Here is a 144,179-nt window from a genome sequence, read left to right as displayed (position 1 = left end):
TCCTATATAACAGCACTATAAATGTCCTTCCACTTCAGGAGTTACAGCAGTTCAAAAACCTGGCTCACCATAGCCTTCTCAATGGCAATTAGTGATGTGTAATAAATGCTGGCTTAGCCAGCCACAATCAATAAAGAATAAAAAAAAGTCGAGCACTGAAAAGCAGGGACAGCTTTCTTTACCATCAACAGTTAAACATTAAAATAAACAGCATCACTATTACCAACTTATTTTCTCTGGGGGGATTGCTCAAGTTTAATAATAATCGGAAATGTCAGCCCATATTATGCATCACTGTCTTCATAAGCATCTGTCATTCTCTCTGCACCTGAGGTATTGTATCCTACAGTAAGCTTTTCACACAAGAATGACAGAGGATCCTCTCTTGATTTGAATGAAATGATGGCCAATATGTTCAAAATGAACATCCAATGCCTGAAGAGACCCCACAAGGACCTGTCTCTTCAGATAGTAGTTCACACTTCAACTCTGACTGACAGAAGATTCACAAGGAGCAGCTTTCGAAATTCATTGAGCATTATTGCTCACCCATTTATTGTGGACTTCTTCCCTAAATTCCCTCACATTTTTATGGTTCCAATCCACGATGAATGGTTTTTGTGGGAGTTTATTAGCAAGAGTAAAAGTCTGCTTTCTACTTTTTTGTTATAATAAGCAAATTCAAAAGGCTTTGTTATTGGAGTCAAGAGATAAAGCCTACAAAACTATAGCCTAAATTCTCTGACTTGTGGTCCCATACAGCAAGATTCTCTTCCACTGGTTCTGAGCTCATCAAATTGTGGTGACTTGAACTGTAATATGAGGCTATTAATTTACATAAATAAGATAGTAATGTTGAAAAGTAAGTGTCAAACTCAGTCAATGATCTTAATTTATCCAATCCCTGCTATCTTTATCAACTTTTCACTTTGCTAGAGCTCCTCAGACTGCACCTTCCAAACCTACGACCAGTTCCATCTAGAAGGACAACGGGGGCAGATCCATAGAGGCCGCACACCCTGCAAGTTTACCTCCAAGCCACTCGCCATCCTAATTTGGAAATATATTGCCATCCCTTCGGTGTTGTCGAGTGAATATCCTGGACTTTCCTCCCTAACAGCAATATGGGTCTACCTACAGCAGATGAACTACAGCTGTTCAAGGCAGCAGCTCACCAGCATAAGTAGGGAAGGCAATGAGCTGCTGACCCAGCCAATGACACCCACTTCCCACCAGTGACCAAAAGAAATAAAATATCTGAACATCTCCTGCACTCCCTCTGAGACAAGTATGACATTCTACTGGTTTAAAGCTATTTCTGGATTTGGTTTTGTTTCCTCTATCATGAAGACACAAGGAAAATGTTTGTTCATCTTATCCTGAAGAGTTATAAAGTCATAGAGATGTACAGCACAGAAACAGACTCTTTGGTCCAAGTCATCCATGCCAACCAGGTATCCTAAATTAATCTAGTTCCATTTGCCAGCACTTGGGTCATATCCCTCTAAACCCTCTCTATCCATACACCTATTCAGACGACTTTCAAATGTTGTAATTGTACCAGTCTTTACCATTTCCTCTGGCAGCTCATTCCATATGTGCACCACCTTCTGCATGAAAAGATTGCCCCAAAGGTCCCTTTTAATTTTTTCTCCCTCTCACCCTAAACTATGGCCTCTAGTTCTGGACTCCCCCCATACCAGGGAAAAAACCTTGTGTATTTGCCCTATCTGTGCCCCACACGATTTTATAACCTCTACAAGGTCACCCTTCAGCCTCCAACATTCCAGGGAAAACAGCCCCAGCCTATTCAGCCTCTCCCTATAGCTCAAACCCTCCAACTCTGGTGACATTTTTGCAAATCTTTACTGAACCCTTTCAGGTTTTACAACATCCTTTCGATAGGAGGGAGACCAGAATTGCACATAATATTCTAAAAGTGTCCGAACCAATTTTCTGTACAGTTGCAACATGACTTCCCAACTCCTATACTTAATGCTCTGACTAATAAAGGTAAGCATATCAAACGCATCCTTCACTATCCTACCTACCTGGGAGTCCATTTACAAGGAACTATGAACCTGCACTCCAAGGTCCCTTTGTTCAGCAGCACTCCCCAGGACCTTCCCATTAAGTGTATAAGGGCTGCCCTTTACAAAATGTAGCACCTTGCATTTATCTCAATTAACCTCCATCTGCCCATTGGCCCATTTGATCAAGATTCCTTTGTACTCTGAGGTAACCTTCTTCACTGTTCACTACACCTCCAATTTTGCTGTCATCTGCAAACTTACTAACGATGCCTCCTCTGTTCACATCTAAATCATTTATATAAATGACAAAAAACAGTGGACCCAGCACCAATCCCTGTGACACACCACTGGTCACAGGCCTCCAGTCTGAAAGGCAACCCTCCACCATCACCCGCTGTGTTCTACCTTCCAGCCAGTTCTGTATCCAAATAGTTTTCTCTGTGCTCCATGTGATCTGACCTTGCTAACCAGTGTACCATGAGGAACCTTGTTGAATGCCTTACTGAAGTTCATATAGATCATGCCCACCACTCTGCCCTCATTAGTTGATCACATTGCTGTGGGGTTGAAGTTACATCTAGGCCAGACAAGGTGAGGACGTCAAATTTCCCTTCTTAACGGGCATGAATGAACGTGTTCATTTGTTATGCTTCTCAATGATCATGTCATAGTCTCCATTACTGGGACTAGCTTTTTCCCTTCATGGCATTGACAAAATTATATTGACCCAGATTCAACCATCTGCTCCAGAGAATTGAGCTGGCTCCTTTAGAATTCTAGACCAGTCTGTCCACAGGTGCTGTCAGACCAGCTTGGTTTCACCAACACTTTGTTTTTAATTCAGATCTCCATCATCGCTAGGATTTTGTTTATCTTTAACTTTATTTATGCTGGTATGTTTAAATTCCTTATTCTCACAGGACCCTTTGTTCCCTATCATTCTTCTATTTTCCACCATGAAAGGAGAGAAAGTATGTCTGAGTGGGTTTCATCCGGGTGCTCTGGTTTCCTCCCGCAAACGAAAGATGTGCAGGTTAGGTGAATTGGCCAAGCTAAATTACCCATTGTGTTCAGGGGTGTGTAGGTTAGGTGCATTAGTTAGGGGTAAATGTAGAGTAATAGGGTAGGAGAATGGGTCTGGGTAGGTTACTCTTCAAAGGTTTGGTGTGGACGTGTTGGGTCAAAAGGCCTATTCCTACACCATAGGGATTCTATGATTCTATGATCATGTCTTGGTCTTACCATCAATAATATCCAGAGGACCCTTACTCTGCATCCAGTGCTAGTTCTATCCTATAATTTGCTCCCACCGATCAACTTCCCTGCCTTTGTAATATCTGGGTCTTTATTGGCATTTATACATCAGAATGGTCTGTGCTTACAAGAAATTGTATTGAAGGAAGAACAAAATACTGTGGGTGCTGCCAGCCCTGCTGAGAAACTATTATATCAACCCCAAATCCATTTCACAAAGCTCTTCTACACTCTGCCTTCTGTTTGAAGTTGGACTAAGAGATGCCTGTATCACCTTTCCCAAAATGGCACCTTGATTCCATTAAAGTTTTTAAGTTCTCTTTTGTCTTATTCAATTAGTTTGTTGAATAGTTTCCATAGCTAATCTTCTTTATAATTAAGGTTTTTTACAATCTATTCTTACTTTGTCTGAGTCTTCAGAAACAAAAATGAGTTCCTACCAGGAATAAAAATTATTGAAATGTATCCAAATGTATAAAGACACACTCACACATTCAAAAGTTTCAAATCGTTGAAATATAAATGATTCTCCATAACAAATAATGTAATCCCAAAACGTAAAAAAACACAGGCAATCAATACAATATGCAAGCCATTCATGCACAAAAATACTACCATTTCTTACATACCAATCACAGAAGGAAATGAAGCTTCATTGATAAGAAACTCCAAAGTCTCAATTAACCAATTGGTTGAATTCATTTGATGTCAATGAGAAATTGTCAATATTAAAACAACACTGCATGCCACTAAATTTCATGAGACCATGAGACTCTAAGACATAGGAGCAGAAGTTAGGCCATTCAGCCCATCGTGTCTGCTCGACCATTCAATCATGGCTGATAAGTTTCTCAACCCCATTCTCCTGCTTTCTCCCTTGATCTCCTTTACAATCATGAACCTCTCTATCTCTATCTTAAATATACTCAATAACCTGGCCTCCAAAGCCTTCTATGGCAATGAATTCCAAAGATTCACCACTCTCTGGCTGAAGACGTTTCTCCTTATCTCCATTCTAAAAAAGTCTTCCCATTATTCTAAGACTGTGCTCTCGGGTCTTAGTCCCACCTACCAATGGCAACATCTTCCCAACATCCAATCTGTCCAAGCCATTCAGTATTATGTAAGTTTCTTTCTAAACTCCATCAAGAATAAACCCAGAGTCCTCAAATGTTCCTTTTCAGTATTGTGACCATTCTTGTGAACCTCCTCTGAACACGCTCCAGGGCCAGTACATCCTTTCTGAGATATGGAGTCTAAAATTGCAGAGAATACTCTAAATGTGGTCTGACCAGAACCTTAAAGACCCTCAGAAGTACACCCCTGCTTTTATATTCAAATCCTCTCAAAATAAATGACATAATTGCATTTGCCTTCCTAACTACTGACTCAACTTGCAAGTTTACCTTGAGAGAATCCTGGACAAGAACTTCCAAGTCTCTTTGCACTTCAGACTTCTAAAGTATCTTCTCATTTAGAAAATAGTCCATGCCTGTATTCTTTCTACCAAGGTGCATGACCTCACACTTTCTCACAGTGTACTCCATCTATCACTTTGTCCACTCTCCTAACCTGTCCAAATCCTTCTGCAGCCTCCCCGCCTCCTCAATGCTACCTGTCCCGCTACCTATCTTTGTATCATCTGCAAACTTAGCCATAATGCCCTAAGTTCCTTCATCTAGATCGTTAATATAGAAAGTGAAAAGTTGTGATCCTAATCTGAGCCTTGAGGAACACCACTTGTCACCGGTTGCCACCCTGAGAAGGACCCTTTTATCCTCAGTCTCTGCTTTCTGCCAGACAGCCAAGGTTCTGTCCATGATAGCAACTTGCCTCTGACACTATGGGCCCTTACCTTACTCAGGAGCTTCCTGTGTGGCACCTTGTCAAAGGCCTTCTTGAAGTCCAGGTAGATAACATCCATTGGTTCTCCTAATCTGTTCATTACTTCCTCAAAGAATTCTAACAGATTTATTAGGCAATTCATAATAATTGAAAACTTAGTTCGTTGTCTGCATTCACCTTTCCCTTCTGATATTTTCTGGTCTGCTCTTTGATCCTATTCCCAAAATTCCATATTAACAAGGCAATAACAGCATGTGGAGATAATGAAGAAAGTGCAGGTGAGCCCATTATCAGATCAGCCATGATCTTCTGAGAACGGGATCAATGGGACGAATGGCCCACTTCTGCTCTTATTTTTTATATTCCTATATCCCAGCTGGCATGATTTAATTAACTTTTGCTGACTGTCTTCCAAAGTTGCTTCCCAACTTCCAACTCATTCACCATGGTAGTGAAATTCCATCCTCAGGATGGAATTTGTAAGTTCTGCATGGGTTTCCTTCAGGTGCTCTGATTTCCTCCCACAATCCAAAGATGTGTAGATTAGGTGGATTGACCATGCTAAATTGCCCATAGTGTCCAGGCATGTGCTGGTTAGCCATGGGAAATGCAGGGTTACAAGGATAGGGTAGGGGGCTGGGTCTGGGTGGGTTGCTCTTCGGAGGGTTGGTGTGGATTCGATGGGCCAAATTGCCCTCTTCCACACTGTAAGGAACATATGATTCTATGATGTGTAGGAGTCATGGGTTCTCAAAAGTGTTCTGCATATGTGTTACTATTTACATTATTGTTTCTGCTCTTCTGGAATTCTAGATGTAGTCAGTTTGTGCCAATAGGTTCCAGGAGTTAAAAACTAGCTCCTGTTTCAACATCATCTGCCAGCTTCTGTATGTTGGTATTTATAGTTACTGTTGCCAGTTTGTCTTATTGCTCCTCCAATCACAATAGTTGAGAGGAGGCTTGGTCTCCCAACATCAGCCAGACACTTGTTCTTTTTATCATTTATTTGCTTATAGTATTTGGGACCAGCATTAATTGCCAACCCCAATTGCCCTGAGAAGGTGATGGTAAGTTGCCTTGTTGAACTGCTGCAGTCATACGGTATAAATACACATGAGGTGCTGTTAGGAAGGGAGTTACACAGTTTTTCCATCTGGCAGTATCCATCTAACTATTGCCCTGTCAGGGTGTACATCTGGGAGGCTGAGCACATGCTCTGTGAAGCTCAGTCATCTCTGTCTCACAATATCCAGTAGATGCCTCTGATTAGTGCTAAGTTGCACATCTTAGTTGGTGATGTTGTGTCTTCACTTTATGCTCAGAATCTTATGTTGACAACACTGGTGGAAGTGGTCCAACTTATCTGACACCTTTACTATTCTCTTCCATGTCACACTGGCATAGAGTGCAACTGGTATTATAATGGATTTGTAAAGTTGCAGTTTTTTTGCCCAGACCATGTGGAGTTTACTGGAGGTTCAATTCTGCTTTGCAGATTGTTGTATGAAGTTGATCCCTACATCACCCTCCTCAAAGTAATTGCGAAGTTCACTAACATCTCCACGGCAGTTAGAGATGGCCAATAATGATGCTGACATCCCTTGAATGAATTTAACAATGATCACAACCCATTTCAAATGCAATCTATTGCAGATTTAATGGAGGCTTGTTTGGAGGCTGGGCTAATAACAACCTTTTTGCTGAACTCAGAGTTTTACATATTAAAGCTGGATGGGATGGTTACTGAAGCAGTTAAAAGACCTGTGAGGCATTAATGATGTTTGTAAATAGGATTATTAAGTTTAAATGTAACTTCTCCCACATGGGTTTCTCACGGCTCAAGTAAACAAAGAAAAATAAAGAAGCAGTAGAGGGTCAGAAACACCCATCGCCAGGCCAGCAATAACATTCCTGCCAGGGATGCTTCAATAACGCAAAGAGAAAACCACCAGAAATTGTATGTTTTTGTTTCATTCTTTCACAGGATGAATGTCTCATGGGCTACGCCAGCATTTATTGCTGCATGGACCAGTTAAGAAGCAACCACATTGCTGCGGGTCTGGAATCACATGTAAGCCATACAAGATAAGGCTAGTTTCTATTGACTGCCAACGGTGGTTACATGGTCACCATTAGGTAAACTTCTTATGCAAGACTTTTAGAATTTAATAAAGCAGAGCAGTAGCCTGGGGTCTGGATTACTATCCCAATGATATTACCACTATACCATTTCTCTGAACTAGTGTCTGTTCCTCCCACCATCACCAATCCCTTGAATTAAACTGTTCTTTAACCATTCAAGTGACTCAGGAAATTAGTTGCACAGTTGTCAACTGTTATAAAAACAAAAAGTTCTGTAGAGTTATATTTAATTTGAAACATTATCTCTGCCTCACTCTCCACAGATGTGGCCTGACTGGCTGAGTATTTGCAGCACTTTCTGTTGTTATGTCAACGGTCGCACTGAACTAGATAAGGGCAGTTGCTCTAAAGGCTAAAATTGTAGCCCAGGAGTCAAAAGGAAAAAGACATTAAGATAGAGTTGTATATGATACTAGGTATCAGAAAATGTTAAAATTCTATAATAAAGGATGTGATATATAGATATGTTGATGATAATGACCTGATTGGGCTTGGATTTGTGAGTGGGAAATTATGTTTGAACTTGTTGGAGCTTTTTTGAAGATTACTGCAGAATTAATCAAAGCACATGGGATAGAGGGTAATTTATTGGCATGAATAAATGATGAGGTATCAGACAGAGTGGATAAAATGGGTCATCCTCATGTTAGCAGACTGTGATTAGTGGGGTACTACATTGGTCAGGAGTTGGGCCCCCAATTGTTCATAATATATATCAATGATTTAGAGGCGAGGACTAAATGTAACATTCCAAATATGCAGATACTACAAAGCTAAGAGGGAATGCGTGTTATCAGAATGATATAGAGGGGCTTCAGGAGGATATAGCCAGGCTTAGTGAATGGGCAAGGACATGGCAGATAAAGTGTATGGGAGGTTATCCACTTTAGTAGGAGGAACAGATTGCAGAACATTTCTTAAATGGGAATGCTACAAGATTGGAAACTGTAGATATATAACAATCACTGAAGGCCAACATATAGGTGCAGCAAACTATTCAGGAGGCTGATGGAATGTTAGTCTTTATTGCAAGAGGATTTGAGCGCAGGAGTAATGAAGCATTGCTTTAATTATACAGGAGCTTAGTTAGACTGCACCTGGGAGTATTGTGTGTAGTTTTGGTCTCCTTATATCTCAGGAAAGACATTGTTGCCAGTGAGGGAGAACAGAGAAAGGTCACCAACCTTGATCCTGGAATAGCAGGACTGTCCGAACTCAGCAGGTCCTGCACAAACTGTAGAGAAAAAAATAGCGTTAACGTTTTGAGTCCAGTGACCGTTTGTCAGAGTGGCTGAATTTTAAATGATGCCAGACCAGCACTTTCTGTTTTTGTTTCAGATCTCTAGAACCTGCAATTCTTTGTTGCATTGTAGTACATTGAAATAGTCAAATATGGCAAATAAGACAAAACTGAACTAAGTGCATACTGGTAGGAACACAGAATACACTCTCATAGCTTTTGTTTTTGTTGAGGTGAAGGTTGGCTTGCTCCGTTAGCTGAATTGCTAGTTTGCAATCACAGAGTAACGCTGACAATATGGGTTCAGTTCCTACATAGGTTGGGATCACCAGGAAGGCCCTACCTTCTTAACGGCGCCTAAGGTGCAACCCTCAGGTTCAACTCACCATCAGTTGGCTCTCTCTAATGGGCGAGTGTACTATGGTAATCATCACTTAAATAGTACCGAGAATCCATGCATTTTGAAGCATATGTTTACATAACCTGCAACTTTTACCAATCATGCAGCACTTTTAAAATTGTACAATCCTAATTTTGATTCTTTCTCCTCATTGTGTCCCCGTCAAGCTCCTGTCATCCACCTCACATGGTCAGACAGAACACATCTCATGAGTATCTCCTAACCAGAGTACGTTTGCAATATGTAAATGGTTTATTACCAGCTACAAAACCACAGAGGGAATATCTTCTATTGTTTGGTCAGGTGCTTAAAAGGTGCATGTGTGGGGATGGGGTTACTGGGACGGTCTATTTTAAATTATGGATGAAATGGGAAAGGCCTACCTAAAGGTGACCAGTCAAAGCTGGAGAAAGAATATTCAATACATGTGGTACCATGAGGATCAGCATTAATCTATAATAAAGGTAAAAATGCTGAATAAAGAATGGATACCATATTTGATGTTGTGTCCACAGATAAAAAATGGCCACAGCGGAGATGACATAAGAAAGGAGAAATGAGAAACAGATTTAGAGATAACAGAGGCGGAATAAACAATGCAATGTTTCTTGCAAAAACATTATTGAAACAAAAGAACAATACAACAGAATTTGAAAAAATAAACCCACCTGTTCAACTAAACTAACTAATCCCTGTCCCAATGGACTGAATGTAATAGAATCAGGAAATGTATGCTATAATAACATGGACTGGTTATGATTAAATATATGTTAGATTAGATTAGATTCAGGCCCTTCAGCCCAACAACTCCACACCGACCCTCCGAAGAGCAACCCACCCATTCCCCTACATTTACCCATGACTAATTCACCTAATGCTACGGGCAATTTAGCATGACCAATTCACCTGGCCTGCAAGAGGAAAACAGAGCACCTGGAGGAAACCCACACAGACATGGGGAGAACGTACAAACTCCACAGAGGCAGTTGCCTGAGCTGGCAATCGAACACAGGTCCCTGGTGCAGTGAGGCAGTGCTAACCACTGTGCCGCCCCTGATTCTTTTACATTCAGTCCATTGGCATAGGGATTAGTTAGTTTAGTTGAAAAGGTGGGTTAATTTTTTTTTCAAATTCTGTTGTATTGTTCTTTTGTTTCAATAATGTCAACAGAATGATATCAGTGGAGTCATTCATATTAATAGACAAAATGATAGGAGCATTGGTAAAAGGATTACCAGTGATAGATCAGAAATAGGAGATGTGGGAAATAAGAAGATTAGAATGAGGAGGATGAATTGCAAAAGAAATGAAATTTGACAGAATGGTTAGGAATAGGAGCTACAAAAGGCTTGGCCAGAGCCAAGAAGGATATAGAAAACATGGGAGGATGATGAGGTAATGAATTGTCAAAAGTAAACCAACAAGAGGGAAACAACCTGAGGGAGAATTAGGACATGCTATTGTTCATTGAGGGAGGAAGAAAAATTGAAAGATTCAAGAAATGACAAAAGAAATAATGTAGATGAACAACAAGGTCAACCAGAAACAAAATCTTATAAGAGACATCATGTGCAATGTGCATACTATTTGTGACAAGTAGAACCCAAAAATGACCAGATGATATGGAAAATAACCATATCCCATTCTTTATGTATGAATACAGTTAAAGAAGACATTGGATGGAATGGGATGGGAACACAAGTTACAATACAACATGTCAAATGGGAATATCCTTTCTTGGTCCCACAGAATGAGGACAAACACAGGACCATCTTTCTGGTTGCACTGACATTACTCTCTCTAACTGAGAATTGAATTCAACCTTGAAAAGCATACTAGGAAGAACTTATTAGAGTTCTGAAAGACTTGACATTAGAGTCTGAAACTCAAACAACGTGATGAACGACAATGCCATTTGAGAAGTACAATGGAATGTGAACAACGTTTGGGTCTGGAAGGTGCTGTGGTACAGAAACAAATAGCCCCAAGCCTGCAGCAACCCCATTTATTTCTGAGCTACCAGCTAATGATGAGAGAAATCTCAGATTCTAGGAGAATAAACCAACGCATAGAAGTTACAATTGGAAGGGAAGTTATTATGCGACCACCAGAGGTGCCTTTCTGCTTGTTGGATTGATGCCCCATTTCAAAACATTCACTCTATGTTTCTGCAACTGAACAAAAATAAGAGATACAACTTATTGGTATCAGTCCACCATTATAATGCAACTCACCCCAAGTCAAACTGTTCTTGGAGAATGAAGTGATCCAAATAATCCCACAGGATGGCACAGTGGTTAGCACTGCTGCCTTACAGCACCAGAGACCGGGGTTCAATTCCCACCTCAGGCAACTGTCTGTGTGGAGTTTGCACATTCTCCCAGTGTCTGTGTGGGTTTGCTCTGGTTTCCTCCCACAGTCCAAAAATGTGCAGGTTAGGTGAATTGGCCATGCTAAATTGCCCATATTGTTAGGTGTAGGGGAATGGGTCTGGGTGGGTTGCTCTTCAGAGGGTTGGTGTGGACTTGTTGGGCTGAAGGGCCTGTTTCCACACTAAGTAATCTGTTAGAGATTTTCTAATAATCTAGCAGAAATGTCAAGACACGTTTCTGGAGCACCTAGGTCAAAGGTATGGAAAGTACCTTAGTGCCACAAAAGCTTTATTAACCAAACATTATAAGCATACTCCAGCCCTCTGTCTGAAATCTATAATCCACAAATTAGACATACATATCTGGTGATTATATCCCTAGGCTTGAAATGGATGAGCAGACATACCCCATAAAGGCAGAGCAGTCAGTAAGATGCATCACCTTACATTGAGACTTGGATAAGTGACAAAACTGGACAGAAAATTGATGAAGAATTGCACAGCAAGTAAAGGCTCAGTGGGCTCTTATGGCACAATGGTCATGATTTGACCCCTGGACAAGTCCCCCGGCCCCAGGGATCAATCTTATCACGTCTGAAGACTTTCATTTAACAGATGTAGAAAGTGAAGGGTTGCCAGAAATTGAGTCAGTGTGACATGATGCAGATTGCTTGGGAAAGATAGAATGAAAGGAGGCAACACTTAAACCACGGGATTAATTAAACAAACATTTCCTGACTTGGTTAGGTTATTAAACAGGTTCCTATACCGCATCCGGGAAGTGGGACCAATGCTTCTGCCTCAGCTACCTCAAACCATACTTTCTAAACAGAAACCTGTAAGATACTTCTTCACACTGCTGAGTGAAATGTGTCCTCCTCCTCCTGAATGCACCCAGCAGTAATTCCAGTGATATGTTATGGTTTTCTCCCTTGATTTATGTGTGTCTCCATCATGAACACTTCTAATTTCCATTTATATGTTGTCCCTTTAAATATAACTAAGATTGCTGCACAGTTTTGAAATGCAAAGTCTGGGGGTCAAAGTTAACTGATTTGATTTGGTTTCAATATCAGGTTCTGACCCACACTGGACTTCCAAAGTTGACCCATGAAATTCAGCCACCTTCAGGTAAATATCAAAAACATCTTATTTCCAGAACTTTTTGTTTACTATTTTGTCTCATTTGCAATATTTCTTCAATTTTGTAACTTTGAGGTATGTGTCACATCAGGTAGAAATCTAGCTCCATCCACATTCATTTCAATATCATTTTTTTAAATAATATATTTTTATTAAGAAAAAATAGATTTTTAAATATTACACCACTACAAAACAATGCAATTCAAAACAGTGCATAAATAGTACAAAACTAAACCCAAATAATAAAAAAAATTCCCCACCCTCCTATACGAATGTATAAACATATATAGAAAAGTATAATTTTTTTTTTAAAACTGGTTATTTAACTAAATAAATAAATACCGAACAACAAACAAATAAATAGTAATAACTCAGCCCAGCCAAATAAAACACTCATACATTCACAGTTCCTCCTCCCTGGATATTGGACTCATAAAACACAATTGTTACGGCTATATAAAAGCCCTTGTTAGTGTGGCAGATAAATCTGTGTCCAGGTATTTCAAAAAGGGTTGCCATGTCTTGTAAAAATTCTCAGTTTTGTGGTGTACCATATTTGTGAGAAAATCCAGGGAATATGCTCCATGACACTCTTCCGCCAACCCGACAGGCCTGGGGGATTTTCTGATATCCAACCTCGCAAGATATTCTTCCTTACACAGAACGTAAGAATATTGAAAAGTTTTTCCTTATGCGAGTCTGCAGGAAATACAATGGGTAGGCCCAAAAGGAGCAAAATAGGGTCCTTCTCCACCCCTACACCTAAAATTCTCTCAATTGCACCCACCACAGCGCTCCAATATGTTTGAAGCCTGTCACAAGACCAAAGACAATCGGTAAGAGTACCTGTACAGACCTTGCACTTGGGACATGCTGAAGATACCCCTGGTCTAAATTTTGACAAACGGTCTGAGGCCAAGTGGACCCTGTGGACAATATTCAACTGTAAAGCATGGGTCCTATTGCAAATTGATATCTTCCTTGCATTCTCCCAAATATCCTCCCATGCCTCTGAAGAAACTTCAACACCCAGCTCTCTTTCCCACATCTTGCAGAGTCGATCAGACTGAGGTGGCACTCCCCCAATTGGTGATATAGAGTACTGACAGAGAGTGTACTCTTAGCCCTTAGTACCCCTCTTTCTATGTCAGATTTGGAGGGATCAGTCAAAAGTGTGGTCTTTTTTTGAATAAAATCCCTAACTTGAAAAAAACAAAAGAGGTCTCTATTAGGTAACTCGTACTTCCGTACTAACTGATCGAAGGACATCATTACATCTCCCTCAAATAAATCACCCATGCAAAATATACCCCTAGCTCCCCACAATCTGTGAGGCAACTGCAGTTTGGCTAATTTAAAGAGGGGCCATTTACAGTGCCAGATAAAGGAGCTGAACCAACCATTCAGTCTCCTGAGTGTTTGTTTATTGAAAATCAGGGGGAGCATCCGTATAGGGTATAGCAAATGAGGGAGAATATTCATCAATAAGCGCTCAATAAGCGACCCAACCATGAGGCTGGAAGTGCCTCCCATCTTTGGAGATATTGTTTAATTTTTTCAAATAATTGAGTAAAATTGGCTTTGAACAGCCAATCCAGAACTGGAGTAATGAATATGCCCAAATACACAAAACCCCCCCTGTGACCACCTAAATGGGAATCTATAGTCACTCGCAAGAGCCAACTCTTTTGTTAGACCACCCATAGGCATAGCCTCTGATTTAACAAAATTAATCTTATACCCTGAAAAAGCGCCAAACGCGTGAATGCATTGTATCAGGCAAGGCACTGAGACTGCTGGATTTGTCAAGAAAATTAGAACATCGTCTGCATACAGCGAGATCTTATGTAATTTTGACCTCTCTTCTGGAGCTGATATATTGAGATCCCCGCGAATGGCCTCTGCCAATGGTTCAATCACCAACGTAAAAAGTAATGGTGAAAGGGGACAGCCCTGCCGGCTGCCCCTAGAAATATTAAAATTGCTTGATCGTACCCCGTTGGTAATGACCGCAGCGAGAGGTACACTGTAGAGAACCTTTACCCATCTTATGAAAACTTCACCCAGACCAAACTGGTCTAGAGTATAGAAAAGGTACGGCCACTCAACTCGGTCAAATGCCTTCTCTGCATCTAAAGAAATCACCAATCCCTGTACTGACTGCTGTTGGCATGCTTGATTTACGTTAAGCAGCCCCCCAACGTTATTGGAGGATCTGCGACCCATTATGAAGCCCATCTGATCCTCTTTAATAATAGAGGGTAACACAGTCTCCAGTCTTAACGCAAGGGCCTTAGAGAGGATCTTAAAGTCCACATTTAAGAGTGAGGTGGGCCTGTATGAAGCACAGTCTTCTGGATCCTTCCCTTATTTAAGGATAAGTGAAATATTGGCCTCTCTCAGAGATGGTGGGAGACAATCATGACTGTGTGAATCATTAAACATATTCAGCATCGGGCCTGACAGTATACTTATAAATTCCTTATAGAATTCACTGGGAAGTCCATCAGTACTGGGTGCCTTTCCACTCTGAAACTGCCTCACAGCTTCCTGCACTTCTTGCTCTGATAATGGGGCATTGAGAAAGGACTGTTGTTCGGGAGTCACACCCAGGAGCTTCAAATCTCTAAAAAAGGATTCCATTTTGGTCTGCCCCTCCTCACAATTCTCAGACTGATATAACTTAGAGTAGAATCTCTGGAACGCCGCATTAATCTTTTTAGAATCACATGTTAGGTTTCCAGACCCTTCCCTCATTGCTGTAATGGTTTGTGGGGCACTTCTCTTTCTGGTAAGGTATGCTAAGTATTTGCCTGGCTTGTCACCATGTTCGTATAACCTTTGCTTTGCAAAAGCCAGCTCCTTCTTTGCCGTCTGCATGAGCACGGAATTTAGTGTAGACCACAGTGCCGTAATCCTCTGTAGTTTGACCAACGAGGGTCTGTCAAAATAGGCCTTCTCGGCTGTCTTCAACTGTACTTCAAGGAGACATTGCTGCTCACCCTTCTGCCACTTCCTACTGGTGGAATATGAAATAACTAACCCCCTGGCATAAGCTTTGGCAGTTTTCCAGAGAATAGATGAGCCTATGTTGATGTTTAGGAATGCCCAAAATTCCCGAGAGAAATACTCCACAAACTTGCTGTCCATGAGAATAAAGGGGTCCATTCGCCACTGTAACATCCTTAATCTTAACCATGAGGTACACTGGAGCATGATCAGAGATGGCAATATTACCAATCGTACAGGATGCCACCAGATCCAGGGTTACCACAGGGGTCAGAAAAAAATCAATTCTCATGTGACATCTGTGCGGATTGGAGAAAAATGTGAAATCCCTACCTGTAGGGTGGAGACACCTCCAGACATACACCAACCCTAATTCCCCACACAAACCCAATAAATGTTTAGTTTGTGCAGAGGGTATCGAAGGACCTATAGGCAACCTGTGGGGTCCATCAGGCAGTTAAAATCTCCCCCTATAATGATGTGCCGAGACTTGAGAATTATCAGTTAAGAAAAGCATCTACCAAGAATTTAAAAGGATGAGCTGGTGGACAATAAACATTAAAATGCCATATTCTTCCCCATTTATCAAGGCTTTAAGAATTACAAACGTCCCGTATGTGTCTTTAACACATTCCAACAATTTAAATGAGAGATGTTTCCTAACCAATATAGCCACTCCCCCACTTCTGGTATTAAATGATAAAAAATAAACTCGGTCAAAGCCATTCTGCTGTAATTTCAGATGCTCCTTGTCATCCAAATGTGTCTCCTGTAACAAAGCAATATCCACCTTCTCCTTTCTAAGACTCAAGAGTACCTTCTTCCTCTTAATTGGTGAGTGACTTCCCTTGATATTCCAGGTACACAATTTAATCAAATCATTAGCCATAATCTTCTGCAATTACATTTAAATTCCAGAGAGGAGGAACCCGAACCACAACTTGCTGAGCCTTAGTGCCGCATGGTCCACCACGTATAAAAACTACTTAAACTAAAACCACTACATTTAACAAACATAGAAAATTATTTTAAAAACCCAACAAAAACCAGAAAACAAACTAACATATAAAGCGCCAATAGCGCTGAGTAGGGGTACTCACCCCTTGCCCGGAGGGGCCAACTACCCGTCCCGAACTGCCCATAAATAGGCATCTAACCATCTCAACCACCTTCACTTCTCTCAGCTAGAGCCGCATCGCAAGCACAAGCTAAAAAGAATAAACACCCCATAGAATATCAATATGAATAAAAAAACATTCTTTTATTAAAAAAAAGGTAACATTTGGTATGTCCTAACTTAGAAATTTAAAATGTACATCTTAACCACCGCCAGACATAGTTTGAACCAAATTATTATTAATGGGGGAAAAAAGGGGGAAAAACAAAGCTCCAACTGGATTTCCTCCATTTCTTTTACAGAATGACAAACGCATACCCAAGCAACAATATTTATACATACTACAATTGTTTAAATTAGGTTAGTTTGTCCACAAAGTCTCTTGCCTTCTCCGACGTGTCAAAGAGATGCATGGATCCATCTAAGGTGATCCGAAGCACTGCCGGATATCTCGGAGTACTGAATCCCAAGCTCCTTCAATCTTCTCTTGACACCATCATACGATTTTCGTTTCTGGATCACCGCCACTGAAAAGTCCTGAAAAAGCATGATCTTAGACCCCTCGTAAATTAGGGCCTTTGGATCCTTCCCCTGGAGTCTGGAAGCCTCCATGACTCTCTCCTTATCCCGGTAATGATGGAACCGCACCAGGAAATGACGAGGGCGTTGACCCAGACCCGATCTCCGTGCTACGACCCGGTGAGCCCTCTCTATCTTCAATCCTCTCATGCCAGTCTCCAATTCAAGGAATTTCGGAAGCCAATCTTCAACAAATTCCACAGGCCGCTCACCTTCCTTACCCTCAGGCAGACCAATGATCCGAATGTTTATTCTCCTGCCCCTGTTTTCAAGATCATCCACTTGGTCACGCAAATTACGAACCTGCGTCTTCAGGGCTTGGATCTCTTCCTTGAATGAACTGGCATCAGCTTCCACCACTGTGACCCTGTGCTCCACCTCATCCATCCTCTTCTCCAGGTCTCCCAGCTGCTGCTCATGCTTCTGCAGCATGAGAGAGATTGGAGCCAGCTTCTCTTCAATCTGTTTCCCCAACATCTCGCGAGATTTCGAGAGCTGGTTTACCAGGTCCTGGAGAGTAATCGGCTCTGAGGTTGCTGCAGGCTGAGCTGCAGGCCCAGCCTCAGATGCTCCTCCTCCCTTTTTAGGCATTTCTGGACAGCTGAAAATACAGGTAAGTCAATTTTTAAATGTTTCTTGGGTCTCCACAATCTTTCCAACGCCCCAAGAAATCCTGATGACCTGGGTTGGGTGGGTTAAAGGACCGTCCTGCCCCTGCTGTGATGCGAAGCTCTGCAGTGTGATCTTCTCAGATCGCCGCCATCCTAGATCCCCCATTTCAATATCATTTTAATCTTCCATGATCTGTTTAATCTAAGATCAATAGAGGAATATCCTTTTACATATCACTTATGATTTTGGAAATGTAATTATTCCAGAACTATGCTCATCACCATTTCACCATATTGACCTTAAGATTTTATCCTTGCTTTACTGCTTTTTTTCTGAAGAGTTGCAAAAATCCATTGACCGAACTGAATTGATCTGGTTTTGTGACTGAGGGGTGTTCAAAATAATTGACTACATGAAATATACGAGATAGGAAAATTCCTGAAAGAATATAAATCTTGTTAGCTCAACTGAACCCTGGGCAATTCAACTCCACAGGATGAAGATAATGCCTTTCTAAGTCAATGTAGTTATCCAAAGCAAACACAGCATAACTCTGCATATCTCAGTTTAAAACTTCCTCTATACAATGTGTGGAATGCAATGTAACTGACTATACCATCAATATGAACAGCCTAAGAGAGTAAACTAAATTTAGGAAAGCCATTTACTTGGAATCTTATCTACCTTTTGACTCCAGAAATCTGGCTTTTTTTCTATTATTTGAGGCACACAATGACTGTTTCCTGGAGAGAACCTGGATATTTCTTTATCTTTGCAGGCTATTGACCAAGTTTTGCATAAGCAGCTGTAAGGTTGGGCCATTTCAAATGATGCTCGGCTTTAATTGAAGTCATGGAAAATATGAGATGTTTAATTAAAGATGAATTGATAGACTGGCTCTTTTATGATGCAGATAAACAAGGTGGATGCTGAAAGATTAATGAAATGGAAAGCTCAGTGGACGATAAACAATTTCAACAACTGGGCCTGGATTGTTACTGAAGTACGTGAGGAGGCAGGAGGAAGAGACCCATCATTCCAAACTGACAGCAGCTAAATATTAGAAGACGGAATTCTAAACTAGAATGGCTAATACTGAGCAGAGGCCATTGTGGATCGGGAGAGGCTGAAAGTGAGGGGAGGAAGCATTTTGAATAAATACTAGCTGATAGAGACAGCTCTTATAACTTAAAGGGTCTGACAATAAAAAGATGGGGTTCTCTGAATTAAGGCAAGATAATGTGGCATAGGTCAGGACCTGGTGGTGTTGCACAGCTTGAGATGTGAACTTTCGAACTTTGAAATTATTATTGTCAACTAATTGAAAATATCTCAGGTTGTGAGAATACTTTTAGCAGTACTACTGACATCCTTGTCTCTCACTATGGTTTAGTGGGCGGCACGGTGGCACAGTGGTTAGCACTGCTGCCTCGCAGCGCCAGAGACCCGGGTTCAATTCCCGTCTCAGGCGACTGACTGTGTGGAGTTTGCACGTTCTCCCCGTGTCTGCGTGGGTTTCCTCCGGGTGCTCCGGTTTCCTCCCACAGTCCAAAGATGTGCAGGTCAGGTGAATTGGCCATGCTAAATTGCCCGTAGTGTTAGGTAAGGGGTAAATGTAGGGGTATGGGTGGGTTACGCTTCGGCGGGTCGGTGTGGACTTGTTGGGCCGAAGGGCCTGTTTCCACACTGTAAAGTAATCTAATCTAATCTAAAAAAAAAAATCTAATCTAACAAACAATGAATGCTTTCTGCACGTTATATGATGTACTCAGTTATGATAACTGGACTTTGGCTACAGTTAGTCTGGAAATTACGAGTTTAAATTTGTTGTCAAAATTTGTTGCTTATTCCTACTTGCCCTAGAGAAAGCTCAGGATGAGCAAGTATTTTGAACTGCTGCAATCCTTTTGGTGTAGTTGTATTGACTGTGGTGTTTGAAAAGGAGTTCCAGATTTTAATCCAGCAACAGTGCTGTTAGAGTTCAAAAATCAGGATAGTATGCAGCTTAAGGGGAACTTGCAGATAATAATGATCCTCAGCCTCTTCTCCCCTTCTTCCTATGTCTCTGTTGCCCTTTTCCTTTAAAATAATAGAGGTTTGGAAGATGCAGCCAAAGCAGCCTTGATTTGCTCTGGTGCATCAAGGCACACACTGTGGTAGGAAATCAATTTGAGCAACTTGATAGAAGTATACAGCTTTGGCATGTCATGGGGTCGCAAACAGCAATGAGATTATGGCCGGTTCATTTAATTTTGCCATGTTCCCGCTATTCTTCAAATTGTGCAATAGAATCTTTAATATCCATTTGTTGGAAATCTGTTGGAAACTGTTCTTTGTAAGTTGACATGCTTTGCAAGGGAATGTTGGAAATTGTTATTTACAAGCTCACCTGTTTTGCAAAACATGGCTGCAAGCAGAAGTGGCTTTTGACCAAAATATCAGATCTTTAGCATAAAGCAGAAGTAGCTACTGTCCAAAATCTGGAGGACTCAGTAGAAGACAAAGAAAACAGAAGTAGTGCTTAACTACGACCCAGAAAGCAGAAAATAAGCACAATTTACTAGGAACTATTGAGAAACCATTGCTTCAGCTGCAGTTAACTGTAAATTACTGAGAAATGTTGTTCTGAGTAAAATGTAAAGTCATGTAGACTGTGTCAGGTGACTATCTTGTTGCTGTAACTCTGTACTGCTTTGGAAAAAGAACTGTCTGTTCTTGAGGAGTGGAGTGGTCTTTTCCCCATGATTCCATGTCAATAAACTATGTCAATACTCAAGGTCTGAATTTGGAGAATTTCTTCAGCAAGTTGCCTCAAATAGCAACAAAATTATGGCCAATTCATTTAATTTTGGCATGTTCCTGTTCTTCTTCAAATTGTGCAATAGAATCTTTAATATCTACGTGAACCATGAAAACAGGCAGAGCAGTATTTCCAAACTGCATGAAAAGCATTGCACCCTTAGTGGTGCAGCATTCCTTCCATACTGCATTGGAATATTAACTTAAATGTTGAATACGGGGATAAAATTTACGATCTTCCAACTTAGGTGAGATGCTACAATGAGATAAACTGCAATGTGCTGGGGGGTAACTAGTGATTTAATGTTGGATTGAGTTGTACTGTGCCGCGGTATGTGGCGAAGTGCTAACTTTAGTTGGGTTTGCTATCCTCTGGGATACTATGTCACAGTGTTTTGGATCAGTTAACCTCAAGACACTGAATTGGGTTGCGTAATGTATCATAATTTTGGATTGGATTGAATTGGTTGGACAAGCTAGGCTCGTTTCCACTGGAGATTAGAAGAGTGAGGGATGACTTGATTGAAGTAGGTAAGATCCTGACAATGTGGATTTGGAAAGGATGTCCCTTATTGTTGCTGAGTCCAGGACAATTTTAAAATTAGAGGTCCCTCTTTTAGCACAAAGCTGGGGAGAATTTTTTTCTCTCTCTAAGAGAACTTTAGATCTCTCTGCCTCAGAAGGCAGGGGAAGTGGAGTCTTTGAATATTTTAAGAGAAAGGTTGATAAATTCCTGTTAGGCAAGAGAATCAAAGGTCATCAGGAATAGATGGGAATATAGAATTCAAAACACAATGGATTAGCCATGACCTTAATGCATGATGGAGCAAGCCTAAGCAGCCAAATAGCCTAACTTTCCTATTTTGCAGATTCATATAATTGGAATTTTTTTCAGTTTGCACCATTGGAATTTTTACTGATGATATTACTCATTAATAGCCCTGTGTATCTCATGCACAGCCAATGGAGAATTGCAGATTGAGAACACTGTCAGCAAGAACAGGACTTATATGAATTTCATTCCAGGGTCTCTTTCAGTGCCCCTATACATTTACTGGGTAAAAGCAATTGCATCGATTTCATGTACTATTGTCTTTAAGGCACCATCTTTGATGTAAGAAACTGTAATAATAGCAATGCAACAGTTGTATTGTTGAATTAAATATCCAGGTGTTTCCGACTATTCGGAAGGTAAGGGAGGTGGTGTAGCTCTGATATTCAAGGATGGCATCAGGGTGGTGCTGAGAGATGATATGGATTCTATGGAGAATAAGGTTGAATCCATTTGGATGGAAATTAGAAATTCTAAGAAGAAAAAAAATCACTTTAGGCTCAGTCTATCAGCCACCAAATAATAACATCACATTGGGGCAGACAATAAACAAAAAGAAGACTAACTCCTGTAAAAATGGTATGGCAATTATCATGGGGGATTTTAATCATGTCGTTTGGTTGAACCATCTCGGTCAGGGTAGCCTTGAGAAGGAGTTCGTTGAGTGTATCCGCGATAGTTTTCTTGAACAGTATGAAAAGGGTCTAACAATAGAGTGAGCTATCCTAAATCTGGTCCTATCCAATGAGACAGGAATAATTAATGACCTCATAGTCAGGGATCTTCTTGGAAGAAGCAATCATAGTATGGTTGAATTTAGAATACAGATGGAGAGTGTGAAGATAATATCCAATACCAGTGTCCTGTGCTTAAACAAGGGAGACTACAATAGGATGAGGGAAGACTGGCTAAAGTAGACTGGAAACAAAGGTTTAATGGTGGGACAGTTGAGGAGTGTGGAGGACTTTCAAAGCAATTTTTCAAAGTGCTCAGCAAAAGTATATTCCAGTGAAAAGGAAGGACTGTAAGAAAAGAGATAATCTGCCATGGGTGTTTAAGGAGGCTATCAAATTGAAAGAGAACGCATACAAAGTGGTCAAGATCAGCGGGAAATGAGAAGATTGAGAAAGCTTTAAAGGTCAACAGAAATCCACAAGAAGAGGTATAACAAAAAGTGCGATAGAACATGAGAAAAAACTGGCACAGAATATAAAGACAGATCGCAAAAGATAAAATGAAAAAGAGTGACTAAAGTAAACATTGGTCCTTTAGAGGATGAGAAAGGGGCATTTAGTAATGGGATATGATGAAATGGCCGAGGCATTGAACAGGTGTTTTGTGTTGGTCTTCACAGTGGAGGACACTAATAACATGCCAGCAATTGACAAAGAGACGAAGGTAGGTGAGGACCTGGAAACAATCATTATTGCAGAAGAGGTAGTGTTGGGCAAGCTAATGGAGTTAAGGATAAACAAGTCTCCTGGCCTTGATGAAATGCATCCCAGGGTACTAAAAGAGGTGGTGGGAGAAATAGCAAGTGCACTTGTGGTAATTTTCCAAAATTCATTGGACTCTGGGGCAGTTCAAGCAGATTGGAAAACAACAAATGTGACGCCACTGTTTAAAAAGGAAGGTAGACAAAATATGGGGAATTATAGACCAGTTAGCTTAACTTTTGTAATGGAGAAAATGCTTGAGTTTATTATCAACGAAGAAATAGCGAGGCATCTAGATAAAACTTGTCTCATTGGGCAGACGCAGCATGGGTTCATGAAGGGCAGGTGATGCTTAACAAATCTTTTGAAATTCTATGAAGACATTACGAGCACAATGAACAATGGGGACCCAGTAGATGTAGTGTACCTAGATTTCCAAAAGGCTTTTGACAAGGTGCTGCACAGAGACTGCTGCATAAGATAAAGATGCATTGCATTAGGGATTATGTTTTAGCATGGATAGAGGACTATTGACTAACAGGAAGCAAAGAGTGGGGATAAATATGTGCTATTTTGGTTGGCATCAGTAACTAGTGGTGTGCCTCAGGGATCAGTGTTGGGACCGCAATTATTTCCAATTTATATAGATGATTTGGAGTTGGGGACCATGTGTAGTGTGTCAAGATTTGCAGATGATACTAAGATGAGTGGGAGAGCAAAGTGTGCAAAGGACTGTGAAATTTTGCAGAGGAACATAGATACTTTAAGTGAGTGGGCAAAGGTCTGGCAGATGGAATATAATAAATGTGAATAAATTGTGAATAAAATGTTAATAAATGTGAAGTCATCCATTTTGGTAGGAGTAACAGTAAAAGGGATTGTTCCTTAAATGGTAAAAAGTTGCAGCATGCTGCTATGTAGAGGGACCTGGGTGACCTAGTGCATGAATCACAGAAGGTTGGTCTGCAGGTGCAACAGGTAATTAGGAAGGCAAATGGAATTTTGTCCTTCATTGCTAAAGGGATTGAGTTTAAAAGCAGGGAGGTTATAAGACCATAAGACCATAAGACATAGGAGCGGAAGTAAGGCCATTAAGCCCATCGAGTCCACTCCGCCATTCAATCATGGCTGATGGGCATTTCAACTCCACTTACCCGCATTCTCCCCGTAGCCCTTAATTATGTTGCAGTACAGGGTGCTGGTGAGGTTACACCTGGAGTACTGCATGCAGTTTTGGTCTCCTTACTTGAGAAAGGATGTACTGGCACTAGAGGGGGTGCAGAGGAGGTTCACTAGGTTGATTCGAGAGTTGAGGGGGTTGGCTTATGAGGAGAGACTGAGTAGACTCGGATTATATTCATTGGAATTTAGAAAATTGAGGGGGGATCTTATAGAAACATATACAATTATGAAGGGAATAGATAAGATAGAAATCAAGAGGATGTTTCCACTGGCAGGTGAAGCTGGGACAAGAAGACATTGCCTCAAAATTATGGGAAGCAGATTTAGGACTGAATTGAGAAGGAGCTTCTTCACTCAGAATGTTGTGAATCTAGTTGATGCAACTTGAGTAAATGTTTTTAAAATTTAGACAGGTAATTTTTTGAACAGTAAAAGAATTAAGGGTTATGGTGTGAGGGCGAGTAAGTATAGCTGAGGTCATGAAAAGATCAGCCATGATCTTATTGAATGGTGGAGCAGGCTCGAAGGGCCAGATGGCCTATTCCTGCTCCTAGTCTTTATATTTTGTTGTGTTAAATTTTAACTTTAATACATCATTATCTGCATGCATTCAGCTTGTTCTTTTTACATTGCGTCAGGCTGGGAGCAAAGAATACTCCATATGTAATAAGTTGGCAAACTGACTGTGTATATTATTTCATAATATGTATAGCATTTTTAGTCCAAGTTTTTTGGAATTTTTTGCTAATATTTCTAATAATTATATTTATTTAATATATAATTTTCTCCTCAAAAAGTGAGGCTTCCTTTTAAGCACTGGTTTGAGGTTAAGTTGATCTTCAAATTGCATTTCAGATTTGACATTAAAAAAATTAAAGGAAGTAGGCCAAGAGAGATCAGCAGGCTTTACAGCACAACTTGGCACAATGACCTACTAATGGCTGGAGATATCTACTTCAGTTTGCTCTAGAGGCTAAAAGACTGCAGATGTCGGAATCCAGAGTAGACAGGCAGGAGGCTGGAAGAACCCAGCAAGCCAGGCAGCATCAGGAGGTGCAGAAGTCAACACTCCAGGTGTAACCCTTTTCCAGGAATGGGGTGGGTATGGGGGAAGCTGCAGATAAAGAGGGAGGCAGGGGCAGGGTGGTGAAGTGGGGATAGGTGAAAATAGGTAGAGGGTACAATCTGGTTGGTCAACAGGAGGAATGAATCTGTTTGGTGGCAGGGAGGGGTCAGAAATGTTTTTGGCACCTGTAGCAAGGGCACTTGCAGCTTACATGCATTACTGATATTGTAAAGTCTGAGGTTGGAAACTCTCCATTGTCATGAACTCTTATGACTCGTTTCTTGCTAATATCAACAAATGTGTTGTCCAAACAGCAGGCAAGTAGGTGGTTAAGTTATCAGTTAGAACTTTGTTTTCCTTTTCTACTGATTAATATAATACAGCTGCTCCATTCCACTATATTGGTCCATTTTCAAATTTATAGGAGGACACTGATAACTGCTAAATACGCATAATATATCTATAGTGTCACTAAATCTACATTTGTGTAAAATTTGTTTAAGGTTAGATTAGATTATATTCCCTACAGTGGAAACAGGCCCTGTTCTGCCCAACCTGTCCACACTGACTTTCCAAAGAGTAACCCACCCAGACCCACTTCCCTCTGACTAATGCACCTAACATTATGGGCAATTTAGCATGGCCAATTCACCTGTAGCAAGATTTTCAATTACAACTACTTTTTCAGCTCAGTCAACATTATTTTCATTACCAATGACACAATAGCTTTGGGTTAAATTCTCTTAAACGTACATCAGCATATGGCAAATGATAGGATGCAATGAAAAATCTGTAAGATGACATGAAAGCTTTGCATAGTTGGTGGGTGCTCAATAAATTTGCAACAAGCTGGCAGGCAATACTGGATTGAATGGAACATTGGACCGTCTTTCAGGTACGTGGTATTGTTAGTTACCCTCACCTGGTCAGACTTCTCAAAACATCATTTTCTGCAGGTTTTTCCTCCAACCTCTGCAGTCAGTACTGAGTGCAAACTCTAGTTCTAGTTGGGTGGCATAATAGTTCAGTGGTTGGCACTGTTGCCTCACAGTGTCGAGAACCCGGGTTTGATTCCAGCCTTAGATTTGCATGTTTGCATGTTGTCTCCATATCCGTGTGGGTTTCCACCAGATGATCCGGTCTCCTCCCCCAGTCTAAAGATGTATAGGATAGGTGGATTGGCCATGCTACATTGTCTGTCATGTCCAGATTAGTTGGATTAGCTATGGTAAAAAGACAGGGTTACAGGGATAGGGTAGGAGACTGGGTCTGGGTGGGATGGTCTTCGGTGAGTTGGTGCAGACTTGATGGGCTGAATGGTCTTTTTCCACACTGATTTTACAATTCAATGATTTGGGAATATCGAACAAAGCAATTTTTCTTACACCCACATCATGTGGTAGCACAACCACTTGACCTTCCATCAAGTTACAAGATGAGATAATTATTCGTTGCCATTTGTATATGTTCTACATTTATTTTTGCTTTTACATTGGATTCTTCATCCTTTCAGTCTCATGGGTCATTCGTTTTCTCCTTACAGCATTTGCAATGGCTGGAAACTTTATACAATAGCTTTTCATTCAGAATACATGGTCACACCCTCAATTTTGAGCAGGACACTTTAAAAAAGTGCATCTAGCTAACATTTTGCACAGCCCATCTCTATTTTGTATTTTTTGTATCATAACTTTCTCTAGTGGACCTCAGTTCCCATTCAAATCAGCTCATCAATCTGCTGTTACTAAATTTGGACATGAGGGCAGATCAAAGTCATTATTTACATTTTTGTTCTCTGTACATGACTGGTATATTTGTGCTTTCAGTGGCTTCTTTATGTGACTGGCAGTACCAATTATTTAAATCTATTTTTATCTCTATTTTACGCACCACCTGGGTAGGAGAGTTGACCTATTCGTACAACAACTACAGCTCTCAGTTAGAAGGCATAAGATTACATCTTTAGCCCATAGGGAGGAACCATCTCTTGCTGAGCAGCTCAAACTGCCAGCACAAACTTATGACATATTCCATTAGCACACCAAGGCATTTCCACTTATAGCTAAGCTTCTTCTCTGCATCAGTATAACAGGTTTTGAGGAGCTGCAGCATGGCGTGTGAATCATCAGTATTTGCTGAAGTGTTTGTCAATCCTGCTTTTGTTTCAGCTTCATGGGTGCTTTGTCTGGGTGCTCAAGGTAACAAAGCAACAGGTCTGACTGTACTGTACAAATTAAAGAAAAAGATCCACATATTATTACCGGACCATCCTGTTACAGGCATGGTCCAGTAGGACAAAATGGTTTATTAAGGCAGGCCAACAGCTTAGCCAGCAATATAGCAGCTCCAATCTATTTAAAGTGATAGTGAAAAATTGTATTGAATTTGTGCGATCGTGTTCAGACAATGACCGAAATCAGTGAGTGACGAAAATAGCCTCTTTATTCAGCATTCACAGAGGGAATCCTGAGGGACAGGATGTACATGTATTTGGAAAGGCAAGAACTGATGAGGGATAGTCAACATGGCTTTGTGCATGGGAAATCATGTCTCACAAACTTGATTGAGTTCTTTGAAGAAGTAACAAAGAGGGCAGAACAATAGATGTGATCTATATGTACTTCAATAAGGCATTCGACAAGGTTCCCCATGGGAGACTGATTAGCAAGGTTAGATCTCATGGAATACTGAGAGAACTGGCTCAAAAGTAGAAGACAGAGAGTAGTGGTGGAGGATTGTTTTTCAGACTGGAGGCCTGTGACCAGTGGTGTGCCACAAGGTACAAGCGTGTTGGGTCCTCTACTTTTTGTCATTTACATAAGTGATTTGGATGTCAGCATAAGAGGTCCAGTTAGTAAGTTTGCAGATGACACCAAAATTGGAGGTGTAGTGGACAGCGAAGAGGGTTACCTCATATTACAACAGGATCTGGGCCAGATGGGCCAATGGGCTAAGAAGTGGCAGATGGAGTTTAATTCAGATAAATGCGAGGTGCTGGATTTTGGAAAGCAAATCTTAGCAGGACTTATACACTTAATGGTAAGGTCCTAGGGAGTGCTGCTGAACAAAGAGACCTTGGAGTGCAGGTTCACTGCTCCTTGAAAGTGGGGTCGCAGATAGATAGGATAGGGAAGAAGGCGTTTGATATGCTTTCCTTTATTGGTCAGAGTATTGAGTACAGGAGTTGGGAGGTCATGTTGTGGCTGTACAGGACATTGGTTAGGCCACTGTTGGAATATTGCGTGCAATTCTGGTCTCCTTCCTAACAGAAAGATGTTGTGAAACTTGAAAGGGTTCAGAAAAGATTTACAAGGATGTTGCCAGGGTTGGAGGATCTGAGCTACAGGGAGAGGCTGAACAGGCTGGGGCTGTGTTCCCTGCAACGTGGGAGGCTGAGGGGTGACCTCATAGAGGTTTACAAAATTATGAGGGGCATGGATAGGGTAAATAGACAATGTTTTTCCCTGGGGTCGGGGAGTCCAGAACTAGAGGGCATAGGTTTATGGTGAGAGGGGAAAGATATAAAAGAGACCTAAGGGGCAACATTTTCACACAGAGGGTGGAATGAGCTGCCAGAGGATGTGGTGGAGGCTGGTACAATTGCAACATTTAAGAGGCATTTGGATGGGTATATGAATAGGAAGGGTTTGGAGGGATATGGGCCGGGTGCTGGCAGGTGGGACTAGATTGTGTTGGGATATCTGGTCAGCATGGACGGGTTGGACCGAAGGGTCTGTCTCCATGCTGTACATCTCTATGACTCTAAGCACAGTTCGAGGCGGTGATGGAATCCCAAAGTACAGTTCTTACAGTAGCTTCTTTCTACACATTCTTCCATACATTAAAATTCTATCATTATGGTGTTGCATTGTTTCATCTATAGTCCTCAAAAATGACATGTGTTCTGGAGAAGCGGGAGATTGTTTAAACCCTTGCTAAGTACTGACAGCTACTCGGATTAGAGGATCTGTCCAGTCTGCTTGCATTATTCAGAGGTATTCATCCCTTTTTTCTTTTAAGTTAGTAAATGTTAGTAAAAATACTATACCTATATGACCTAAATAAATTAGAAATTATATATATTCTTAATAAAAGAATTGTGAATATTAAACTGATTACTGCAGCTGGGTCGTGAGATTTTGCTTACTATTTGCCTGTGTGAGTTTCATTCATTCATGCAGTTTCATGAAAGCGCTATTTTGATAGTTTTAGGGGTCAGCGATCGTATTTAATGTATTTAACAAGTACATGCTAGTTGGAGAACTTGTTTAATGTTCTGAAATCTGTTCAGGTCCTGAGAGACGGTTGGCAAGGGCTGATTAATATTATAATGTTTCCAAAGTTTCGGCTGAGCCGTGGTGTCGCGATGTCAGGTGGGTATTGTGTCTGAATAGGTTATGATATTGGCATTTATTCAGAGATAGCTTTTGATGTAGAAATAGGCCTAAACGCTGCTTGCAGCATGGAGCTGACAAGGATTGAAGGTGTGAAGAAGCAGTAATACTTTGGAAGGAATGTTTTAATTTAGTCTTGTAATAGTAAAATGTACTACAAAAACGTGGTTTTATGAATTAATGAAGGAAAATGCATTGTAGTAAACAGTGAGTTATTAAAAGGGTATGAAGGAATGAATGGGAATGCCGTATTATACGGCGAGCTGGTGAATGAGTGAGTAAAGAGATCTATAAAACAATATTTCACAATTGCCCATATTACAGAGGAGGAAGTGCTGGATGTATTGAAACGCATAAAAGTAGATAAATCCTCAGGACCTAATCAAGTGTACCCTAGAACTCCGTGGGAAGCTAAGGAGGTGATGGCTGGGTCCCTTGCAGAGATATTTGTATCATTGAGGTGCGGGAAGACTGGAGGTTGGCTAATGTGTTGCCACTATTTTTAAAAAGTGGTAAGGACAAGCTAGGGCACTATAGACCAGTGGCCCTGATGTCAGTGGTGGGCAAGTTGATGAAGGGAACCCTGAGAGACAGGATGTACAAGTATTTGGAAAGGCAAGGACTGACTAGAGATAGTCAACATAGCTTTGTGCGTGGGAAATCATGTCCCACAAACTTGATTGAGTTTTTTGAAGAAGTAACAAAGAGGATTGATGAGGGCAGAGCAGTGGACGTGATCTATATGGACTTCAGTAAGGTGTTCGATAAGGTTCTCCATGAGAGACTGATTAGCAAGGTTAGATCTCATGGAATACAGGGAGAACTAGCCATTTGGATACAGAACTGGCTTGAAGGTAGAAGACAGAGGGTGGTGGTGGAGGGTTGTTTTTTTCAGACTGGAGAACTGTGACCAGTGGAGTGCCACAAGGATCGGTGCTGGGTCCATTACTTTTCATCATTTATATAAATGATTTGGATGTGACAATAAGAGGTATAGTTAGTAAGTTTGCAGATAACACTAAAATGGGAGGTGTAGTGGACAGTGAAGAAGGTTATCTCAGATTACAACAGGATCTTGATCAGATGGGCCAATGGTCTGAGAAGTGGCAGATGGAGTTTAATTCAGATAAATGTGAGGTGCTGCATTTTGGGAAAACAAATCTTAGCAGGACTTATTCACTTAATGGTAAGGTCCTGGGGAGTATTGCTGAACAAAGACACCTTGGAGTGTAGGTTCATAGCTCCTTGAAAGTAGAGTAGCAGGTAGATAGGATAGTGAAGAAGGCATTTAGTATGCTTTCATTTATTGATCAGAGTATTGAGTATAGGAGTTGGGAGGTCATGTTGTGGCTGTACAGAACATTGGTTAGGCCACTGTTGGAATATTGCGTGCAATTCTGGTCTCCTTCCTATTGGAAGGATGTTGTGAACCTTGAGAGGGTTCAGAAAAGATTTACAAGGATGTTGCCAGGGTTGGAGGATCTGAGCTATAGGGAGAGGCTGAACAGGCTGGGGCTGTTTTCCCTGGAGCTTTGGAGGCTGAGGGGTGACCTTATAGAGGTTGATAAAATCATGAGGGGCATGGATAGGATAAATAGACAAAGCCTTTTCTATGTGGTGGGGGAGTCCAGAATTAGAGGGCAAAGGTTTAGGTTGAGAGGGCAAAGACATAAAAGAGACCTAAGGGGCAACTTTCACGGGTATGGAATGAGCTGCCAGAGGAAGTGGTGGAGGCTAGTACAATTGCGATATTTAAAAGGAATCTAGATGGGTATATGAATAGGAAGGGTTTGGACGGATATGGGCCGCGTGCTGGTAAGTGGGACTAGATTGGGTTGGCATATCCGGTTGGCTGGACAAGTTGGACTGAAGAGTCTGATTCCATGCTGTACATCATTATGACTCTAAATTAAAAACTGGAATTGGAGATACTAATACTTGTAGTTGCTGAAATTTTTTAAATTAGATTGCTTACAGTGTGGAAACAGGCCCTTCGGCCCAACAAGTCCACACCGACCCGCTGCAGCGCAACCCACCCAGACCCATTCCCCTACATTTACCCCTTCACCTAACACTACGGGCAATTTAGCATGGCCAATTCACCTAACCTGCACATTTTTGGACTGTGGGAGGAAACTGGAGCACCCGGAGGAAGCCCACGCAGACAACGGGGAGAATGTGCAAACACCACACAGTCAGTCACCTGAGGCGAGAATTGAACCCAGATCTCTGGCGCTGTGAGGCAGCAGTACAAACCACTGTGCCACCGTGCCACCCATAAAACCTATTCTGAGTTACTTGTTCAGTCCAGTCATCATTTTTTACAGCATGAAGGATGCAACAGCATCAGATTAATTTCTCTCAAACACACATCAGCATCTTGGCATAATGTTCTCTCATTTACACCATTATCTTCTCTAATGGGAGCAGCTTTCATTGTTTAAGCCAATTTCCCTAACACTGCAGAAGCCCGGGGAATTAATTTCAGTTGTTAATTACGTAACAGTTGTTGAGGACTGTGTCATTTAACCAAACCTGGCTAACCTTTTACAAAGTGTTCTGGAGACAGGAATTAGAAGCAAGATTTTAACCAAGTATTCCATGGTGGTAAAACAAAGCTTTGTCACTCAACATCCACTTTTTAGCAAGAGCTTATTGCAACAAGGAGCATCAACGCCCAACTGATTTCTTTCTTTCTAGTGCAGAATGAATTATCCAGTCAAGGCAGTTTGAGGCAAATTACTGCCAAACTGCCTGAGATCAGTTAACTCGTGAGACTGGGATTACCCTTGGAAACCTCCTGCCTGTGTGGTTCAGTATTATAACAAGCTATGTGTTAAACCAATGAACCCATCAGAGAAAGTGGATTTCTGGCCTCTGAGAGTAAACATACACCAGTTTAACTCTATCATTCTTGCTTTACATGGTAATGGTAGAGCCAGGCAGAGCTTTCCAAAGGCAGGAGGAGACAAACCAGGCAGCACTGTTTTTTGTAATTGTTTACATAGCTTAATCAACAACACTGGTTTATGCACAGCAATGGCCCTGGCAAGTATTATGGAAGAACTAACGTAGAGTGCAATAAATTTCATATTAAACATTGTCACAGAATGTTTTATCTACGCAGTGTGTAAAATACACATAAATACAATCATAATAGACGAAATTGGAATAAGCTATCATTTGGGATTTTACAAATATTTTAGCAACAGCTCATTCCATTTGACAATCACTTTAAAGCTGTCCACAAGGAAACTATGTAAATTCCCACCAAGCTGCTAACAACATTGAATTGTGGACTTTTATTTAGTCAATGTTTTGCTGGGGATTCAATAACTCCCACATCTTACTAAAGAACCATCTTACTAAAGAAATGACAAATCTCTTTAGTAGTCAGTGCTATTGAGATCCTGCTGGTATGCTGTACACCACGAGGATAGTGCCTCCATTGTCTGCATTTCTAGATACACATTCCACTAATTACTTTCACAAATAGCATTGCAACATCCACAACCATTGTATCTTCTATTAACTGCAAGCAAAATTACCAATTTCTAAGTTGAACTGATGGGCAGATGACTGTTGGAGGGATAAATGTAATTATTTGGAAAGGAATTAGTTAAGTTTTGAAAAAGGAAGGACAGAAAGAGATAAAAATAAAAAGAGTCGATATCAGAATAGATTGAGAGATGGTTCAATGGAGGAGCTCAAAATTATGAGTCATAGAGATGTACAGCACGGAAACAAATCCTTCGGTCCAACTCGTCCATACCAACCAGATATCCCAACCCAATCCAGTCCCACCTGCTAGCACCTGGCCCATATCCCTCCAAACCCTTCCTGTTCATGATTTGGAAATGCCGATGTTGGACTGGGGTGTACAAAGTTTAATAAATCTCACAACATCAGGTTATAGTCCAACAGGTTTAATTGGAAGCACTAGCTTTCAGAGCACTGCTCCTTCATCAGGTGATTGTCCTGATGAAGGCAATCACCTGATGAAGGAGCGGCACTCTGAAAGCTAATGCTTCCAATTAAACCTGTTGGACTATAACCTGGCGTTGTGTGATTTTTAACTTCCTGTTCATATTCCCGTCCTGATGCCTTTTAAATGTTGCAATTGTGCCAGCCTCCACCACTTCCTTTGGCAGCTCATTCCATACACATACCACCCTCTGCGTGAAAATGTTGCTCCTTAGGTCTCTTTTACATTTTTCCCCTCTCACCCTAAACCTATGCCCTCTAGTTCTGAACACCCACACCCTAGGGAAAAGACTTTGTCTATTTATCCTATCCATGCCCCTCATGATTCTATAAACCTCTATAAAGTCACCCCTCAGCCTCTGATGCTCCAGCGAAAACAACCCTAGCCTATTCAACCTCTTCCTATAGCTCAAATCTTCCAACCCTGGCAACATCCTTGTAAATCTTTTCTAAACCCTTTCAAGTTTCTCAACATCTTATCGATAGGAAGGAGACCAGAATTGCACGCAATATTCCAACAGTGGCCTAACCAATGTCCTGTACAGCCACAACATGACCTCCCAACTCCTGTACTCAATACTCTGACCAATAAAGGAAAGCATATCAAACGCCTTCTTCCCTATCCTATCTACCTGCGACCCCACTTTCAAGGAGCAATGAACCTGCACTCCAAGATCTCTTTGTTCAGCAGCACTCCCTAGGACCTTACATTAAGTGTATAAGTCCTGCTAAGATTTGCTTTCCAAAATCCAGCACCTCGCATTTATCTGAATTAAACTCCACCTGCCACTTCTTAGCCCATTGGCCCATCTGGCCCAGATCCTGTTGTAAGATGAGGTAACCCTCTTCGCTGTCCACTACACCTCCAATTTTGGCATCATTTGCAAACTTACTAACTGCACCTCTTATGCTCGCATCCAAATCATTTATATACGTGGTGAAAAGTAGTGGACCCAGCACCAATCCTTGTGGCACTCCACTGGTCACAGGCCTCCAGTCTGAAAAACAACCCTCCACCACCACCCTCTGTCTTCTACCTTTTGAGCCAGTTCTGTATCCAAATGGCTAGTTCTCCCTGTATTCCATCAGATCTAACCTTGCTAATCAGTCTCCCATGGGGAACCTTGTTGAATGCCTTATTGAAGTACATATAGATCACATCTACCACTCTGCTGTCATCAATCCTCTTTGTTACTTCTTCAAAAAACTCAATCAAGTTTGTGGGACATGATTTCCCACACACAAAGCCATGTTGACTATCTCTAATCAGTCCTTGCCTTTGCAAAAACATGTATATCCTGTCCCTCAGGATTCCCTCTAACAACTTGCCCACCACTGACGTCAGGCTCACTGGTGTATAGTTCCCTGGCATGTCCTTACCACCTTTCTTAAACAGTGGCACCACGTTAGTCAACTTCCAGTCTTCTGGCATCTCACCTGTGACTATCGATGATACAAATATCTCAGTAAGACGCCCAGCAATTACTTCGCTAGCTTCCCACAGAGTTCTAGGGTACACCTGATCAGGGCCTGGGGATTTATCCACTTTTTATGCGTTTCAAGACATCCTGCACTTCCTCCTCTGTAATATGGACATTTTTCAAGATATCACCATCTATTTCCTTACATTCGATATCTTTCATGTTCTTTTCCACAGTAAATACTGATGCAAAATACTCGTTTAGTATCTCCCCCATCTCCTGCGGCTCCACATGAAGGCCTCCTTACTGATCTTCGAGAGGCCCTATTCTTTCCCTAGTTACCTTTTGGTCCTTAATGTATTTGTAAAAACCCTTTGGATTCTCCTTAACTATATTTGCCAAAGCTATCTCATATCCTCTTTTTTTTTATCCTCTTGATTTCCCTCTTAAATATACTCCTACTGCCTTTATACTCTTCTAAGGATTCTCTCGATCTATCCTGTCTATATGCTTCCTTCTTTTTCTTAACCAAATCCTCAATTTCTTTAGTCATTCAGCATTCCCTATATCTACCAGCCTTTCCTTTCACCTTGACAGGAATATACTTTCCCTGTACTCTTGTTATCTCGTTTCTGAAGGCTTCCCATTTTCCAGCCGTCCCTTTACCTGCGAACATCTGCCCCCAATCAGCTTTTAAAAGTTCTTGCCTAATACCGTCAAAATTGGCCTTTCTCCAATTTAGAACTTCAACTTTTAGATCTGGTCTATCCTTTTCCATCATTATTTTAAAACTAGTAGAATTATGGTCGCTGACCCCAAAGTGCTCCCCCACTGACTCCTCAGTCACCTCCCCTGCCTTATTTCCCAAGAGTAGGTCAAGGTTTGCACCTTCTCTAGTAGGTACATCCACATACTGAATCAGAAAATTGTCTTGTACAGACTTAACAAGTTCCTCTCCATCTAAACCCTTAATACTATGGCAGTCCCAGTCTATGTTTGGCAAGTTAAAATCCCTTACAATAACCACCCTACTATTCTTACAGATAACTGAGATCTCCTTACAAATGTGTTTCTCAATTTCTCTCTGACTATTGGGGAGTTTATAATACAATCCCAATAAGGTGATCATCCCTTTCTTATTTCTCAGTTCCACCCAAGTAACTTCCCTGAATGTATTTCCAGGAATATCTTCCCTCAGTACAGCTGTAATTCTATCCCTTATCAAAAATGCCACTTCCCCTCCTCTCTTGTCTCCCTTTCTGTCCTTGCTGCAGCATTTGTATCCTGGAACATTAAGCTGCCTGTCCTGTCCATTCCTGAGCTTTCTGTAATTCCTATGATATCCCAGTCCCATGTTTCTAACCATGCCCTGAATTCATCTGCCTTCCCTGTTAGGCCTCTTGCAGTGAAATAAATGCAGTTAAATTTTTCAGTCCTACCTTGTTATCTGGTTTGTCCCTGCCTGCCCTGTTTGACTCGCCTTTGTTCTCAACTGTACCAGTCTCAGATTGATCTCTTTCCTCACTATCTCCCTGGGTCCCACCCCCACCTTACTGGTTTAAATCCTTCTGAGCAGCTCTAGCAAATCTCCCTGCCTGTATATTAATCCCCTTCCAATTTAGGTGCAATGCGTCCTTCTTGTACAAGTCACTTCTACCCCAAAACCTCTTCCAATGATCCAAAAATGTGAATCCTTCTCCCATACACCAGCTCCTCAGCCATACATTCATCTGTCCTATCCTCCTACTCCTGCCCTCATTAGCTTGTATCACCAGGAGTAATCCAGACATTACTACTCTCGAGGACCTCCTTTTTAAATTCCTGTCTAACTCTCTAATCTCCCTTCAGAATCTCAACCTTTTCCTTTCCTATGTCATTGGTTCCAATGTATACAATGACCTCCTGCTGGCCCCTCTCCCCCTTGAGAACATTTTGCACCCTCTCTGAGACATCTTTGATCCTGGCACCAGGGAAGCAACACAACATTCTTATTTTTCAATGCTGGCCACAGAAATGTCTGTCTGTACCTCGGACTAGAGAGTCCCCTAACACAATTGATCTCTTGGAACCCGACGTACCCCTCATCGCAATAGAGCAGAAACTTGGCTGTTTGTGATACGTTCCCCTGAGAATCCATCACCCCTTACATTTTTCAAAGCAGCATACTTGTTTGAAATGGGAATAGCCACAGAAGACTCCTGCACTAACTACCCACCTCTCTTACCTTTCCTGGAGTTGACCCATCAATGCTACTGTGACATTTCCCCCTTCCTATAACTGCCATCTATCACATCCCCTTGTTCTTGTAAATTCCTCATTGCCTCTAACTGTCTCCCCAACCGATCCATTCAATCTGATAGGATTCGCAACCAATGGCATTTATTGCAGAATTAATCCTCAGTAACCCGTAAACTCTCCCTAAACTCCCACATCCAACAAGAAGAGCATATCACTCTACTCATGGCCATTTTTGCTTCTTTCAATTCCCAGATCCAGAAAATAGCACTGTCTTATTCCTCTACAAAACACTGCTCCAGGTTAAATTAATACTTCTGGCTTATATTTTAAGTTTAAGAGACATACCTCAATAAAATATATAATCAAGAAAGAACCCACTCTATTCACTACTGCATGTAAGGACATGCTTAAAATATCCACTTATCTGTGACTGTGTTGTGACCTCACCCTAGCAGGTTCTTCCAAGATTAGTTTTGAATTTCACTTTTTGTTAATTTTCCCAGACACACTCCAATGTCCAGCCATACATGAATTCAAACAGCAAAGGCAGTAACCGTGCAGGTTCAGTTCGCAATGTGGGTCTCTCTCTCTCTCTCTCTCTTTCCTGCACTGACCTCACCATGTGCTTCTTTTGTCTGTTCTTCTCCCTTTTAAAAGTGCTGTTGTTTTGACTTTTTTTCTCCAAAGTTCCAAAACAATGAAACAGCATATAAAACAGTAATTGCTGCTCCTGGAATTCAAGGAAATTGCCTCCAACACCTAAAATACTCAAAAAAAGGAGCATCTGTTCCAGCCAGAAATTTTTCCCATCCTCCATCTTGGATTACCCACAACGGACAGAGTAGATAGAAATCGTTCCAATTAGCAGAAGGGTTGAGAAACAAAGGATGCAAATTTACAGTGATTGGCAAAACTCACTGGCATGAGGAAAAAGCATTTTTATGCAGCGAATTGTTGTGAATCTGGAATGCACTGTTTGATAAGGTGCTGGAGGCCTTATCAGGTGCTGGAGGCCTTTCAAAAGGTGATCAGACAGGTCCTTGAAGAGAAGAAATATGCGGAACTAAAAGGAAAGGGCTGGGAAGTGGGATCAGCTATATTGCTCTTTCAGAGAAGCAGTTCTGAACTGCTTTTCCAGTATTGCACATTACGGGCAGAAATCTCCCCTCTCTTGTATGGCATGAGTAGTGTTGGGAAAACAGTCAGAATGAAATATTTTCCCAACTTTCCCATTGAGGCTTAAATCCAACTTCAAAATCTTGTCATTGAGCATTAACTACCGTATTCCCATGTATTTTTTGGGGGGCCCAATTTACCTTTTTTTTTAAGCCACTTCGAAATCTCTTTTGCTTCCCCAAGAAACTAGGTGGTGCAAATTCCTGACATATCAGTCAGAGTTGGTAAGTGGCAGCTGCAGCTCAATGAAGCCATGTCCTGGCCATTATGCAACTGCTTCTTTAGTACAATGACCCCATATGCTTCATGGCCACATCCTTCTCGACCCTCCAACCACGTAATGCAGCATTGACAACCGCTAACCTCACCGTGTCACGGACAACTCAGACACCACCTCAGCCCTTTAACACTTTGAGTGGGATCTTCCACACCCCTGAACACTTGGGTAACCAGCTGGAAAAACATGATGAGGTTGGAAAAATTAGATTCTTGACATTGAGAGAAGAAAGGTCTGATTCTGCAACCGGGTTTTGAATAATGAGACAAGACACTCTGAGTGGTGAAAGGCTAATTTGTTTTAGTTTGCATGTGTCAGTCAGCATGCTATTGGTATCTCATCTCACTCACCGATATTCAGTTTCCTATTCTCCCAAGCTCTGTAGAAAAACTAGACAGCAACAATCCCCAACATGAAAGTCAGAGAAGCTATCTGGCAACTCCAGCTTCCCATTTATCCCTAGGATCAATCTTGGACAGTGATCCCCAACATCTCAGGGCATGCTCTGTCCACAGTCACTGTCCATGGAAGTAAGCATCAGACATTTTACTAGTCCCTCTGTACCCTTATCATACAGCTCCCACCCATTTACAACACAGTTCTACATTTCGATGCTGCGCTTTGGAGCACACTGTAACTTTCAATGTAATGCAGCTGCCAGGGCACTTTGCACACAGGGACAGGCACCCACCTCCTGGATTCAACCAGGAAGCATCTCAGGGCTCCTCACTTCCTCTCCTAGTACTCACATTCTTTGCCTCCACTTGATGCTTTGCTTTGCATTGCCTTTTTGTTCTTTGGCCCCTCAGAGCTTTAAGTGCCACAGTACTTCTGTCTTGCACTGTCTTTCAGCTCACATACAAAGGTTTATCATAGCTGTCATGGTTTTCAGCACTGATCAGTCAAAGGGTGGGCACTGTGCTATGTCAATGTGGCACCTGCACCATGTACAGAAAACTTTGCTTTAACTGTCACCTTGAATGAACAGGCTCGCTCGATAAACTGGCAAAAGTTATGTACTTCAAATATCAGAAGTTACATTGTTATTTAAATGATTTATGCTGTAAATAAAGTATAACAGTGATGAGTATATGCTCTGCATTACTTAGTTTGTGTTTTTACATTGATTATGTGGACTTCTTGATCAACCAACACACTCCTGCTCCCATCGGTGCCAACAGTACTTGTGGTAAAAATACTATATGTAATCCAAACAAATGGCCAGGTCTCAAAGACTAAGGAGAACAGTCTTCAGTCAGGCCAAAGGAGTCAGCCTTCTTCCACCATGCGATCTGGTACAGTAACAATGGTAGGGGGTCTCTTTATTATCAGGCTGAGCCTGTGACTCACTGTGCCATGCACAACTTGCCTTGTCTTCAATACTCATGCAAATCATTCATGTACAATGGAAATGGAAAACAGTTGTGACCATACCCAGAACGGACAAAGTAAGTTTTGCATGATCGTGCAGGCTACACTTTTCTAAATAATTAAGAGGCGAAAAGAGGAGAGGAAGTAAATGCAATAACTATTACTAAAGAAAAAGTGGCATGGCAACTATTTGGGATAAAGAACAACAAGTCCCCTGAAGCTTTTGGGATGCACTCTAGGATATTAAACAAAGTAGTTGCAGAGATAATGGATACACTGGTGGTAAGCTTCCATGAAACCCTTAGATTCTGGGAAAAGTCCCAGAGGATTGGAAAATTGCCAGTGTAATACTTCTATTTAAAAGGAGAATGAGACAAAAGAAAACCAACTATAGGCCAGTTAGCTTAACATGAAATTGCAAAAATGTTAGAGGCTATTATAAAGAATGCAATAGTAGCGCATTTAGAAATACAGAACACAATTAAGCAGGGTCAGCATGGCTTCATGAAGGGAAAACCATGCCTGACAAATGTATTAGAATGTTTTGAGGAGATAACAAGCAAGATAGATAAAGGAGAAGCAGTAGATGTAGTATATGTGTAGTTCTGATATAATGCACATTTCTGTAGCATGATTTGGCTATAATGTCGCTGGAGAATTAGGGAACAGTATTTTGGAGAATGCTTACCTTGGTTGGCAAAACCACGATTCCAGTTGAGATTGATTTGCGCTGATGTGCACACTGAAATCTCTGCGCCATTCTGGGCATGCGCTGGTGTCCGCACATGTGCACTGTCAATGATGGTCTCCATGCTGCTCTGCACATGCACTGAAGTCTATGTGTCATTGCATGCATGGGCGATGTGAGCTCCGGTCTTGGTGACATTGCGACAGAGCAGCTTTCTGTAAGAGGTACTGTACAGAGAACAGCTTTCTTACATTTTTTTAAATGTACTATGTTAAATTTACTTTTGGTTTTGTTAATAAATATGATTTCAACCTTCATTCAGGCTGTGCTATACTTTGCATTAGATTTTTGGGTGATTTTTGAGCGATTGTGAATTTTTTTTTGCCTGCCCTTATCCCACTTTTCCCATAGGCCCCATTATTTCTATTAAGCTATTCTCTATTTAGTGAGGTTTTGCTGGAGCGCAACTATGGCATTATAGGAGAACTACCTGTATTTGGATTTTCAGAAGGCATTTGATGAAGTATCACACATTAATATACTTAATACTTTAAGACAACATTACATTGGAGGCATGGATGGGGAATTGGTTAACAGAAAACAGAGAGTTGGGATAAGGGAACATTTTCAGGATGACAACATGTAACAAGTGGAGTGCCACAGGGATCAGTTCTGAGGCCATAGTTATTTACCAAATATATTAATGACTTGGATGAGGAAAGTGGATGCACACAGCAAAGTTTGTGGGTGACACAAAAATTGGTGGGAAGGCAAATGGTGAGTTTGACACATGGAATCTACAGAGAGATATTGACAGGTGTAAAAACTTTGTAGATAGAATATAATTTGGGAAAATGTAATGTTATGCATTGTGACAAGAATAGTATTATTACCGAATATTATTTAAATGGAGAAAGACTGCAGAAAGCTACAGCACAAAGGTATTTGAGATATATCTCAAAATGTTAGCATACAAGTTCGGTAGGAAATAGGGAAGGCAAATTGAATGTGGCCGTTATTTGAAAGGGAGTAGAGTATAAAAAATAAGGATGTCTTAAGACACTTGTCAGATCACAGCTGCAATACTCTGAATAATTTTGTGCCCCTTATCTAAGCAAAGACATATTTGCATTGGATGCAGTCCAAAGAGGGATCACTGGGCTGATCCTAGTTATAAAGGGACTGCCAAATAAGGAGGTTGAGTAAGCTGAGCCTATACTTATTGGAGCTTATAAGAAAGAGAGGCCTGTAGACTGAATCATTAAGTATATTCAAGGCTGAGATAGACATTTTTAATCAGTAAGGGAGTCAATGGGATTATGGGGAAAAGGCAGGAAAGTAAAAATTGAGGAATATCAGATCAGACATAATCTCAGTGAATGCTGGAGCAGACCTGATGACCTACTTCTGCTCCTATATCTTAGGATCTTATGTCAGTGATGTGAGGCCCTTCAAGAAGCAATTGCATTAATGAAACATTTTCACGGTACAGGCTGAAGTCATGTACAATCATAGCACCCTGCACGTCAATGGCATGTAGCGTACAACTGTCCAAATCTTGGTCACAACCAATCTTGAACCATGTCATTGGTCACTGCAAATTGAAGATAGTCATTTCTGTGAAACAGAAGTAATCACAAATTCCCTCATAAGTGGCACCTGCTGGTCACAATTCACAGATTAACTAAACTCTCATAGGCTGCACAATGGACACGGAGCTGTCTTTGTCTCACCTTGAACTATATGCATACATCACCATGCTCTTGTATACAATGTTGCCTTTCTTTGGTGATATAGGGAGTAGGGGTAGTGTTGAGGACCAAGGAATCGGTATTCAAACAGTACTTCCAATCTCCTGCTCTACTGGCATAACACGGATTGCGCTGCATACATCAAAATAAAGTCCCTATATCACAGAACAATCCAGAGGCATTTGATGGCCCTCCATGTTGGGAGTTCTTCATTTCCCACTCTATGGAGGAGTAAGTTAAATATTTTGTATGAGATGCAAATGTTGATTGCTCACATTACTAAAGATCTGTTTTGTTTCTTAAAGCCCCCATGCAGGTTTATCGGAAGAGTGACCAATGAATCCAGCTGTGGGAGGGGTTATCATCACTGGCCACAGTGCAACAAAGGCACAGAGAAATTGAGCAGCAACATGCACCAGCAAGCCAATGGACCAGTAGGAACTGAACAATAGATGTGAGCTGAGTACAGGAATCATTCTGACTGCAAATTTGTTGCTACCAAAAGGCAAGAAGTCCTTTTCTCCCGAAGCAAACATAGATTTTGTATTGATTCGGAGATTCCGGTGTTGGACTGGGGTGTACAAAGTTAAAAATCACATAACACCAGGTTATAGTCCAACAGGTTTAATTGGAAGCACACTAGCTCTCAGATGAAGGAGCGTCACTCCGAAAGCTAGTGTGCTTTCAATTAAACCTGTTGGATTATAACCTGGTGTTGTGTGATTTTTAACTTAGATTTTGTCTGTGTTTCTCTTCACCTTTGGTGTGATGAATGGAAGTGAACTTCTCCAATAGTTTGAAGGCTTCCTGTAAGTGATGCTCCCACAGAACAAAGATGTTGTTAGTTGCACAGTGTGAAGAAAAGGTAGCACGTCCTAAACAGGGTTCTAAAAGGGGATGATGCTAAGCACAGGCAAATGTGTGTAGTTTGATTCTTATGTAGTAGTTCACTGATTAATATGTACTTGTATTTGCTGTGGTGTCAGCCATTTTACTCACTGACTACAGATTGACCAATGGGCTGCAAGCTTCTATGTGGCTAGCATTACTTTTTAGTGCAGAGGTAGGTGGTTTGAGATACTGGACAGCACCAACACTTAACCTTTATCAGTAAGGGGATGGACATGTCACTGTATGGCATTGTGTTAGGCCAACATCAGACCTGCAGCATTGGCTAGTAGCTTATGTTGCAAACACATTGCAGGTAATTCAAACAAATGGTCATATATGCAAGTTGAAAGAGAGCATAGTGGAGTGAAGGAGGCCTACAGTCAGACAAGAAATATCACCACAGTCAGTCAAGGGACTCAGCAATCCAGGAGATTGGCTAGTCTTGGTGCTATTAGAGTCCATGGATCTGCATCCTTCCAGCATGGGGATTAGACTAGCCAATCTGCAAGTCAAATTTAGGATATCTGGTTGACATGGATGAGTTGGACTGAAGAGTCTGTTTCAATGCTTAACATTTTTACAACTGTAAATGCAACAGCCTGGGAATTATAGGTAAGTCAGATGATAGAGATGGAAATGTGTGGCTGGAGAAGCGCAGCAGGTCAGGCAGCATCTAGGGAACAGGAGAATCGACGTTGTGGGCATTAGCCCTTCTTCAGGATGATAGAGATATCAATTCAGGGAGGTGTGTCAATTTTTCCTGTAATGATACAAAGGGATGGATTCAGTAAAGGCAAATATTGCCAATGCTGAAAATCCAAAAGAAAAACAAAGTGCTGGAGAAATGTGACGTACAACACATCACCCAGAGGAAAGTAAAGCTCGCGTCCTATTTGATGAAAAGGGGTCTGGATGTAATGATTAAACAGGGTTGTAGAATAGAGGCTGTAGTCATCTTCCTCGCAAGCTCAGCAGCATTTGTGAAGAAAAACAAAAGTTAACAGTAAAAACATAGAACAATACAGCACAGAACAGGCCCTTCGGCCCACGATGTTGTGCCGAACATTTGTCCTAGCTTAAGCACCTATCCATGTACCTATCCAATTGCCGCTTAAAGGTCACCAATGATTCTGACTCTGACACTCCCACAGGCAGCGCATTCCATGCCCCCACCACTCTCTGGGTAAAGAACCTACCCCTGACATCCCCCCATACCTTCCACCCTTCACCTTAAATTTATGTCCCCTTGTAACACTCTGTTGTACCTGGGGAAAAAGTCTATGACTGTCTACTCTATCTATTCCCCTGATCATCTTATAAACCTCTATCAAGTCACCCCTCATCCTTCGCCGTTCCAATGAGAAAAGGCCTAGCACTCTCAACCTATCCTCGTACGACCTATTCTCCATTCCAGGCAACATCCTGGTAAATCTCCTCTGCACCCTCTCCAAAGCTTCCACATCTTTCCTAAAGTGAGGCGACCACAGTACTCCAAATGCACACAGTAATCCAAATGTGGCCTTACCAAGGGCCTGTACAGCTGCAACATCATCTCACGACTCTTGAATTCAATCCCTCTGCTAATGAACGCTAATACACCATAGGCCTTCTTACAAGCTCTATCCACCTGAGTGGCAACTTTCAAAGAGCTATGAACATAGACCCCAAGATCCCTTTGCTCCTCCACCTTACTAAGAACCCTACTGTTAACCCTTTATTCCGCATTCTTATTTGTCCTTCCAAAATGGACAACCTCACACTTGACAGGGTTGAACTCCATCTGCCACTCCTCAGCCCAGCTCTGCATCATATCTAAGTCCCTTTGCAGCTGACAACAGCCCTCCTCACTATCTACAACTCCACCAATCTTCGTATCATCTGCAAATTTACTGGCCCACCCTTCGATTCCCTCTTCCAAGTCATTAATAAAAATTACAAACAGCAGAGGACCCAGAACTGATCCCTGCGAAACTCCACTTGTAACTGGGCTCCAGGCTGAATATTTACCATCTACCACCACTCTCTGACTTCGATCAGTTAGCCAGTTTTCTATCCAACTGGCCAAATTTCCCACAATCCCATGCCTCCTGACTTTCCACGTAAGCCTACCATGGGGAACCTTATCAAATGCCTTACTAAAATCCATGTACACTACATCCACTGCTCTACCATGTACACTACATCCACATGCTTGGTCACCTCCTCAAAGAATTCAATAAGACTTGTAAGGCAAGACCTACCCTTCACAAATCTGTGCTGACTGTCCCTAATCAAGCAGTGTCTTTCCAGATACTCATAAATCTTATCCCTCAGTACCCTTTCCATTACTTTGCCTACCACCGAAGTAAGACTAACTGGCCTGTAATTCCCGGGGTTATCCCTATTCCCTTTTTTGAACAGGGGCACAACATTCACCACTCTCCAGTCCCCTGGTACCACCCCCGTTGACAGTGAAGACGAAAAGATCATTGCCAACGGCTCTGCAATTTCCTCTCTTGCTTCCCACATAATCCTAGGATATATCCTGTCAGGCCTGGGGGACTTGTCTATCCTCAAATTTTTCAAAATGCCCAACACATCTTCCTTCCTAACAAGTATCTCCTCTAGCTTACCAGTCCGTTTCATACTCTCCTCTTCAAAAATACGGTTCCTCTCATTTGTAAATACTGAAGAAAAGTACTCATTCAAGACCTCTCCTATCTCTTCCAAGTCAATACATAGTCTCCCACTACTGTCCTAGATCGGACCTACCCTCGTTCTCATCATTCTCATGTTTCTCACATACGCATAAAAGGCCTTGGGGTGATCCTTGATCCTACCCGCCAAAGATTTTTCATGCCCTTTCTTAGCTCTCCTAATCCCTTTCTTCAGCTCCCTCCTGGCTATCCTGTATCCCTCCAACGCTCTGTCTGAACCTTGTTTCCTCAGCCTTATGTAGCCTCCTTCTTCCTCTTTACTAGATATTCAACCTCCCTCGTCAACCAAGGTTCCCTCACATGACCATCTCTTTCCTGCCTGACAGGTACATACATATCAAGGACACATCGTATCTGTTCCTTGAAAAAGTTCCACATTTCAATGACATCCTTCCCTGACAGCCTATGCTCCCAACTTATGCTCCTCAGATCCTGTATTGCAGCATCGTATTTACCCTTCCCCCAATTGTAAAACCTACCCTGTTGCATGCACCTATCTCTCTCCATAACCAAGGTGAAAGTCACAGAATTGTGGTCACCATCACCAAAATGCTCACCCACTATCAAACCCATCACTTGTCCTGGTTCGTTACTGAGTACCAAATCCAATTTGGCCTCCCCTCTGGTCGGACAATCTACATACTGAGTTAGAAAAGCTTCCTGGACACACTGCACAAACACCGCCCCGTCCAATCTACTTGATCTAAAGAGCTTCCAATCAATATTTGGGAAGTTGAAATTGCCCATGACTACTACCCTGTGGCTTCTGCACCTTTCCAAAATCTGTTTCCCAATCTGTTTCTCCACATCTCTGCTGCTATTGGGGGGCCTATAGTAAACACCCAACAAGGTGACTGCTCCTTTCCTATTTCTGACTTCAGCCCATTCTACCTCCAAAGGCAGATCCCCCTCGAACTGCCTTTCTGCAGCCATTATACCATTTCTAATTAGCAACGCCACCCCCCTCCTTTTTTACCACCTTCCCTAATCTTACTGAAACATCTGTAACCAGGAACCTCCAACAACCATTCCTGTCCCTCTTCTATCCACGTTTCCATGATGACCACAACATCGTAGTCCCAAGTACCAATCCACGCCTTAAGTTCACCCACCTTATTTCTGATACTCCTTGCGTTGAAGTATACACACTTGAACCCATCTCTGTGTCCGCAAGTATTCCCTGTCAGTGCTACCTTCTCCACAGCCTCCCTACATTCTTGGACATCATGAAAAACAGCTAACCTACTTGCTGGACTACAAGTCTGGATCCCATTCCCTTGCCAAATTAGTTTAACCCCCCCCCCCCCAGAAGAGTGCTAGCAAACCTACCTCCCAAGATATTGGTGCCCTTCTGGTTCAGGTGCAACCCGTCCTGCTTGTACAGGTCCCACCTTCCCCAGAATGCAGTCCAATTGTCCAAATACCTGAAGCCCTCCCTCCTACACCATCCGTTCAGCCACGTGTTCAACTGCACTCTCTCCCTATTCCTTGCCTCACTGTCACGTGGCACCGGCAACAACTCAGAGATGACGACTCTGTCCATCCTAGCTTTTAGCTTCCAGCCTAACTCCCTGAGCTCCTGAATGACCTCAAGTATAATATGATTGTTTCAGAGCTGGCTGAGATCTGAAGAAGTTATATCGGAATCAAAACGTTCACTGTTTCTCTCTCCACAGATGCTGCCAAACCCAAGTTCCTCCGGCACTTTGAGTTTGTATATGAAGAATCGAGAGTGCTGAAAGTGAAATGCAAGAACATTTGGTGTGATGCATGAACAGAGACTTTGGTCAGATATCCCCAATGGAATATTTACATTCCTCATATCCACTTTAGTCTTTTTCCCGTAACTCATGATGCCCCTACTGGTGAAGAATCAAACAATCTCAGCCGTAAATAATGACTGAATAAGAAGTGCAGAGTTCAAGAGGGGTTAATAGTTTCAAAGAAACACATAGATGAGAGCTTTTGAGTGGACATAATGCATTCAAAGCTGAGGGATTTTATCCATGAGGCTTGGTGAGGTGAATGTGCAGAGACGAGATTAGAGTGGTGCTGGAAAAGCACAGCAGGTCAGACAGCATCCGAGGAGCAGGTTGGACGATAACCTGATCGTGTGATTTTTAACTATATTTATAATGGTTTTCATGACCAGTTATGACAAAGCACTTCATAAGCAATGGAATACTTTTATTTGAAGTATTATGACAATCAAATTCCTACAAACAATAATGTGATAATGACCAGATAATCTGTTTCTTTGTAATGTCAGTTGAGGGTTAAATATTGTCAGAACATTGGGAATGAAACCCTGCTCTACTTAATAGTACCATGGGTTCTTTTATATCCAACTTAGAAGAATGGGGCCTTGCTTTAAAATCTCAATTGAAAGATGCACTGGGACAGAAATCCAATTTTACAGCCCACCTGAGTGTGGAAAACCATAGGTGTAGACCATTCAGCTTTTCATTTCTACTCTGCTATTCAACACTGACCCTGTATCTCAATGCCATATTCCTGCTCTTTCCTCATGGCCCCTAAATGCTTTAAAAAGACCTTATAAAGCCTCAGTGTCTCTGTTGATTGCAATATGATGTCTGTAATGAAAGTAGCGCTGAGTTCAGGACAAGGACTACAAGTGTTACAAGAAATGTTCTTGACAAATCAGATGTACACAGGAAAAAACAGAATTACTTGATAAGAATATTTTGATGACTAGAATATTGGAAGACTTGATTATGCGGATTGCATCTCTAATCCCTGTGCTCATACTGCTGTCTAAAAGACTAATTAGCGTAAACATATAGATTTACAGTCTTAAAAACATTTTTATTCAATTCTCTTCTCTCATTTTCTGAAGGTAATGACTCTTGCTGGAATGTAAATCCACCAAATGTTGACAGCCATCTATCTTACTCAATTAATTACTTTAAACTCACAAGCATCACAGTGTGCAGAATATTTGAATATTGGGATATGCTCAATTCTTTTCTCACACTTTACAGAATGCGTAATTGAATGATAATTTAGGTTGGAATCCCTGCCTGATATTTCTTCTTCTGAATGCAGAGGCTATGAACACCCCAACTGCCTCTCCAAGATCAGTTAATTCAGCACTGATAAGATCTATTGTAAGCTTATTTCCATTTTCTTTATTTGTGAAGTCTTCATAAGATATTTTTCTAATTCATTATAAGTACTTCCTATTCTGTTTTATTTTATTCCTATTTAAACAATACAGTGACGCAAAGGGTAATGTGGCTAGCCTAACGTTTGCACTTTGCATCAAATGGCTTATGTCATACTTTGGTGTTGTGCATTTATGGCATATTTTAATATTTCCATTGAACTGTAATTATAGCCTCTGGAGAATAGTGACAGAGCATTGTTACCACTAGAGGGGGAGCACAGGGAAAAGCATCTTTACTCAGTTTGGAGAATGTAGAAACTGTTACTGTAGTATTAAGGTGGAATAGTTGAGGCAAATATTAGAGGAGCATTTAAAATGATGTTACACAAGGATTTCAGGGACAATGGAAGAGAAGAATATACTGATTGAATGAAAATGAAGTAGGTCTGGAGAAAGCTCACTGAAATGGACTAGATGGACCAAAGGGTCTATTCCTGTGCTTTAAATTTTATGTAATGACTGTGTGGCAAATTTGCACACACAAATTTCTTTATATTAATGGACACTAAAATTTACAATGGGGAGAACTTCAGAAACATAGAGATTAGAATTACTTATACATAGATATACTCAGTCCCCAGTTCTTATCCCACCTATTTAATTTCTCCAGAAAGTTTAAATACTATCACAATTTGGCATTGACACCAAACTTACCTCATTAACTTCTTCTAAAAATATAAGTGCAAATGGTAAAATGTCACACTAATGCAAGAGAATCTGTTCTTCTTTACGTGCTTCATTCCCAACTTCAGAAGAAATGTAAAGGAAGTTTTAGGTCTCACTTCTGTTGTACATGATAGGCAGGCATACAGAAAATTTGCTTATGATAATAATAATTCCCAATGCAGATTATACCACGTATACAGAGTATATTCTTTTCACTTCTTTCCTGAATGCACTTGCATTGTTTTAATTCAAGGTTACTGTCTGGTCTGGCTAGCCATTGTTCATAAACAAAAACTTGGAAGGGTTCAGAAAAGATTTACAAGGATGTTGCCAGGGTTGGAGGATTTGAGCTATGGGGAGAGGCTGAACAGGCTGGGGCTGTTTTCCCTGGAGTGTAGGAGGCTGAGGGGTGACCTTATAGAGGTTTACAAAATTATGAGGGGCATGGATAGGATACATAGACAAAGTCTTTTTCCTGGGTTTGGGGAGTCCAGAACTAGAGGGCATAGGTTTAGGGTGAGAGGGGAAAGATATAAAAGAGACCTAAGGAGCAACTTTTTTTACACAGAGGGTGGTACGTGTATGGAGTGAGCTGCCAGAAGATGTGGTGGAGGCTGGTACAATTGCAACATTTAAGAGTCATTTGGATGGGTATATGAATAGGAAGGGTTTGGAGGGATATGGGCCGGGTGCTGGCAGGTGGGACTAGATTGTGTTGGGATATCTGGTCAGCATGGACAGGTTGGACCAAAAGGTCTGTTTCCATGCTGTATATCTCTGTGACTCTCTAAAAAATAATGTAAACAGGCTATTCAGGTGTGGATGCTAAATTCAATCCTGTTTTCATTTGATATTCAAATACATTTTCTAGCAGAATGATTGGAATACCATTAGGAGAAGCATCCTTAGCTAATTTCTGGCCTACTCAAACAAGGGGTGCTAGACCAATTATAGAACTAACTGTTGTCCTGGCCAAAATCAGCTTACTCAAATTACCAGGGATGGTCACTGGAACCTTTGGATCACTAAGTTTTGGATCTAGACCAATGGTTCTTCACCAACTACTGCACCATCAGTACAATGTATCTGAAAGTATTTTTCCACAAAGAGGCTGCTATTCCATGAACATTACTGTCCCAGGGGACATTAATCACTAAATTTAGCTGGGGGATTTGTGAAAACATCTCATTGAAAGGCTTCAATCAGCTAAACATTCTTTATTCACTGACCGCTGATTGAGATAGCAAAGCAAACATTTATTGAAGAAAAATACGCACTGTTGAATATTATGTTTTTCAGCATAAGTAACATAGTAAACAGGTTAGTGCTGATAGAGCACATTTATAGTTCAACACATCACAGCTTCAGCAGGGTAAACATAAAGATAAAGGCTGCAGCTTTAGGTGTCAACTTTCAGCCCTGAAACTGTGACATGTCCTTGGATGGTTCAAGATGAAACTGCTCCTGAGATGTCACATTCTCAGGATGCTCAAAACAGAGCAGAAGTTTGTCGGTAACTTTAGCAATCCTGAAACTTTCCACAACTGCTAGTCTCTTTCACATTTACATCGAGAAAGAAACCTCACATGTACTGCATAAATACTCAAACAAACACTGTATAAGGACATTAATCCAATTATGAACATGCGATCCTGTGTTGCTCACAAATCCAAATACAGTTGTGTGATGTGATACGTCTGTGATTGACAACGTTATTGTTGCCAGGTAATGTCTGGCAGAGGTATGTGCATTTAGACAATTCAGAGTTTTTCTGTCTTGCGGCCATCTGCTCCACACAACATAGTACCCCCCTCTCAGTGGCAGCAACAACTCCCAGTCAGGATCTTAGATTGGGAAACTCCAGTAGTAATTGTTCCGCAGTGTCCGGTTGTACTTCCAATACGATGGTGTGGAATTTTTCAACCTAGGAGACATTACAGGTATTGATCAGCAAAGATAACTGAGAACTGGATGAAATATACAATAATTTTATTAAAACCTTTATCAGTACAAATTTTTATGCTCATCTTGTTGAAAGATGTCAGTGCTAGGAAAAGGAACACTTCTCATGTTAGGCATAACATAAGCCACAAGAACTCCGAGGGAAGGTACAAATAAATGCAGATTAAAGCTTGATCTGAAATACTCCATTATGTATTACAAAGTCATGTGCATCACAGATTTGATGCCCAGCAAAGCTTCCTCTACAATGTTCCATCAAGATTATTCGAATCAACTGTTGCACAACTGGGCAAAGATTAAAGTTGTTTTAACTTGCTCCAACAATGCTCATCAGCACCATCTTTAAAAGAACATTGTCCCATCTGAGATTGGGAAATGAGCATTGATGGGAACACAGCAATTTGTCTGAGCATTACTGGTCGTGGGTAATAGGAAACAAATTCAATGAGTCTCTACTCCTAATCATTGATTTTAACTGAGAAGTGAAGTTGGACAAAATGATGCATCAGGGCGAAAGTGAGGACTGATGCTGGAGATTAGAGTTGAGTGTGTGGTGCTGGAAAAGTACATCAGGTCAGGCAGCATCTGAGGAGCAGGGAGAGTTGATGTATTGGGCAAAAGCCCTTCGTCAGGAATATCTTCCTGAAGAAGGGTTTATGCCCGAAACGTCAATTCTCCTTGGATGCTGCCTGACCTGCTGCGCTTTTCCACCAACACATTTTCAGTACTATGTAGAAATAGCCTACTAACAATTAGTGACTAGGCTCTGCAGTGATGTCACAAATTATTAGTATCCATAAAACCAAGACCCAGCAAGAAATCTACCATTTCTTATGAGATGGTTCAAATGCAGAAACTCAGTGAGAAGAAATCAAACCAGCCCAGCAGTTTTGCACTGAAATCAGCTCTTCTAAAGACATGCATAGTCCTTGCAAAATCAGCATCTACTTTTCATTTTTCTTCCTTCTGTAGCAACAACCCACAAATTGTTGCACAATTTCAGAGAAAACTTTTAAATGCAGGAAATACAAGGCAGGAATGAAGAGATCAAGAGAGATTAACGCATGCAACAACATCCTTGAACTTGATGAGCATAAAAATTTATATCAAAAATATTTAATAAAATCTGGATAAATGCAAGACAGATCCTGTAACATCTTGAAAAAAGATGAAAGCTCTCCATTGAAAAATTAACCGTTTAGTTTCACATCCTGATGAGCCCATAATCTGATTCCAGCATTTTCCGTATTTAAGCCTGATCACTTTGAAGGAGAGATATCACTGAAAGTTTAACACTCATTTCTCTCATAGTTAATGACTTGCTGACTTGTGCTGAATTAAGAACGGAGGGTAAGGATTTGCTAAACTTTCAGCAGCGTATACTAGGCCACTCCTGTGCTGTAATTTTACTATGGTTCAAAGAATCAAGGATGATATTGAGAAAAAGGACCAAAATGCTTTTGGGACAAAGCAAGATGCAATTAATATTCTCTGTATTTTATGATTTGCAGCAAATGCAAATGTTTTTGTGCCACTGCAAATTAATGGAATTACTATGCTTTATAAGCATAGAAACATTATTGTTCCCTTTGCTCATCTTTTGTAAATAAGGACTAATGCATTTGTATAAAATTACCAAAGTGACCTCAGCATTTAAACATTTCAGCACTTCACACTTAATACAGAATGAAGTAAATTCTTGCAGCAGAATATGATCTCGAAAGCTAATTCATAAATCTGCAAAGTTTTCCAAACGCTTCTAACTGACTGATTTGGTCTTCCCTTTAACTGATAAATCTAGAGCTGTAACATGGAGCTTCCTGGTAGTCTCTCTCTATTTCAATAATCTTCGGCATTTCCATTTTTCCTACCAAATTGAACAATCTCAGATTTCCCCCACATTATATTCTATCTGTTAGCTTTCTGCAGCCTATTTACACCATCCTCACAGGTTATTCCCCCATTAGCATGGCATCTACAAGAAAATTGGATTTTATGCTCAGTCCTTTCAACTAAATTATAGGTGTAGATAATACATCAATTTCAACAAGCTCCAGTCCTGCCTTCAATCTGTTTTGACAACTGTAGCAGTGAGTGAAAAATCATGCTATTTCTAGTGAAGTCTCAACAAGTTGGAACAGTCAGTCAGAGGGAGATGTCAGAAAAATAATTAAGAACAGCAGAATTCCATAATCCCAAAGTCAGAATTCCACCAAATGGCTGAAATCCCTCATCCCTGAAGACAAGTCATGCAAATATACTCACAGCTGTATGATACTGAGGGAGGAGGTGGCGAAAAGCAGAAGTACACATTTCTTGGCTCAGGAATCCTTCTTTAAAGCTTTTTGAGACAATCTCCTATAAGTACAACAGAGAGAATCATAGTTACCACAATGCACCGTAATGATGCCGAACCAAAACCTGAGCAGTTACATGAACTGAGGAATTGTCAATCACACTGTGGCTAGTGATTGGTTTATAAGCAGCAGATTCAAGAAGCAACATTTTCAGAAGAGGTAATCTAAGTACAAGTGCTCACTCAGTGATCTCTATATCCTCAGCCTCATCCTTTCTTTCCCATTACCAATTGCAACATCCATCCTCCCTCTGTTTATCTCCTCAATTCCCAATGTTGCTCTCACTCAATCATTTTTAGTTTCCTTTCACCCAACCCACTGTTACCTCTATCGCCAGTTTCTTACATTTCAGAGATGGTTGTGACTAATAAATCAGAGGTCCAGGGCATTACTGCAGTGACGCAGGTTCAAATTCTACAACGGCAGCTGGTGGAATTTAAAGTCAATGAATAAATTGGAAATATAAAGCTCAGCTATGGTAACCATAAAACTACCAGCAACTGTTGGAAAATGCCTTCTTTTTTTAAGGAAGAAAATCTGCCATCCTTTTCTGGTCTGACCTACATGTGACTCCAGATCCACAGCATCATGGATAAATTTTAATTGCCCTTTGAAATGGCCCTAGAAAGCAATTAGAGCATTTGTGTGTGACAAACGCCGACCTTATATGCAAGACCATATCTCACAACAGAATAAATTTTAGAAAAACCGAAAGCCATTTATGGAGAACAGAACTTTACATTTTTATAAATTGTTAATTAAAGATTACAACCATGCATTTTCTAACACCAAAACCAGAGTCTCTATTTTTAAGGGCTCCAGAGTGAATTCTCAGTTAACACCTAGAATTTCCAGATATTTAAACACAATTAGCATGCACTGTTCATCCTCTAATATTTCCAATATACATCCATACCTTTCCAATGTTCATGAAGATTTCAGACAGAAATTCACAACAGATATCCAGGAGAATTTTCAAGTGAAAGTCTCCTTCCCGCTGTTTCCCTTTCTGGGCACCAGATATCGGAGATGGCACAGACCACTTGTCTGTGCTGGGTCTCCTTGTTCTCTCTGATGGTCTCTTTTGAGATTCCTCTGCATAGAACAAAACTCGCAGCAGCGTATCAAGCAAAGGAAGGTCTGCACCAGACATAACACACAGGTGAAGAATACTGCAACTGAATGAACCAAATTGAGCAAAGTACACAGTGGGAGTTTAAACCACCCATTCACTTCATGAATATTTAGCCTAATCTCCAATTTTTTTTTGTTAATTACCTCTGGTTACTGACCTTCTCACCAAAGACTAGTTTATAATAGTCACTCTATCAAAATTCTTCATTTTGATAACTTCTCTGAACCTTCAATACTCTAAGGAGAATAATTACAGTTGCTTCAGTCTCTCTATGTAACCATAGTATATACCTGTGATATTATTCCGAGGTGGTGGTGGTGTGGTAGTAGAAATATTACTGGAGTAGTAACCCAGAGATCTAACCTAATGCTCTGGAAAATGCATTCAAATCCACCATGGTAGCTGATAATGCTCAGCATGAAACCATTGTTAACAGTTCTACAAACCTATATGGGTGACTAATGTCCTTTAGGGAAGGAACATATTCGGCCTCTGTGTGACCTCAGACCTATTGCAATGTGATTAACTCTTAAATGGCCTATTAAGTCATTCAGTTATACTAAAATGCTATAAAGTCTAAAGGAAAAAGGAATGAACCAAGTGTTGAGTTAGGAATGATTGTTCAGCCTCATTTTCCCCTAGTCTAAATTCATTAAGCTGACATAACCAATTTCACTTTCACTTATATACAGGTTGAGTGTTTACCGATAACAAGACAAACATAATAGAAATGATTGTAAGGAATAAAAGATTGTAAGAAGTCAGCAGTTGAATAGAGCTACAGGAACTGATTACCACTCAGATTATGACTCCACTCAAGAAGAGAACTACGTAATAATGACCTGCTCTTAGAACAATTGTTTGAGATTGTAATTCTCTCCATTTGTACTTGGTTTGATCACCTCATTAAAGAAACTCATTACCGCCCACAAAATGTCAGAGTTAGATTTATTATGCCATTTTCTCCCACCAACTCTCCCAGTACACATTGAACTCACTCACTTCGCTCAATCTTGATGTAATTCTCCTCCATGCATGATGCAAATATTGCTGAAAGGACAGCCAGAGTGGAGGACAACACACTTGCCTGCTCCTCTACAATGATAGCTGGGTCATCATCCTGACAAAGATCAGTGCGAACTATGTCATACAGTAGAGTCCAGGTTGCCTCAGCCTTGTCTGGAGTTCTTACTACAAGAAAGGAGATTCATTGTGATGTAATCAGCAAACACAACTATGCCTGAGGCAGAGTTAAAGACACAGGAAGTCAGAATGGTATATTTTGTTCAAAATGCCTCTCCGTTGCATAGTGAAAACCCCTGCACGGACAGAATTCTTGTTCTTACATTTTCTTGAAAAAAAGTAAATTTTAGGAGTTCCATCAAAATCAAGTTAAGGTATCTCTGTATAACTTGTGATGGGAATTATCCCAGTATTTTTCTTCTAAGGGGTTAGTTCCTCTGGGACTAATCCAGAGTCACCACATGCCAAGAATACAGCATGTTACGTACTGCTGCTCACTGTGACCTGTTCCATAGGGCAACCTCTGATAACGCCCATCCCATTCACCTTTTGAAATTCTATGCTCATTAATCCTGTAAAATAATGAATGGGATTAAAGGAATCCAATTTCTACACATATACTTGACATTACAGATATCATCTGTCATATTCTAATGGGACTGCTGTAGGTGCAAATGCAAAATAACTTGATCCCAGATACCCCTAATTTGCCTTTTGCTATTTTTTTTTATCATATTGAACCTATACTGCAGTCAGCCAGAAGTGCAACCAACAGAAGTATTTAAAAATATCTTTCAAAAGATCTATTAAAGTTCAACAGGATAACTAGAATTGTTTAATTATTACAAAAGAAAGAGAAGCTGCTAATGAAGACACCTTGTATTTCATATTGCTTTGAGGAATCAGGCTTTGAAGGATAATTGTCAAGGAATTTATTACAAGTTTAGTGGACAAAGCTGGAGTAGTTTCAATAAAGGAGAGTTCACTGTGAACACTGGATCTTATTTTTAACGAGACTTACTGGAAATCACAAGATGGTTTCACATGACGGATGATAACTGCTTGCTTTGCTATCGACGCTGCTGAAACTGTTTTATCTTGCTGAGTTGGAGGAAAAGATGCTAAGGACAAGCTGAGTTGAAGAGAAACTGCCAAGATCAAACTGCTCATTTCTCTCATTTCTAAGATGAAATCCTCTACATAGGTTCATGGTGTTCTGAAGTATTCAAATGCGCACTTGCGATGCCAAGGCTATGGACCATGCAGTTGAAAATGGCTTTAGAAACTCAGGCAGTTGTTTTTGACTGGCACAGACATAATGGTCGAAAGGCCTTTTTCTGTGCTGTAGATCTCTATGACTATGGCTATGACTCTGAGGGTGTAACCTTTTGAAAGAACATCGCAAAATGGCATTTTCTGAGCAAACTGCATCATGCATGATGAGTGACTTAACCACACATGCCAAAACATCACAGCAACAGACTCTGACATACTACGCTTTATCCTTTTGCCTTCAAGAATAACCCATTGGCCAGAGTTTGTTTATCAGAAGATTATATAGGCTGAATGCTTAAGTTTTTGCAGAGAAATGTGTTTTTCTTTTTCTTGAAATGTGTGTGTATGTTTTCAACTCTGTTTTTATGATATTTAGAGAAAATCAATTGTATTTCTGTAGTAGCATATATTAATCAATTATTACATTTTACTGATGATAAATCTGTAATTGTGTTTATTAAGAAGCTGAGTTTCTAGATTTTTTTTGTCTAAAACCTAATATATCATATATGGTATTCGATTATCTTGGGTAATGAAATATATTTATTTGGGTTTTATATTGTGACTCGAGGAGTCGCAGGACTAGAGTAATGGTGTACTCCTCCAACCTTAGTTGCAACAATGCTCAAAAGGAAGACTGTCAATAGTTGTTTTAAATACTTAAATGGACCTAAAATGATCATGTAAAATCACTTTTACAGAGCTGATTGGTTCACTTTTTTTTTAAAATCAGTGGCTTTTTAGGTGAAAGTTCTGATTTGTCAAACAAATTTCAGCTCAAAAGCAGGCATGTTTGCATTATGAACATATGACACACAGATTAATAGCAGGAAGTACGTACACTATTTTAATGTTGGCAAGGAATATTGATGCAATTTGAATAAAAAGTAGAATTTCACCATTTGTAAACATTAAGAACAATGGGAGAGATATGAAAGAATTGCAGATATGAAATGTTGAAAATAATTACCTATTGCCTGCATTCCTCCATCTGTTGTAGTGAGCAGCTGTAGTATATGCATGTAAACTTCTAACCCTTCAATACTGTCTGACCTAAAAACAGCAAATAGCAGAGATCAAAATATACTGACCACCACCCTATGCAAACAGCAGCAATTACAGGTCTCTATAATTGGACAGATTTGATCTCAGGAATACTAGTTGTTTAGCACACAAACTACACATCCACACTTATACCAATTTTACTTGCGTGTGTCAAATCTCTTAGATTATCCATTATCTGATTAGAATGGTGCTGGAAAAGCACAGCAGTTCAGACTGCATCCAAGGAGCAGGAAGTTCTCCAACCTGTGATCCCAACCATCTACAAGATCCTCTCCAAGTCACTAGTACTCTGACTTGGAACTAAACCACTGATGTTTTGCCCACATTGGGTCAAAATCCTGGAACCTAACAGCACTGTGGGTACCCACCCCTTATGGGCTGTATTATTTCAAGAGGACTACTCACCAGCGCCATCTCAAGGACAATTCAGGATTGGTAATAATTGGCCAGCAACACTCACATTCCAAGAATGAGTTAAAAAGAACCTAAATTACTGATGTTTTAGCACCTCACAAAACTGTCCAGGAAGTGCCCAGGTAAGTTGCATTTCATTATTTGCTATCAGGGTCTTCTATGAACTGGGGCTCTTGGCTTCTTTGTATTAGTTTTTTGTGTTCAGCAACTTTTTTTGTAGTGCACTCCATTTACATTACCCGTTATGAGCATCAAGCACACTGAGGTCAAGTGTAAATTAATACTTGTTCAAAAAGTGTGCCTCAGCAACAAACTGAGGACAATTCTCAACATTGCAATGATATGACCTTTTACCATTTTCTAACACCAACTACTTTGTGGTTTCTTAGTGGCACCGCTTATTCAAGATTACGTAAGGCAGAGTTTTGTGCTGTGATTTCCTAAATCATTTACAGTCAAGTTAGGAAACATTCATACAACACTGCAAATTGAAATGCCAAAAGTCATCAAGAGACTCATATATAGTTATAGATTTAGACAGCTCAGTTTTCTTTAATAACTTCAACTCTTAATCTAGTTTTGTGCTTTTGGAATTTCTATGATTTTAAATAAATTTGATTAGTTGTTTTAGCTTGCGTTACTATGCAATATTTTCAGTTATTGATGTAATTTGGAAATGTAGTTAGCATTCTACATAAATTCCAATTTGGTTGGGATAACAGTCTCTAGTACAAAGCAAAATGTAAAGTAATACACATTGCTGATAGTTAACCAAACTAAACTACATTCAACAGAAAAACAGCAAAATATTCCAAGAGTGTAACAGCACATTTTACACTGTTTGATTAGAGTTTGTGTGAAAATTTTATACATCCATTACTGAAAAGGCAGATATGACCTTGCTTTATGATCTCATCTGAAAGATGGCTCCTCCAACATTAGGCAACTCCTATAGATTCTACAGTTTCAGGCTACATTTTCTGCTGAGAAATATGGACTGGGTTAAAGACACAGACTTCTAACAATGAGAGTACTACCATTAACAAAGACTGAGAAGCTCCCACAGTTCAATGTAACACTGTACGCTTGTCTTTCAAAAATGCATCAGTCCACATGTCACCTTGTTTCAAATTCACATGTGCAACCAAGTGACAACAGCCCCCACTACCTAAATTCTATCCCCACAGTATATAATTTATCAATTACTGGGTGGGGGAGAATCTGAAAAAGAGAAAGAAAGTTTAATAAAATAAAGAACTGTGTATGCTGAAGATCTGAAACAAAACCAGAAATTGCCTGAGAAACTTAGCAGGTCTGGCAGATTTGTGGAGAGAAAGCAGAGTTAATGTTTTGAGTCTAATGACCCTTTTATCAGAACTGAAGGCAGCTAGGAAAATGTGGTAATTATACTGATGCTTAGGGGTTGGGAGGAGATAAAGGAATGAACAGATAGGTCTGTAAGGAGCCCAGAGACGAGAAAGTTAGGCAAAGGGATGGACGAAAGTAAGCCACGGAGTAAGAAAAGCAGATCCTAGGGTCTATAAGTAGATGAAAATGAGCTGCCTGTGCTGAAAGCAGTGCTTGACGCAACCTGGGATGTGGGGGTGGGTGAAGGACATGGAAGGAGGTGCTCAGACTCTTCAAGCATTGAACTTGATTTTGAGTACTAAAGGCTGCAGGGTCACCAAGTGGAAAACGAGATGCTGTTCTTCCAGCCTGTGCTTAGCAGTCTTAGCAGGCCCAAGACAGAAATGTTGCCCAGAGGCCTGGTGATGTGTTGAAGTGGTAGGTGACTGCAGGTTTGAGGTCATTTTTATGGACAGAACATAGGTGTTCTGCAAAGCGGTCATCCAGTCTGCGTTTTGTCTCCCCATTGTACTGGACACCACGTTGTGAGTAGCGAATACAGTAGAGCAGATTGAGTGAAGTGCAAGTAAATCACTGCTTCACCTTGGAATCTTGGATAGTGAAGAAGGAGGAAGTAAATAGGTAGGTTCTACACCTTCTGCATTTCACAGAAGGTGCCATGGGGTATAAAGAGATGTTGGCAGTAGAGAAGGGTGTCCTCAAAATGCTGACAATGGACGGGAGTGGAATGTGTGTCTTGTGGTGGCATCTCTCTGGAGGTAGCAGAAATGGTGGCTTATGATCCTTCAGATTCAGATGCTAGTGGGGTGGAAAGTGAGGACTGGGGAACATGATCAGTGTTGTAGGAGGGAAGAGAAGTGGTGATGGCAGAAGTGCGGCATCATCAGAACAAATTTGATGGTCACAGAGATATGGGAGAATGGGATGGAGTCCTTACAGGAAGCTGGGTGTGAGGATGTGTAGTCCAGGTAGCTGAGGAGTCACTGAGTTTACAATGGCCAGTGGCCAGCCTATCCCTAAATGGAAACAATGTCAAGGAAGGGAAGAAAAATATGCAACAAAATTTCACTGGGTTTATATTCACCATACAAAAACTATGAAAACAGTGGCTAAAACCCTCTTCCCAAAACTTACCTGAGTTGTCTGGCTGCTTCCAATAAGCAAGGGACAAATGCAGTTTCAGCTGAGTTTTCTTTTTCTATAGTTGATGCATCAGCCAACCCCTTTGACTCCACGACCCAGCTTAGCATTAGTTCCTTGTCCAAATCAAAGAGTTTATCGACCACCTCACCAATCTTCCCCAACAAATCAGCTGAATCAGAGAAAAGAAATTACCACCAATGTCAAAGCAGTGCTGTCAAGCCTGATTCTGATACCCAGACATCGCACATGCTACAAATAGGATTGCAGTACTTATAGCTCAGGGCAATACATACCAAAGACAATACATTGATAACACCACTATCCAAAAAAAAACTTGCATTTATGTAATGCTTTCAATTATCTTAGTACATCCCACAGTGCTTCACAGCTAACTGAAGAGTAACCGCAGTTTTAATATAGGAAATGCAGCAGACAATTTATGTTCATTAACGTCTCTCAAACATTGATGACATAAAGACCAGATGATTTGTTTTTATGAGTGTTGGTTGAGGAATACATATTAGCCAGAAAACAGGGATAAGTCTCCGACTTGTTTTTAAAATAGTACCTTGGGATTGTTTAGGATAACCTGAAAGACAGACGTGGCCTTGATTTACAATCTCATCGGAAAGTCTGTATCTTGAAAAATGGGGGATACATCTACATACTGCCTTTAGATGCTAATAGAGTCATACAGCATGGAAACAAACCCTTTGCTCCAATTCAACTGCACCAATCAAAGTTTCCTAAACTGATCTAGACTCATTTGCTAGCATTTGGTCCATCTCCTTCTAAACCCTTTCTATTCATATACCCATCCAGATGTCTTTTAAATGCTGTAATTGTACCAACCTTCACCATTTCCTCTGGCAGCTCATTCCATATATGCACCACCCTCTGCGTGAAAACGTTACCCCTCAGATCTCTTCGAAATCTTTCCCCTCTCACCTTAAACCTATGCCCTCTAACTTTGGACTCCTCTACCCTGGGAACAAGACTTTGGCTATTCACCCTATTCTTGCCCATCATGATTTTACAAACCTCTGTCAGGTCATCCCTCAGCCTCTGATGCTCCAGGGAAACAAAGTCCCAGCCTATTCAGCCTCTCCCCACAGCTCAAACCCTCCAATTCAGGCAACAGCCTTGTAAATCTTTTCTGAACCCTTTCATGTTTAACAACATCTGTCCTGTAGGGGAGACCAGAACTGAATGCAATATTCTAAAGATGGCCTCACCAATGTCCTCAACAGACTCAACATGATGTCCCAACTCCGATACTCATTGTTACAACCAACGAAGGTAAGGGTGCCAAATGCCTTCTTCACAACCTTATCCACCTGAGACTCCACTTACAAGGAACTAAGCCCCCGCACCCCTAGATCTCTTTGTTTGGCAACACTGCCCACGGAATTAACTGTATAAGTCCTACCCTGGTTTGCCTTACCAGAATGCAACACAATTACTTAAATTAAACTCCATCTATCACTCCTCAGTCTATTGTACTATGAGATAATCTTCATTGCTGTACACTACACCATTAATTTTTGCATAATCTGCAAACTTACTGATCATACGTCTATATTCACATCCAAATCATTTATATAAATGACAAAAAGCAATGGAATCAACACTGATCCTTGTAACACATCTCTGGTCACAGGCCTCCAGTCTGAAAAACAACCCTCTACTGCCATACTCTGTCTCCTACCTTCAAGCCAATTTTGTATCCAATTGGTTAGCTTCCCCTGGATTCTACGTGATCTAACTTTGCTAACTAGTCTATCATGCGGAACCTTATCAAATGCCTGCTGAAGTCCATGTAGACAATGTCCAATGCTCTGCCTTCAATCTTCTTTGTTACCTCTTCAAAAAAAAACTTAATCAAGTTAGTGAGACATGATTTCCCACAAGTAAAGGGTTGACTATCCCCAATCAGTCCTCGTCTTTCCAAATGCAAGTAAGTTCTGTCCCTCAGAATCCCCGCCAACAATTTACCCACCACTGACAAAAGGCTCACTAGTCTATAGTACCCAGTCTTTCACTGTCATTTTTTAAAAATGATGAGACAATATTAGCAGCCCTCCAGTCTTCCAGTACCTCACCTGTGGCTGCCAATGATACAAATATTTCTGCAAAGGGCCCAGACTGTCAGCCCAGTGGCTCAGTGGTTAGCACAGTTGTCTCACAGCACCTTCAACCTGGGTTCAACTCCACCCTCAGTTAACTGTGGAATTTACACATTATCCCCGTGTCTGCATGGGTTTCCTCTGGGTGCTCTGATTTCTTCCCACAGTCCAAAGATGTGCAGGTTACGTAAATTGCCTATAGTGTCTAGTGGATTAACCATAGGAAATGCAGAGTTACAGGGATAAGATAGAGGGTTGAGTCTGGGTGAGATGCTCTTTGGAGGGTTGGTATAGATTTGATGGGCCAAATGGCCTGTTTCATACTGTAGGGATTCTATGATTCAATCTCTTCCCTAGCTCCTCCAAAGGTCTGGAAACATTTTATTGGGTTCTGGGGATTCATCAACACTTATGCATTTTAAGACCATCAACACCTTCACTTCTGTAATATGGACACTTTTCAAGACTTCACTATTTATTTCCCCAAGTTCCCTAGCTTCCATGTCCTTTTCCACAATAAATAGTGATGCAAAATATTTTTTACTATCTCACCCATCTCCTGAGGTTTCACACACAGGCAGCCTTGTTGATCTTTAAGAGGCCCTATACACTCCCTAGTTAATCTTTTGCTCTTATGTGTTTGTAGAATCTCTTTGGACTCTCTTTAACCCTATTTACCAAAGCTATCTCATGTCCCCTTTTTGCCCTCCTGACTTCCCTCTCTAGTATACTTTTACTGCCCCTATACTTCTCTGGGGGATTCGCTCAACCCCAACTGACATATACCTCCTCCTTCTTCCTTGATAGTCATCTAGGATTTCCTACACCTACCAGTCTTGCACAAATAGGAATATACTCTCTCTGAATTCTCATTACGTCATTTTTGAAGGCATCCCACTTTTCAACTGTCTCTTCACCTACAAACAGCCTCTCCCAATAAGCTTTTGAAAGTTCTAAATCCAATTTAGAATTTTAACTTTTAGATCTGGTTGATCCTTTTCCATCACTATTTTAAAACAAAAAGAATTATGATCACTTGCCCCAAAGTGCTCCCTATTGACATCTCAGTCACTTGCCCTGCCTTATTTCCCAAGAGAAAGTCAAGTTTTGTTCCTTTTCTAGTAGGTACATCCACATATTGAATAAAAAAATTTTGTTGCACATACTTAACAAATTCCTCTCCATCCAAGCCCTTAACACTATGGCAGTCTCAGTCTATGTTTGGAAAGTTAAAATCCCCTACCATTATAACGCTATTATTTTTACAGGTATTTGAGATCGCCTTACAAATAGTTTCTCAGTTTCCTGCTGTTTATTGGGCGACTTATAGTACAACCCCAATAAGGTGATCATCCCTTTCTTAATTCGGTTCTACCCATATAACATTATTGGACATTCTCCCAGGAATATCCCCCCGATGTACAACCAGTATGTTATCCTTAACAAAAATGCCACTTCCCCATCTTTCTTGCCTTCCTTTCTATCACTCATAAAGCATTTGTACCCTGGGATATTAACCTGCCAGTGTTGTCCCTCTGAGCCATATTTCTGTAATAGCCTGATATCCCAGTCACATGTTCCTAACCATGCCCTAAGTTCATCTTATGTTTCAGCTAAGATTTCCTGCTGAAGTCCCCAGAGTGGGTTTGAATTCCCAAACATCTAACAGTGAGAGGACTTCCACTAACTCAGGACTGAGAAATTCTCACAGGTCAATGTATCACTGCAAGCTTGTCATTCAAAGAATACATCAGACTCTGCACCATTTCAAATGCACAGGCATCCTCTCCTAGCTTACAACCTTCCACCCAAACATCCCAAAAAGCCAGGCAGACATCTCTCAAATAAAAATCAAGAGAATGAAAACAAAGGCAGACTTTGCCACCACATGGGTATTGAAGAAATGGCTTTCACAAAAGAGTAAACCACTTACCATTTGTAGAGCTCTGCATTATGAAACATACGTTCTCCCGAACAGAGTGTTGCTTGTGGATTTGATCAACCCAAATGCTGGACACATCTGGCTGAGAAAGACAGCCCAGTATTAACCTGCAAAATAGAGGCATTAACCAAAAAAGGGATCATTATCAAGATGCCACAAGTGGCATTAATGTAGCCTAGTATTCTTAGAATATCAACATCGCAAGTGACAGACCTACGTTCATTCTACAGCACACAATGCCCCCTCCAGACACATTCCATGTTTGGGCTGATGATGGTTAATTCTATTTTTAGTTACTTCTCATAGTTCGAGTCAACAGATAGCAAACACTTTTATATCTTATTGAAACCGTTTATGTTCATTTCAGTTATGTGCAATGAAGAATCATGCCCAGGTCCATGATCAGGATCAGATGTTCTGTGACGACTGACAACCAATTCCACACCAGTAAATATATTGCCAATTCAGATCAGATCATGCATCTCATCCAAACTGAGGAATGGCTCGTTTCAGAGTTATCGAGCACAGCAGAAGTATGGAAAAGGTTAAATAAAAATAAATAAATCAGTCAGCATCTGATAAAGAAAGATAGATTAACACTTGTACTAGGATGGTGCCTATCTGCCAGCTTTGCTGACATGCCCCATCTAAAACACTGACCACACTTGGATACACGTTTCCATAGATCAGACTTCATACCACATCCAGGAATACAATGTAGCCACATTAGCTCCAACTTCTCAACTAAGTCCCTCACTATTTTAACTTGATTCTATATAGTTGTTCCTTCATCATTGCTGAGTCCAAAACTTAGCATTCCTTGCCTAACAGAATTATGGGAGCACTTTCACTATAAGCATTACAGCAGTTTCCAGAGAAGATCCATTACCAACATAATAAAGTTCCATATTAAATTTTCCTTATACGTACAGTTAATTCATGAAGTCATTTAGCTAGAAAGTAATCAAGTATTACATGACCTTTATAAATTGAGTGTGCACAGTATTCAAAAATATTCAAAACACTACCTGCTTGTCTCCAAAAGAGTAGGTGGGTCAGAATCTCCTAGTAGCAACAGCAAAACATTACTGAGGAAAAGGAAAGAAACAGGATAATCAACAAAATAGCCAATTATTCTAAAACACATCTCAAAATCCAACAAACCTTATAACATTTTCTCCCTAAATTCTTCCCTCTTCGCCTGTAGGTGTCATCTTTTGCCAATATAGAATCGTAGAACTGTTACAGGAAGCAGGCCATTCAGCCTATCGAGTCCACACTGACCCTCGTGAGCATCCCACCCAGACCCATCCTCCTCTCCCAGTAACCTTGTATTTCCCATGGCCAATCCATCTAACCTACATATCTCTGAACAAGATGGACGATTCAGCATAGTAAATCCACCAAACCTGCACATCTTCAGAGTGGGAGGAAACTGGAGCACCCGGGGACAACCCATGTAGATAAGGGGAGATTGAGCAAACTACACACAGTCAGTTGCCCAAGAGGGGAATCGAACCCAGGTCCTGTGAGGCAACAGTGCTAACCACTGAACACACCATGCCACCCACCATAATTTACATTCCTAGAACAACTAGAATAATTATAGTGTTTTTAAAGAACCACAGAAACAATAAAAAACAGGGTATAAACTCCCAAATAAAAGCAAATTACTGCGGATGCTGGAATCTGAAACCAAAAGAGATTTTCCAGCATTTTCTCTTTTGGAATAAAATCCCAAAATTCTTCTCCCACAGGTTTTAGATTCAATAAATTATACTGCTTCCTTTCTTAATCAATATCTTATACTCTGCAGCTATAAAGAGCTCCTTCTTGCTGAAAAACACCTTCAAATAAAATTTGAACTTCTAACGAAAGTTGGCAAACAACGTGATTCACTGATCGCATGGAATATTTAGTTTGATACATCAAATCTATGACAACAATACAAACTACATCCTAAAACGTTTAAATTCTGAAACTCCAACTTCAAAAAACTCACATTGTTCATCCTAGGTCAAATTCACTTTATCGTTATCCAGCTGCTTCACTTACTGAAATGTTGTTAGCAGGTGTAGATATTTATGATTCACAATATAATGATTTGGATGAGGTAACAAAATGTAACATCTCAAAGTTTGCAAATGATACCAAGTTGGATGGGAGGGTGAACTGTGATGGTGAAATGAGGCAGAGATCCTTCGGCATGATCTGGACAGGTTGGCTGAGTGGGCAAATCAATGGCAGATGCAGTATAATTTAGGTAAGTGGAAATTTATTCACTTTGGAAGCAAAAACAAGAAGATAGACTACCACCTGAATGGCTATAAATTGGGAGAGGGGAGTGTGTAGCGGGATCAGGGTGTCCTTGTGGACAAGTTGTGGAAGGTAGGTATGCAGGTGCAGCAGGCGGTAAAGAAAGCAATTAGTATGTTGGCCTTCAGTGCAAGAGGTTTTGAGTACAAGAACAGGGATATGTTGTTGTAGTTGTACAGGGCCTTGGTGAGGCCAAGCCTAGAATACTGCATGCATTTTGGTTTCCTTTTCTGAGGAAGGATGCGCTTGCTCCCGAAGGAGTGCAGCAAAGGTTTACCAGGCTGATTCTGGGAATGGCGGGACCGATGTATGAGGAGAGATTGATCAGGTTAGGATTGTTTTTGTTGGAGTTCAGAAGAGTGAGGGGGGATCTCATAGAGACATAGAATTCTAACAGGATTAGACAGGGTAGGTGCAGGGAAGATGTTTCTGATGGTGGGTGCATCCAGAACCAGGGGTCACAGTCTGAGGATTCGGGGTGGAGGGAGATGAGGAGACATTGTGGTGAGCCTGTGGAATTCATCACCAGAGGAAGTAGTTGATGCTAAAACAGTGAATATATTCAAGAGGCAGCTAGATATTGCACTGGGTAAAATGGGATCAAAGATCATGGGGAGAAATCAGGGTGAGACTGTCGAGTTGGACGATCAGCCATGAATGTGACAAATGGTAAGCAGGCACAAAGGGCTGAATGGCCTCCTCCGGCTCTTATCTTCTCTGTTTCTATGTAACAGCAAAGTAGATGCCACAAGTATCTCAGAGGATCTGTAGTTGGAGTAAAATTGCAATACAGTCTCTGGGCAAATGCTGCCTCTGCCTATTTGAGTACCTCAAATGTTTCTACACATGTATCACAAACATCATGCACTGAAACAGCTGCCAATTTTTAATACTGGGAGTCTTCATACATCTGATCACTTCAGGTGTTTCATACTACACTGGCAAACTTTGTGCTATTAATCACAGTACCAAGTAACACTAGCACAGCATTGTAAGATTCAGATTTAAGTTCATTTTTTTCTGGATTTATTTCTTATATCCGATAGGCCTGAGTAAAGCATCTTCTACTTTGTGTTTCAAATAAAGTAGCCAAATTTACTGGTTAATTGATTCTATCCAGAAAGTAGGAGGGGGCCTTTTTGATGATAAACTGAACACAGGAAATAGATTTACAGAGTTCCTATATGTCGCTTCTAAAATTTCATTAACTTTGATGCCGTTATTAGAGGTTACAGAGGGGATTGCCTCTCTGGTGTACAATGAAGTCTCTAGTAACTGAAAATTTCAATTATGATTTGTCCAGCTCATGCTCCATGTACAGGAGAGCTGGGGAGAACAACAAAAGAGAAATATGCTATGCTGCGGGCTTATCTTCAATTCAATTTTTATGCCAGATTTTCCAAAAGCCTACTGCACCAACAACACTCTCTAAGGATGGGAGTTAATGTTCTTACTAGTTATTTATGGAAGGATGTGTACCATAGCTTGTATACAATACTCACACAAGATTATCATTATTACTGATTGCCTGACAGGTCTCCTTGTAACAAGCCATATTTCCCAGGATACCAACGCAAATCTCCTAACCTCGAAAAAGAAGAGACTTTATTAAGCAATAACATATCACTGTTGCAGAAACAAAATGGAATGAGAAATGAGCAATTAGCTGAAGGTCACTCCTTCCTCAGACCGTTTACACACTATCCCAGCATGAATTCTGCCCCCAACATTTAATTTCTTACAGGTAAGTAATATTTAAATGCTCTCTTGTCCTCAACATCATACAATCTTAAACCAAAACCTACCCCACCTCCAGCAGCACACAAAACAGTATTCTGTGCAGAATGTAAACATAACCATTAGCTCATTCATTAAGTGACTTAACACAGTACCATAGCTTTTTCTGATAGTTGTATTTTCATGGTGAAGACTTTGATTCATACATGTTAAGTTTAAACCCTTCTTTTAGTTAACTACTTACAAAGTTTCACCTCTCTTCGTTTTGAAGTGGATCATTAAAAGAATGAAAAAAACTTCTATCCCAAGGTGTTTCACGTGGGAATTACAAACCAAAATATGGAACCAAGCCACATAGGGAAATACTATGTCAGAGCTTTGTCAAAGAGGTAGGTCTTAAGGACTGTCTCAATAATGAAGAAGAGGTAAGGAAATAAAGAGGTGAAGATCAGTGAACTCGGGGTGGTAGGGGAACATAACTTGGGGTAGCTTAAGACATAAACAACAGAGTTTTGAGAAACCTCAAATTTATTGAAGGTAGAATGTGGGAGGACAGCCTGGAATGCATTGGAATAATTAAGTCCAGAGGTAAAAAAACTGATGACAGGGGGTTTTGGCAGCAGAGGCTACATAGGCAATGCTACGGACATGGAATTAGGAGGCCTCAGTGGTGGCATATGTAGTCAGAAACTCATCTCAGTCAAAAAAAGACATCAAGATTGTAAATAGTCTGGTTTACTCTCAACCATTCACCGATGAGAAAGGTAGAATTTGTAGTTTGGAAATGGTTTTTGCTGAGGGGATCAAAATCATGGTCTGTCCAATATTCAATTGGTGGGCATTCCTGCATCTAATATTCAATACCAATGAACAGTCTGATAATTTAGCAACGGTGGCAGAGTTGAGAGAGATGATGCTAAGGAAGAGTTCAGTGTTGTAGTGTACAAGCGAATGAAGAATTTTGGTTCCTGGAAATGTTACTGAGTGACAGCAGTGTTGGGTGGCCATGCCAGAAGTAATGTTGCACGAGCAGGAACAAGGACCAATCTAATGGATACCCTAGATATGCGCAACTTCCAATAGATCAGAATGGAATCAGATGTATGCACCAGTTGGGTGACAGTCAACATGTATCAGCGAAGGATGCTGTAGTTAACTCCACTGAAGACTTCAGACAACTCAAGACCAATGAGAAGGAATAATTTAATGTTGTTATAATTACTTAGAATGTTATTGTGACTGTTGATCAGACTGATTTATTACAGCAGCAAAGATACAAGGCTGATTGGAAGGGTTGAGGAATTCAAAAATGGAGTTCTGGGAATGCTGGGTACCAATTTAAGAAGCAATAACACACTGAAATATTTTAGGAAATTAAAGGTCGGCTGGAGATTGGACTGTAGTTTGAGAGGACAGTTGGGACAAGAATTTTGCTTTTAAGGATGATGATAGCAGATCTAGAGGAGAGAAGGAGAATACTTGAAAGAGAAAGAACAATTTTCATTATTGATTAATATAAGGATCTGGAGGAGAAGTTGGGTAGTCAGCAGCTTAGAGAGAATAAGGAAGCAAGAGGTGGTTTGTATAGTTAAGATAAACTTGGAGAAGACCTGAAGGGATATATGAGAGAGAAAGGAGAAATGTGTAAATTTGAGGTGGGGGCAAAAGGGAATTTTAAGGAAGTTTGCCTGGGTGAAAGGGAAGGTGACAGAAGCAGCTGTTCAGATTGTTTTAAAATCATTGACAAAATAATCATAGAATCCCGACAGCGTGGAAACAGGCCATTCGGCCCAACAAGTCCACACCAACACTCCAAAGAGTAACCCAGACCCATTCCCTGACATTTACCCCGAGTAATACACCTAACCTACACATCCCTGAACACTGTAGGCAATTTAGCACAGCTAATTCACCTAACTTGCACATTTTTGGACTATGGGAGGAAACCAGAGCACCCAGAGGAAACCCACGCAGACATGGGGAGAATGTGCAAATCCCACACAGACCGAGGGTGGACTCAAACCTGAGTCCCTGGCGCTATGAGGCAGTAGTGCTAACCACTGAACCAGTGTGCTGCCCCCCATGAACTCCCTGCATTTATTTCTGGAATCAAGGAAATGGGGAGAAGGGTTTAAAAAGATAGTTTGTTGTGGAGACAAGAAGTCAAGAGATAGACCTTCATGCTAGGATGATCCTGGAATAGTGAGAAGTCCAATAATGCTTTAGGTAATCCAGCCATACCTCACCATAACTAGCTAAATTAGCTATGCATTTTACCATTCAAGTCTACATCCCTTGGACTTTTGAAGGGTGGTGAACATCTACCATGGGGACCAGGGTAACAGACCAGGGATGTGTAGGTTAGGTGTTTTTTTTTTGGAGACTAGGGTATCACAGATGGAAGGGAGAGTGCAGGTGATTAGATTCGGTAGCTGCAGAAATGCGGTGAGAAAAACTATTTTCAGAGTGTAATGCACTTCCTTTTAACCAATATTCTAAAGTTGCTGTCCTGTGTAGCTATTTCCAGAACTCCAGATTAAATAACCAGGAAAGACACTCAGCTTATGTCTGCAGAAACCATCCAGACAGTTATCTCCTCATAAAGGTACAACCAGGTTGCCTTTTGATCCTGATTATTAAAAAAATGGTGGTTGGCATCAGCTAATTACCCAGACATAGGATAGTAAGAGGAGAACCATGTCTCATTAATAACCAGATGCGTATCATGCCCAATAGTTAAAAGGTATTGCAAAATGGATACCATGAAATTGCTGCAAACTACACATAAATTGTCTATATCTAAAATTAGATATCTATGCTGGAGAAGTTTGATTGCCAGATCTCTCACTCTCCCAAAAACTATAAGTATTGAGGCTACCATACAATAAACTAGACAGGAACACATTACGTTGCAAATAACCCTCACTTACTGCAAGCTTCACCCACCGTTAGTCGGGGACACTTGGATTTACCAATGATGCCCAGCAAGATGTCTGTAGCATTGAATTCCTGAAGAAACACAGCAACATCCTGCAGCACAAAACACAAAGCTTAGTGAGTAAGCAATAGTGACATGCGTCTGAGTCAGTAGACAGTACCCAAACATCTGATATTGACAGGAACAGCCATCATGCATGTCCTAAGGTTAAGAACAGTGCAGTAAAGACCTAGCCCTTTAAGCTGCATGGTCAACTACTATAAAATGGCTGCATTTCAAAAAAAGCACCAACCACCTAACAACTCAGCAAATACAACCTGACCTATATCAATCTTTTCTACAATACAGACTACAAAGCTATGACTGGAAAACAAAATGTTCACATTATCATTTGATCACACAGTGTCTTTTTCGTCAAGAGCTGGTCTGGCAGTTCAATGTACTGTGCTATAGTAAAAGTGGAAAATTAATTGGTTGATGAATTCACCACAAAGTCACCCATTTCATTTAAAGCTCTCTCAGTGAAATGAAGCAACAGTGAAGTTAAAAAAAACAGAAGCAGAAAAAGTCAAAGCTAGAGATTAGTTCATCTTTCTTTCTCACTGCAGAGATTGATTTTTGAGCCAGCAAAAGGAATTTAAAGATGGAATAGTGAATAGCAAAGCGATTTTGAGACTTTAGATATAGGTAGGATATTCTTTCCAGATATATCAGTCACCTACATTCAATCAGATAACATTAACCATCACATTGAAGGATCTGATGGAGATCCATGATTACCTCATCCATTGACATGTCCCACATTTTACAGATCTCATTCTCCAGATCTTCATCCAGTTCTGTCTCTGTTCTGGAATCTGATCCTTCTGCCTCTTCACCTTCTGGACAGACAAGCTGAGAAAGTGAAACAGTTTATACATTTAGCATGTCTCCTGCCATCGGGTACTATGTTGTTGTGCATACTTTTTCTTGCTAGATACCCCAGTAAAATCTGTAATTGCAATACAAGTTCTGTGCTCGGTGTCACAAAGGTCATGATATTTTATTGATACAGATATGAGTGTGAGTGTATTCACGTCATGGCCTTGACATGCTTCCCATTAATAGGCTGCTCAAATAATGTCAGGGATCAGCATGAAGCCAATACAGTCAAACATGCACATCATGGTCTACTTGACAGTGCACTCTGCTGGCTTTCTCCCCTTACCATAACCCCACTTCATTTTAAGTGGAATCAGGTGACTCAGCACAGACCAGTTATAACTGTCTTACAATTTATGCAATTGAGTCAACTTTGTTCAATATACTTGCCATCTGAGTTTTCTGAGGAGCGAGGAAGCCCTAATGAAATTGATCAAATCTGCATTCCTACCATTTCAAAATAGGAACTGGGTTTTAATATACAGTATATTAATGGAAATGTGTTGCTGGAAAAGCGCAGCAGGTCAGGCAGCATCTAGGGAACAGGAGAATCGACATTTCGGGCATTAGCCCTTCTTCAGGAATGAGGAAAGTTGGTCCAGCAGGCTAAGATAAAAGATAGGGAGGAGGGACTTGGGGGAGGGGCGTCGGGAACACCTCTGGGACACCCGGACCAACCAACCCAACCACCCTGTAGCTCAACATTTCAATTCCCCCTCCCACTCCACCAAGGATATGCAGGTCTTTGGACTCCTCCATCGTCAGACCACAGCGAAACGACGGTTGGAGGAAGAACGCCTCATCTTCCGGCTAGGAACCCTCCAACCACAAGGGATGAACTCGGATTTCACGAGTTTCCTCATTTCCCCTCCCCCCAGCCTGTCTCAGTCAAATCCATCAAATTCAGCACCGCCTTCCTAACCTGCAATCTTCTTCCCGACCTCTCCGCCCCCACCCCAGTCTGACCTATCACCCTCACCTTGACCTCTTTCCACCTATCACATTTCCGACGCCCCTCCCCAAGTCCCTCCTCCCTATCTTTTATCTTAGCCTGCTGGACCAACTTTCCTCATTCCTGAAGAAGGGCTAATGCCCGAAACGTCGATTCTCCTGTTCCCTAGATGCTGCCTGACCTGCTGCGCTTTTCTAGCAACACATTTCCATCTCTGATCTCCAGCATCTGCAGACCTCACTTTCTCCTTTAATATACAGTGGCAAAAGTACAGAATATAAATGTTACCTCAATCAGCTTCATGAGTGTGCTGAACAACCAGTGCTTGCTGTACACTGTGTTCCCAATTGCATCAACTCTGGTTGTCTCATCAGTGCTTTCATCACTTGGTGGTGGAGATGGGTTGCGATCCATCCCAGCATTCAGAATGTTTGAACAGTGCTACTGTGGGAAGCATAAGTATACTGCATTAATGCAACAGGAGGGTACTCCATGGATGAGAACAGAATCTGGCAGTAGACCTATACAACTTTGCAGACATCAGGAAAGAATATCCATAGTATGCACACAGACTATATAGGAAATGTAATTACACCACACTGCAGTTTAACCAATTAAAACTATACTGTTTAACAAAGCAGCTTCCAGGGTAGATAAGGGTCTTGACACCATTCAAGAAAGAGCAGCTAACTTGACTGACATGCCATCCACAAACATCCACTCCCTCCACCACTAATTCACAGTAGCAGCAATGTGTGTGTTATTTACTAAGTGTACTGCAGAAAATCCTTGAGGCTCCTTAAGCACCTTCCAAACTCTCCATCACTACAAGTTCTATGCTTGGAGTCACAAAAGTCATGATATCTTATTGATACAAATATGACTGTGAGTGTATGCACTCCATGGCCTTGTCATGCTTCCCATTAATAGGCTGCTCAAATAGTGTCAGGGATCAGCACGAAGCCAATAATCAAAATTAGATTGGGATAGTTGCACTAAAAGATTATATAGGCAAAAGTCAGAGATCTTAGGTATACATCAGTACGTACAAGTTTTGGGTGTAAAGGAACAAAGTCTTAACATTTCAGATGTGTAGCTATTTATCATCCTCCAAACCTGAAACGTTTAGTCTGTTCCTCTCCGCTGACGCTGCCGGAGTTGCTGAGCATGTCCAGAATTTTTTTCCCAAACTCCAGCATCTATAGTTTTTTTTTGCGCTCATTACGAGGACTCGGATACAGACCGAGGTGACTGTGATAAATAATTTCTGAGTGAAGGTATGGCTAGCTGTGCTCATCACACTAAAGTATACAGGGTCACCCATGACCATATTAACCAAGTGCAGGAATGAACTCCAACAGACTCACTTTTTGCAGCAACTGCTCTTCTCTCACAGGTTCGAGTTCTCTCATTCATCAAAGCAAAGAGGGAACTCCAATTCATCACCAATCAACAACCCAAGCCTGATCCCATTCCTCTGTGCTCAGCAAAACAGTAACAGCACAGGCCCTGGCAGCCACTTGATCCTCGCCCTTACAGCGCCGCCTTCCGGCTGGGAGTCTGTTCATGCCTTTACCCACCCCCTCACAGCGCCGCCTTCCGGCTAGGAGTCTGTTCATCCCTTTACCCACCCCCTCACAGCGCCGCCTTCCGGCTGGGAGTCTGTTCATGCCTTTACCCACCCCCTCACAGCGCCGCCTTCCGGCTGGGAGTCTGTTCATCCCTTTACCCACCCCCTCACAGCGCCGCCTTCCGGCTGGGAGTCTGTTCATCCCTTTACCCACCCCCTCACAGCGCCGCCTTCCGGCTGGGAGTCTGTTCATGCCTTTACCCACCCCCTCACAGCGCCGCCTTCCGGCTGGGAGTCTGTTCATCCCCTTACAGCGCCGCCCTCCGGCTGGGAGTCTGTTCATCCCTTTACCCACCCCCTCACCGAGCCGCCTTCCGGCTGGGAGTCTGTTCATCCCCTTACAGCACCACCCTCTGGCTGGGAGTCTGTTCATCCCCTTACCCCCTCACAGCGCCACCCGCCGGCTGGGAGTCTGTTCATTCCCTTCCCCTCCACCCCCACACCTCACAGCGCCACCCTCTGGCTGGGAGTCTGTTCATTCCCTTCCCCTCCACCCGCACACCTCACAGCGTCACCCTCCGGCTGGGAGTCTATTCATATCCTTCCCCCTCAGCGCCACCCTTCAGCTGACAGTCAGTTCACACACACTTGTGCGTGCAGTCGTGTCAACACGTGTAACTTTGACATTCTTTCCTTACTCCTCTTCTTCTCCAGTCACCATTTGCTGGTGCCGCAAATCTCACAATTCTGTTCAGTTACTTATTAAATGCAGACTGGTGTCCAGCCTCTTGTTGACGCTGTTATGCATGATTTTGTTCAAAACACAGCAGGATCTTATTGTAATTTTTACAGCATTTTCCAAGGCATAACAAATACAAACTGTATTCTGTAGCAACTTGCGCAGTACAGATCCAGATTGTACCTGTTTGGAGTAAAGCAGCTTTCCCACTTCTGAGCAGTTGTCCCCCTCTTTTGGCCAAGCACAATGTAATCAGTTTGTACTGAACTCCACATTCGAAACAAATTTTTAATCGACACCAGGTTCAAAATCTGCACAATTGTATAGGATTTCCTGCTTTCCCTTTCTTCGATTCTATTCCTCGTTTTATTTTTACACATCTGATTTTTAAAAAAATAATTTATTAATTTAAATTATCGTTTTTTGGCAGAGAATTCCACGTCTCTATTTATTTTCTAGCCTTCCTATTAATTATTTTCCGGCTGACCTGTGTTTTATTATCATCTCACCGTCATTTTTAATTTCACTACTCCTCCACTGTCACATGCAATGCATAGTGGTTCAGTTGGTTGTTGCTATAAATGGAAATAGCACCTCCAGCCCTGCTCTGGATAAACACAATCTCATTAAAGCATGTGCTTTGAACTCAAAAGCATGGCATAAGTAAGACCAAAAAAAGATTAATGGGACGAGGGAAGGAATGAAATCAGGCAGTTACTATAGGATTGGGTTTGGCACAGGGAGGTAGGTGATGAGAATAGTGGTGTGACTAGATCAATTGGTGTTTTTGAGGTGAAAATAATAAAGGCAAGATTGAGATGGAGAAGCAACCAACTACAATATTAGTTAGTACAGGGGTAAGGCTAATCAGTAAAGAACCAATTGAAGTAGAAAAAGTTATGGAGGGAAGTATGAGAAAACAGATATGGCTTTTAGTGGTGCAGAGGGTGGTGTTTGAAGCAATAAGAATGATACAGGCATCATGTACATGGAGCAGGCTTGATTAACCACCTGTTCTTTACCTGCTCATCAATGAGGTCAGTGCTGAGGGCTTAGGCTCTAATGAGTACAAAAATCCCAAACAACACAATCACTCCTCATAGATCAGTCCTGTCATCCCAGAAATCAATCTGGCAAACCTTTGTTGCACTCGATAGCAAGAGCATCCTTTCTCAGATAAGGAGACCAAAACTATACATAATATTCCAGTAAGGCCTCACCATTACACTGCATTGTTGCGGCAAGATATTTTTGTTCCTATACTCGAATCCTCTCAATTTGAAGGCCAACACATAGTTTGCTAGTTTTTCTGACCGCTGCACCTGCATGCCTACTTTCAGCAACTGGTGCATGAGGACACTCAGATCTCTCAATTTACAGCCAAATAATTATATGCCTTCCTACTTTTGTTCCTAAAGTAGATATCACTGTATTAGCCAGTATTACAGACTTCTCATGTATTGAAAGATGATGTTAAGATTGTCAACTTGTTTTAAGCAAGAGATCTTCAGCACTGGTTATTTAAAACTTCAATACTGCCTACTGTGAACTAATCCTCCAAGCTGATGACCAAGGGAAGGGCCTGCAAAGATTTTTTGATCTGATGTCTGAAACTATGACTTGTACTTAAACCGAAGAATGAAATGTGCAGACATTGTGGGGTTCCTCAACTTCACAATCCTTACAATGTCACAACTGAGCAAGCTGAACTGTGATCTTCAGGGAAAGGATAGATCAGTGCTGTGAATATATTCACATTGGGTCTGTGATCCTCCCATTTAAGGAACAAAATGGTGCAATACTTTCTAAACGTGAAGAAAATACTAAAAAAAAATCAAAGGCAAAGAAAAATGATTCTACCAGAAAATGTCTGTACAAACCTGAGGAATATAAAAAAAGAACTCAACAGATGATTTCAGGAATTATGTATAGAGTCATACAGCATAGAAACACACCCTTCAGTCTAACCAGGAAGAATTGAGGACTGCAAGTGCTGGAGATCAGAATAAAAATGTGTGGTGCTGGAAAAGCACAGCCAGTCAGGCAGTATCCAAGAAGCAGGGGACTCAAAGTTTCAAACATAAGTTCTTCTTAATTCCCGATGAAAAGTGCAGCTCGAAACATCGATCTCCTGCTCCTCAGATGCTGCCTAACTGGTTGTGCTTTTCCAGCGTCACACATTTTGACCCTTCAATCCAACCAGTTCATGCCAATCATAATCCCAAACTAAACTTGTCCCACCTGCCTGCTCCTGGCCCATATCCCTCCAAACTTTCCCAATTCATGTATCTATCCAAAATGTATTTGAAACATTGTAATAGTACCCACATCCCCCACTTCCTTAAGATGTTCATTCCACACTCAAACCACCCACTGTACAAAAACATTTGACATTCACATCTTCTTAAAATCTCTGTCCTCTCACTTTAAAAACATGCTCCCTAGTCTTTATAACCCCCTATCCTTGGAAAAAGATAATTATCATAAACTCTAACTATACCCATCATTATTTTATAAACTTCTACAAAGTCGCCTCTCAACTTCCTACGCTATAGGGAAAAATGTCCCAGCCTATACTTTTAACTCAAATCTTCCATACCCAGCAACATCCTAGCGAATCTCTTCAGAACCCTCTCCAGCTCGATCATATCATTCCTATAACTGGGCAACCAGAACTGGACACAGTATTCCAGAAGAGACCTCACAATGTCCTATACAAGCTCAACATGACCTCTCAACTCCTATACTCAAAGGACTGAGCAATGAAGGCAAGCATACCAAACACCTTTTAAACCACCTGTCCATATGTGATGCAAACTTCAAAGAATTAGGTATCTAAATCCCTAGATGCCTGTTCTACAACACTACCAAGACCCAATGATAGAACAAATCATCATGCTTGTCTCACATCTATTCCTTCAAGTGAATTGGCTACCATGTTCCATCAGGCATTTGATTTACAAAGCAGTGGAGTCGGATGCGGAGGTAATTGTAATGAAAAATTTATTAATCTGAAATTCAGATCAAGGAAGACATTTTTGGGGTTTTGAAAACAGAGAAAAATATTCATTCTTACCATTCAGTGCTTTTGAAATAAAGGCTTACTTTTACTTCATACGTCTGAGAGCTAGCATTCTACAAACTAAAGATGATCAAGTTGATATATTGCATAGATACTCATTTGATGAGCTGTGTATGACTAGCAATCCCAGACCTCAAGGGTCTGGCAGATAATGTGCGGTCACGGGTGTCACACTGCGTCTGGTAAGTAGAGGGCACGAAGAATAATTATATGCACATGGTTTTATGTTTATATAGCATTAAAAATAAACTGTTTACATTTTCTTAGAGGTAGATCGTTATTTTCAAACACGATCTTCTGCTTTAAAAGGTTAGCAAAAACTGAATTAGATCATGGATGACCTGCCGTTCAAGTCCATTTATCTGCTTCTGCTCTCTAAAATCTATCAGTCTTGAAAATTCAAATCAAACTAGAACCAGAACCTTTTGGGAAAGAGAAAGATCCAAGTTACTCTGTAAAGTAATGCCTGATCACACTCCTAACTGCCCCAGCTCTACATATTAAGACTATATCCTCTTGCTCCAGATTTTCTCACCAGTGGGTACAGCGTTGGGATGAAATCTATCAAATCACAATTTTGGAAATATCCCCAAATAGATCATCCATCAACCTTTTAAAATTTGGACAATACAATCTAAGTGTGTGCAAGCTGTTCTTGAAATGTAACTGTGCCATCTGTTGAATTTATACATCAAACTTTTCAAAGTTCATATTTCTTTCCAGGGGTGTATTACATAAAACTGAATGCAGTATTCTAGATATTCCAACCAAGTTTCTCAAAGACAATTAGTGAAGGGTAGCATGGTGGTTCAGTGGTTAGCACTGCTGCCTCACAAGGGCACAGATCTGGGTTTGATTCCACCCTCAGTCAACAGTGTGCAGTTTGCATATTCTCCCCTCGCCTGTGTGGGTTTCTTCATGGTGCTCCAGTTTCCTCCCACAATCCAAAATTGTGTAGGCCAGGTGGATTAGCCTTGGGAATTTTCTGGTTATGGGGATAGGTTGGGTTGCCTCTTCGCCGTGTTGGTGTGGACCCACTGGGCCAAATGGCCTGTTCCCACACTGTAGGGATTCTGTTCTATGGAAATATTCATCTTGCCAGCAATACTCTCATCCCACAAATGAAAAAAGCACGCACGGCTTCAAATCATAGAGTATAAGGTTTATTCAAAAGTCTGACACCTTTTCTCTCCTCAGATGAAGAAAGCATACTCGGGATATTTGCAATTAGTCAGCGCTCACGGCAACTGGTGTCCCAACATACAATATACCCGACACACAAGGACAAGATGTTCAACCCAATGAACAGATTGTCTAGTCCTCAGCTAGTTATTAAGTAGAAGGCATAGGTAAACTGTAATAGTCTTGTTACAAGTACCTTTAACAGGCAAGCATCAAGGAGTAAACCAGCCATTGTGCCAAATTTCTTGGAAATTAGCGTTTCCAAACTAGCAGTGGGTTGGGAAACAAGAATCAGTAGATTATTGCACATTGGAGATGAGCAGGAAGCAAAGTTTGTACAAAAAGGGCAGTTTTTCTCGAGAAGGTAGCTGAACGCGTCCACAGTACCATTTCATTTGGCTCCTCTATGCCTGTTGAGACAACAGGAAACGATCACATCGCTCCAGCATGGACTGGACAAGAGCCCTGAAACAGAAAACAGGGCAGTTAGTCACAACAATCACACAATTTTTATTTTGGCTTTTGCTTTGAAACCTGACCTCTCAAGCCTGGACAATGATCGTACAGAGCAGATTGTTATTTTGTGAGAAAATGGTAAACAAAACCAGTCTTCTCATCCAACACCCAGAGACATGCAATTTTTCAGGTGGAAGTCTTTAATACTCTAAGACAAATTGCGTGTACAGAAACATCACAATGACCTTCACAGAGAAACAGAACAAATGTCGGGTCAGTATTGAAGAGTTAGGACAGATGATCAAGTTTGGTCAAAGCAGTGGCTTCAAGAGGCTTCTACAGTTAAGAGTAAGGGGCACACTACAGGGTTTGATGGAAAGAGTAGGGGTGAGACAGCCAAGTACTTCTGGATACCTGTAAGGAAAGTGAGGCAGGAAGAATGGCAAGGAAATCGAGATTGGTCAGACAAACGAATACAATTAGATTTTAGATTACATTAGATTACATTACAGTGTGGAAACAGGCCCTTCGGCCCAACAAGTCCACACCGACCCGCCGAAGCGAAACCCACCCATACCCCTACATTTACCCCTTACCTAACACTACGGGCAATTTAGCATGGCCAATTCACCTGACCCTGCACATCTTTTGGACTGTGGGAGGAAACCGGAGCACCCGGAGGAAACCCACGCAGACACGGGGAGAACGTGCAAACTCCACACAGTCAGTCGCCTGAGGCGGGAATTGAACCCGGGTCTCAGGCGCTGTGAGGCAGCAGTGCTAACCACTGTGCCACCGTGCCGCCCACTAATTGCAGAGGTGTGGTGTAAAGAAGTCAAACATACAAGTTAGGTTCAGATATATCCCCAAGCATCTGCTCAGCCATTCAATAAAGTTATAGCTGATCTGTTTGCAATAGGAATTCCATCATCCTATTTCTGATAACAGGCTCAATAGATTAGGATTTTAGATTCAATGCACTGGGTAACAAAGACCCAATTGCTAAGTTTTGCTTTAACATTTGTAACTACAAAATGTAGAGATTAGAAAGCCAGTATTAAAGATTTTAAGAAAATCTACTTAACAGAGACCTGAATAATCGTCCTAGAAAATTACAATGAATGAACTAGAGAGGTTTGATGATAGATGAGACATTCGAGAGCAAGCTTAGCCCCAAGTCTCAAGTTGTTCCAATCTGACCAGACAGCCAGGGAGAGTACTGAGAATCTGTGACAAGATGCAGAGAGGTTGTAAACAATGATTTTGGTTCCTTTGATCTTCAATGAAAGAAGTTTTCAAAGAGCCAAAATTTCCTAAGACAAGTAAAATGACAAAATCAAACCAATTATGGGAACTGAAAGAGTAATAGAGCTAGGTGCCATCTGAAGAAGTCATCAGGACTTGAAACAATAACTGTGTTTATCCCTTCACAGATGCTGCCAGACCAGAATTTCTCTCGCTTTTTCTGTACATCAGATTTCCAGCATCCGCTGTATTTTATTGTATTGGAGCTGACACTTCATCTGCGCATGACAATAATGAAGGGAGGTCACCAACAATGAATCCTTGGTCAACTAAAAACTTACTATAAGGCCACAGGATGCAGACTGGTATAGGCACTATGGGCTGAATGGCCTCCTCCTGTGATGTATGGTACCCAGGCTTGCTGAGGTTGCTACACAGAAGTCAGCAACAGAAGAGATATGCCAGGAAGACAGTGTAGTTATGAATGCTATAGCAGATTTGAAGAGCATTAAAAAGACTATGGCTGTAACCGCAGAGGATATTAATGGTAACTTTGAGCAGAGCAGATTAGCTGCTGTTGTGAAGGGCGGAAATCAGACTGAAGAGATAAATTCATTGAACTATGGGGTAAGTGAGCAGAGTTGAAAAATGTCAACACATGCAATAATTTGAGAAAGGGAAATAAGGTTGTAGTTGGAGATGATTCATGGGCAATTCCAAATGATATTCCCTCATCAACCCAGAGGCAGAATGGCCAATTGTCTGAGCACTCCAGTTTACACATCAGAGTAGAAATCTGTACCTTCAGCTGTGTGCTACACTGGAAATATCTTAGTTTCTTAGGATGACAAATTGAAAACTGGGTTTGGTGCCCTTCTCACCTCTGCCTTTTCTCTGCAATCCTTAGGATGTCACATACTCTGCTGAATCTCTCAGACATGTTCCCGTGCAGGCCACAGTCCTGTAAGACTGAGTGTGCTCGGTCTGGGCCAATTGTCTTTGCAAGGAGCAGAGCTACATTCTCTAGGGTGATACTGTTTGACCAATCAGCGTCACCATTGACGACACCGTCTCCATTCTCCAGAGCAGGACAGAGATTGATGCGTTGATGATTCCGAACCAGCTCCAGAATGAATTTCCACTCTTCCAGAGTCTCAGGAATCAGACCTAAACAAGGGAGAACCATAGCTTTTAAAACTTTCCCAAAACCAATTCAAATAGTTGAACGGGACAGTACAACTGGCATTCTCACTCTGAACAGCCTATAACACAAGACAGTGTAGTTTCAACACACTCAATCCAACCAGATTTATTCAAGATAACATAATTTGTGCAGATTGATTCAAATACAGGTTACTCAGGCCAATGCACGAGGGGCAGACTGAATCCAGATAGAATTACCCTGACAGGGCAGTAGTTTTGACAGATTCCTGCCAAGATTTATACAGATTTCAAGACAAAAATGAATTTGTCCAGAGAAACACAACACAGTGTTGCTAGCAATCTTAACACAAAGTGGCAACATTCAGTACTTGGCATACCTCTCAACCGAGTCAACAAGGCTCCTGGTTAAAGTCCAGTTTCGAAAATCAAGGTTGACATTCCAAAGCAGTACTGAGGTTGGGAGAGAATGCAGGGTGTACTACATTGTCAGAGGTGCTGTTTTTGGATGAGACATTAGTCAGAGTCTCCATCTGCTTGTTGGACGCAAAAGATCCAATGGCACTTTTTAAAAAGAGCAGCAAAGCCATCCACACAATTTGGAGATGCCGGTGTTGGACTGGGGTGTACAACGTTAAAAATCACACATCACCAGGTTATAGTCCAACAGGTTTAATTGGAAGCACTAACTTTCAGAGCGCCGCTCCTTCATCAGATGGTACAACCACAAGGAGCAGCGCTGTGAAAGCTAGTGCTTTCAATTAAACCTGTTGGACTATAACCTGGTGTTGTGTGGATGTACAAAGTTAAAAATCACACAATGTCCTGCTCAACATTTAACGCTAAATCAATATCACAAAGACAGATTATCTGGTCTTCATCCCATGGCTGTTGTGGAAATTTCACTGTACAAGTTGGCTACTTGTTACAATTACAAACTGACTACACTTTAAAAATATTTCTTCGACTCTGTAAAGTGTTTCAAGACATCTAGTGGTCAGGAAACTGGCTATATAAATGCAAGTCTGCCTTTCTTCTCCTCTTCTTTCTCTACTATTTAACTCAATTGTCTAAATAGAATTCCTTCAGCCTCAAACAGTACCAGATTCTGGATTAGTGGTGCTGGAAGAGCACAGCAGTTCAGGCAGCATCCGAGAAGCAGTAAAATCGACATTTCAGGCAAAAGCCCTTCATCAGGAATCAGTACCAGCCTAGCAATTCTACTGGGGAATCAAAATAGATGTCCAGAGCCTTCAATGAGGACTTGAGACAACTGAAGACTTTGGGAAGTGAGTCCAAAGAAACAAAATTTAAATAAATGTAAGCAATTTGATTAGACAATGAAATACAAACCATTCTGTTCATCAAGTAGACTGATATCATCCAGGTAAACAATGACAGTGAAAGCTTCAACTCTGCGGCCTAACTGCAGACAAAGTGACAGATACGCAGGCCAGAACCTGTGAATGCAAAGCAGCCCATGTTAAACAATAGCCACTTCTCTATCTAACCTTATGGAAATAAGCTAGTTGTAAACTTCTGAACATGTCTCATTTTCCACTAATTAATCATCACCTCAGAATAGACACAGCATTCTTACTTAGAGATGCTTTTTCTCTCCACGACCAAAACTCTCCACTTCTTTCACTATCTTACTTGCGAATTACTCAACTCTCTTTATTGATCCCACTTCTCCTGCCCTTCCCAACATTTGGACTTCTCCCCTTATTTGCCCTGCAATCTCAATATCTCTGCTCCTCCATCTTATGGATTCTAGTTTTTTCCTTTTACACAGTTTATCTCCTACACTGCCCTCTCAAGTTTATGGCACTTATCTTGTTCTCTCCAATATCCTCCCTATGTAACTCCCCACTTCCTTCCAATTCCTAGCTATAGTGCTTCCCCTCAATTTCCAACCTATAGTTCACCCGGCTTGCCGTCCCCTCACTACTCATACTTTTAAGTGAGGCCATTCTTACTCCAGGTTATCATACACCACCTACTGACATCAGCTTTGGTAATTATATGGCTAAACAAGGAATCAGATGAGATTTATCCACGTCTTCAAACTATCAGCCATCTCTCCTCCAATGCACTGTGAAGTATCCATCTTTTATGGCATAATGCAGTTCACCTTTCCTTCATTTCTCCCTTCATTGACAACTTGATCTCATTTATCATATTTTCAATTAAGCATTTTCTATCCAAAAGGTGAACTATTTTTAAACATTTTTCAACATTTCCACGTGAATTTTACAGAATTTACAATAACATTTAACTTATTCCAGTGCAGCATGTTTCACTCAATGACTTAATATTTACAGAATTCATGCCATGTTAGATATACAGCCCAAGAATTGAAAACTCAATAGGAAATTAAGAAACTGCAAGATAAGTGAATGTGTAATTTGTAAGGGAATCAAGGATGATGGGGAAAAAGCAGGAAGGTGGAGTTGAGGATTACCAGATCAGCCATGATCTCATTGTGATAAATGGGCTACTCCTGCTCCTACACTTCATGGTCTTGCTTTCGTCTACACACCATGTGATACTCTGACATGCCTCAAGGTATTTTCATATTCTTAGTTTTAAATGATACATTCTTTGTAAGGCACACATCCCAAAGAGCTCTGCAGCTTCTAGCCCTTTGGAACATTATGACTGAAAAGCTGAGGCTTAACTTAATGGGCATTTGCAAAAGATTCCCATTTGCAGAAAGCAGTAATCACTCACTATCTCTCAACATTGCAGACACCTGCTGGGACACAGGTCCACAGGTAAAGACAAATTTTCTGCAATTCTGACAATTAGTGATTCTTTACACACGTTCAGAGAGAGAGTTTGCAGGAGCAATTCAACAACTTGTTGAATGAAGGGGTGGCACGGTGGCTCAGTGGTTCGATTCCAACCTTGGACGACTGTGTGTGGAGTTTGCACATTCGCCCGCATCTGCATGGGTCTCCTCTGGGTGCTCCAGTTTCCTCCCACAATCCAAAGATGTGTCGCTTAGGTGAATTGGCCATGCTAAATTGCCCATAGTGTTCAAGGATGTGTAGGCTAGGTGCACTAGTCAGGGGTAAATAGAGGACAACAGGGTCGGGGAATGGGTCTGGGTGGGTTACGCTTCAGAGGGTCAGTATGAACTTGTTGAGTCGAAGGGCCTGTTTCCACACTGTAGGGATTCTCTGATTCTATGAACTGCGACATCACAGCGGACACCCAGATTCTAATGGCATGCAAAACATACAGAAATGATGGGCCAAGTATTTGGTGGAAAAGAATTCCTACTCCAGATCTAATCCTGTAAACAAGTTAATTATAGTGCCCCATAGGCCATGAATTATTCAACTGAGCACTTAATGGAACTGGAATTCTCTGTTCCTTACTCCTTATAGTTTAACACTACTTGGTACACTCTGGCAGAGATACAGCAGACGGTATCAACGACGTTGCTAGTGAACTTACCCATAGGATTTACAGATGTCTAACATTTTCGTTTTTGTCTCAAGATCTCCTGGAAGCCGAATAAAGTAACTGATCAGCTGAGCATAGCCCCACGTAAAACGATGGGAGTGAGGCCTGAGAGAGTAAACCAAGAGCACAATTTATTTAAACTTCAAATGAACATTGCAAATCCAAATCAAACATTCTCGTATCTCTTCAGCCCAGCAGAAGCACTTTGGCCTCAGAGAGAGATGGCTGAGAGTTCATGTCCCACTTCAGACTTCAGCAAAACATTTAGACCGACACTCCAAGGTGGAATGCACAGTCAGAGATGCCAACTTTCAGATACACCACCTGACCAAGGCTCTGTGCATGCTCTCAGGTGAATGCAAAGGATCCCATGGGACAATTTTGAACAGCAAGGGAGTTGTGGTTGACATTTATCAGTAGGAAATACTACACCCAATTATGTACAGCAAAGTCTCCATATTGCAACAGGTACAGCTGAAAATTAAGTATTTTGGGAGCCCATATAATACAATCCAAATAAGACAAATTTTTCTTTTTAACTTTGTGACTTTTTTTCTCTCCTTGTTGCTCTGCAAAGTCAAAAGATGATGTGTCAAATTGCATGCATTTTTTTAAACCCATCACACACACACATTCATCTTGCCTCTGGGAATTGTGAAATGCAGAGAACGACAGGACTGTAACAAACCATATTTTAATAGGGATGTTTGAGAATGAAATATTAGAAATAGCTAATTACTCGGAAATCCAGAGAGTTTGAATACTATTATTTATTCATTCATGAAAACTGGATATTGTCAGCTGGGACAGGGTCTATTGGCCATTTGCAGTTTCCCAGGAAGAAACAATGGTAAACTGCCTTTTTGAACTCCTGCAGTCCTTGGATGTAGGGACACCCACAGTATGGTAGGGAGGGTGTTCCATGATTTTTGATCCAGAGACCGTGAAGAAACAACAGTATAATTCCAAGCCAGGGTGAGACGTGTGGTTTGATGGGAACTTGCAGTATTTCCAGGCATCTGCTGCCCTTGTCCCTGTAGGTGGTAGGATGCACAGGTTTGAAAGGTGCTCTAAGAAGAACCTTGTTGAGTTAATGCAATGCATATTGCAGATGGGAATGCTAACACATACAGTTGAGATAGATTGAGATTTAAGTTCTTTGGCATGAAACGAAATCTCAACAAAATATGTTTAAGATTTCAAGCTAGTCTTAAATTTAGCAATTCGATTAAGAAATCTGACAAAACATAAATTACACGTACATGTAAGTTAGCTCGCTGAGCTTGAAGGTTTGTTATCAAATGTTTCGTCGCCATACTAGATAACATCAGAGAGAGTCTCCGGTGAAGCACTGGTGGTATGTCCCGCCTCGCTATATATAGGTCTTGGTCTCTTAAGATGGGTGATGTCATTTCGGGTTCTTTTTAAGGGAAGGTAGATAGGATCTAAATCAATGTGTTTACAGATGGAGTTCTGGTTAGAATGCCATGCCTCTAAGAATTCTCGAGCATGTCTTTGTTTCGCCCCAGTCAAAGTGGTTTCCTTTTGTGTCTGTATGTATAGAAACTAGTGATAATGGGTCATGTCTTTTGGCGGCCAGTTGGTATTCATGTATCCTGGTGGCATGTTTCCTGCTAGTTTTTCCGATGTCGCTTTTTTTTAATAGTTCTTGCATGGTATCTTGTAAATACCGTTAGTTTTGCTGTTGTATCTAATGGATCCTTTAGGTTTGTTAGTCGCTGTTTAAGTGTGTTGGTAGGTTTGTAGGCTACCATGATGCCACGGGGTCTGAACAGTCTGGAAGTCAATTCTGATACGTCTTTGATGTAAGGTAATGTGGCTATAGTTTTTGGTTGTGTTGTGTCTGCTTGTTTGGGCTTATTTCTGAGGAATTGGCAGATTGTGTTTATTGGATACCCGTTTTTCTTGAAAACCTTGTATAGATATTTTTCTTCTGCTTTTTGTAGTTCTTGGGTGCTGCAGTTTGAACGTAGCTCATTGAAATAATGTCTTGATGCAGCTCCATTAAATAAAGAGGCGGGACATACCACCAGCGCTTCACCAGAGACATTCACTGATGATGTTACGTAGTATGGTGACAAAACATCTGAAAACAAACCTTCAAGCTCAGCGAGCTAGCTTACACAGTTATCAACCTGAGCTACAAATTACATGTACAAAGGAAAATGTGTCCCATTATAAATTATCCAGGGATACTCTTCTTCATCATTCTTATTTCTTGTAGTACAGCTGTGACTACTAACATACTTTTGGACACAAGGCTGTGAAAAATGCCATATAAATGCATTTCTTTCTTTCAAGCCTCTTCTGTAATGCTGAGGATAAAAATCCAAATTCTCTCTCATAGCAGAACAGTAAAGTCAGTGTTGCTGATAATTAGCTAATATGAGTTGCCAAGACAAAGAGCAGATTAACATCTTCTGCTTCTATACATTACTTCAGCTGTAAGTAAATCAGACTACATTGTTTAGTTTGTACTGCATGGTTTTACTCTGAGTAAACAAAAAACCTCATGCAGACATCTCTTACCATCTATTTCCCAGTAAGTGATTAGTTACAAATTCAGGACTATACTGTTAAACCTAGGCTTTGCTAACCTATTTCCAATAGAGAATATAGATAGACATTTCAGTTCCCAGTAGTGTTTGCTGCAAGTATAATCTAAATGGGAATAAAACAAAAGCCCTGGAGGAAAGAATGCCAATTTGCAGTGAGGACCCAAATCTGCTGCTCTGCACCAATTATATTAATCAGGCGCCTGACACATCTTGACGGAACAATCAAACATCCTCAGCAATCCTTTCCTATAATTGTGCCAATTGGAAGTCACACATTCTTTAAATGATGAGAATGAAATATTACAGGATTTTATCTGGATGATACATGACAAGTTAATTGTGTCAAATTACTTGTTTACAACTCAATGTTTAACTTTCAGAACTTTAAAGCATATTGACAAAATTTGGGAAAACAAGTCACATTCACATAATAAGCACAGATAGACACTAACACATAGCATTGGTCACCATGCACTAGACCATTTACTCTAATCACATACCTAGTGCACTGTAAATTACATATTTTTTTGATTAGAGTACTTACAGTGTGGAAACAGGCCCTTCAGTTCACACCGACCCTCCGAAGAGCATCCCACCCAGACCCATTCCCCTATATTTACCCCTTCACCTAACACTACGGGCAATTTAGCATGGCCAATTCATCTAACCTGCACATTTTTGTGACTGTGGGAGGAAACCGGAGCACCCAGAGGAAACCCACACAGACACGGGGAGAACATGCAAACTCCACACAGACATTTGCCCAAGGTGGGAATGGAACCCAGGTCTCTGGCACTGTGAGGCAACAGTGCTAACCACTTATAAAAAAGGACAGCATCACGTACTGTGCCTACAGCAAGTACTTGTGTTTCCTTCTTACCTGGGATTTCCATCTATATCAGTGGTGTCAATCCTTTGGGGAGCATCATGAGAGACAGCGAGTTGCAGCCAATCTAATTTCCTTGTTTTTGGCTGAAGAATGGTCTCCAACAGATGCAATCTGCTCACACAAAACAGACAGAAAAGCTTCAGTTCAGGATCAGCCAATTATTTGCACAGGACACTGCACATACTGAAATGAAGACCACTTTCACTTTTTTCACAAAAGGAATTTCCTCTAATTCTGCACCTCTTCTTTAAAAGCAGAAACTCTTGATGGATATTTTACCAAGTATTGTGCTACAATGTTCACAGTCAAAATGATACAGCCTTAGCCCTAAGATGGAGAGGCATATCTACCCCTGGGGTGGATTGGATAGCATTGAGGAGCTCAAACACTTTTCAATTCTGGCTCTATTACTTGAGGTTAAGAATCCAAATTCAACAGATGCAATATCACCAATGTAGGTTAAATTAGGAACTGAACTCTGAACTGAGGAATTTCATTGATTTTGGAAGGGGATATTTCTAATGGCCCTTCAGTTTGTTACAACACTTTAATGCTTGAAATTGGAAAATAATGAAAAAGGAAAAGGGTTAAATTTTGCTCTCCTCAATGTATACGGAATTCACGTTATGGAATTGCTGTACCATTGAACAGGAACTCATCTGTAAAGTTTTCAGTGATTCATAGAGCAGTACCTGCATAAAATGGAAACTATAATAAACAGCATCTACTTTGTCTGTGTTCCTCTACGAGATGTGCAGTACGGTTACATTTATAAATCAAGAGAACCAGCTGATCATACTAACCTTTGGTCCTCTGGCTTGGATTTAAGCAGGTCATCCACATATGCTAAGAAGTGAGCTGGTTGTTTCTGACATAATTCCTTGATGTCAGATGGGAGAATGTGAGGATAGAACTGGACAAAGGACCTCAGTGCAATTTCACCAAATTTCTCATACATTCTGCAGAGATCACATACACAATTCAGTCAGAGGATATGGCTATCAACAAGCCTTAAACTTGGGCTTCAATAGAGGGCCACAATCTCAATCAGGAATGCACTAAAGGGCTAATGTCTGAATTATTGTTAAAATGTTACATTTATGATTCTGCAAATAGTAAGCCCAACAAAGACAAATCACTGGGGTCAAAGACCAAGTTGGTCAACTCTTCCAAAGAGCTAGCATCAGTACGATAGTATGAAGAGCCTTCCTTGTGAGGTATAAGTTTTCAAGATGCAAGTGAGTTTCAGATGGGTTGTGTGTGCCACGGGGCATATGCCAATCTGGTGCAGTTGACATGCGTTGCCCCCGGCAAGTTTCCATTCTGCTGGCTAGCAACTGGTGCAAGACCTGGAGATTGGCAGCATTAAAACCCCAAGATCATGGCACCCACAGAGCTGTATTGCTGAGGCAGAGTATCAGAAGCTGCATTACTGCAGCTGAAGACCTGATTAGGAGTGGGGAACAATGGTGTGAGCAAATCACGCGGCCTGATTTCTTAGCCAATATACAACAAGTGTCACATTCAAGTACAAAAATGGTGTCTCCATTCTGGATGGGCTGTCCTTATTCCAAACAGACCAGCATCTGATTCTTCTTCATGCTAGTTGTAACTTGCATCACTGTATCTTAAATTGGTCAACAAATCAAGTAAGGGTATACAATATCTTATATATAGGATTCATATTTCTAGACTGTTCTATTGTAATCCACATGGCAAGTATTCTCTGTAAGGTATTCTCTGTAAGGGTATACAATACCTTGTATATAGGATTCATATTTCTAGACTGTTCTATTGTAATCCACATGGCAAGTATTCTCTGTAAGGTATTCTCTGTAAGGGTATACAATACCTTGTATATAGGATTCATATTTCTAGACTGTTCTATTGTAATCCACGTGGCCCCAAAGATCCATTTGTTGCTGCGTTCCATTTTTAAAAAAAATCAAATTGTAAATTCATGGCAGAGAAGCTGTCTGTTCAGCCCATCATGCCTACAAAGGAATATTTTCTAATCAACGTGTTCAGAGATGTTATTGTAGAACTCTGGAGCGGGTGGGACTTGACCCGGGATCTACTGGCTCAGAGGTAGGAGCACTACCACTGTGCCACAAGAGCCCTCCAGTTTCCAGCTGTAGGTCTCAATAGCCTCATTTCTTAAATTAAATTAGCCTCTCTCATTCTTTCAGATATTGAGTTCCAGAGCCCCACCTTCTGGAAGAAACAATTCTCCTCAACTTCTGCAATCCTGCTGCCAGTTACTTTAAATCTGTTCACCCCGACTATTGAACTCGCTCTTAAAAGGAAATGGGTCCTTCCTATCTGCTCCGCCTAGATGCCTTCATAATTTTATGCACGCCAATTAACTCTCCTCTCAGTATTCTCCTGTCTCCATTATACTCTTGATAGCCAGTTGGTGAAGGAGGAAACCTTACTTGGAATTAATTTATTTGCAGAGTGAAGTCTCACTGCTCCCATATCTGTGTCCTTAAGTCTCTTTTTTACAGGTTTGGAGTAATCAAGTAAACTTTTCGTGCTCAGGTAACAAACCACCAGTGTGTGCTTAACCTCAATTGACTCAATTAAAGCTCAGCTCCAAAGTTTCAGAAATGACTCCAGAATGTTTGCTTTTATTGTTCTATTGGAGAATCGATTTCAAGCTTGTTCATTTCTAAGAGAAAAACTTTTCACTAACAGTCCGAAATGTACCTTGTACTGGTTTGAGTGCCCGGCCCCTTGCCTTATTCTGATTTAAAGGAATTTTATGGATTAACATCTTTGAGAACATTTGCTGTCTTCAATGTCTCTTTACGTTTGTTTCTCTGGCTCTGCTTTTACTAACCAGGCAGGAACCTTGAATATTTCCAGTGTATGCTCACAGCTCAAGGTGGCTGGATAAAAACATTGCCAGCATTTCTTTGCAAATGTGTTGCTGCTTTAAAACCCAGACTTGCACAGCACGGTATATCATCCTCTCAGGTATCACGGGCCATTTTACCCAGAAGCTGCTTTGGAATTGCTATGAGAAATTTTTAGTGTAACAACAGTTGCAAGAGGAAACCTTTCAGTTTCTGCATCAATCTGCACTGAGTGCAAATGTGTTCAGGTCAACTTAATTGCAAATTTCACTGGCTGTGAAAATGTGGCTGCTGCTGGTTTTTATTTCATTCTGTTTTATTAACTCCCAAGTTTAAATAATGAACTATACAGTGAAATGTACGGAGGCATTCACTGTGTTAGCCATGCAGGGAGATTTTTGCCCCTGGCTCCCTACCCCTGTGGCTCTCTTTTGTGCTAAGGCACACAAGATGCTAGCAATGTAGCCCCAATCCATCAGCATCTGGAAAGGGAGAAGGTGGGCTGCAGACCCTTTGTTATGACACATTCATTATGGAGGTTTGCAAATGGGTTTTTCTCAAGCCCGAGATATGACCCAGGGGACCACATGAAGGCACGAAGCCTAAATGGCAGAATGCGGTTTGTGTTGGCTATTTGCTAGCTTTCCCCTGTTTAAATTGCACTGGTTATCGAATCTGGAAATGGCAGCTTTTGTTGCTGCTATCATATAATGAGGATTGTGGAACCCACAACACAGAAAGAGATCATTCAGCAACTTGAAATTCATATATGGTCCAATTCCACTAACATTTTTTTTAACGCGACTTGCAAGACCCTTTGGATGAAATCTCTGCTATCTCCCTTCAGGAATAGAAAAGAGAAAAATCCCAGTGTGGAAAAAGCTGCAATGCACGATGCACTGTCACCCTCCTCAAATCTCATCCATAGACTGAGATAAAAACAGAACCTCATTCCCAGTATTTCGCTTTCAATTAATTTGTCCCAGGATAGGTGAATTGGCCATGCTTCATTGGCTGCAGTGTTCAGGGATATGCAGGCAAAGTTGACCAGCGATGATAAATGCAGGGTGTTGTGAGGAGATGTCTGGGTGGGATGCTCTTTGGGTATATGAATAGGAAGGGTTTGGAGGGATGTGGGCCAGGTGCTGGCAGGTGGGACTAGATTGGGATCGGATATCTGGTTGGCACGGATGAGTTGGACCGAAGGGTCTGTTTCCATGCTGTACATCTCTATGACTTTAACTCAACAGTCTCTCTTCAATGCAAGAAAAAGAATAACAAGTCCATCTTGTTAGGACCTTTTACTTTCCTCAAAGGAAGCTGGTTCTCAACAGGATTCACTTTTTTTTATTAGATCGGATACAAGAAAAGGGTTGCAAACACCAGAGAAACATAGCTTAGACAATATATTTAAGAGGTTGACAGTGGAGAGACAATGGCAGACATTTAAAGAACACATGAATGAACTTCAACAATTGGACATCCCTATGTGGCATAACAGTAAAACAGGGAAGGTGGCTCAACCATGGCTAATGGGGTAATGTTAAAGCCAAACAAGAGGTCTATAAGTTGGCTAGAAAAAGGAGCAAAACTGAGGACTGGGAGAAATTTAAAATTCAGCAGAGGAGAACAAAGGGTTTAATTCTTAAGGGGAAAATATATATGAAAGTAAGCTTTCAGAAAACAAAAATAAACGGCAAAGGCTTCTATAGATATGTGAAGAGAAAAAGACTGGTGAAGACAAATGTAGGACCCCTGCAGTTAGAATCAGGTGAATTCATAATAGATAACAAAGAGATGGCAGACCAGTTGAACAAATACTTTGAATCTGTCTTCACTAAGGAGGACACAAATAATCTTCAAGAAATGCTAAAGGACAGAGGTCAAGCATGAAGGATAAAATGGAATTGTGCAAATTGATGGGATTAAAACCTAATAAGATTTTTTTAGGACCTGATGTTCTGCATCCCAGAGTACTTAAGGAAATGGCCCTAGAAATAGTGGATGCATTGGTGATCATTTTCCAACATTCTGTAGATTAGTGATCATTTTCCAACAGTCTGTATGTTCTGGAAGAGTTCCAATGGATTGGAAGGTAGCTAATGTAACCCCACGTGTTTTAAAAAAGGAGGAAGAGAGAAATTGGGGTAGTCCGACAGCTATGGCAGGGAAAATGCTGGAGCCAATTATTAAAGATGTAAGAACTGAAAGTTTGGAAAGTGGGGACAGAATCGGTCCAAGTCAGCAACTAAGGGAAACCATGCTTGAAAAATCTTCTGGAATTTATTTGAGGATGTGACCAGCAAAATAGACAAGGATGAATCAGTAGATGTTGTTAAAAGCCTTTTCAAAGTCCAGATACACAAGGTTCCACACAAGATGTTAGTAAGGAAAATTAAAGCTTATAGTATTGGAGTTCAAAATCACACAACACCAGGTAAAAGTTCAACAAGTTTAATTGGAAGCACTAGCTTTCAGGGCACTGCTCCTTCATCAGGTGGTTGTGGAGTACACAATTTTAAGACAGAATTTATAACAAAAAGTTTACAGTGTGATGTAACTTAAATTATACATTGAAAAATATCTTGATTATTTGTTGAGTCTCTCTTCTGTTAGAATGAACATGATAGCTTCACTTCTTTCATATGTAAATAACAAAACTTATTTTAAAAGTTGCATTCTTCAGTTAACTTCTTTCTCAGGAAGGAAGTGAAACTATCATGTTCATTCTAACAGAAGAGAGACTCAACAAATAATCAAGGTATTTTTCAATGTATAATTTCAGTTACATCACACTGTAAACTTTTTGTTATAAATTCTGTCTTAAAATTGTGTACTCCACAACCACCTGATGAAGGAGCAGTGCCCTGAAAGCTAGTGCTTCCAATTAAACTTGTTGAACTTTTACCTGGTGTTGTGTGATTTTGAACTTTGTACACCCCAGTCCAATACCGGCATCTCCAAATTATGGAATTGGAGGTAGTGTCTTGACATGGATAGAGAACCGGTTGGCACAGAGGAAGCAGACAGTTGGAATAAGCAGGCTTTTTTCAGAGTGGCAGGCAGTGGTAAGTGGGGTGTTGCAGGGTCCAGGGCTGGAACCCTAGCTGTTCACAATATAAGTTACTGATTTGGATGAAGGAATTGCATGCAATATCTCCAAATTTGCAGATGACACTGAGCTGAGTGGCAGTGCATTTTGTGAAGAGGATGCCAAAAGGTGACTTGGATAGACTGGCTGAGTGGGCAAATACTTGGTAAATGCAGTATATAGAGGAACCTTGATTATCCGAATGAGATGGGCAGGCACTATCATTTGGATAATTGACTATTTGGTTAATTGATTCAATGCCTCTCCTCTGGGGCTCAGAGTTTTCAGAAGTTTCCTTTTTCCTTGCTCTGCATGCCTTGCTCCCTCTCTCTGTCTCAGGGTTTGTTTCTGAACACACACACACATGTGTGTAAGGGACCTGCAGCATTGCTGAAGCTTCCCACTACCCTATCCAAACTCACCCCCCCACCCCTCCAAAAGTAAGACTGCTGCTGCCTTTGGGGGACTGAGTCTCAAAATAACAAACACACACACACACACACACACCTTTTTACTGCAACCTTTTGACAAGTTCCACCTTTGCCCTGTACAGGAGATTGCTGGAGAGATTATTGTCTGGTGAAGGAGGGCTTAGGATACACCCCTGTGTAGAACTCCAGGGAAAGTGTGGAGAGTCAGAGAGGACGGGAAGTCAATCATTTGGAAACTGCATGGGCTCCCATCGATGACCAGGGCTGTTCTTAGCAGCATTTCAGTCGGCCAGGTTCATTTTTAATTATTGTAAATAAAAGACGCGATCAATGTTGAAACACCTCTTTGATGTAATGTTTCTATCGGGACCTTGATCTTCTTCAGATAATCTGAAATTCGGTAATCGAGGTTCCTCTTGAATGTGGATACATGTGAATGCATCCACTTTAGTTGCAAAAACAGGAAGGCAGATTATTATCCAAATGGTGACAGTTTAGGAAAAGATGAGGTGCAACGAGACCTGGGTGTCATGGTGGAACGGTTGCTAAAGGTTAGTATGCAGGTGCAGCAGGCAGTGAGGCAAGTTAATGGCATACTGGCCTTCATAGCAAGGGGATTTGAGTATCGGAGTTGGGATGTCTTGCTGCAGTTATTTGGGGTCTTGGTGAGGCCACATCTTGAATATTCGATACAGTTTTGGTCTCCTAGTCTGAGGAAGGTCATTCTTGCTATTGAGGGAGTCCAGCGAAGGTTCACCAGACTGATTCCTGGAATGGCAGGACTGACAAATGGGGAATGACTGGGCCTGTACTCGCTGAAATTTAGAAGATTGAGGGGGATTTCATGGAAACTTATAAAAACCTGATGGGACTGGGCAGGTTAGATGAAACAACAATGCTCCCAATGTTGGGCAAGTCCAGAACTAGGGATCACAGTCCAATAATAAGGGGTAGGCCATTCAGGACTGAGATGAGGAAGAATTTCTTCCCTCAGAGTTGTGAACCTGCAGAATTCTCTCCCATAGGAGGCTGTAGGGGCCAGTTCATTAGATTTATTCAAGAGGGAGCTGGATGTGGTCCTTGCAGCTAACAAGGTCAAGGGGTATGAAGAGAAAGTGGGAATGGGATACTGAGATTGCATAATCAGCCATGATCATGTTGAATGGTGGTGCAGGTTTGAAGGGTCAAATAGCCTACTCCTGCACCAATTTTCTATATTTCTACGCTTCACTGTTAATACATAGAAGCAACAGTGTGTACCATTTACAAGATGCACTGCAGTAATTATTAGATAGCACCACCCAAACCCAAGACCACTAACATCTAAGAAGGTTAAGGGCAGCAGATACCCGGAAACAATACCACCTGCAATTCCACTCCAAGTCATTCACTATCCTGAATTGGAAATAGCAGCACTGAAGGAGCAGTGATATGTGTCAAAATCCTGAATGTCCCACTTTAATAGTGTTGATGATATACCTGCACCGACTGAACTGCAGCGGTTCAAGAAGTCAGCTCACCACCACTTTCTTGAGGGCAATTAGGAATGAGCAATAAATACTGGCCCAACCAGCAATATTCACATCCCAGAATGGATAAAAAGCAACTCTTGTCAATCAAGTCCTGAAGGAGGAAATTAGGTGGCAATGAAGCTAGGAAATATTGGACAAAGGCCAACAGTACCAAATTACAGTCAGAGTTGGACAGAGCAATATTCTAAAATTGAAAAGGTGGCTGATTAATAGCTTTGTAATAGTGCCTTAATGGTAACATAATACAGTGCAGACAAAGAGAGCGCGAGAGCGAGAGAAATAGAGAGAGAGAGAGAGAGAGAGCGCGCGAATATTGTTTCAATGCAAAGATCCTACTAGAGGAGTGAATCCTTTTAGGAACAAGATTCCTGACAGGAAGTGAAACATCCTATTAAAATAGATTGGTTTTATAACATAATAAAACAGGTTTACCTGGCTGCATGTGCTAATAGGAAAGGACTCTGTAACTGCTTCTCACCACTGAGAAACTTCAGCACTTTCGGCAGATCTCCATCCTTAATGGTATTGGAGATGGAGTGAAACTGTGTTCTCTCTGTAAGCAAATAGATTAAGTTTGAGTTATTCAGGCTTTGAGTCTGCCCTTGTCCCAGTATCTGATTTTGCAAAACCAGAATTAAACCAGTTCATCAAGTTCTGTAATTCATATCTGTCACCATTCTAACTACTGCCAGCTGCAACTAGCTAGTTCCAAATTAGTCTCGGTGCCCTTGGTTTCTCCAATTATAGGCTCGGCCCCAAGTAATCTCAGATATTCCTGATGCACAGTGACTGGTGACAAGGTGAAGTCCTCCTCCCACTACAAAGTTGCAATGCTACAGATAGATATTCCCACCATAACTTATCATCACAACAGGTTAGTCCTCTTCCCAGCAGTGGCATTTGTGAACATTTACATTCACAGGTGTAGGTAATGTTGACATACAACAGTCGAAAACTTAAAAGCAGACTGTTTAAACTGCATCTCATTCAACTCTTCCCATTGCTGGCACTTTGTTTTTGCTTTTTTCTCTTTGGTGAGGAATCAATATTTTTTTCTCTGCTCTGCACAGCCCATTTGTCACTTTCCATAGCATACTTTCAAGGGAACGAGATAGAGACAGCATAGGTTAGGATGTCAACTGCGTACAACTGTCTTTGTTAAACATATACAACAAACATTTCTATCGCTTATCTGTAAACAATAATCAAAAGGAACTTTCAGTGATTTTCCTTTCCCTAACCCAGTGCAAAGTTTACTGTAGCACCAGGTAACATCAGCAAATATAACAAACATACATGTTCCAACAAAGATTCTGAGTTCTCCTTGTCTGTATGTCTTAATCACTCGGAGGATAGGTCTGCTGAAATCCTACTGGTATTTCAATGACACCTGAATTGGGCAATAGCCTCAGGAAATCAATGTAGAGATTACTAGTGAGCCTTTCACCTTCACAGAATTCAAACTGCAATCAGGTCAGAAGACAGAAAATGAAGCAGGACAGTGCAGCCCTTAATCAGAGAAAAATTGTTTGATGTCAAATAAAGAGACATCATTAAGGCAGTTTTCCTGGGGTGTGTATGATCACACAACATGGATCAACAGATAGCTGGGAGCATATAGGGGGTGAATTTAGAACAGAAATGAGGAGGCATTTCATCAGCCAGAGTGGTGGGCCTATGGAATGCATTGCCACGGAGCGCAGTGGCAGTCGGGACGTTAAATGTCTTCAGGGCAGAGATTGATAAATTCGCAAGGAATTATGGGCTACAGGGAGAGTGCAGGTAAGTCGAGTTGAAATGCCCATCAGCCATGCTTAAATGGCAGAATGGACTCGATGGGCCGAATGGCCTTACTTCCACTCCTATGTCTTATGGTCTTATTGTTTATGATAAAGAATGGAGAAAGAGAGGTGGGGGTTCAGAATAAGTAGCAGAGGTATGAAATCAATGTTAGAAACTTACCTTGCAAACCCAGGATGAGTGTCTGCCACACCCAAGGAGTGGACCAGTTACGAGCTATGATGCTGCGCTTCACTCTCATCAAGTCTAACAAGAAGAAATAATTTCGCAAATACAGACAGGCCTGAGTTGCAGTGCCATCTTCGGGCAATTCCATTGCTGTGGATTTATCCTTCATCATACTTTCAAATATTTCTAACTCAAAACACAAAGTGCTCAGTTCTGTCATGTCCTTAAAGAGATCTGTTGGTATGGTGCAGGGAGGGGCTGTGACAAAGGGCACACTGGACAATTCAGATGAAAAAGGATCATTATCTACCACTGCATCCTTGGGTGCAACTGCCTTCTCCATTGCTCCTTTTCCATGTTTTAGGATTGCTCTGTCCTCCTGGTCTTGATTGTTGAACATTAGTGACTCTTCTCTTTGCTCTTGATGGTGAAGCAAGTCAGAATACACCTCTGGTTCTTCATGGCTGGAATGCGATGTTGGTTGCTCCTCCTCTTCTTGAGAACATAATGGTGTTGAGTCTTCCCCCTCTTTTTGAAGGAATGTTACTGGTTCCTCTTTATTCTCTTGGTGGCTAATTGCTGTTAACTTGTTTTCTTCTCCTTGATGATTGAGTACTCCTGGCATCTCTATCTCTCTACAGGTAAATATCGCTGAATCCGGATGACTAAATACTGTTGACTCCACCTCTGAGGAGTCATTTAGAGTTTGACTTTTTACTTCAAATCGAAATGTTTTTTCCAAATGAGGGAGCCAACATTGGAGTGTTTCCTTCAGAAGCGAGGTTTCAAACAAAACCAGGGGATTTTGTAGTTTAATCCTATGAAAAACAAACACAAGCAACAAGTAAATCTAGTTACAGAGCAGCCAGCCAACTCTCAGTTTTAAATATTGCTGATCCAAGCAATCTCACATCTCATTAAATTTGAAATTCAAGTGATCCTAAATCTTTAAATCAGACTTATTAATCTACATGTTTAACAGCATTTACTAGTAATCAATACAGAAGAAAAAAAAATCTATGATACAAATAGTAGACAATGGCAAATTAACTGACCACAGTCAAGGCAGCAGTAAGGTGTTGCATTGGCATCAGAATTTTTGAGCTAGTGAAGGTATCTATTCAAGGACTGACTATTGAGGCAGGGCAAAAGGGGTTTTATCCCACTTCTAACAATTATGCTTTAGTCCTGCAAGTTACACAAAAGTGTGGAGGAAGGCCTGATTTTGCAAAACTTGTGCTTTACTTGAAGGATGCTTGATACAGACAATGCGTGTTCAAAATCAGAAGTGTTTAATTTGTCGGTACTTATTAAACATGTAACAATAAAAAGAATTCACACTCACACAGCCTCTGCTGTTGCCAGTTTCAGTTCCTGCAGTTGGTCCTCCTCCTGAGGCTTGTTATCAATGCTCAGGCTGTAATGAGTCAGCATATTACAGTTATAGAACATAGAACTTTGAAAAATACAGCACAGAAAAGGCCCTTTGGCCCACGATGTTGTGTCGAGGTTTAATCCTAACGTGAAATATAGTAATTTAACTACACACTCCTCAACTCACTGCTATCCATGTGCATGTCCAGCAGTCGCTTAAATGTCCCCACTGACTTTGCTTCCACCATCACCGCTGGCAACGCAGTCCATGCATTCACAACTCTTCGCGTAAAGAACCTACCTCTGACATCTCATTTATACCTTCCTCCTAATATCTTCAAAGTATGACTCCTCATACGAGTCAAACCTGCCCTGGGGAAAAGTCTCTGGCTATTGACTATCTATTCCACTCATTATCTTGTATACCTCGATCAGGTCTCCTTTCTTCCTCCTCTCCAGAGAGAAAAGTCTGAACTTATTCAACTTTCTTCATAAGGCAAGCCCTCCTGTCCAGGCAGCATCCTGGTAAACCTTCTTTGCACCCTCTCCTAAGCCTCTGTATCCTTCCTATAGTAGGGTGACCAGAACTGGACACAATATTCCAAGTGTGGTCTCACCAGGGACTTGTAGAGCTGTAGCAAAACCTCGCGGCTCTTAAACACGATCCCCCTGTTAATGAAAGCCAAATCACCATATGCTTTCTTTACAACCCTATCCACTTGCGTGGCAATTTTGAGGGATCTATGTACTTGCACACCCAGATCCCACTGTTCTTCCACACACGCTAAGATTCCTGTCTTTAATCCTATATTCAGCATTCATGTTTGACCTTCCAAAATGCATCACTTCGCATTTATCCAGGTTGAACTCCATCTGCCATTTCTCAGTCCAGGCCTGCATTTTGTCTATGTCGCACTGCAGCCTGCAGTAGCCCTCTATACTATCGACGACGCCTCCAACCTTTGTGTCATCTGCAAATTTACTAACCCACCCCTCAACCAAGTCATTTATAAAAACTACAAAGAGCAGAGGCCCACTCAACACTGACCTCCAGGCAGAATACTTTCCATCTACAACCACTCTCTGCCTTCTGTCAGCCAGCCAATTCTGAATCCAGATAACCAAATCTCCCTGTATCCCATACTTGCTGACTTTATGAATGAGCCTATTATAATAAATTATAATTAACATCCATCACTACATGCAGACTGATTTAACCCTCACACTTATGTGTTTTCATGCATTCTGCTCCCTATCCCCACTTCTGGTTTCTGAGCTTTTTTAATAACAATTCTTCAATCTAAATAATTTTTCCTAAACTGAACAGTTAAAAGACTAGAGCAAACTGTTGCCCTTTTGGTCTTTGCAAATAACATTCAGGATCCTGGACAGATCTGAACTTGGATGTCAGTTGCTGAGGGTCAACAGATAGAGAGAGATGTCAGAGGCCTCTTCCCTTATGACATGGTGGATAAAAGCATCATTTACTGTAAAACAAGCAGCAGAGACCTGCGCTGAAAAAGTTGATCACATTTTATTCACCACACTAGTTTGTGTAGCTGGGAAGCAAATCAGAAAGGAAATCAGTCATAATGATAGTTATTGCAGATTCATGCTGGAAAATGATCGTACAAAATTAATGGACAAGTAGCTTATCTCCAATGTTTCTAAAAGGAAAGAATTCTGCCAATCTTCATGGTCTATGTTGATACAATGAACAGCCAATGGAACTGACCAAACAGGAAATGTGCTGCTGGAATAAATTGTTGCCTTCAGTTTAGGAATGGTTAAAAAATACAGGAGAAAATAAATACTGACTTATGGTAAGTACACAACAAGGAATGTCTCCCATGTTAATTTAGCTGAGAGCAAGAGAACTAACTAACTTAGGGTACAAAATGAGTCCAAAAAGGATAAGGTTCTGGTTTCAGATAAATATTAGTATGTATTATTATTATTTCATGACAACAGTGGCTAAATTGCTTGAGATAAATGTTTGTTCTTACCTGCGCTCCAGGTCCTCCATTTGTGCCTGGAGTGGCTCACTATCTTTTATGTCTGATTTGAATCGAAAGTCAGAGTTGGGATGAAATGTACTGATAGTTTCTTTTGTTTTCCTGACAAAGCTGGAGACACTGTAAAACAGGTCAAAAGGTTCAACAGAAACATGTAAGGTGTTGCTTCTTCAGAGACGCAGGACATCTTATCTGACATGCTTTTAGGTTTAAACAGGCAAGAAATAGTTATCTTGCTGGCCCTCATTGCATCAATCACAGGATATGCTTGGATGAAGATGACTCCTCATCCTATCTGATCTCGACCTTCCCAAATGCAATGTTAGCTATCCCTCCCATGACAGATGCCAGTTAGTTTTCTCTATGTTTGAAATCTTGTAGTACTGGGCACCCTTGCCAGCAGGATATCCCAGCCAATGCCACCCTTTAGATAAAAAGGAATGCTTTGACATTTGTTCTAAGCTTGCTGCTCATAATCCTTGTGCCCCCTCTTTCTGCTGCCTGACACAAATGAAATTGTTCTGGGTTTGTATATGTGCCAAGTTCCCTCAAGATATTCCAAGATACTTACTGTCTTCTGAAAACAGACATGCAAGAGATTATTTGCATTTGTGCATCTGTTCCATCAGAAGCGTGACAGCTCACCATGTGGAAAAAGACCTCCAGAACCTGACCAGTGGAGTTTTACTATTCCTTGGCAAGTAAAATCAGCAAGGCTACAATTAGTTACATTAATGCTGCTTCTAGTTAGCCTTACATTTGTGGCAGGGAGATTGTTGGATTCTGTTTTAAAGGACACGGTAACTGATCACCTCAAAAAATTAAAGTTGATCACAAAGTCAGCATTGATTCATGAAGGGTAGGTCATGCCTGACAAACCTCAGTTTTTTGAGAGGTGATAAAGATGGTGGATAGAGGATGTTGTTTGTAGAAGGTGGAAGCCCACAGAATTGAGAGTAAATTACCGACATAGATAGGAAAATTGTTTGAGTGGCAGAAAACAGTTGAATTATGGGTAAGTACTCAAATTAGCAGGATATGTCCAGTAGTGCCCTGCAGGGATCTGTGTTGGGGTGTGAATTATTCACAATATTCATTAACGACTTGAATAAAGGCATAAAAAAGTCAAACATCCAAATTTGTTTATGAACAAAAATTTGGGCAGCGTTGTAGACAATGTTGACAACAGCATAAAATTACAACAGGATATCTATAGTTTAGGTGAATGGGCAAAGTTTTACCAGATGGATTCTGATATAAGTGAGGTTATCCATTCCGGACTGACAGAAGGAAAGATCAGGATATTTTTTAGACAGCACAAAGTTAAATAGAGTGGATGAGATAGTTCTTTAAAATGCCACAAACAAGTGCAGAAAATAGTGAAGAATGGAATGCTGGCCTTTATATCTGAAGGGCTGGAATAATATAATGCAGATGCGCACAACACTGGTTAGACCCCATTGAGAGTACTGAGAGCAGATCCAGGTCATACACTGAGATAATTTGGCACTGGGGAGAGTTCAACACAGATTTACAAAGATGATACCTGGATTTCAGGGGTTAAATTATGAGGAGAGATTAGATAAATTATCTTTAAGATAATTTAGCTTTACCTATCCTGTCTTTCCCTGTTAATATCCTGAAAACCTTGATTGGGTTTCATTCTTCTAAATGCTCAAGAATAAAAGGCTAATTTGTCTAATCCTAGAACGAAGGGAGTGTTGTTGAAGAATTAGAGCCAAGTCATTGAGGAGGGCTGTTAGAAAGCACTTTAACATGCAGAGTAGTGGAGGTTTGGAATGCTCTTGCTCAAATGGCAGTCAATGCTAATGCAATTGTTAAATTTAAATCTGACATAGACAAATTTTTATTAAGCAAGGATATGAAAGGAAATGGGCCAAGGCAGGCAGATGGAGCTAGGCCACAGGTCAGCCATGATTTTAATGAGTGGTGGAGCAGGCTCGAGGGGCAGAATGGCCTACTCCCTTTCCAATGTTCCTATGTTTATTGGGATCTTCATAAGCACATCAGAACAGGATGTGGCTTTTTGACCTATACCTCAACACGTTCCTGCACCGTACCCATATTCCTTTCAGTCTTTAAGGACACTCATCATGAAGATACTCAATAATGGAGTATCCACAACTCTCTATGGTAGAGAATTTCAAAAATACACAACCACTTAAATGGAGACCAGGAATGCAGGCTTATTCTATGCAATCTCATTTCACAGCTGAAAAAAAATCTTAAGGAGAATAATAAATATATTGATTATATGAAAACTTAAGTGAGCACAAAACAAAGACTAGTTTATTTTTAGGTCAATGTTTTCCCCCTCCTGCTCATTTCTGAGGGGTCTTGCTTCACAGATACCAATCATCCCTGATGTGCTACATCATGTAGATGTGCTACATCAAATATTAATTTTTCCAATTTAAGCAGCTGGACTTACACTGAAAGACTTTTTTTTTTAGAAAAGAAAAGACACTTACCCCGCATTTCAGAACTAAAGGGATATATGGATGCTATATTTCATGGTTGCCAACTTGCCTCATTGAGCAAGTCACATTCTAACGTATGGAGACATATAAACATCCTCTTTGCTACCTTATCAAAATGGAGATTTTAAGTCTGTACCAGTACACTGAATCTAAACCGTCTTGGGATAAGAAATTTAAAATGACTGCTGACATGAGCTAACCCAAGCTAATTTTTGAACTTCTAAATGCAGTTAGAGAGAAGTCACGTGACTAACCAAGCTGTACGTATGTATATGGTCTTGGGTTGGGAGAGAGTTACCAGAAGGAGGGAGATGCTGCTTTCTCCTCCCCTGCCCTTCAGTCTACTGTCTACAGGCCTAGAGTCAGGTAAAGCTTTTGAGTTTCTGCAGTAACATCTAGAGGAGAAAGGGACTTGATAACCAATTTTTGAAACATCACCTCAGTTAAGAAGCAAAAGCTAGCGAAGTATCAGCAGACCAGTATACAAGCCATACACAGTGACCAGTTTTTTGACTTTGTATTTAGTCAAATTTGTCTTCCTCTACATTTTAAGTATCATCGCGTGCATGGATTACAAGCATGTGTGTTGTGTTTTGGAATTTATATTAATCCATTTAATGTTTTTATCTGGGTAATTTTCAGAATAGTAACTCTGACCTCTTTGTTAAAAGCTCAAGAAAACCTAACTGGCTAATCCTGTACAAGAAGTCGATGAACTAGACTGGTAGGTCCATCTTCCAAATTTTAACACCTTTTACAAGCAATTCAGGATTAAAAATGAATGGGAAATTCAATCCATTCCTCCTTACCTAATCATAACAAAACTCCCACTGTTCACATTAGACGAAATAGCAAGTGCTAGCAAGCTATTTGATCATTGGCACACAACAGTAAAACCTAATACTGTCCTCACCTAACTTCTTCGCACATTCCAGAAGTAGTCAGTAGCCGAAGTTCTTTCCCCTCTTCGTAGAGTTGCACCAAAATAAAATTCCTTAAATTTTGTCTACCTTGCCCAGCAGGTACATATGAGGAATCAATTTCAGATTCCTCTGATTCAGTTACACACTGTCATTGCCGGTCAGAGTGTTCATTGGGGTCACATGTCAAAAATTGTAATAGCGTCAGTAGTAAATAATTAAGGTTACCTTTCCTTCATAGCCTGTAAAGAGACTCGTGAAGATGTGGAACGGAATGATAATGGAAGATGAAATGGAATCAGTGTCTCACTCCGATCACCTTCAATATTCAAGGATGAATGGGAGACATTGTCTAACAAATGGAAACAAAAACAAAAGATCAATGGAGAACCGCAGTCCTCCCAATTGGTACAGGTCAAACCACAGACCAGGTGATGTGCTACAACATTAGATGTAGTAAAGAATGTAACAAATAAATGCTCCGAGCAGTATTTTCAATCTTCAATGTTGTAAAGATGAATTTAGTAGTATGTTTCTTTTGAACTGACAAATGAGCTAAATTTCTGTATGGCATTTCTCAATGGCACTGTCCTCATTTAAGTAAATCAAGCTGAGTTCCAGCAAAGCACAGATTTAGCCCCAGTTTAATTGTCCTCCCTAAGGAGGACATACCTTGCTCTTCCTCCTGTACTGAAGTAAATTCCCTCAGTCTCTCTTCCTCAGATAGATGGCTGTGCAATGAACCAGAGTCCTCATCCGATTGGCTGCCTCGACGACTAATCACACGATAAATACCTGAATCTAGGACATTAAAACTCTCCTGAAAAATAATCAAAATGTAAAATCTTGAGATGCTGCGGAAAAAAAAGTGCAAACTTTTAAAATGTGTATTGGCTCTAACACAATTACATCGGCAATACTAAGCACTGTTATAAAGTGCAAATATTCTATAATGTGGGGTTGCACAAGAACGCAACCACCATGTTTTAGAAGAACTACTTGTAGTTCATTTGTTGGGTTCCTAACAATTAACAAGCTGTAAAATCAACTTAATGAAACAAGAAACATCATCCACACTGTTTGTTACCTTGTCCCTAAATGAGGACTCAGTTATAACCGTGAGACTGCTGAGTGAAGCACAATGAAAGTACGCTGGCCTTTCAAAGGACAGCAGTCCAACTTGTCCTCATGAGTTACTTTAGAAACCCTGATATGCTAACTGGAAAAATTGGTTTTGATTAGCTTATATTTGGCCGTTTTCACAAAATAGTTCTTGTGCACAAGCCTCTGAAAGTACTACATGGCAGCAAATGAGAGTTGAAATGTGCAATTCTGGCAAGTTAGGTGGCACAGCAACATGCAGATGAGCTCAGCTTTCACCTTAATAGATTTGTTAAAAAGAGTAATTGAAAGGAAGAGTACTTTGTGTAATAGGAAAAGAAACATTTCAGGAAAAGATCTATTAATTATCCACGTTAGGTTCGGAAATAGCAGGTGACATAGTAAATCAAGTATGGGAATGGAGATGCAAACATACAGATAGAAATTTGGTGATTCTTTAATCCTCCCAGTCTCCTAGTACAAATTCCAATAAAATGATATAAAGCGAGACACACCATTAGAAACAAAACACAATTAACAAATTGTCACCATCCTTTGAGAGTACGTACAGTTGGCTTGCTTTATGGAATAGTTGGATTGCAAAGTTCGATCGATACCCTTCTCCTGGGTATATAGATCTCGATTGCTGAAGGTTTAAAATCTCAAACCTGTTTTCAAAACAGGTACATTTGTTTGAATTGTATTGCACAAATTTTACATCATGTGGTGAATGAATATCTGTATGGAGACATGATCACCACATAAATGGTGAGCACAGAAATCCTGTTGGACAACACTTGGACAATGCATGTCAATATGTGGGTCAACTCTTAACAGCAGCACCAGCAAAACCGAAAATCCTAGTTGCATTCCAATGAAAGTCACTTGGCAATAAATTATCAGGCAGAAGCCAAGCTGATTGCTTCTCTCATCATGTCAGGAGATCAGCCTACTCAACACAGACCTGACAGTTAAACAAACAACACAGAGTAGCATACTTCCCCCACCAAGTTTGTTCTGAAACAGACAGATATTTTCTCAAGAGCTAAAGCTGACTAACAACAGGATATGTTCAAGTTCAACACATATAACAATTATTGTCATGCACCATAAAACCCCCGCTCTAAACTAAAAACAGTGATCTGGGCAGAACTTAAAGACTGCATTACAGTGGAAGACCATTACAAACCACACACATGAGAAGAAAAGCTGCTCCGGCGGCTGCTACAGGCTGAGTCAAAGGGTTCCAACTTCAATAAAGTCTCCTCCAACCGGGCAATAAGGTGACTTTGTGTGGCAGCATCCAGTTGTGTCTTCAGGTGTTCCAGTTTGTCCACAGGCAGCAGCTTACGGGCCTGAAAAGATGAGCACCAACGATAAGGCTATTGCCACAAGACAACAAAGCTCATTATCAAATCTGCAATTTGGAGGCCATTTCTACATAGGACTATTCAATGCTCAATTCCTCAAATGTTACCATTCATAGATCTCTTTTATTAAATAAATATTTTCAAAGCAGGACTATCCATTTAAAAGTGACTATATTGCACCACTTCCCACAATGACTATTATTATTTACCGTCATTATCCATCGCACTCTGCTCACTTCAACTTTACAACAATTGCTGGATCATACAGAGACCACTATGCAACAGTAGCGCATATAATTACATCCTTACACAATCTACACATAGTAGGGATATGTTACCTTGTAATTCTAACATTGCAGGGAAGTCACGTATTAACCCAAGTACATGATCACTAATACGAGGAGAAAGTGAGGTCTGCAGATGCTGGAGATCAAAGTTGAAACTTTATTGCTGGAACAGCACAGCAGGTCAGGCAGCATCCAGGGAACAGGAGATTCGACTTTTCGGGCACAGGCCCTTCTTCAGGAATGAGCAGAGAGTGTTCAGCAGGAGAAGATAAAAGGTAGGGAGGAGGGACTTGGAGGAGGGGCGTTGGAAATGTGATAGGTGGAAAGAGGTCAAGGTGAGGGTGATAGGTCGGAGTAGGATGGAGGCGGAGAGGTCAAGAAGAAGACTGCAGGTCAGGAAGGCGGTGCCGGGCTGGAGGGATTCGGCTGAGACAAGGTGGGGGGAGGGGGGATGAAGAAACTGGTGAAGTCCAAGTTCATCCCCTGTGGTTGGAGGGTTCCCAGTCGGAAGATAAGACGCTCCTCCTCCGACCGTCGCGTTGTTGTGGTTTGGCGGTGGATGAGTCCAATGACCTGCATATCCTCGGTGGAGTGGGAGGGGGAGTTGAAGTGCTGTGCTACAGGGTGGTTGGGTTGGTTCGCCCGGGTGGCCCAGAGGTGCTCTCTGAATCGCTCCGCAAGTAGGCGGCCTGTCTCCCCAATATAGAGGAGGCCACACCGGCTGCAGCGATGTTCCACAAAGCAGACTGGTTAGCAAGGTTAGATAACATGGAATGTTGGGAGAACTAGCCATTTGAATACAAAACTGGCTTGAAGGTAGGAGGCAGAGTGTCAGTTTCTTCACCCCCCCTCCCCCCACCTTGTCTCAGCCGAATCCCTCCAGCCCGGCACCGCCTTCCTGACCTGCAGTCTTCTTCTTGACCTCTCCGCCTCCATCCTACTCCGACCTATCACCCTCACCTTGACCTCTTTCCACCTATCACATTTCCAACGCCCCTCCTCCAAGTCCCTCCTCCCTACCTTTTATCTTCTCCTGCTGAACACTCTCTGCTCATTCCTGAAGAAGGGCCTGTGCCCGAAACGTCGAATCTCCTGTTCCCTGGATGCTGCCTGACCTGCTGTGCTGTTCCAGCAATAAAGTTTCAACCATGATCACTAATACTCTAACCATGCAGACGAACATCTGAATGTGCACAGTATAAAATCCCTCCCACATACCAACCCTTAAAATGCACACTTGGAATTTTTAGTAGAAGGATTTCTACTTTAGTCTTTCATTAAAATGGATCTTTAATATTGCTTTAGGGAGGTCAGAAGTAACAAATACCAAAAACTTATTGTTAGCCCAAGGCGCCCAAATTGAACTGTCACCCTGGCAGCAGATCCTCACCCTGCTTGCAGTAACGCAGTGTTGGAAGAGACAACAGACTTGTGCAGAGAGAGTCCACATGTCTCGCCGAAGCAGACGTTCGACACATCGCTCTCCTGACAACAAACACAGGTGAGTTACCCGCCCATCACCATGGAGACAGAAGAGTTCATTCTTGTAAACAGCAATATTCTGTACATCTGAAAATAAAGTGGGGAGATAAATGAAGCCAAATCAGTGACCAGAGAGTCAGGACTTAAAGGAAACATGCTAAGGTTTGCACAACAGTGCACCTTCAGGTGTATTACACAGACAAACCAACTTAAATATGGTGTTCCTTCTCTTAGGTGCAAAAAAAAATTCATATTCCATCCTCAAAGCAGGCAGAGTTTGAGAGGGGTTTTCCATCTTTTGGCTCATGATTTCTAGTGACTTAAACAAGAATTTGTTTTTCTACTGAGGAAAGGAGCTCTGATTATCTCTGTATAAGTAAATGACTATTGGGGGTCATCTCATCAATAGGTTACTATTCTGGGTAGGAAGGATTTAAGGTGAGTACGTGGTTGATTCAATATCAGGTGGGTGGAGACTCCACTCAAGAAATAACTGACTCTTAATATTATCTTTCCTGACATATTCAGTAATTTGGCCTCCACAGCTTTCTGGGGTACAGAATTCCACAGGTTCACCACCTGTTGAGTAAAGAACATTTTCATTATCTCAGTCTAAAATGGCCTACCCTGTTACCTATGACTGTGATCCTGGCCCTAAGTATATCTCTGGAATTAGATGCAGCCTTCTTGGTGCCAAGGTCAAGAATATCACTGACAAACTGCAGTTCATAATTTTGGAGAAGGGTGAACAGTCAGATGTCACCGTTCACATTGGTACCAACAGTATAGATAGAATGAGGAATGAGACACAAAGTGTAGTTTAGAGTGTTAGGAAAGAGATTGAAAAGCAGGATCTCTAAGAATGCCATCTCAATTTCAAGATCCTTTCCAGTATTTCATGCCAGTGAGCATAGAAATGAAATGATTAAACAAATTAACACGTGGTAGGAAAAAAAAATGGTGTAGTGGAAGGGCTTGAGAACGGCCTACTTGTGCTCACTCTCAACCCCCATAAATCCAGCTCTATGACCCCTGTAACACCTGAAGGTTAAGGTCAGCAGATGCACAGGAACATCACCAATTGCAATCTCTTTTCAGATCAGACATCTTAACTTGGAGCTACATCACAGCTCCTTCTCTCTGGCTGGGCAAAAAAAAACCTCAAACCCCCTCCCAACAGCATTGCAGATACTGAGCAGATTGAACAGTAATGAATATTATGAAAAATGTATGTTTATAGTTGGAGACATTTTTCTCGCAGCCATTTTCTTGTACTTAGTGGAAACTTATTGTTTCAGCTAAGTGTAGCAAATATTTCATGACTGTTGCCCCCAGAAATGGCTTTTACCTTTGTCCGAATTGTCCGAGTTGCCTCAAATGGTACGTTTGACTGTAAAGTATATAAGACACTTATGAGGCATTTCAAGAATGTCCCCCTCTCAAGGACAATTGGGAAATGTTGACCTTTTCAACATCACTTGTTATTGGAAATCGGAAGCAAAAAAACAATTAGGGACAACACCAGAAGATACTACACGTCACTAAAATCCAAATAATCAACAAACTGCAAAGGATATTGCTTTGCAAGGCAGCAAACAGGGTTATGTCTGAAAGTATATTGCTGAAGATGAGGAAAAGGTTACGCAAAAGTGATCAAAAGCACCCTGGAGTCTCGGAAGTAGGACTGTTGAATAGTACAGCATAACTGGATCCCATTCTACCCATTGGGTTTGTACCGGTTCTTTCAATGTTTAGTTCAGTTAGTCCTACTCCATGATGGCAGGACTGTCTAAACTATACAACCCTCACAGTTGAATGACTTGTCACAGTAACTGCCTAAGACATATCTGAAGAATTCCTTCCCCCACTCCGCCAGTAAAAACAGAGTCCCAACAAGCAAATGACATTGGCAGAGGAGGGGGAAATAGTATGAATCTATTTAAAAGACAAAAGAAATAAAACACAACTCCATCACAACAATGAAAGTGCAACCACTTCAATGTCTCACCTTTCAGCTCACTCCAGAGCAAGACCTGAACACTCTGTGGAACAAACACATAGATCCCTCGGTCTGTCCAGCTCAGAACATAATTCTCACTGCAGGAGGGGAAAAAAATAGAAATATATAATGTTAATATTGTTATGTAATAATTATTCAGCATCTTGTGCACCTTCCATTTTCCTGCTTCTTACCTCAAACACACGAGCCTGGGAAAAGAGATGGATTGTGGAGAACTGGAAGTCATGTTGTAGTGTAACTCTGATCTGAAAAAGTAATGGAACATTTTGTTGAATGAGTCCAACAGTTAAATGCAAGCAAAAAAAAGTATAGGTTGAGAGTTGTGCCTATTGTATTTGACACATCAAAACATCCCATTGAAGGCAACTCAGACAACTGCAAACAACCCAAAGAAAAAATCCAATCCTGGCAGCAATTGTCAAAAAGCATCTCCTTCACTTGGGTCAGATTCACCATAATTATACAAAAGAAATCTATGCTAGAAAAATGTCGACAACTATGTACATGCATATTTCACACTGTCCATGACACTGAAGCGACTCCACAGCAGAAATGGGACAAATTGAGTACCAAGAGAATTAGATATTATGAATTGCTTTCAGTAGAAATAGCTCTATGATATAAATGGAACGATGGGCCTACTAGCCAAGGGAAATTCGGGACAAGTTATATATTTAGATTTTAACAAGAATCTGACATCATGGTGCACGTGAGAATGATTCAAAGTTAAAGGTTTTGCAGAGTAAAAGCACAGCTTGTGGACTGCATCAGAAATTAGCTCAAAGTACACAGAGTTGCAAAAGACATAGCTAAAGAATAACACTTCAGCGACAGAAGTCACCTGCAAGCATCGTGTTTTTTTTTAAACAACAAGACAGAGGATGGTGGTGGAGGGTTGTTTTTCAGAATGAATGCCTGTGACCAGTGGAGTGCCAAAAGGATCGGTGTTGGGTTCTCGACTTTTTGTCACTTATAGAAATGATTTGGATGTGATCATAAGAGGTATAGATGGTGAGTTTGCAGATGACACCAAATTGGCAGTGGAGTGGACAGTGAAGAAAGTTACCTCAAATTACAACGGGATCTTGATCAGATGAGCCAACGGGCTGAGGAGTGGCAGATGGAGTTTAATTTAGATAAACGTGAGGTGCTGCAATTTGGAAAAGCAAATTTTAGCAGGACGTTTACATTAATGGTAAGGTTCTACAGAGTGTTGCTGAACAAAGAGACCTTGGAGTGCAGGTTCTTACCTCCTTGCAAGTGAAGTCGCAGGTAGATAGGATAGTGAAGAAGGCATTTGGTATGCTTTCCTTTATTGGTCAGAGTATTGAGTTGGGAGGTCATGTTGTAGCTGTACAGGACATTGGTTACGCCACTGTTGGAATATTGCGCGCAATTCTGGTCTCCTTCCTATCAGAAGGATGTTATGAAACTTGAAAGGGTTCAGCAAAGATTTACAAGGATGTTGTCAGGGTTGGAGGATTTGAACTATAGGAAGTGGCTGAACAGGCTGGAGCTTCGGGGGTGGAGGGGTGACCTTATAGAGGTTTATAAAATCATCAGTGGCATTGATAGGATAAATAGAGAAGGTCTTTTCCCTGGGGTGGGGGAGTCCAGAACTAGAGGGCATAGGTTTCATGATGTACATCTCTCTGACTCTATGAACTTTAATTTCATCAAATATAACAGAGGGATGATAAACAAATAGCAAGGAACAAGTAAATGGTCATAAAATCAGGCAATGCGACATAGGACAGATAACCCAAGGCTACTGGCAGATAGCTTAGAAGATGATTGGAGCAACTGACCGGGGTATAGGAAACACAAGGGCAATAACTTGTAAACAGCAATTCTTCACCTTATCTGCAGTTTGATGCATTGAGAGTAAAGAGGATCTGCCACAGAATGATATCAAGGCTTTGATATAATAAAATATTATAATAAGAACATTTTTAAGAAAAGCTGGGAATAATGAAACTTGGTGATACTTTAGCAAAGTTTTCAATATTTTAGGTGTGTTAATCAACTGAACCCAAATAATCCTCTAACAACCATAAACTAGCAGTTTGCACTTAATGCTCAAAACAGGCATTTGGACTTAAATACATTACCAGAGTGAAACATGCATATAACAAGCTCCAACAGGAAACCATGGGGCCAAAGAGTTGTCCTTTTTTGGAGGGGGAATGGGGGGGGAAAGAGATGAAAATGCATCTAGGTGTTTCACTTAAATGAGAGGTTTAAAGGTTAGTTTACGGGACAGAGAGTTTTTTGAATTTTATAGTCATCAGTAATGGACCCATACAAGTTACAGGCAGAACTCAAAGAAGTGAGCAGGACCAGTGAAGACTGCAGTTCAGTATCAAGAGTATAAGAAGGAACATGCATGAAATGAATAATGAAAACATTGTTATCTTCATTATACGAATATAGTGAATACACGTTAAAAGGAATAGCTGAGGAAATTGCAAATGTATTAGTTATAATTTTGTATAGCACTCTAGATTCAGGTATGGCCTGTGCATTAAGAAAACATTTGAAATTTTCTGAGAAGCGAAAACAGGAAGCTTGTCAGTTTATCGACAACAGTTGTGAAGTTAACTTAACTACTTCAGAGACAGAGGCACAAAAGGCATAGATAAGGTGAATGGCAAGTGTCTTTTCCGCAGGATGGGAGAGGCATATTTTTAAGGTGAGAGAAGGATTTAAAAAAAGACATGAAGGGCAATTTTTAAAAATAAACGGTGTGTGGAATGAACTTCTACAGGAAGTAGTGGATGCAGGTACAGTTACAAAATTTAAAAGACATTTAGGTAAGTATGTGAATAAGAAATGTTTGGAGGGATTAGGTCCAAGCGAGGCAGATGAAACTAGTTTAGTTTGGGGTTATGGTTGGACCAAAGGGTCTGTTTAGATTAGATTCTCTACAGTGTGGAAACAGGCCCTTCCACCCAACAAGTCCACGCCGACCCTCCGAAGAGTAACCCACCCAGATCCATTTCCCTCTAACTGATGCACCTAACACTATGTGCAATTTAGCATGGCCAATTCACCTGACCTGCACGTCTTTGGACTGTGGGAGGAAACCGGAGCACCCAGAGAAAACCCACGCAGACACTGGGAGGATGTGCAAACGCCACACAGTCGGTCGCCCGAGGCTGGAATTGAACCTGGGACCCTGGTGCTGTGAGGCAGCAGTGCTAACCACTGAGCCACCATGCCGCCCTGTTTCCGTGCTGTATGACTTTATGATTTTACGATTGAATCTGTGGGCAAATATCAGTTCAAATAAAGAGACTAGACATAGATTTGTGATGAGTGGATTATTTCTGATTAATGTATTTGAATTGTTTTGAAGAGATCACCTACATGAAGGATAGGGGTTTGTCTAATACCCTTCCAGAAAAAGGTTCTGCACGGGAGCTCATTACCAAAAATTCTGAACTTGAGGTGACAATTGTTGCTAATTGATGGGAGGTAGGAGTCAGAGAGGAGGATCAAGGGTTAGTTCCCCAGTTGGTGAGATGCTAAGTTGTATTCCTCTTGAAATTTTACTGGAACCTCAATGTTTTTTTAACCATATGCACTAATGATTTAGATGAAGACAGAGACAGTTGCCTATTCAGGTTTACTGATGACACCAAGTTAGGTGGTAGAGGAAATTAAAGGGACAGACAAACCAATAGAAAAGACAGATGTGAGTAAGTTTGACATTACCCACTTCAGTTTTGTGAAAGACAAAATGAAGTAGCCTTCTCTCCATTGGGAAACTAAGAGCAGTAGTGCCAAAAATGTCAAATGGAATGCTTGCCTTTTTATAGAGAGGATCAGAATGCAAAAGTGAGGAAGTGATTCTTATGTTATTCATTGAGCTTTTCAGACTTCATCTCAAATACAGTATCCATTTTTAGACATCAAACTTAAGAGAAATTATACTTTATTTGAAAGGTAGACTGTGCAAATTCTTCACACTACAATTGAAAGGGTTAAATTATGAGGTTACATAAATTTGGTTTGTATTTTCCGGAGTTTGAATGGGGGATTTCAGTTGAGAATGATTATGAGTTTTGAAACAGGAAGAATAATGAAACTTTTTTTTGCTGTTGGAGAAATGTAGAACATGAAGTCATTGTCTGAAACGGTTTTCAGGAAACATTTAAGCAGGAATGGGAACCTAAAACTTCTAAAAGGCTGAGGATTCTGGATCAACTGAAATTTCAAGACTTACACCAACAGATTTCAAAATATTTTCTAATCAACCGATTCAAAGATGTTATTACACATTTCTGGAGTAGATGAATCTTGAACCCAGATTTTCGTGACTCATAGGAAGGGACATTACCACTGTATTATCATAACCTATCATCAGATTTTAATTAAAGAAGGGTGTTAAGGGGTCAAGAGGAAAGAGGAAAGAGGAAAGTTGGTACCAAAGGATCATGATCTAAATTAATGGCCTGCACCTGCTCCGATTGGGAATAACTGAAAGACGTAACAAATATTTAAGGAGACAAAAAAAAAACTGTGGCCATGAGAATAACAGAAGCTTCGCAGTGGCAGTCAGCAAATGAAATAAACACTGTTTGACAACCAGTTATGAAGAGCGTAAAAAATACAATAAGAAGGTGGCAGAAATGTGCAAAATAAATCAGAGTCTGTCATGGCACAGATTTCAAAGGCATTCAAAACTCAGCTGGAAGCCCGATTTCAAATGTTAAAATTCTAGAAAGAAGAGTTTGATGACTTTTTTTCCTCACCCTTGACATTTTTTTCATTCTGATGAGCAATTTTAGTAAATGAATGTGATACTTAACAGTTCCGCAAATGAATACCTGTGAGAAATGATGGGAAGTGAAGGTGATCCCAATAACTGTTTGAACTGATGTGTGCTCAGCACCTCTCCCTCAAAGTTCACCTCCCACATTCGTGAACCAGGCCGTGCACAGAATATCAGTGGCTGTGAGAATCCAGCGTTCTTTGATCCTGGTAAGAAACAGGCTCCAAATTCTCCATCTCGCTCCTTGTTCCCAATTTTCCAGAACTTCTCTCTGTCATCCAAGAAGAATTGAAAATGAATGTGTTTGCAAACCTCTTCAATTTTACATTTCGTAAAAAAAAACCTTGTTCAGAGATGTTATGACACACCTCTGAAGCAGGTAAGGCCTTGAACCCAGGACTCCTGGCTCACTAGTCAGGGACACTACCAATGCACCACAAGGCCTTTCTTCTTCTTTAGTTTTATCAAGTTGTAGATACCATAAATCCATGAAAGTTAAAATTCCTCCATTGGTGTACAATCACTTCTAATCAATATATTTCAGAACTGCTCTTGCTCAAATTCTCTCACATTGAAAATCTGTTAGTGCTTCTCTTTTTTTTTCAATTTGTTGAGTGCAATAGAATATTTCAGAGACAAAGCCACACTAGTTACCAGCTTTGGCAAAAGCCTAATGTTAAAGATCAGCAAAAGAAAACTGGAGCCAGACCCTAACCCTGAACTGGCGAATTATAGGAAATTTGCAATGCCAGTATCCATCTGACAATGTAAAATGTCAGCATTATCAGAATGTAAGGTAATACCTAACGTCATTCAAACCATTTCAGTCTCACTGCTTATGAAAAATATCTTTAGACTTGTTATAACATGAAAAGGTCTCTTACTCTTGGTTGAGGCAATAAATTCTAAATATGAAGTGCAATTTCAATAGTAAAGACCACATTTTCTTTTTTCCTTTAATTTGAGGAAATAAAAGGAATGTACTGCTTTAAACCAAGGAGATAGCAAAACTTAAAACCATGTTTACTGAAGTGCTTTGAGAGTTGTATATAATGTTGCACGCTTCCTGGGACAGCCAGTGCAGTAGTGACCACTCGGCTAATGGAATCTGAATTTTGCTTGGCAACAATATTGTGATTGGCTCCTGACTTGGCAACTATGGTATGTGGTGTCAATGCCTGCAAAGAGAGAGCATCATAAATGTGTGTTGCTCACTTGTATGGGAGTATCAGAAAGTCTCCAGTAACAGCTAACTCACTATTCATTGCAAATCCCGACTGCCACTGGTTAAAAACAACTTATCCACAATAAACAGTAATTTTCTTATTAAGTACAGAAACCTGGTGATTGTTTTCTTTCACCTAAGTTCATCATTCTGGTAAACTGGGGCTATTAATTAATATTTGTGACACTCCATGGAACCATGCAGCTTGATTTCCAGTGCGTTATCTCAGAGTTGTAACAGTTTACCTTCTACTGAACCACATTAAGCAACTGGCAACATGAGTGACTACGCATATAAAGGTTGATTAAATACATGGGCTGCTTTAGCACTGAAGGCATGCACACATGGAAGGCCCTTCACTTAATTTATAATCTGTTATGAGCTAGTTAATAAATTTACAACTAGCTTCAGTGACTTGGGATTATGGGTGAGGAAGAGAACATTGGTAAAGCTTTATTGTTGAGCACTAACCAATTAATTTTATTGTATAGTCACCTAAATATCACCAAGCAAGAACAAGCTCAGATTCTAATAGCCAAATAACATCCAAAAATAACAAATCCACCATAGGTTCACACATCAAAAATGACCTCAGCAAAATTCAGAAAGCTGGATGGTGCTCAAAAAAACTAAAGCTATTAGGAATTGTGACCTCTTCGAGCAAAAGTGATTGAATATAGATGATAAAAACCCTTTTTTTTTTTAAAAGACCGACCCTGTAAAGTGACCAGAATGATTGAAAACAGAGATCCTCCAAGCTAAAGCACATCATTAATCTTCACTCCCTTGATACATTTTGGTTTCATTCATTCATGAGGTGTGGGCAACGCTGGCTGGTCCGGGACTTATTACTCATTCTTTTTTTGCCCTTAAGGAGGTAGTGAGTGCATCCTTGAACCATTACACTCCATTTGATGCAGGAGGATCCACAATAACTTTAGGAAGGGATTCCTAGGGTATTGACCCAACAACACTGAAAGCATGATGAAAATTTTCAAGTCATGATGGTGACTTGCTTCAAGGAGAACTTGCAGGTGGTGGTGGTGTTTCCATATATCTGCTGCACACATCCTACTAGATGGTAGTGGCCATGGGTTTACTCCTCCTAGCAAGATCAACAAATGCAATAAGGGTTTATTAATCAGATAACAAGTTTACCCATTTACTTATCTCATCATTAATTGTGTAGGTTAGTGATGACATCAACCTGGGACTCATTAGAGCCTCTCAATAGATACTGATTTTAAATTATGGTTGTTAAAATTAGGAGGTTCTTGGTAGTAATCTGTAACTGCAAAACTAAAGGCTTGTACAGCTGCACAAAGACTGATTTCAGTTGTATCTTTCACCAAGTGGTTTTCCATAACAAAACACGCAACTCCTGTTATGGTCCAGACCAAACCCCCTTCAAATATATCATGGAGATAGCTTACACCTTAGCTTTTCCTTATTTTCAAGGCAAGTGTAAAGTGCTGTGTTCCAGATCTAATTTGATTGGTTACACTACTCAAATTTAAGTAAAACACACTTTATTCTTACCCTATAGTTAAAACACAAGCGAAAGAAGGAAGAATTAGAATAACTTAATTCAGCTGGAAAACTTTACAGAATAATAGATTATTTAACTACTAAACAACAACTGTTCCAATATAGTAACTTCCCATAAATATACCATTGGCAAAGGCAAATTCAGTAAAACAGATTGCCTCACATGCAATTCTAGCAGTGGGAGGAAAATCTAAACTTTTAAATGTAACAGAGAGAACGATGTAGCAGCTTCGACAACCAGCTTCAAAACCCAGCATCTGCTGAAAGCTCAAACCCTGGGATCCAGACTCCACCCATTGATGCTGCTTATATTGTTCCAACGTTTTAAAAAAGACCAAAGCTTCACAAATGGTTTTATTATTAGCTTGGAGGAGATAGCTTATCATTTATAGCTCAAAACCTCTTTAAAAAAAGGACAAAATACGCCTCTTAAAACCATAGTATTGTCACACCCTTGTTAATTCAGCCAGCAGACTTGCCATATTCTATAGTAAGACAGGGAAAACTGCAATACCCACTTTGAGATGAATGAGGTGATGGCATTGGTTGACCTCTAGCAATCTCAGCCCACCTTCTATGGCACAAATCTCAATGAAATCAACACCTTAAAAATTAATAAAGCTAATAAGCAGATATATTCCACATTAAAAACATGAAAAATGCTTCAAAACCAAAATTGCAATGCAGCAGTTAAAGTCTTAATATATTTGGAATACTGGCACATACTTGTCAGTGTCACAAAGATAGCAACGAGTGAGAGATGAGACCAACAATCTACCCTCCTGATAGTCAAGTTGCACCACTCTTGAGTCCACTATTGTGATCACTTGAACTGGAAACATCACAAATGCAGCAGCCTAAGACAGAATAAGAAAACAATCAATAAGGTGTCTCTACATAGATCTTGAAACACCAATTCTTGCATCTTTAACCCCCTTCCCGAATATAAAGTGCAGAATCAATTAATTGACCAATAACTTTTCCTTATGCCATTTCTCGCCTCTCTCCAACAAAATCTATATTATTTGTTACTAAAGCACTCAGAACACCAGAATACTGATTACTAATACTTGACACGTTCTATTTATCAAACTACATATTTCAAGTAAGAATGGAAAGAACTGCAGATGCTGTAAATTAGAAACAAAAACAGAAATTGCTGGAAAAGTTCAGGTCTGGCAGCATCAGTGAAGAGAAATCAGAGTCACCAGACCTGAAGCTTGAACTCTGATTTCTCTTCACAGATGTCGGCAGACCTGCTAGCTTTTCCAGCAATTTCTGTTTTTGTTGCCTATTTCGAGTCTTTTCTTCTGACTGACTTAAGCTTGGCAGCGCTTAGTCATTTAAGTTAGTTAACTTTTTCTTTATTTACCTTTACTTTAACCTTTGCAACATCTTACAATGCATTGTCCTTCATCTAGGTTTCTCAATTTAAAAATAGAATGCGGCTCAAGTAGGGAAATAACAGCAATACAATAAATCAGATTGAACACAATCTGCACTCCAACAATAATTTTATGTAATCATACAACTTTAGAAATGTCTTTCACATGTACTAATACACATTCAACTCCTAGATTTACCACATAAAACTGTCATATATACCTCAATCAGGAAGACCACAAATTTTCACGTGCCAATCATTATCACATTCATTTAATCATGGCACAGCTTAAACAAAATCCAATATGTTTAGCCAGAACACAACCCAACACAATGAGCTTCATCCAGTAAACTGCACAGATCCCCAGCAAATTAGCACCATCTGAAGAAATAGTGACATACCACCTTCTACTCATCTCCACCAATCCAATCCAACCCAACCACTGACCACCACTCCCTCACATCCCCCCCCACCCCCCACCCGCCCACATACACGTTCATCTCGTGAATACATCAATTCCCTGAGGGGCACTATTTGACAAACTGGTATCCTCCAAATCCTTAATCAAATGACTTTTGTTCAGTGAGCCTCAACACCAAGATGACAAGCTTTTCAAACCAAAGCTATCACACAATCGCATACTGCATCATATACATACATACGAACATTTCAGCTGAAATCACTGGATAAAATAGATTTGGTCCCTCTGACTTGGTCATTATAATATAGGCATTCCCATCATTTTGGATCATGGCTGATCATCAAGCTCAATGTCACTTTCTCAAACTATCCCTAATAGTCTCGATGTAATTTTTCACTATAATTCTATCAAACTCTATCTAAAACTTTATTAATAATGATTAATAACTATATAATTATTAATGATTCCAGAGCCCTCCAGTGTCAGAAATTCCAAAAGATTTAAATCCTCTGAAGAAAGAAGATCGTCTTTATCTCAGTCACAAATGGCTCACCTTTTATTCTGAGACTGAGTACCTGGTTCTAGACTCAACCAACAGAATAAAACATTCTTTCTGCATCCATCCTCTCTATCCTTTGACAAATTTTGTATGTTTCTATGAGATCGCCTCTCATTCTTCTGAGATCCCCCTCCTCAAAAGGGCAATCCCACCATTTCAGGAGTCAGTCTGGTATCCTTTGCAGCACGCCCTCCGCAAGTACATCCTTTCTTAGGCAAGAGCACCATAACAAAATGCCATTTATCAGTAATACTCAAGTTCTGAATGACCAAACAACAATCTGTCAGGTTTGTCAAACATGCTTTTCCTTCCCAAATCCATGATAACTCTTCTCTAATCAGACAACTTTTCTAAACGTCCAGTAATCACATCCTTTAAAACATACTTCAGTATTTTCTTCACTAACATCAGACCAACAGATATTCCCAGTTTTGTTTTCTCCCTCCTTTCTTAAACTATGGGGTTACATTTGCAACTACAGGCACCATTACAGAAATAAAAGAATTTGGAAAAATGATCACCTATACATTTAACATCTCTGTAGCCATTTCTTTCAACACTTTAACAGTGAAAATCATGAGATCCTGCAGACTTGTCAACTTACAGTCTCATTAATTTCTCCAATATCACTTTGCTTACTAACAAATTTCTTTCAGTTCCACCTTTTCACTACAGACTGGATCTTAATTATTTCTTGAGTCTTCCCCTGCAAAGACAGAGGCAAAGCATTTGTTTAGATTCCCTGCCATTCTTCTATTCCCTACTTTAAATTCAGTTCAGTTAATCATTTCTTTTTCATATAATATATATTTATAGAAGCTTTCAAATTCCCTTTTTGCGTTTCATGCCATTTTATCTTCAAACTGTTCCTTCTTCATCAATTTCTTGATCCTTCTTTGCTAAATTCAAAAATTCTCCTAATCCTCATGCTTTATTTGGTAACTTTATAAGCACTGTCGCTTTTCATGTTGGGTATTTTTGAAAACCAAGCATTTATTCTTCCAATATCAGCCACTGTCTACTTACTGTCAAACTTGTTAATGTTCTGAGTCAACTGCAGCTTTTCCACTATTGCATCAGTTAAGCACACAGCACACATTAAACGTTAACTTTAGGGCCTCATGGTCCATATGATCAGCTGCATCATGCATTTATCAATAAGTCCTTTACAATGTGAGGAATAATTTCGTGCAGTAATATTATGCTATATGATTAGGATGGAATGAATACCATGGTATGATTTGCTCACCCTACTTCATTGTGACATTTTGTAGATAGATAAGAGCATATTGCATACTAAGAAATCACAGACCTTTCCTTGTTTGGAGGAGTTAACTTTCAGGCCAGAAACCTTTCCTAGATTGTCTCCCACAAAGACCCGGAGAGCAGTAGTATCCCAGCAGAGGGCTGTGACTTGTCGGCCTTTGTGTTCTGACGACACATAAATACGCTCAGGTTTCCCGCGCCGCTCGTGATGCAGCTCCCACACAATCACATGTCCCTGGCTGAACAAGGGAAAACACCAACAAAATAATGAGGGTTTGGACATCCGAGGAACTTGTTTAATGGAAAGCCAACATCTCTATTGTTCTCTAGAGTGAAGATTTTTCTGTGCTCTGAATATTTGTCTGTGCTCTGAATGTTTGTCTCTATAGCATGCAACATACATTCTCATTATCACTTGCCAGAAATTTAACATCTTTCCTGCAAAATTTCTCTCTATCTCACTCATCCTGCAACATGCATCATTCAACACATCTGACTGTCCTGTCGTTTTATGCCCGCTTAAATAGGGAATCATCTTGTACACATCCCACGATAGGCAAATCATCCAGTTAAACGGAGTCATTTTATCATTTAACCTGTACATGTGAAAACATGGTATTGTTGCCAGTGGACATGATTCAATAAAATCTTGATTTTACGAGTTCACCCTTCGCTGCTGTTTAACATTAAGCCCTCCCTGATTAAAACAGGAAAACAGGATATATATAAATCTCTTTCCATATCAAGGACAAAATTAGTTTTCACTTGGAGAAGTCTGAATTAGTAAGAAACAACTAAAGACTTGTTAAAGGCAACACATATCCAATAATTTGAAGAAATAGAGCCGAAAGAAGTTTGAGCAGGAATTGAATTAGAACATAGTGAAATTATGTTCCATGGGAACATTCAAATGGCCAATTACCATATATTTACAGAATACAAATTTTGCCAGGCAATGAAGTAAAGTTGAAATGTCAGACTGTATTAAATAGTTCTTTCAAAGACACAGTAACCCAAATAGATTTTTGTGCTGCAAAATGTTATAATTTAACTGAGCTTTTATTCAGCTAACCCAAGAAAGAAGGGTTAAACTATTTAATTCAAATTCAGACAAACAATTCAAACAATTGAGTGGTTATTCACTTATTTTTGATTGGGATAAATTGGCTGTCAGTCACTGTTCTTAAAGACTATTTTTTTTAGCAAGGTCATTGTGTATGACATTAAACGTTTAAGTTAGACAGAAAGATCAGTCTACCAGCCGACCAACAAAACTACCTGTTTCTTAACCGTGGGGTGAGAGAGTTGTCCTATAAAGAGAGGCTGAATAAATTGGACAAATATTCTCTAGATTTTACAATGGTGCGCCATAATATCATTGAAAACATACAAAATTATTCAGGGCTTGACAGAATAGATACAGGTAATTCCTAATTGCTGGGAATATTCAACATAGTTGCATAGTCTTATGATCAGGGGAGAATCACTGAGATGAAGAGAAATGTCTTCACTTGAAGAGTTGAGAATTGTTGGAATTCTTTACCTCAGAGGATCATGGCTGTTCCACTGTTGACTAGATTTTAAGCTGTGGCAGACAGATTTTTGTGTGTTGGGGAATCAGAGATATGGGAGTGGGCAGCAATATGGAGTCGCAAGATCAGCCACACTCAGGTTGAATGGCAGAGTATGCTCACAGACCGTTTTTTAAAGTGTGAGTGTCACTGGCTGGCTAGCATTTATTACCCATTCCTAGCTGCCCTTGAAAAGGTAGTGGTGAGTTGACTTCTTGAACCGCTACAGCCCATATTCTGTAAGTTGACCGATTATAGCCTTAGGAAGGGAATTTCAGAATTTTGATGCAACAGACAATAGGTGCAGGAGTAGGCCATTCAGCCCTTCGAGCCTGCACCGCCATTCAATATAATCATGGCTGATCATTCCTAATCAGTATCCGGTTCCTGCCTTATCTCAATAACCCTTGATTCCACTATCTTTGAGAGCTCTATCCAACTCCTTCTTAAATGAATCCAGAGAGTGGGCCTCTACTGCCCTCTGGGGCAGAGCATTCCACACAGCCACCACTCTCTGGGTGAAGAAGTTTCTCCTCATCTCTATCCTAAATGGTCTACCCCGTATTTTTAAGCTGTGTCCTCTGGTTCGGCACTCACCCATCAGTGGAAATATGTTTCCTACTGCCAGAGTGTCCAATCCTTTCATAATCTTATACGTCTCAATCAGATCCCCTCTCAATCTTCGAAACTCAAGGGTATACAAGCCCAGTCGCTTCAGTCTTTCAGTGTAAGGTAATCCTGCCATTCCAGGAATTGACCTCGTGAACCTACACTGCACTACCTCAATAGCCAGAATGTCTTTTCTCAAATTTGGAGACCAGAACTGCACACAGTACTCCAGGTGTGGTCTCACCAGGGCCCTGTACAGCTGCAGAAGCACCTCTTTGCTTCTATACTCAATTCCTCTTGTTATGAAGGCCAGCATGCTATTAGCCTTCTTCACTACCTGCTGTACCTGCATGCTTGCCTTCATTGACTGGTGTACAAGAACACCCAGATCTCTCTGTACTGTCCCTTTATATAAATTGATTCCATTGAGGTAGTAGTCTGCCTTCCTGTTCTTGCTACCAAAGTGGATAACCATACATTTATCCACATTAAACTGCATCTGCCATGCATCTGCCCACTCACCTAACTTGTCCAGGTCACCCTGTAATCTCCTAACATCCTCATCACTTTTCACCCTGCCACCCAGCTTTGTATCATCAGCAAATTGCTAATGTTATTGCTGATACTATCTTCTATATCATTAACATATATTGTAAAAAGCTGTGGTCCCAGCACGGATCCCTGCGGTACCCCACTGGTCACTGCCTGCCATTCCGAAATGGAGCCGTTTATCACTACCCTTTGTTTCCTATTAGCCAACCAATTTTCAATCCAATCTCGTACTTTGCCCCCAATACCATGCACCCTAATTTTACTCACTAACCTCCTGTGTGGGACTTTATCAAAAGCTTTCTGAAAGTCCAGGTACACTACATCTACTGGATTTTCCTCGTCCAACTTCATAGTTACATCCTCAAAAAATTCAAGAAGATTAGTCAAGCATGATTTCCCCTTCATAAATCCATGCTGACTGTCCTATCCTGTTACTACAATCCAGATGTGCAGTAATTTCATCCTTTATAATAGATTCCAGCATCTTTCCCACCACTGTGGTCAGACTAACTGGTCTATAATTACCTGCTTTCTCTCGCCCACCTTTCTTAAAAAGTGGTATAACATTAGCCACCCTCCAATCCTCAGGAACCGACCCCGAATCTATTGAACTCCGGAAAATAATCACCGACGCATCCTCGATTTCCCGAGCCACCTCCTTCAGTACCCTGGGATGCAGACCATCAGGCCCCGGAGACTTATCAACCTTTAGACCTAACAGTCTCTCCAACACCAAATCCTGGCAAATATAAATTCCCTTAAGTTCAGGTCCTTCAGCCACTGTTACCTTAGGGAGATTGCTTGTGTCTTCCCAAGTGAACACAGATCTGAAGTACCCATTTAATTCCTCTGCCATTTCTTTGTTCCTAGTAATATATTCCCCTGTTTCTGTCTTCAAGGGCCCAATTTTTGTCCTAACCATTTTTTTGCCTTGCACATATCTAAAAAAGCTTTTACTATCCTCCTTAATATTTTTGGCCAGTTTACCTTTGTACCTCATTTTTCCTCTGCGTATTTCCTTCTTAGTAATCCTCTGTTGCTCTTTAAAAGCTTCCCAGTCCTCAGTTTTCCCACTTATCTTAGCTATGTTATACTTTTTCTCTTTTAACTTTATATGTTTCTTTACTTCCCTCGTCAGCCACGGCCGCCCATGCCTCCTCCTGGGATCTTTCTTCCTTTTAGAAATGAACTGATTCTGCATTATACACAGAAATATCCACCATTGTTCCTCCACAGTCATCCCTGCTAAGGTATTGCACCATTGAACTTTGGCCAGCTCCTCCCTCATAGCTCCATAATTCCCTTTATTCAACAGAAGTACTGTCACTTCTGACTGTACCCTCTCCCTCTCAAATTGCAGATTGAAGCTTATTGTATTATGGTCACTACTTCCCAATGGCTCCTTCACTTCGAGGTCTCTGACCAATTCTGGTTCGTTATACAATACCAGATCCAGAATTGCCTTCTCCCTGGTCGGCTCCAGCACCAGCTGCTCTAAGAATCCATCTCTGAGGCACTCCACAAAGTCTCTTTCTTGTGGCCCAATACCATCTTGATTCTCCCAGTCTACCTGCATGTTAAAATCCCCCATAACAACTGTAGTGACATCTTTGCAACAGGCCAATTTCAGCTCCTGATTTAACTTACATCCGACATCCAGACTACTGTTTGGGGGCCTGTAGATGACTCCCAAGAGGGTCTTTTTACCCTTAGTATTTCGAAGCTCTATCCACACGGACTCTACATCTCCTGCCTCTAGGTCCCCCCGTGCAAGGGAGTGAATATTGTCCCTTACCAACAAGGCCATCCCACCCCCTCTGCCCATCAGTCTGTCCTTACGATAACACGTGTATCCTTGAATATTTATTTCCCAGGCCCTGTCCACTTGAAGCCACGTCTCAGTTATCCCCACAATATCGTATCTGCGAATTTCTAAAAGAGCCTCATGCTCATCCATCTTATGTCTAATGCTTCGTGCATTCATGTATAGTATTTTTAATTTGTTACTGCTCTCACCCTTCCCATCAACCCTTATTTCACTCAACCTTACAGCATGATGCCTTTTCGAGTTTTCTGCCTCATTAATACAGTTGTCTTTCTTGACTTCTCTTGTTCTAACTTTCCCTTCAATTTCCTTTTTAAATTGAAATCAATTTCCTTTTTAAATTTAAGTGACACTGAAGGAACAATAAAATATTTTCAAGTCAGAAGGTGAGTGGCATGGAGGGAAACTTGCAGGTGGTGGTGTTCCCATATATCTGCTGTCCTTGAGTTTCTAGATAGAAGTGATCATGGATTTGAAAAATGCTGTCTAAGGATCTTCAATGAATTTCTGCAGTTCATCTTGCAGATAGTGCATGTTGCACTTGTGTATTGTATGAACAGATAACTGAACACCTACTTTATGACTCATGTTCTTACTACTGCTGGTTCTTTCTAGCAACTTTAACCTATTTATTTCTGATTTAAAGCTCCAAGGAAAGCTTAATATAGCTCTATTCTGCAGGTGGTTCTCATATAAAGTATGTTTTAGCAGCACAATGTGGCTATAATGTCACTGAAGAATTAGGGAATGGTAGTTTTGAAATTGCTTACCTCTGTTCGCAATAGTGTGATTCTAGTGGCGATCGTTTTGCACACTTCATTCTGCACGTGTACTTATGTCAGCTGCCGTCAGAGCATGCGAGGGGTACAGTACTAAACATTGTGCACGTTCATCTCAAAGATTAAACTAATGACTGTTCATTGCTCTCCCTTGGAGCCAAGAATATTCTTGTATAATTCCTGTGTAAGCACTGTATAATTCCTGCAGAACTGCATTACTCTTTTATACACCATTTGCCTTTCTAATTTGCTTTTGTACCTGCATATCACACAATCTAAACCAATCCCCAAGAAACAGTCAGAAGACAATCAACCACAAACACCCACTGCTCCAAACACTTGAAGATGGAGATGACGACCAGCCTCTGTCCCTGCATCAACAATATTTTTTCAATGTAATGTGTTAGATTTGCTTTTATGTTAATAAATATGATTTAAACCTTCATTTAGGCGGTGCTATTCTTTGGGTGATTTTTGAGCAGCTGTGAGTATTATTTTTTGCTGATTTGCCCCAAACCCACTTTTCCCATCAGCCCCATTATTTCTCTTAAGTGATTTTCTATTAAGAAGGGTATTGTTGGAATGCAACTACAGCATTATAGGAGAACAACCTGTATTGCTTTCTGAACAAAATGTGAATTCAGTGGTGGCACAGATTACAGCCCTCAACTTAACTAATCAAAAGTGATTTCTTAGGGTCATAAAAACATACAGCACGGAAACATATCCTTTGGTCCAACCTCTCCATGCCCAGTCCTATTTGCCATAATGGCCCATTATCCTCTAAATCCTTCTTATTCATATACCCATTCAGATGTCTTTTAAATGCTGTAATTGTACCAGCCTCTACCACTTCCCAAGTAGCTCATCACATACATGCACCATCTTCTGCATGAAAACATTGCCCCTTGAGTCCCTTTTATATCTTGTCCCTCTCACCTTAAACCTATATACTCTAGTTTTGGACTCTACCAGCCCGGAGAAAAGACCTTGCCTATTTAACGGATCCATGCCCCTCATGATTTTATAAACCTCAATAAGGTCACCCCCTCAGCTTGGGTACACTAATAATTTTTAATTGAATATCAGTGAAGGCCGTGAAACCCTTTTCTTAGATATGGGAAATGATGCTCACTTACAAAAGTGGTTAAAATTTGGAAGGACAATCCTTTATTTTTCAATTTGGACTTAAAGAAAAGAGAGTAACCGCATCTATTAGTGTTTTTGTAAATCGTGTGAACTAAGAGAGGCTGCTACAGGGCACTGGAAGAATCCAGAATTGCAATTCTAATAATAAAGTACACTTGCCTGGTTGCCACAGCAACATAGTCTTCATCGTGCTGACAGCAAGCAACATGAGTAAGAGCTCCTTCCTGCAGTACAAAAAAACCTTTACAAATTCCCATCATTCTAAAATCAAATACATAGCTTCACAAAATAAGTTTTGTTTGTAATTAAAATAATTTGAACTTCTCTGCTGAGCCCTCATGCAGCTTTCCTATAGACAGGGCAAAAATGCTGCTTTTAAGTCATGGAGAGGGAAACACTGCAGTGCTTGTACTACCAAACATTTCAGCATGCAAGACAGTACGGTTGATCAAGGCATTAGAATGGTGGAGCTAAGAGACTAAATATGTTAAAATTACCAACTAGTCATGTTTAATTTTTCTTAAACTTGTCACTTGCCCTAACTCTTCCTCTGCTTAAATGAATATTTTGCATTTATACAAACACTATACCAAGCGCTCAATGTTCCAAATCAGTAGCTTTTGAACACATTGGATGCTGGTTTTGGAAGTAAAAAAAAGGCCTCCAAATATAAACAAGTCACCAGTTAGTTGAGGAAAGAATGTTGGCCAGGGCATGAAGACAATCTTCACTCTTTGAATAATGCCAATGTTTTACATTAATGAGGACAAGCAGTTTAACATCACCTCAGAAAAAGAGTTCCAAATACAGCAGAATCGTGGCATGGCACTGAAGTATCAGCCCAGATTATCTGCTCAAATCTTATGGGTGGAGTTTGAACCTATAGATTTCTTCACTTAAAGGAGTCTGCCAAAAGGGACTGTAGTGGGTAGTTGCTGGCTATAATAAGGTAGCAATACTTCACCAGTGGTCATTCATTATGTCTGAACCTAGAGGACAAACATTTGCAAGTTTTTCAGTCGTGGAGGGCACTATATTCATGCCTCATCCTGACTTCACGTATCTGCAAGAGAATGTTTTCTAGCATGTTACTTCAGTGATGAAAAACAAGGGAACTCAATGTTATTTTTCTCTCACTAGGTTAGCCAGGACAATTGCAGCAGCCCTAATGCTGACCCACTTAAAAAAAAGCAAATGTAGTACAGTAGACTGAGAAAAAGAACTGGGTTCAGGTCTGTCTTACTCATTTAAAAGGCAGGCATAACTGAGTTATCAAAGAGGTAAAGACAGTGAAATTATTACCATACCACAAAATACTTCAGCATTCAGTATCAATTCTCCCTTGGCTGTGTTAGAATACATTGTATAAGATTATAGAGAAACAAGCAACTTGAGTGAACAAACCATATCCTGAGGGTATCTTGACAGGGTAGATGTGGAAAGATTGCTTCCTCTTGTGGGAGAATCTAGAACTAAGGGACACTATTACAAATTAGGGGTCACCCACTTAAAGACAGAGATAAGGAGAAATCTTTTGCACAGAGGGGCATAAATCCTCGTAACTCTTCTTAAAGGGTGGAAGCAGAGTCTTTGAATATTTTTAAATGCAGAGGTAGATAGGTTCTTGATAAGCAAAGGAGGTGAAAGATTACTAGAGCAAGTAAGAATGTGGAGTGAGATCTCACTGGCAGAGTAGGAATGATGGGCCATGTGGCCTATTCCTACTCTTAATTCAGAAGTTCACATTTTCATCCTAAGAAAACAGGTCTATATAACAATTTCTATGCTGAACCAATTCAATTTCTTACCTTGTGGGTTAACATTAGTCTTTGTTTCCAGCCATCCTTTTGAATTAGATGCAGGCCACCAGCTGAGCTGCCCAGAGCTAGCCACTTCCGAGACACTGACAAGCATGTACACTGAGAAAAAAAAAAGATCCTTCAAACATGCACTGTAATATTTTCACAGTTATAATCTCAAAGTCATCTTTCCACCTTCTGAACCCCTGCCCTCCCCCCAATTAATCCTTACTAGCATCTCACACCAGTCGCTATATGAAATCTATCCTTACTCAGTGACCAGTTTCCATCAGTTCAGAAGAACAAAATGTTCAGATGACATAAAGCTGTTTGGGAATGGGAGAGTAAGGAAGATGTAAAACTTTTTTCAGGAGGATTGGGAAAGACTTAGTGATTTGACAAGAAGTTGGTAGATGGAATATGATGTGGAAAAATGTGACATTTACCATTCCTGTAGGAATAACAGGTAGGCAATGTATTTCTTCGATGGTGAGGTGTTGGTGAAATACAGATGTACAAAGAAACTTTGATGCCCTTGTCAATAAGTCACTGAAAGCTCACATGCCATGGCAGAAAGTTACCAGAAAGGCTAATGGAATGGTAGCCTTTTCGCAAGGGGTTTCAGTACAGAAGTGAAGTATTGACCAATTGTATAGGAGCTTAGTGAAGCAGTACCTAGAGTACTGTATGCAGTTTTGGTTTACTTATCTGAAGAGAGACATTGTTGCCACAGAGGGAGTGCTGTAAAGAGTTACCAGATTTCCTCCCATTGATGGGAAAGATTGGGAAAACCAGGCATGTATTGGCTAGTTTCAAAGAATGAAGTGCTCTCAAAGTAAGGGATAGAGGATTTTGAGGAAAATGTTTGGAAAAACTTTTTTAGGAATCTGCAACACTCTGCCTGTAAAAGTTGAACAGACAGAAATCTCACAACATTTAAGATGTATTTAGATGTTCATCTACAATGCTAAGGCATATACAGCTATAGGCAAAGTGCTGAAAAATGGAATTAGGTTAGGTGGCTGTTTTTGACTGGCATGGGGCTCCTCTTCTGTGCTATAGATCTTTATGATGATTTATTAAATCCTGCAAAATTCTCAAAGGGATAGACAGATACAAGCAAGATGTATCCTGCGGTCGGGATATCTAGATCCAGTGGTTCAATTTAAAATAAGGGGGTTGCTATTTATGAAAGCGTGAGAAGAATTTATTTATTCAAAGGGTGGTGAGTCTTTGGAATTCACTACTCCAGAGGGCTGTGGAAGGTATCTTTGAGTATATTTAAAGTAATGGTTGATAACCTTTTGATATTTTTGGCATAAATGGTTAGGGAGATAAGTGTTGGTCAGAGAAATTGAAGTGCTTGATCAGCTATGATCATATTAAATGGCAGAGTGGGCTTTACAGGCTAAATGCTCCTATGGATACACAACCTTCTAATTCTTTATTCAAATTATTAACATAAATGATGAACAGTTCAGGCTGCAGTATAGCTCCTCAGGAAATACCACTTCTCATATCCCACCAATGAAAGTTTGGCCTTCATCTCTCCTCTCCATGTCATAGCAGAAAGGACATGGCAAATGTCATACCTTTGTCTTTAACATACCATAGTTCCATTTTAACAGAAGTGTTTACATTTACCTTAATTTGTAACAGGAACACTGTGCTGTTTTCCTACCATATTTCTTTTTCCCTACGATCAGTGCAAGTGAGTTACTGTGCAGACCAAGACGACAGGACTTAAAGGAAAGTTGCCTGAAAACTATTGCACCTGTAGTGTTCATCAAAATATTGTCATTGTCCATCTCACAGGGAAGGTCTACAATTCCCATAGGTTCCTGATAGCTGTTAGCGACAAAAACCCAGAACTAACACAAAATAGATCACTGGTGGATAGTACTATCTGATCACTGGATCAACTTGGATCAATATAATCACTCAGTTTCCCTCCAATAAAAATATAAACTTCAATTGATGAAAGCACTGTGATTTGTGGCCTACCCACACCTCCACTCACCTTCAATCTGCTTGAATCTAACCGCAGAGCAGATAAAAGGGGATCCAGGAAGTCCAACTCTGTGAGGACATGGCTGCATGGCTCTGGGAGCACTGGCAATGACATTGCAACAGTATGTGAATGTGTTTCGATGGAAACGAGAAAACTGACAGAAGATATGATTCGTAAATGTTGTTCACAGTCTGTTTTACAGATTCTCCATGTTTGTGCTGTGGAAAGTAATTGGATACAAATCACTGGGAAGCAATTTAACTTCAGTCAAAAGACCTACTCCTCCACCAGAACAGTACAATTTAACATTATCGCAGACACCATCATTTCAAAAACATAGCCATTGCTAGCTAAAGGTCAGAGAAAATAGGAAATTTGAAGCCAAGTGTGAATGCAGCTCTCTAAACAACTGGGGTCCAGGATAACAAACTGCTTCTATTTCAACTTATGAGTATATAAATAAATAAGTGCATAATCATAAGCACGCCACAATAAACATACACAGGATGTCAGGAGTATATGGGAGATGTCTGAGGGCTCAGACCCTTGAGCACCAGTCAAGCTGCACACCCATGTCAGAAGGGGTGTCGGTAGGGGAAAGTGGTGTCCCACAACTTTCCCTGATATCTCCAAGCAGTTGGTTGTGCGCAACAGTGACATCTTAATCTGCAATCCTGCAATACTTGAGAGGGGTTTATTAGTTTCAGCCAGTGCATGTAGGGGTATGAAACAAGTGATATTGGATAATGCAGTTCATCTTACCTTCCATTAAAGTATACTATCATAACATGAAAATAATCCCCAATTAATGCAACTGAAGCACAAGAAAGGCTTGGTTTACGTGTAACACCCAACCCCAGTGCCATTAATAAAGCAGAGTCAGGCATGAATCAGATAGTCCATCTATAAATTCCTGGCTACCCTCCCTCACAGACATGAGGCTACTTAATGAGGTGAAACATTTTGGATACAGATCTTAGATCGATAAGGAATTATTTATATGAATGAAGTAGAGGATTGTTATTAATGGTAGCGGCTGTGTGCAGTCACAAATAGATTGCCACAGGGCTCAGTATTAGGTTTACTGCTCTTCACAATCTTTATTAATCATCTAAACAAAGATATTCTGAAAACCATTCACAAAACAGTCTCTGAATGAGAGACAAGTGCTACAATCTGATAACACACACCTGACAGATGACATTCAGCAATGGTGTTATGTGTATTATGCACATGGATAGGGCTAACACCAAACACATATATAACACTGTACAAGAATCTGAACAAAAACTGGAATAGGAAAGAGACTCATGTATAATACAGCATAAATCTCTACTGAATCATGATCAGTGCCAGTGGCATAGAAAAAACTAAGCAGACAATTCTTAAATCTTGTGAGGACAACCATGAGGTAGTCAGGTCAGTAACAGTCAAGGTGCTCAGATAATATACGTAATTTCTGCATCATAAGTATGTATAGATGCCAGGATTTTGTTTTCTAGCAAGTCACAGAGCATGGAACAGACCCTGTTCCTGACTGAAAACCCATCCACACATACCACATTCCCAAATTAAACTTGTCCCAACTGCCTGCGCTTGGCCCATTTCCTTCCAAACCTTTCCTATTCATGAACGTATCCAAATGTAAAGTTGTAAAAGTAACGAACCACAAACCCCTGCTAAGGATACCTAAAAAGGACAGGGATGTACCACCCACAGCTTCGGGTTGAATTCATCGATGGGCTCTTCGTCTGAGTGCAGGACACCATCCCGGAGCAAAGTGGTGAACGTGGATGTCGTGACACATGCCACTGGTGGACACACCGCTGGTGGTGTTGCCACCTGAAGAGTCCATTCTGGTTTTACACTTTCTGGACACCCTTCCGGTCACTGCTGACAATATCAGATGGACCAATGGGCCAAGGAATGGCAGATGTAGTTTACCGTAGATAAATGTAAGGTGTTGCAATTTGGTAAGACTAAAAACAGGGCAGGACATATACACTAAACGGTGGGTTCTAGGAAGTGTTACCAAACAAAGACAGCTTGGGTTCAGGTTCAAAGTTCCTTGAAAGTGGAGTTGCTGGTAGACAGGGTAATGAAGAATTCATCTGCCACACTTGCCTTTATTGATCAGTGCACTGAGTATAGGAGTCGGGATGTTATGCTGCAGCTGTACAGGACATTGGTGAAGCCACTTTTCTGGTTATAGAAAAGACATTGCTAAACATGAAAGGATTCAAGTAAGATTTACAAGCATGTTTCTAGGGTTGGAGAATTTGCGCGATGGGGAGAAGTTGAATGGGCTGGACTGGGGCTATTTTCTCTGGAGCATCAGAGACGGAGGGGTGACCTCGTAGAGGTTTATGAAATCATGAAGGGCATGGATAAGGTGAATAGCCCAGGTCTTTTTCCCAGGGTAGGCGAGTTCAAAACTAGAGGGCATAGGTTTATAATGAGAGGGGAAAGGTTTCAAAGGGACCTAAGGGGCAATGTTTTCATTCAGAGGGCGGTGTGCATATGGAATGAGCTGCCAGAGGAAGTGTTGGAGGCTGGTACAATTACAACATTTAAAAGGTACCAGAATGGGTATGTGAATAGGAAGGGTTTAGAGGGATACAGACCAAATGCTGGAAAATGGGAGTAGATTCGTTTAGGATTACTAGTTGGCACGGACGAATTGGATTGAAGAGTCTTGTTTCCATTCTGTACATCTCTATAACTTTATGTAAAAACGATGATATCAAGTTGTTGGGTCACCATAGTCATTAGAGAGAAGCGATTGGTGGTGTTTTAACCTGAAGGCCACCGAACCTCAGGCGAGGGAAGATGTTGAGAAGGAGAGTCCTTCATGGGAACCACAAACGGTGATGGGAATTGAACCCACGCTATTGACATCATTCTGCTCTGTGTGGATAAGTCCCCAGGACCTGATCAGGTGTACCCTTGAACTCTGTGAGAAGCTAGGGAAGTGATTGCTGGGCCTCTTACTGAGATATTTGTATCATTGATAGTCACAAGTGAGGTGACAGAAGACTGGAGATTGGCTAACATGGTGCCATTGTTTAAGAAAGGTGGTAAGGACAAGCCAGGAAACTATAGACCAGTGAGCTTGACATTGATGGTGGGCAAGTTGTTGGAGGGAACCCTGAGGGACAGGATGTACATGTAATTTGGAAAGGCAAGGACTGATTAGGGATAGTCAATATGGCTTTGTGCATGGGAAATCATGTCTCACAAACTTGATTGAGTTTTTTGAAGAAGTAACAAAGAGGATTGATAACAGCAGAACAGTGGACGTGATCTATATGGACTTCAGTAAGTCATTCGACAAGATTCCCCATGGGAGACTGGTTAGCAAGGTTAGATCTCATGGAATACAGGGAGAACTAGCCATTTGAATACAGAACTGGCTCAAAGGTAGAAGACAAAGGGTGGTGGTGGAAGGTTGTTTTTAAGACTGGAGGCCTGTGACCAGTGGAGTGCCACAAGGATCGGTGCTGGGTCCATTACGAAGAAAGTTATCTCAGATTCCAAAGGGATTTTGATCAGATGAGCCAGTGGACTGAGAAGTGGCAGATGGAGTTTAATTTAGGTAAATGTGAGGTGCTGCATTTTGGGAAAGCAAATCTTAGCAGGACTTATACACTTAAAGGTAAGGTCCTTGGGAGTGTTGCTGAACAAGAGAACTTGGAATACAGGTTCATAGCTCCTTGAAAGTGGAGTCGCAGGCAGACAGAACAGTAAAGGCAGCGTTTGGTATGCTTTCCTTTATTGGTCAGAGTATTGAGTACAGGAGTTGGAAGGTCACGTTGCGGTTGTACAAGACATTGGTTAGGCCACTGTTGGGATATTGCATGCAATTCTGGTCTCAAGTTGTGAAACTTGAAAGGGTTCAGAAAAGACTTACAAGGCTGTTCCCAGGGTTGGAGGATTTGAGCTATAGGGAGGGGGTGAATAGGCTAGGGCTGTTTTCCCTGGAGCATCGGAGGCTGAGGGGTGACCTTATGGAGGTTTATAAAATCATGAGGGGCATGGATAGGATAAATAGACAAAGTCTTTTCCCTGGGGTTGGGGGGTCCAGAACTAGAGGACATAGGTTTAGAGTGAGAGGGGAAAGACATAACAGAGACCTAAGGGGCAACTTTTTCACGCAGAGGGTGGTACATGTATGGAATGAGATGCCAGAGGAAGTGGTGGAGGCTGGTATAATTGCAATATTTAAAAGGCCTCTGGATGGGTACATGAATAGGAGGGGTTTAGACGGATATGGGCCAGGTGCTGGCAGGTGGGACTAAATTGAGTTGGGATATCTGGTCGGCATGAACGAGTTGGATCAAAGGGTCTGTTTCCGTGCTGTATATCTCTATGACTCTATAACTGAGCTAAACCGATTCCAGATATATCAAGTACTTACAGTGAAACTTTCAGATACGGTTAATTGGTATTGGAGCTTAACAAGGGAATTCCAAATTTCTTTTTCCCTAAATTGGTCTAAGTTTTTAATAGCTATCCTTTTACCTTTCCCAGATTATTAGATGCTACACTGGAATCCTGATGCTCACTTTCCTGCCCATCACATTCATATGATTTCCAGCCCTGGGTAACAGGGTTTTATGATTTGACTTTAGAAGAATAATTGGTGGATGTGAGAAGCCCTTTGAGACTTTGCAATCTTGGCTCCTATTGCAGCTGCATGTGACATCAATTTTTTCCTCGTCCCAGTTACAGAGCTTACATTCTCATAGCTTTGCAATGGTGTAGGAGAGTGAAACAATATCGCACTGTAAAGTCTGGCTAATACATGACAACACATACCAACTCAGACCAACGCAGGCCTAAAGAAGCTGAGCCAACATTGTCCTAAGCTGCCCAATAATCTGAAACAGCAGAAAGTAATAAACCATTCAAATCTACCAATTGCTCCGGAAAATTATATGGCACATCTCCTAGCTGGGGAGGTGGTGGCATATGGGTAATGATACTGGACTAATAATCCAGAAACTCAGACTCATGATCTGGGGATAACAGCCTGAATTCCATCATGGCAGATGGTAGAATTTTAATTCAATAAAGCCATATTTTTAAAAATTCCAATGGCCAACTGTCATAAAATCCATCTCATTAACTAATTTTCACCGTGAAGGGGATCTGCTGTCTTTACCTGATCTGACCTACACGATTCTAGATCCACAGAAATATAACTGTCTCTTACTGACCTCCATGTAGCCCTAGTGAGCCACAGTTCAAAGACAGTTAGAAATGGGGAATAAATGGCAACAGTGCCATCCTGTGTAAAAATAAAAATAAATCAAAATCAGCTGCAAGCACTATACAGGCAGCAACAGTGGGGCGTGACAACTGATACATTAAACACATTTCAGTTTCAGATAGTTCAGAAGGCCAGCTTTAGACCAACACAGGCATAGCAGTTGGTAATGGCAAACAGATAGATATCCTATCTTCCTTCAGTACAAAATACAAGCAAGCCAGTACAGGGAACCCATTTATGCCCATAAGGCATGTCAGAAGATCATATAGCAAGTGCATGTTCCATAATCAGCTAATGTGAAAATTAATATTCCACACAAAAACAATGTAGGTGAGGCTGTACATGTTGCAACAGTATGGGAAAGTGCAGGGAATATTTCCACACATGGCAAAGAAAGTGTGGACAGAATATTTCACAGATCACTGACAGGTGGGTAGCACGTGTCACACCTAAGCATCAAGACTGCATAGGATTGTTCGGTTGGAGTGTGCGGGAATATACAGAATGAATAAAGGAATATGGTACACTTGCAGTTGAGTGAGGGATAAAACTCAGCATTAAGTCATAAAGTCATAGAGTCATACAAAACGAAAACAGACACCCTTTGATCCAACTCATCCATGTCAACCAAGTTTCCCAAACTAATCTAATCCCACTTGGCCCATATCCCTCTAAACCTTTCCTATTCATGTATCTGTCTTTTAAATGTTCTAACTGTACCTGCATCTACCACTTCCTCTGGCAGTTCATTCCACAAATGAACCACCCGCTGTGGGAAAAAGTTGCCCCTCAGGTCCCTTTTAAATCGTTCTCCACTCACCTTAAAAACATGCTCCTGGTTTTGAACTCAACCACCCTAGGGAAAAGACCTTTGCTATTGAATTTATAAACCTCTATAACGTCACTCTCAACTTCCTATGTTCCAGTGAAAATGTCTCAGCATATCCTTATCCTCAGCCAAACCTTCCAGTCCTGGCAACTTCCAGATAAATCTTTTCTGAACTCTCTTCAATTAATAATATCCCTCCTATAGCAGGGTGACCAGAACTGTACAAAGTACTCCAAAAGTGGCCTCACCATCATCCTGTACAATCTCAACATGATGGCCCAACTCCTATATTCAATGGTCTGAGCAATGAAGGCAAGCGTGCCAAACACCTTCTTAACCACTCTGTCTACCTGTAATGCATCTTTCAAAGAATATGTACATGAACCCCTAGTTCTCTCTGTTCTACAACACTACCCAGGGCCCTCCCATTAATTGTACATGTCCTGCCTTTATCTGTTTTACCAAAATGCAATTCCTCGCATTTATCTAAATTAAACTCCATCTGCCGCTCCTCAGCCCATTGGCGCAATTAATCAAGATCTCTTAATAATCTCAAATAACCTTCTTGATTGTTGACCATACCACCAAATTTTGGTATCATCTGCAAACTTACTAATCATGTCTCCTAAATTCTCATCCAAATCATATAAATTCTCATAAATTACAAACATAAGAGATCCTAGCAGTAATCCCTGTGGAACACTGTTGGTCACGGGTCTCCAGTCCAAAAAACAACCCTCCATCATCACCCTGTCTCCTAACATCAAGTCAATTTTGTATCCAATTGGCAAGCTCTCCCTGAATCCTATGTGATTAACTTTACTAATCAGTCTACCATGCGGAATCTTGTCAAAGGCTTTACTAAAGTCCATGAAGACATCTACAGCATTCCCTCATTTTTTGTTACATCCTCAAAAAACTCAATCAAGTTCGAGAGACAATTTCTCCATATACAAAGCCATGCTTAGTATCCTTAATCAGTCCTTGCTTCTCCAAAGCTTGTAAATCCTATCTCTCAGAATTGTCTCCAACAATTTACCCATCACTGATGTCAAACTTACAGGTCTATAGTGGTCAGGCTTCTCCTTACAGCCTTTGTTAAATAAAGACACAACACCAGTGACCGTCCAGTCCTCCGGAACCTCACCTGTGGCTATCGATGACACAAATATCTCTGCTAGGGACCTCACTATTTCTTCCCTACCTTCCCTACGATGATCTGGAATACTCTCGATCAGGTCCAGGAAACTTATCCATCTTTATGTTTTCTAAGACTTCCAGCACTTCCTCTTCTGTAATGTGAACAGTTTTCAAAACATCAATATTTATTTCCCTGAGTTGTCCAGCTTCCATTTCTTACTCCACAGTAAAAACAGACACAAAATATTCTTTTAGTATCTTTCCCATCTCCTGAGGTCCAGCACATAGATGACCTCGTTGATCTTTAAAGGGCACTATTCTCTCTCTAGTTGCTGTTAATATACTTGTAGAATCTCTTTGGATTAACTTTAACCTTGGTAGACAAAGTTATGTCTTATTCCCTTTCTGCTCTCTTGATTTTCCTCTTAAGAATGCCTCACACTCTATATACTCTTCAAGAGATTCACTTGATCCCAGTTGTCTCTACTTAACGTATGATTCCTTATTCTGGACCAGAGCCTCAATATCTTTATTCATCAATTGTTCCCCACTCTTACCAACCTCACTTGCCACTCTAACTGATGCATAATGCCTCTCGTTATTTCATTTCTGAAAGCCTCCCACTTGCCAGTCATTGCTTTACCTGCGAACAGTCTACTCTAATCAACTGTTGGAAGTTCCTGTCTCATACCATCAAAATTTCCTTATTCAAATTAAGAACTTTAACTTTTACACAAGGCCTATCCTTTTCCATAACTATTTTAAAACTAACAGAATTATGATCACTGGTCCCAAAGCGCTCCACTGCTAACAATTCAGTTACTTGCCCTGTCTTATTTCCCAAGTGAAGATGAAGTTTTGCTCCTTCTCTAATAGATATGTCTACATATTGGTAAGGAAAATTTTCTTGAACACATTTATCAAACTCCTTACCATCTAAGCTCTTAAGTCCCAGTCTATGTTTGTGAAGTTAAAATCCTGTACTATTACAATCCTATTATTCTTACATGTACTTGAAATCTCTTTCCATATTTGTTCCTCAATTTCCTTCTCATTATTGGGGGGCCTATAGCACAATCCCATCAAGGTGATCATCCCCTTATTTGAGTTCCACCCATGCAGCTTCACTGGATGATCCATCAGAAACATCTGAAGTACAGTATTAATGTTTTCCTTAATCAAAAACACCATTCCTTCTCCTTCTCTCTTGCCTCCCTGTCTATCCTTCTCTGACTTGCTCTTGCCAGGCTTTTTTAAATAACTTGCTGTTTTTTTAAAATTCAGAACCATCGATATCTGTCTTTCTATTCTCACTGCTACTCAGGGTTGGTATGTCAAACCTCCAGGTACCTTCCCCTGCAAAGATGCAAAACCTACTTGCACACTATCCCCCTCACCTTCATCCAGGGCCCCAAAGAGTCCTTCCAGGTGAGACAGAGGTTCACCTGCCTCTCCTCAATCTAGTTTACTGTACCTGGTACTCCCGAAGTGGTCTTGGGGAGACCAAACGTAAACTGAGGGGACACTTTACCGAGCATTTCAGCTGGGCCCGCAGGGGCCGACCAGACCTCCCAGTCACTGCCCATTTTAATTCCCCTTCCCACTGCATTATTGACATGACCATCCTTTGCCTCCTCCATTCCCACAGCGAATCACACCGCA

General features: G+C 40.8%; 2 protein-coding genes across 2 annotated transcripts; both read right to left on the bottom strand.

Annotated features, from left to right (window-relative positions):
• Positions 1-51,002: 51,002 nt before the first annotated feature.
• On the bottom strand, positions 51,003-75,980 carry saal1 (serum amyloid A-like 1). Its single transcript, XM_043686087.2, has 13 exons — positions 75,842-75,980; positions 74,763-74,918; positions 73,382-73,495; positions 72,610-72,693; positions 69,429-69,508; positions 66,639-66,698; positions 65,602-65,717; positions 61,534-61,711; positions 58,523-58,605; positions 56,257-56,445; positions 55,036-55,259; positions 54,028-54,120; positions 51,003-51,724 (listed from the first exon to the last, which is right to left on the bottom strand). Exons 2-13 carry the CDS (start codon positions 74,886-74,888, stop codon positions 51,638-51,640), a joined length of 1,434 nt encoding a protein of 477 aa, XP_043542022.2. The 5' UTR covers positions 74,889-74,918; positions 75,842-75,980; the 3' UTR covers positions 51,003-51,637.
• A 5,026-nt stretch (positions 75,981-81,006) lies between these two features.
• hps5 (HPS5 biogenesis of lysosomal organelles complex 2 subunit 2) lies at positions 81,007-137,015 on the bottom strand. Its single transcript, XM_087996667.1, has 23 exons — positions 136,994-137,015; positions 135,286-135,494; positions 133,275-133,385; positions 131,626-131,690; positions 125,028-125,220; positions 122,078-122,208; positions 118,634-118,849; positions 113,975-114,046; positions 113,790-113,878; positions 111,690-111,868; positions 109,839-109,997; positions 108,214-108,361; positions 107,770-107,893; positions 104,112-104,240; positions 102,077-102,148; positions 100,726-101,549; positions 99,196-99,316; positions 91,655-91,810; positions 90,843-90,962; positions 87,375-87,488; positions 85,263-85,369; positions 83,630-83,915; positions 81,007-81,512 (listed from the first exon to the last, which is right to left on the bottom strand). Exons 1-23 carry the CDS (start codon positions 137,010-137,012, stop codon positions 81,452-81,454), a joined length of 3,705 nt encoding a protein of 1,234 aa, XP_087852793.1. The 5' UTR covers positions 137,013-137,015; the 3' UTR covers positions 81,007-81,451.
• Between the last annotated feature and the right edge of the window lie 7,164 nt (positions 137,016-144,179).

The sequence above is a fragment of the Chiloscyllium plagiosum genome, unplaced genomic scaffold (assembly GCF_037043375.1).
Source record: "Chiloscyllium plagiosum isolate Xiang-an unplaced genomic scaffold, Cpla_swu_hap1 HiC_scaffold_18, whole genome shotgun sequence".
Taxonomy (NCBI): Eukaryota; Metazoa; Chordata; class Chondrichthyes; order Orectolobiformes; family Hemiscylliidae; genus Chiloscyllium; species Chiloscyllium plagiosum.
The sequence above is the reverse complement of the archived record's forward strand: the minus strand, read 5'-3'. Positions and strand labels throughout refer to the sequence as shown.

What these genes read in the sequence shown, in the direction of transcription:
- hps5 (XM_087996667.1), bottom strand. An exon ending in GCTCTGGAGTGAGCTGAAAG is followed by an intron (nt 111,869 to 113,789) that starts GTGAGACATTGA and finishes CTTTATTTTCAG; the next exon opens with ATGTACAGAATATTGCTGTT. An exon ending in CTGGCAACAGCAGAGGCTGT is followed by an intron (nt 101,550 to 102,076) that starts GTGAGTGTGAAT and finishes TGTTTTTCATAG; the next exon opens with GATTAAACTACAAAATCCCC.
- saal1 (XM_043686087.2), bottom strand. Translation starts at nt 74,888, where the DNA reads ATGGATCGCAACCCATCTCCACCACCAAGTGATGAAAGCACTGATGAG. An exon ending in CACTCATGAAGCTGATTGAG is followed by an intron (nt 73,496 to 74,762) that starts GTAACATTTATA and finishes TCACTTTCTCAG; the next exon opens with CTTGTCTGTCCAGAAGGTGA. An exon ending in GGGACATGTCAATGGATGAG is followed by an intron (nt 72,694 to 73,381) that starts GTAATCATGGAT and finishes TTTGTGCTGCAG; the next exon opens with GATGTTGCTGTGTTTCTTCA.